Source organism: Scatophagus argus, chromosome 10 (assembly GCF_020382885.2).
Source record: "Scatophagus argus isolate fScaArg1 chromosome 10, fScaArg1.pri, whole genome shotgun sequence".
Lineage (NCBI taxonomy): Eukaryota > Metazoa > Chordata > Actinopteri > Scatophagidae > Scatophagus > Scatophagus argus.
Window position 1 is genome coordinate 3,362,561 of NC_058502.1, and position 122,619 is coordinate 3,485,179.

Sequence of the window (122,619 nt, forward strand, 5' to 3'; positions counted from 1 at the left end):
AGGCTTTCTGGTGTCATGGAGGTCTGTAACAATTAGTGACAGGATGACATGAATGGTTTGTCTGCACTAAAAGAAAAAGAAGCAACATAAAGGTCTATTCAGCTCCAATGTATCTGTCAGCTTTTATTACATGTTCTCCTTTTTCATAGGTCAACTTATCCACCTCAGCCATAAAACAAAATTCACTTTTTGCATCCAACATATATTTTTTGTCAATAAATGTTATGTTAAAGAGACGACATTGTTGTTTTAAAAGAGTACACAAGATGATTGGTATTCAGGCCGACCTCAAGCCACCGGCAAAAGTTCTCAACGACATGAGAGGCATCAGCAGGAGTTAACACTTCAGCGGGAGTTAGGAGTTTGTAACTGCAGCACAATCAATTTGGGAAAAAAATTACATCCAGTTAAGTGAAATGTTTTTGGATCCCCATTGACTTGCACAAGAAAGTGCTGGTCTCCTGCAGAAAGTCTTTAAATAGGTGAACCTTTGTTAAAGTAAGAGAACAACTGAAGAGAAACTGAGGTGTGTAAACTAAAGAGCTTGAATGTGGTTTAAAGAGTGAAACACTTTGGTTCTCCATTGACTGTGACTACCAAATGCAAATCAGCTACAGCTGCCAATTTCTCAAGCACAGCAGCATGAAAACAATCAGGGTGTGTTGGGGAAAAGTGGTGGCTTAAGTAAGGAAAAGAAAAAAAAAGTCATCATGGTTAGGGATCTTTTTGTGGGGACTTCTAAAAAAAATGCCCCCCACCCTCAGCCACTCCTCAGCTGCAGTGTGCAGCAGCAAGCCCCTGTCAATAAGTTCTAATTGGAATGAATTGAGGTAGAAAGTGGTAAAGGGCACGCTGTGTCTGTGTATGTGAGAGGCAGGATAAAAAGCCAAAGACAGTTAGACTGAGAGAAGGATGGAATAAGACAAGGAGAGCCAGAGTGAGCCAAAGGAAAAAAAAGAAAGAAAGTTGATATGCACAGAACGATACGTACACTGTGAAATCCAATCGTCAATATTTTGTCAGAAGCCTAATCTCCCATGTCTGGTGAGTGTGAGAATGGCACTTTCTATCATGTGGTCTGCTTTGTTCGCTCTGTGTGTGTGTGTGTGTCTCCTCTCTCCCTCTTACATGTTAGCTTTACATTGTAAGAAAGCCAATGTCAGTCAGGAAATCTTGACATTCCTGTGAGACATTTTATCTCAACATACACAACACAATCACGCAGGCATCCAAAGTGCTCCATGTGGTAAACGCTGAAAATGTTTCCATCGTGAAATACTTTGATCTGTGCGTGTGTGTGTGTGTGTGTGTGTGTGTGATATAGGCCTGCTTCCCGCTGTTTGAATGTCAGAATGTATTGGCCTAGTTACCATCGCTGCCTAACCAGCCATGACATGCTATCAGAGATAAGAGGAGGAGAGGAAACAGACAGAAAAAGAAATCGAAATGTAAAGGGTGGAGCAACACACAACAGCACACAGTGTGGATGCAAAGTGCTGCAGTACCTGCTTTTTAGCTGGGCTTTCGTTTACACTGATACAGGATTCTCACAACGGGTCTCACATACATGAAGTCTTATGACGCAGACCGGGACAGAAATCACTTCAAGTCATGTGTTCCATACATCCTGTGATCACCCTGATGTCCTCACGACGGGCGCACGGTCACATCACATGGACACGCAGATCCCACAGGACTGCCATGACAAAGACCATCACGTTGGCTTTACTTTTTTACATGAAAACGATTCGACCGTGCTGGAGGATTGGCGGCGGAACAAGAACACCACCTCATCCCGTGTCTGCGCCTCACATCGAGCGGCGAGGCGGACTAACATTCCTGCCTTTTGCAGGTTCTGTGAAAGGGGTTATTATTGACTGCTCTCAGACTTTAAACTTCCTTCATATCTGCAGCCTGTTCCTGTATAAGCATTTATTATTCATTTATGAGCATATTTTACAATGTACATCAGACACTGCCGGGTACACGTATTATTTCAATAAATGGTTAAACCCTTGATGATGCATCCTGACTGATAAAACAGAAAAACATGCAAGTCATGCAAGGCAAATTTCCAACAGCAACGTGGCTTCATTCATTTTGGGATGCTTGTTATTTAACACACGAGGGAAGTAAACAATGGCAGCTCTGCATTTACCAATTAATAAAATCTAACAAGAAGGCCATGTTAAACTGAATGATGGTGTGTTACTTAAATGGACATTCAGTCCACACTTGTTCTTTACGAACGTTAACTAAAAAGTTTGTTCTATCTTTTTGTGCTGCACTTTTCAACTGCTTTAACTTGCACAATAAATAAAATTTATCTGTGTTATGTCTCAACATTTCGTTTCCATTGGTGGTTGTTCTGTGACTTCCTCCTTTTTTTCATTGGTTGTTTTGTTTTATTTTGTTTTTTTTTTTTGGTTCACTTGGCCTCCTGTGCACCTGAACAGGTCACCTGTCCTTTCTCTTAACTTCTCACTCCCTCTTTTTCTGTTGGAGGACATGTTTTAATAAAAGAGGGTAAAAGTCAAAAGCCCCTTTCTCTCTCTGGTTCCGTCTCCTTTAGTTCTTTCTCAAATGCATCCAACGTAAGCTTACTTTCCACTGACCTTGCGCTGCTGCACATACTGATATATATAAAGAGGACGCTAATGCGCAGACTTGGGCCTCTGATTAAATGAGTCTGGAGTGGAGGAGGCGAGCTAATGTTTAGCATTATCTGGCTGATTAAAGCACAGCAAACAAGTGATTGCTATGCAGCTCTGCTCCTCACTGCTAACTCATACACAAGGCTGTTCTCTGTTCTCTCTCTCTCTCTTCAATTCTCTATCTTTGCTTCTTTGCAGTACTAATACTCTCACTCAATCCACTCTCACTCACTCTCTCTCTGTCACTCCTATTTGCTTTCCTTCCTCATTTCCAACTTCATTTCCATCCCTCCATCCTTGTTTGCGTTTGCTCAGGCCAGTTTTTTCAGGATTCGGGGTCCAGACTCGCCATGAACCTGAACAGGCATAAATATAGAATACGGATGGATCTCGTTTCTCATCTCGGTCTCTCTGTCACTGCTTCCTGGCTTCGTGCCTCATCTTTTCTCTTCCTGTGTCTCTCGGTCTATCACCAAATGAAACTCCATCCCTTTCTCATTCTCTGTCCCTCGAAGATGGTCCCGGCTTCCTCAATTTCGCCAGCTCAGTTACCGAGCCGACAGCCCAAATTCAATTACTGCAGACTGTGTGATAATCCCAGGCCACCGATTGGTCACTGCAGCCCTCCATTAAGTGAACTCAGCAGGGTGGGTGTGTGTGTGTGTGTTGGGGGGGGGTATGGAGGCAGAGGAACAGGGGAGAGAGGGTCAATAAATATAAATGATAAGTATAAGTATGTTTAGGAAGAAAGGAAGCAGGAATGGCTGGGGGGACGACGACAGGTTAAAGGAATAAAACAAAACATATGCCCCACTTTTTATCCCCTTAAAGCCCCTGGTGTCCTTCAGGCTCAAGCTAAAACAAACAGCCGTGCCCTTAAAAGCCCAGTCCATAATCCTTTTGTAATCTCTCAGGCTGCCTCACCACATATAACCACAACATGAGAATGAAGACAGAGATCTGTGTGTGTGTGTGTGTGTGTGTGTGTTTGAAATGAAATTAGCTAGAACATCAAAGACCAAAAACCTGAAGAGACACGTATACATTTTATACTGAAGATTAATTGAAAAATGCAATTTGAAAGTTTGTTTCTGTCTGCAGTGTAATATCAAAGGAGATCCTGATCAGATTGTTTCAACCATGAGCTCATTTTCAGTCTTTTAGAAAGAGAGGATTATCTGAGGTGAAAGTGGAACTGTGTCATGAGTGTCCTCCATGAGCTGGCCAACGTTTGCATGACAACTATGAGCAACACAACAGACACAGACAGATACAAGACTTTTGTCTGTTTCTTTGGAGAAACTGTTTATTCAACTGGTACTGGAAGGTTTAGCTTTAGTTTATCAGAAAAGATTGTTCTGTTTTCTAGTGTTTTCCAAGGGAAACCCTGCCTGTTTCTATTTTTCAGTGAATCTCAAACTGAAAAAAAAATGCAACTAAACAAACTACATTTTTTTACAAGCAAAAGCAAAAAAGAAAGGGAACAAGTTAGTGACATGTCTTTGCATTTCCACTGTGCACATGATGCTGTTCAGGACGGGCAAACAGGCTTCACAGCGAGCAAGTTAACTGACAGATAGAAATATAAATCCACAGCTTGGTGACAGTATTGACAAATCAATCAATTGAATTCCACTCAGCATCCAACAATTTTCCTGCTCGATAGGTCACAAAGACCAACGACGTTGTCCCTAAACCAAAGACCCGCCTGTTTCAGTACATTTGGACAGAATGTTTGAATCAGTCATCAGAATGTAAATAACACTCAGGTCAGTCCAGCATAATCTAGTAAGTAACGTGTGTGTGTGTCTCTCATGTCCAATCACCTGGAAGACGGTAAGACTTAAATATCCTTAGTCATGACTGAATTGGCCTCAAGCTGACTCTCCCTCTCTCACACACACACACACACAGTTTTCTAAAATAGTGCAGTATGCAGCCTTGCCTGTGTGCCTGCATTTAGAGGTGTTAATACTTTATGTGAGCAGTGACCTCATCAAGGCGAAAGGAGGTGAACGTCTCTCTCATTCTGTGGTTTCCTCTCTGTGTCTTTTATTTTGCAGGCTCTTGCAACCTTTCTTTAAGCTTAAATTGATTTTTAGCTTGTGTTCCTGTTGTTTTCAGTAAGTCCTGGTGTCTGTGTATGTACTGTGTATGGTTGTGTGTGTGCATCCTGTGGGTGGCCCAGCTCACTGTGAATATCCCCTTACTGTTTGGGGTTGTGGGTCAGCGTGTCCAGCGACAGAACCGTCTTTTGACTGCAGACCTCTCAGAACTGCTGCCTCAGCTGAATGTTTACACCAGGAGACTGCAGGCTCTCATTGTCTCCACCACACACAGCATTACTGTACTTCTCCCCAATGTGCAATGTTTCAGGTTCAAACGCTCTTCGTGACATGAATGTAAACGCCCCGTCTGCAGAGAGACAGAGATCGCTCGACGATCTGAGGAGTGAGTTTGGGTTCACAAAGCTGTGGTTTGAATCGGTGGGTGGGAAAATCATAATTTTCCCATTTAAATCATTGGATTGTTTTCTTTCTCTCTGTTAAAAATACATCGGCTCAAACCTCATCATTGATAACCACAGACACACTGAACACAGTGCTTGCAATGATCTGTGGCTTCCATAATGAAATCCTATAAAGCGAAAGGACACTGAAGAACATCAGCCCCAAAGGCATCCAAACCCTGGCTTTTAACCAGTCATGTCTTCGTTATTTCATGTTCTGTCTACCGCTTGGCCTGGCAGCCCTCACTACATATTTTGCATTAATTTACTCTGTAGTACATGTTGACAGGTAGGCAGTTAGCAAAGAATAAACAAGTAGAAGTCAAGCAACAGTGAATGCAGCATTAAAACTGCATGAGAAAGGCATGACTTTACATGTTTTACCAAACACGCGTCATGACAGGGCGATGCTTCTTAAGAAAGTGATGCTCGATTTTGATCAAAATCAATACGTTTTTCAGAGTGGGACCAGAAGATAAGATTCATAATCTAAAAGGCCAGAGGCGTGTTTTAAAGTCTTATGTGATGAATCTATGAATAGCATGATCTACCGCACCATACGCTTATTGAAAAACATATGCCAAAAAGTATGAAAAATGATCTGTAATTTCTTTCATCGAAAACAACATTAGCCCCGTGGAAATCTCAAATCACACCGGAGTGACTAATCGGCTCACTTGACTGCTCGCACTCTTGAGATCCTCGGACTGAGCCATTAAGCTTACTGCATCAAACAAACTGCCTGTTTATAACAATCAAAATGTTGCAGACAGGAGCAGGAGCTTTGGATGGCAATTACAATTACTGCTCAGTTGGTGCTGCATTTTATTGATTTAATTCACTGTCTGACGCAACATTTGGAATTTTAAATTTGATGTATTTTTGCTTAATTGAAACAAAAAAAATGTCCCCACGAACCTTAGAGAGAAAAAAAAGATTGAATTACAGAACTAATGTCTTCTGGTCGAGATGTTTTCTGGGGTGAAAATTGCTGGAACAGATTTGTCCTCACTTAAGACGGCTGAGAAAGGTGTGTGCGCATATAAGCCAAAAAACACCATGAAATTCCTCCGTCTTTGAAGAGGAGACACAAATCAATTCCTCTTTCAGTTCTTAGCACTGCCTTGATGTGCCTTGCACTTGCAGGCCTCAGCACATGATTCAGAAAACAAAAAAGATATGAGGAGAAGTTAGAGTGCATTCAGAATTTTAACTACAAGCAAAGTCATTTATTGAAACTCATTTTAATCCATCTGCATACCACACGCACTCAGAAATGAAAAGACTGGATGCAAAAAAAGGGCTGCAGTTGTTTACATGTTCACTCATTATGGCCAAAAATATCCTCTAATTACATCTGACAATGTGCCCTTTATCTTAATCTTATGTCATTTTGCATCCAAAGTAATAAAGGCCTACAGAATGTGATAATGAAAGTGTGTGTTATCATCCCCTTCTGAATGGAAGCCCCTGCTAGCCCTCTTGAACACTGTATCAAAAGCTTTTCAAACCTGTGCCATTAATGTCCAAAACACACACAGAAGGATCACATTCGAAACCTGGGGGAAGTAGCTCAGTGGTGGAGAGAACGATTCGTGGGCTCAGTCACTGGCATCTCTTCTTCTTACTTTGTACTGAAAGTGAAAACGCCAACATTTCCCTCAGGATACCTTATAAAACTGATGTGTGTGTAAGCTAACTGCTCATTAAACCACAGCGTCTCTTCTTCTAACGGTGCACATGTAAAAGACAGTCACACACTGTGTGCACGTGACTGAACTGATGGCAGAAAGTTTTTCGATCGAAGTCCGTTGAAGTAAAATTCACTCTGACTGTGGAAATAAATGATATGCTAATCATATTTTTAACTTAACCATGTATGTGTTCCATCACGGCCGTGTTTTCTGAGCTCTGCTTGTCAAAAAATCTTCAGGCAGCAGCAAACACCACAGCTTTTGGATTTCGGAGTCACTTTAATCTGATCCGCTCGTTTAGAGAAATCTGGGTGTTTTTCTCAGACCCAAAACCGGCAAACAGGCGTACTTCATCCAAATTTATTTTGTGTTCCTTCAACACAAAACATTAGCAACATGAACATGTGATCTTCTCAAAGGGACCAGTCAAAGAAATTATTTTTCCTATTACCTGTTGTGCTATTTATCAGTCTAACTCGTTTTGTGGCGAGTTACAGAGTTTGAGCTATCAGCTGTAGAGATGTCTGCCTGGAACGAGATGGCACTCACTCAGATGGCCAACAGCATCGTTTCTTTCCAGAAAACACGACCTGGTTACTTGAGATCTCCACAGAGCTGAAGGTGAGCAGTTTCATGTTGGAAGTATTTCATTTGCGTACGTGAAAGTGTGCAGTTCATCTCAGCTCCTCTGGATGATGTCTGGAAAATTTCATGTTCTGTGAGTGAAAGGGACTTTAAGGTAAGTAAGGTATTAATGAGAAATCAATACAACAATCTGCATGAAGGCTTTCTATGTCTCTAAAAAACTAAGCTTAGGTAGCAAATGAGTTGGGCTCTGATTCAAAAGAGCTGTTGGAGCCAACACGGGTCATAAATCAGCTGTTTCACCTGACCGAAATAATAATGAGATTTTATTTTTCCAAGAGTTTGTTTTGGTTTTTTCTTCCTTTTCTCTTGCTGGCCAGGAGATATTTTAAATGAGATTTTTAATCCAGCCAACCAGCTCTCAGAGAGACGAGTCTTCCTCTGCCTCCTCTCTCTCCACACACACCCCTCGTCTCCTCCCATTGGCTGCCTATGAGATTCTAAACCCGCTTCAGCAGCGGTTGGATGCTGCTTTCAGCCAATGAGGAAAGAGCAACTGTTGCATTCATTTAGCCCTCCTGCAGGGCTCCTGCTGCTGCAGCCTCTCAGTCAGAGTTTTGATCTGAGACGGTGTACAGCGTCACGGTAACGTGGACACAGTGTGACCTAAACACTACTTCATCATGTACACCACCTCTTAGGAAGCACGAGTGCTTTTTCTATTACTATTTACAAATACTATCAGAAACATCCTCATGCTTTTAAATAAATATATTTTCCACTGGAGGCTATAAAAGTCTATCAGACCCGTGGATCGGCAAACTGGGTGCTATGAGATCTTATTGCACAAGATGATTTTATTTGTCCTCTGTGGTGTCGCCACTTATTCCCACAGTCCCACAGCAGGCTATTTAAATAGTATCCTAATGACAAAAATATTCTGTTATTACTATGGCAAGCCCGAATATAAAGAGAGAGGACAAAGTGAAAGGAAAGCCAGAGTTACTCTAGTTTCCAACGCCCTCCATCGGCAGCGACATCTCTCGCTCTGTCACACACACACACACACACACACACACTCTCTCACTCACTCTCTCTCTCTCTCTCTCTCTCTCTCTCTCTCTCTCTCTCGCTGCTGCCGCGCGGCGCACGTTCAGCTTCTCTCTTCACTCCGCTTCCGAGGCTCTTGGAGGGAGGACGGATAAACGCTGCTGACGGTACCGGATTTGGTATCTAAAAGGAAGGAGGGATGCTTCGGTGATCTCCCTCTTTTCTCTCCCGACACTCACCTCCTCACCACCACCGCTCCTCATCACTTCAATTTCGGAACATTATCGAGTCGCAGAACAGCTCTCCCTGTCATTTTTTTACCATCTGTGTTTTGTTTTTATATTCATCTTTAAACACGCTTGGTTGGTTTGGTGTTTGCCTCTGCGCTCCAGCGGATAAAAAACAAAAGAGAACATTTTGGGTTTGAGGAGACTTGGCTCTGCTTTCTGTATTTTTTTACCTCCTCTTCTCCAAGCGCACAAACAGCAGAAACTGGGTGTTCATTCAGTGGATGTGTTGGACATCTGATCAAAGAAGCAATACTATTTGAGAGAAGTGAATCGCTGGCTGCTGGCTTGTATGCGCTGGGGAAATTTCCTTGGAGAGACGGGCTGCGCACGGAGTCTCTCACTTCCAAGGTAAGGACCCCTTGACTTAAAGGACTGGGATTTTGCCGTCGTTGCCTCAACACAGTCCCAGTGTTCTCTTCTCTTCTACCACAGTCTGTCTCTCTCTCTCGCTGTCTCTCTCCCTTCGCTGTCCGCGCGTCTCCCTCTGCAGAGGCTTTAATGAGCGTAAAGCAGGCGACAAGTGAAATGTTTCTGTTCCCGGGATGCTGGGTGAGACTCTGGTTGGACTGTGGATGAATCCAACACACATACATGTTAAAAGGGTCACTGTGAGAGGATGTCGGACTTCGTTATGCTTGAGCAAAAGGGGGAAAGGCTGAGAAAAGCCCAGAGAGTAATTTCGCATTAGCGTTGGTAACAGAATCTGAAGTCTTGGGTGTATTTGTTGTGCTGCTGGTCGGAACAGTGTGGACTTTCTTCGCTCCTTGGGGCCACTGGATGACGGTTGGATCTGTGCGGTTTTCACATAACACAGACTGTATTTTTTTCCACATTTCCAGCGCAGTGTGTGTCCGTGTGTGTCTGCATAATTTCGGTCGTTTGGTGTGTGCGTGCACGTCTGCGAGCGTGCATGTGTGTGTGCGCGTCCAACACAGTGTGTGTCCACGCACAGTGTAATCTCGGCGAAGGCTCTCCTTCGCTGTTTCGGTGCCTCCCGGCGCCTCCGCGTAACGGCGACGCACAACTTTTCTATGGATCGCCGTCAACACAGGCTTGGTGCGTTTGTCTTTGACGTCCAATCCCGTCATCTACCAAAGCAAAGAATTCACTCAACTCTACTTTTGGAGTGACATCTATAGCCTATTCGTTTTTATTTGGCTTATAGGCCTTTGTCTCCTTGAAAGCATCTTGTCCATAAAGTGCATTTTTACAGTTTCAGTGATGAACCGCAAACCGCCCCCCCCCCCCTTTCCTTTCTGAGTCTTACGTCGTTTTCTCATTTCCACATATGGCTGCTCTTCACAGGATTAATTATCGCTTTGTAGAATTAAGATCTTGAAATGAGAATCCCCAAAGACTCCGTGCGGTTTAGTATGCAGACCATTTTAATACTTCAACAGAGCTGCGTCCTTGCCCTTTCCGTGTGCGCCAGAGCCGGTGAAACTGCATAAAAATTGCATACGGATCACTTGCCCGTAGGCTCACTCAGACTCATTCTGCACTCAATTAGGTCCGTGCGTTTGGCTTATCGCCCCTGTAGGGCCACATTAGATCATTTTTTTAATTGTTGCACAGAATTCTGAAAACGTGTCCTTGCTGGTTGAGTCTCTGAGTGCGCCGGTCTGATATGAATAATTATGGATGAATGGAGTGCTGAGCTGCCGCTGACTCGCTTTCAACGCAGAGTAAAGTGAGTTATCGGTGTATAATTTGGGCAGCTGCAATTCCGCTGCGTTTTCGACGGGGGAGCAGAGAGGGAGAGGCGTTGACTGTGGGGCTGTACAGTCTTTGGTATTCATGGCACAGCTCAAGATTGCTGCTCTCAAGCAAGCAATAATCTCCCTCCCTCCTTCCCTCTCCCCCTCTCCCTCCTTCTGTCTCCCACACTGTTGCGCTATGAGATGTCTCCCTTCTCTCCCCCACCCCACCTCCTCTACCTCGCGTTCTTTGCGTTTCATCTTCCACCTTTTTTTTTCGCCCACTCCCTCTTCCTCTCCTCAGTCTCTCCATCCCTCCTCGCTCTCCCTGACTCGCTCTGTACTCTTCAGTCTTGTGGGAGCCATTGAGAAAATCATTTGCTGTTGTTGTGTTTTATTCGACAGGGGGTTACCAGCCAGGCTTGGCTGGTTTGCGGTGCTGTTTCTTGCAGTGCCTTGAAAAGAAGTCTGCAGTCAACAATATGGACAAATACACACTTGGAGAGATTCTTGAGAGGCACTAGTTCCAGTTTGTTAAATAGGAAAAAGTACAACATGGTCACAGGCGAAGAGCTTTGTTGTCTATGCCCTATAGTTTCCAGTATTGCAACAGTGTTGTTGTGGTTTCCTCAGCATTTCCTTATGATGTGGTTACTTTTCAGACAGGCTTCACTGTGTATTTTTGCCCCCCTGCAATTTGCTAATTAGCCTACAGGGCAGTCAGCATCACAGAGAAGAAAAGCAGAATTCCCCCTTTTTTCCTTCTTTTTTGGTTCTGTGAGTTTACATTGTGGTTCAGTGGTCACTTAAAAGACACATCACATAAAAAGAATGTCTCTCTCTGTCTTCTCACTGTGGCGCCCCAAAAAAGGTTTTTTTCCCCCCCTGTAAAAAGCGGTACAGCGTTGGTGGATTTCTGCATGTGTGTATTTCCCTAATTCTGCAAACAACAGTATTCCAGTCACATAGTGATTCGGTTTGGCTAGAGAAGAGGATCAAGACGCGAGAAAGAGGAGCCAGAAAGGAAATGAGGAGAAGAGAGACAACAGGACAGGAAAAAAAATAGCAGGACTCCTATCAGAACAGGAGGAGGAGGCGGGGGAGGAGAGGAGGCCAGTGTGACTTCTATCAGCGGTGCATTTCATCTCAGTCTTTTATGAGAACCACTGCTGTCTGAGCTGAAATGAGACCCACAGCCAGAAACCTGCTTGTCTTCACTCAGCTATCTTAAGATAACTCCCTTTTCACTTCCCAACAAAAGTGTGGTTTCATGTCTGGGAAAGTGATTGTATACCTTAAAAGCAGAACAGAAACATAGAATCCCCTTGTAGCAGTACATCTTTGTGCTATTTAGGGTGAGTGGTTTACAGAAACCTGGCTTGGATGACAGATGAAAGCAGGGTGGGTGAGGTATCAGATTTTTCACTGATGCTCGGCCAAGAAATTGCACAGAAACTGACACAGAAATGTCGTCAGATTTGTTGGATTCGTCAGCGCCGTTCCGGGACCTGGCAGTGGAAACGTTCTACTTCATGGCTGCATTCCTTCTAGTTTGCAGAGATATTAATAAACCTGTGAACATGTGCATTCTTCAAGCATTGTTTGAAAAGACAACTTGGGCCAATCAGTGCTGCTGCAATCAACTTAAATGTACACTCTAATTGAGGTTACAGAGCAGTTTCGCCTGCTTTTCCTCTTCGGACGTTTCTCTCCGTTTCATTTTTTAGAAAAGGAGATTTGATTGACTTTCCAGACAGCAAACAGCATATGCAGATGAGGGTGCAGATGACACGATTTTTACTTTCAAGTCTTGGAGAGTTGTGTTGATTTTTTCCACATTATCAAAATGCGCAGGACTGAAGTCTGAAAGAAAGAAGAAGAAAAACTCGCCTACTCAAATGAGCTTAAAGGCAACTGACTCCAAATGCCACTGACATCACTCACCAGGGAAGCAGCAAGACAGAGGGATTAATTTATAACACTGTAATCGTTATATTTATATTTAATTAGGTGCCAGCTGCTGATTCTCACAAGCCGTAGCATTGTAAACTAGCGTCTTTGAAACTGTGAAAGATGGGGGGAAAAAAAGGAGACGCCGAGAGAGAGAGAGATATGGAGAAGCTGGAGTCCAGGAGACGGATTTCAGAAGGAAGGCGGAAAGAGAAGTGCGGAGGGAGGGATGAAGGAGAGAGGCAGCAGACCTTTAGCTGGGTGACGACAGAGGGAGCTGTTGGGCTTCGCTGCAGCCAAGGCCGCTCTGCTCTCTTCTCTTTTTTTTCTTCGTTCTGCTCTTTCTTTCTAATTCTTTCCAAATCTCTATGTGTGTGCTCTTCTCTCTCTCTCTCTCTCCCTCCGTGAGCCAGCCAGTCACAGAGATGAGAGGTAGTTAGGCTCCCCAGGGATGCAGGATTCAATCTGCACACCCCAAACACACACACACACACACACACACACAAAAGTGGAGTCTGTCTGGATAAGCATGTCCATCGTGACTGGCTTCTGTTACCTTCAGATTCACATTACCTCTTGGAGAGAGAGAGAGAGAGAGAGAGCGAGAGCGAGAGCGAAGGGGGAGCGACAGTAAAGAAGGGGGAGAACTGAGTTGGTTCCTTCCTTGTGCCTCTGCACTGCTTTGTTTTGCTTTCCTCTCCAGTCTGTGGCTCCACGGTCAAACTTTCTCTTCTCCTTATTTTTTCTCTTTAAATCTGTCTCATTCCCTTGCTTTTCCGCACTCCACTGCTGTCCTTTCGCTCTTCATCTTCGTTTCCGCGTCCTCTTCTCCGCCTCGTCTATTCAAGAGAAACATAATGGGAAGCCAGGTAGATGTTACACTGATGTAAAATTTCCTGTGGAAGCGCGATGGGATTATAACTCTAATCTCTGGCCTCAACCAGATTAAATGACGGAGTCAGTAATTAGTGTTTTTGACCTCTAAGCGCTTTACTTGACCTCAAGAGAAACAAAAATAAAAAAAGACAGTGGCTGATTTGTCTGCATTTAATGAGGGCGAGGTGGGCGGCGGCGGCGGCGGCAGCGGCGGGGGGGTGATTTCCTGAGTATCGTGCTCGTGGAGAGAACTGAGACAGCGCAGGTGGTTTACTGTTGTTGACACAGTTTCCTCACAGTATAACATCTCGGTTTAGTTGCCTGGGCCTTTAAGCAATGTGTGTGTGTATGTTTCTCTTTCTCGCACTCATGTGGTTTCACTTAGTCCTCCACTGCTAGAGGTTCTACTGGCATGAAAGTGACAGCACGGGATCTGGAGAGGCTAATACCAGATCCCGTGTACCCACAGAGTACAACACAGGACAACATAGGTTTAAATATAGTCAGCCCAACATTTTTGCATGAAAATTTGACTTTGTGATGCAAATTTTGTCATTGACTGACATTTTATGTCATTCTTTCCTCCATTAACTTTGTGAAAATATCCTACGTTTGATTCTATATTCTTAAAACTTTCAAAAGCTCAACTGAACCCTTCATTTGAAGCGAGTGTTCAAGTATGTTGTCTGATGGGAGTCATCTTACACAGCTTCAAAGCGAATCAATGTCTATCTGTGGTTTTAGGTTTGTTTTTTTTTAGGACGCTTCCTTGCCTTTAACCAAATGCATGCTGGGATTTAATCCAATCCCTGTAACCCTGAGAAGGACAAAAAATGAATACATTATATATCAAATTAAAGCCAGTAAGCTAGAAAATGCTTTTCATTCTTGGGCCCCAAAAAGCTCTTGTTATTTAAGCAGCACATTAGTAAACTGATTAGTAAACTTAGTAAACTGCATGGATGCACAAGAGGGGAAAACGGTGCAACAATTAATACCAGAAAACAACAGGAACACCACTTAAAACAATTAAAAAAAAAGACCACATGGCAGCACAGAAACACTCCAGCATCAATTAAATGTCAACTTGATTTGCTTTTGATCGCCTCTCGTTCTGGGAACGTAATACCAGAAGCTGCATCCGAAATGCTTTTAATATGAAAGCTTTGTGCAGGTTCTCCAGCAGGAGAGGCTGCTCTTCAGCTCAGCGTGACCTTTTCTCCCATACGTGAGGCACAGGAGAACAGACTGTGTGGATTTACTGCCAGACGACGAGGCTCTGCTGTAATTGTGATAACGGAGGAACCGGGATCAATGTTAATTCAGGATTAATGGCCGATTTCATCGATTTCACTATTGATGATCAGAATGCAGTGTTGACAGCGATATTGATCAGACTAGAATGAGAATTGATTACCCTAGATAGAGAGCGATACTGATCAGTGCACCGTATGCTTGTGTGTGTGTGTGTATACCTGCGCCTACCCTTATGTGAATGCGAATGGCGTATGTGAAAGCAAAAGTCATGTGCATGTGTGTATGCGTGTGCGTGTGTGTGTGCGTGTGCATGCGCATTAGAGACAGAGCATATCTGTGTAATCCAGAGTAATTTGTTTTCTGTGACAATCGTTAGGTGCAGTCAGGTGGTTTGTGGTCTCATGACACCAGTCACATGTTAGAAAGAAAAGCAAGGTTGTTGTTTTTTACGGTCAATTTTAACTGTTTTTTCTTTGGTCGACGGTATTCAGCTGGGAGAAGCATACTGAAAAACAGTAAAGGAGAGAGTAAGAAAAGGGATTCGGATGAAGAGAACAAGGTTTCTTCTGTGTTCTTTGGTACGAAACTGCTCCAGATTGTGGTCAGTGATTTTTTTGGGGGGTTGCTTTAATCCCAATTAATAACTCACAGCTGAATGGCTTCTGATTTGGCAGATTTTGTGTGAGTTACACTAAGAGTCAGTGAAGAAGAAAGGAAGAAGAGAGTTTCAGCGTGCCGGTCAAGGAGAGATTTAATGAGTCGTTTGCTTCTCATTATTCAGAATAATAATTAACAGAGTGTGTGTGTGTGTGTGTGTGCCACCAGTGAAGCAGTCAGTCATAGCTGTCTCAGCTCTCCGTCTTTCTCCTCTCATCCGCTTCCCCATTTTCTGCAACAAAAGACTACTTCCACTATTGATTAATCTCTTGGATATTTTTTCAGTCCTTTCAATCATTCCGTTTATAAAATGCATGGAAAAAGCAAAAAAGAGAGAAAGAGAAACAAGGGTTCAATTTGGTCTTTGGTGTTTTCTGTTTGACTTAAATGATTGATTATCAGTTCTTTTTTCCTTATTTTTTTTTTGGTCATCTTCTCTCTCTCTCTCCGTCACTGTCATCCTTCAGTCCCTCCCTGTATCCCCTCTTGTATGTGAATCTCCCACTCACACTGAGGTTTGAGTGTGTGCTTGGAGCCCGGTGTGTTGTTTATTACCATAATTAACATGGTTATGTTAATTGTAGCCAGTTAATTTTGCTGATGGAACACATTTGTAAAGGTGAACTCGTCGCACAGACGGCTTCAGCCTCAGGGTACAGTGTGTGTAAAAGTGCGTATGTGTGTGTTCGTGTGTGTGTGTTTATGTTTGCATCGTGTCTATATGTGCATGAGTTCATACAGAGCGAGTGTGTGTGAGTTCTGTCCATGTTAGCAGCTGACCTTCTGGCTCCAAATAGGTATCACCTCGAAACAGGATTTACACACAGTGATGCTGAAACCAGAGGCTGAATGATGTGTCATAAGGTCGAAAGTGAGAGAGCCAAACATGCACGCAGGCACGCACGCACAGCCCGAGTGGTCAGCCAAAACAACAAAGACTGCATAGAGCTTATCTGATTATGAGCAGGGTTAGACAGAGGACTCTGCGTCGTGGGGGTGGATGAAGAGACAAGTAGATAAACAGACTGATAGATAGTTTAACTTAAAAACGGCACCGGTCTGAAAAAACCATGTAACTGTGGCCTCTGTATGCCCAGAAACATTTGTCACGGGTCCCTCCCTGCACATTTTCCTTTGTTTAGCCACAGTTTAGTCTAACAAGAAATTGAGAAATTAAACTGAATGACACAGAGGACAGAAATAGCTGCATGAACATCACTAACATGTAGCTTGGAGGCAGAATGCATGACAAATTGTCATGATGTGTGGTGTCCAATGTCATGGTGAGAGGAGGGGCTCTGGTGCCTATTTATAAAAACTTTCTCACTGGAAATAAATGGCCCAGTCTCCATGTTTAACGTCTCTGCCATTTCTCTCTCTCCTAACTAGATTGTTTATGACGTTATCTTTAGCATCTTTAGCCTTTGATATTTGTCATCCCTACCAAGGAGACCAAAGAGTTATGGCTCCAATGTTTCAACTGATTTAATGATTTAAAATCAATTGGTAGGTTGCATTGTTTTGAGACATGTCACAAAATAGAGTCAATGCGACCAATTTTTCCAAGACAAAGAATGGTCGTAGGTCCTTTGTTGGATGGAGCTCTCGTGTGCCTGAGAGGAGACGAAGCTCATTTATTTGCTTGTACTGCAGCATGATAAGGCGTTCGCTCAGATCCAAACCACAAGGAGTCAAAAATGTGTGCATCGTCAGAAATGTGATCTATCTTACAGTGCATATCAGCATCGCTTGGATAAATACGAGAAGAGGCTTCTCCGTCACACATATTTTAATGTTTCAAAGTGTGTGTGTGCATTTCTCACATTAACCAGTCAGCATGCTGCCAAGGCCTGCTCTTGTTGTCAAAGTAACGCTTTGATCACACTGGGACTTATCTAGTAGTTCTCATCCTCTCCTGTCTCCTCTCCTTCTTCTTCCCTCCTCTCCTCTTTCCTCCAGCCCCTGTCCTCTCTTCTTATCCCTCATCCACCATCGACTATTTTCTCCGCCTGTCCTCTCCAGGAGGCCTCACCCCTTTGTCTCCCCCCCTGTGCAGCACATGAACAGAACACACTTACTCACCAGAAAATGACTCCAAAAATAAACCTGACCACAGCCAATGTTTAGTTAAGTTTATCCATAAATAAACACCAGCTCTCTGTATAGTCGCTCACTATAAAGTCTGCTAAATTAAGCATCAGACAGGAATGTTATAAGATGTTTGTTAATGGGCCACTCTCACACAAAAACTGCTTAGGAGTCCTTGTCGATTTAGCTCTGCAGATATGAAGTTGTGCTCCAAAACATAATGGTGCCTCTGTCGTCTCTGTCGTGTACCTTCACACACTCTGCTGCAACAGAAGAGGCCTTGAGATTAAATGGCTCCCATCGAAGTCATGAACTAAACACACAAACAGAAGTGCACACATTACAGACTGCAGTGTGATGACGGCTCATGCACTGACAGCAGCACACTCTGACACACACACATAAAGCCTGTTTTCTTTTCTACAAGACAGAGCATCACTGCAAAGTTGGCCTCTTTACCATAATAACCTCATCCACTTTGCTTCCCTCTGTCTCTGTCTGGCCATGTGCGATTCTTTATCCTTTTGCTGTCCTTTTGGTCTCCCTGTCATCACTTTTGCTAACTCCCACACTCACACTTTCTGCATCTTCCTTCCTTTGGTCTGTCCCCTTCCTCCTCCCCCATGTCTCTCTCTGGCCATGCTTCATCAACCGTGACACTTACAATGGTGTAATATGATTGAATGTGACTGCTGCTTTTTCGTTGGACAGTATTAATTTCGTTTTTTTTCCATGCGAACGACTTGAATCCAGTATATTTCTTTTCTCCAATCTATGACTTAATCCCTGACAGTGACTCAGACTTACAGAGCAGCACTTAAAGCAAACTCTCTCACTATTTCTTCTTTTCTATTTTGTCATCTATCCTGCAAGTTTTGTTTGTTTTTTGCGCTGATATGTCTGTCTTTGTTCTCTCTTCTCTGTCTTTTATCTGTGTGTTCTTCATACTCTCCATTTCTCACTCCATGTCTGTCTTCATCTCAGATACAGTTGCAGCTGTGACTGCACTGACCTTTTCAATGAAAGGAGAAGCAGTGAAGGACTCATACTGTAGCCTACTCTTGAACTGCCTAATTGTTATTTTGCTACAGAAGGCCATAGTTATATAGAGAGAGAGCGAGAGAGGTGGCGGGATTGACATGACACAGATCCAATCCCTGACCTTAACACTGCCATTAATCCATGTTTGATATCTAAGAATAATAATCTGCCCATTTAACCTTTAAGAGTGTGTGAGTGAGTGTTATGTTGGTTTCTCTTAACTTTCTCTTGAAGATGTTGCTCCAGTCATTTTCTGTGTTAGCAGGTTTTCATATGAGTGAAGGTCACAGGTAGTTTTAACTGATACAAACAAAGCCAAGCCCGTTATATTCCATTAGATAGTACAGTATATGGATATGTTTTAAGCAGACTATGAAATGGCAGCGGTTGTCACTGTGATTCATTTGGAATGTGTACAGATAATCCACTTGGAGTTATTTTTAATCCGCTGAAGTTGCCCTGAGCCATTTTCATACATTGTATGTGTTTTCAATGTTTATGTGGAGTGACATCAAATTTGTCACGGCCGTGCTTATTTTTATTGTGATGTTATGAAAGCAAGTGCCATCAACACTGTTTATATTCCACTGGCAAGGTTGAACGAACGAGGTCACTGTGTTCTTGTATGAGTGTGCACTCCAATGTGCATGTGTGTGTTTTCACGTAGAAGAACTAAAGCTGACCGTGCAAAGTCAACATGTAGTCTGCATGTGCACATGCCCGTGCACCTGAGCAACAAATAAAGGTCGCATCACGCAGTCCGTCTGCACGTGTCTGTCTCATGGAAAGGTGAGACATGCGTGGTCACTGTGGGCTCTGTGTATGTGGAAGATTAAGCAAATATAATGCCTTGCTTTCCTACCTTTATGAGAACCAGGTGTGTCCACAAACAGAGAAAGGCCTGGGATTTCCTCCACAGAGCAGACAATGTTTTAGTTTTTAATTAACCTTTTCTGAAAGATGAAGTTGAGTTTAGGTTTGGTGGTAAAAGACAAAGCTTGGATTAGGAGTTTGTGGATTGTGGATTTAGCCCTTACATGCACACTGCAAAAACAGTACAAAGGTGTGTGTGTGTGTGTGTGTGTGTGTGTGTGTGTGTGTGTGTGTGTGTGTGTGTGTGTAGGGGGAGGCAAGCAGTGCTAAATACACTGCCCCTTGTCTAGACAGCTGTTTTGACCTTTATATGCGAGAAAATAGTCCTGATGTTTTATTCACAGAGCATGCTGATATTTTATTCAACAAGGCGATGGACCAATGGACAAATCTTTAAGAGTAGTTTCGAACAATAAGTGCTACATGTCACCATGTCCCACTCTCAAGGTGAGAAGGACATATCAAAGAAAATATCTTGCTGTGACATTCAGAAACAAGAAAAACTTTATATTTATCCTTCAGATAAAGTATGTCATCGTTTCCTGAAACAGCTTCCACTGCAGGTGCAAAGAGGTTTTTATAAATACGTTTCTTCATCTGATGTCTCACTGCTAACTTTTGGCAATGATGCAATTTGGTCAATCAAATCTGAAAAGAGGGGGCAAAAGCTTACACAAATGCATCCGACCTTTGTCACATGAACTACATTTGCAGCTTTGTCGAGTTGTGTGATTCAGATGGGGGTCTTTGGTTCGGGAGGAGGTTTGAGAGCCAACAGTGCAGCCTTACTGAGGTATGTGACAGCAGCTCAGGGCAACAAAGGGCTCACTGTGTCAACCTGGAGAAAGAAGGGAGGGGAAACTGGCATCAACAGCCATTTGGGGCTGGAAAAGGGGGGTTATTATCAAGTATCCAGCGCATTTGTGCATTGGTTTGGAGTAGATTGGAGGGAGGGCTGATGAGAATGGAGCAGAGAGGATCATTTTGCAGGGGAGGATGTTTTGGCACAATGACCCTTATGTCCTCCAGTCTGTCACTGAGTGGAGTGTTTGTCGGTGGTTTGCGGGTGAGGGGTGGGAGAGGGCGATTCAGAGGGGTAATTAGGGTCATTACACATGCATGGTAGGTGTAATGGTCCGCATCATTGCTGATCAATTTCTCCCTCTTACCGCCATGCCCACCCTCTGCTCCCATCAACTTGTCAAATCTCATTCACCTTGCTTAATCCAAAATCATTTATTTAGAAAAGAGTCATGGATACTTTCCTGGATTCATCTCAGTGAGCTACATTGGTTAAGTTAGTACATTTGCTTTAAATTGCTCATATTTTCAAGTCAAACCCCACAAGCACAAATGTAATGCGCAGATCAATACCATGCTGAACTGACGTCTTTCAAACATTTATTTCGTGAAGTGTTGTATTTGGTTTATTAGTGACAGGCTCAAAGGTCAAATCAATCGAGAATCTAATCACACAGTAAAAGATATTTTAGCTTCTTGCTTTAATGTACAGCCATAAAAACAAGGTCTATTTCTTTGTCATTTTTATTTCCTAATTTCATATTCAGCTCTACACTAAAATGTCTGACATTAAACAACTGACATAGGAGAAGAACTCGCTATAAAATATGAATGTTATTAGCTACCTTGAGGCCTTTGCTTTCAGTGAAATGAGGCACTTGATGATGCACTGACTGCTTTGAAATCAAACCATTATCATTACCATCGCACTTGATCATTCTGAATATAAACTGATTCAAAGCTATCAAATCACTAACGACTTCTAGGCGATCAGATCACGACCTGCCTTTGAGTCTGAACTGTCGGCCACTGGGGTCTCCATGGGCTAATGTCAATGTAAATGTTGTGAGTCAGCTTCTGGATAAATGGGATGGGGGAGAGGGTGGTCTTTAAAGGCTTAGTGGCATCCACTAAGACCCTGTGTTCTGCCCCTTGCCTCCTCAATAGAGCAAAGCTAATCTGGGTCTCGTTACGACTGCTTCTTTCGTCTCTTGGGTGACTGTCTCCCTCCCTCCTTCTCTCTTTTCCACCTCAACCACCGCGACTCACTGTCTCGCTCAAGGACACTCGGACTGGACGCCTGGTTGTTGACACGCATATATTGTGGTGAAAGAAGAGCTGACCTTTGAGCCAAAGACTCGTCTGTCAAACCACTTGATGAAAACCTGCTCCCAGTGTACAGAGGACTCCATCAAGCTCTGCCTGTCCCACTCTGACGTATGCCTGTCTCTCTGTGCACCCTTCGCCTCACCATCACCTGTGACAGGTGGCTGCCATGTCTCAATTCTGTACTGCTTACTCTATACTTGACAGGATAGATGCAAAATTATTGTTGTTTGATGCTGCAATGTCTACTCAAGTGTTAGCATGGAAGCTGATCAAAAGGTCTTCTGAAAGTGGTGGTTTTCCTTCAGCTTGACAACTTGGAATGATACTCCTGCACTTGTCCATAAGAGTATGCTATTCTAATAAAAAAAGAAGATAAAAAACAGCAGTGTCTTGTAAATGTACGCATCTGTCTTTCTCTCTTTCTCTTCTCTCTCTCTCCCCCACTGGCTCCCGAGGGTCACGGTGTCAGCTGTTGGACAATAGGACAGCTGTATCCAGATCAGCCAAAGAGTCACAAGCCCCCAGGGGTTGGATTAAGCCAATTAGTAGCTGCCAATCAACATGACATATCATGTGCCGTGTTTCCACTGCATGGTATGGCTTGGCTTGACTCTGCTTGCTTTATTGCTTTTCTATTGTCTGAAGTTGTGTATCGTACCTGGCAGTTGGCACTTTTCTTTTGAAATCATCTCTGTCAAGGTTCCAAACGAGCTGCCCAGTTTTTTAAAAGCCACACCATCTGATGAAGTGCAGTTCCTGTGTTTGGATGTTGATGAAAGTATCTCAAAAAGGAACGCATTTCATTTTGAGATCCCCATATTGTCACAGCAATTTCAACTGATTTTCCATTGAGAGTGGCTAAGAACCCACCTGCACCAAGAGAGGACCAGCTGCAGTGGAAAATGATATGAAGAAAAGTACCCCATACCAAAAGTCGATTTAAGATGAGACGTACCTTTCCCTGGAAAAAGGGCTATTGACACCTAGATCAATACTTAGATGAATGGAGGGTGTGTGTGTGAGAAGGTGGGACACAAAAATGAGGTGCAAGTGTGGCTGGATGGAGGGATAAAATGATGGATAACGGTAAGATATTAAGTTTTCAGAACGCAAAATTGACAATGGAGGCATGGTTAGATTAGAAAAGCAAGAGAAGCATGGACCAGAAGGGTTTTTGAATGGATGGAAGCATAACAGGAAATAAAACTATGCCAAACCAGTGCCTGGACTGATGTATTGCAGAAAAAGAATAAATAAATGAGGGATGCTGTGCAACAATGGTGATGATATTTCCTCTCATTAAGGCACGGTTATAAATCACTGTAAATTAATAAAATACCATGTAAAATCTACAAGATAGAGGGAAAAGATATGCAGAAGGACAAAAGGCAAAAAAAATGATAATGAGAGGGGAGCAGTAAAGGCAAAGAAGGATCCAGAGATATAAATAAAAACTCATGCCATAATAAATTGTAGCCTCAGCCCACAACCCCAAGAGATGTTAGGTGTGCAAATCAGTCTCTCCTCTCCCTTTCCTGATCATCTCTCTCTCCTTCTGTCTCTGTCCCCCATCTGTTTTGCATTTATATATTTGTGGGTGTGTGCTCTTCAGTCCAAAGAGTTTTGTGGGAGACAAAGAATTTGTTTATCATGGTTGGGGACATCAGATCTCCTTCTGACAGCTGAGAGAGGAAAAAAGGGCCCCAGTAGAGAATCGACAGACCTCAGACAGGGAGGGAGGTGAAGGATGCTGGGGATTTTGGAGGAAAGGAAAGCAAGAAATTATCCAAAAAAAAGGAGAGGAAATGAGGGTGGGGGGATAGGGATGCAGATGGTTAATAAAGAAACATGCTATCAAATTCAAATAAGAAAGAAAGGATGTAGGAGAGATGTGGAGGCTGCATCAATACAGTCTAAAGTCACTTAAATTGAGAAAGACCCAAAGAATGAGAATGAATAAGAGTATGAAGGGGGAAGACATGGAGTAGAGTGGAAAAGGAAGGATGGAGAGCTCAAAAAACGTTGGAACATCTGCTATATCTAGACTATTAGGAAATAATTGAGAATCAATATGCCTTCAGTAGCAAAAGCCACTGTTCCTACTAATGTTTTGAGCTGATTGAGCTGAAAACATCGCGTGAATGGACTGGAACTACAGAACATAAAACTGCATTTACAGTAAAGGGGTGGGGAGGAAGGAAAAAAGAAGGAGAGGAACTGAGGAGAAAGAGGAGAGGAAAGGGGAGAAAGGGAAAAGGAAGGAAAGGAAGAGAAGATTTTGTGTGAACATTCAAACAAATTCAAGAGGGGAGGTGGAGGATAGAAAAGACACAAACAGCACAATGGTACAAAGTAGAAGGGGAACACATGAGGGGATAAAAGGAGATGCCATGAAAGAAACTGAGATGATGGTTCTATAAAAATAGAAAAAAAGGAATAAAAGGCCAGATGAGAGAGAAAAGGGAAAAATGAGACAAAAAAAAGACAAAATGAAGAGGAGAGGATGTTGATGTATGAATATGAAGCTTTCGAACATCTGGCACGACTCAAAAACTTTGTTCGGCCTTTTGAGTTTGTATGTTTGAGTGAGTGTGAAAGGAGGGTACTGGATGGGGGTTTGTTAGTCTAAAGCAGTGATGCACAAAGACACACAAACCAGGCCTGCCACACTCACTTATACACGCCTGGATGGATACATAAAGAAAGATCGAAGGATTGAGGAAGAGAGGGATGAAGAGGGGTGGAAAAAAGAGAAGCTAGATAGGGATGGAAAGAGGGGATAGAAAGAGGGAGGAGAAGGACAGATGGAGGGGAGGGGTGGGGTGGGGAGAGACCGGGAGCAAGACAAGGAGGGAACGAGTCGGAGGAGAGATTTGTTTTTGATTGATTCACCTCGCTCTCCAAGGCCACTGACTCATGTAATCATCAGGAGGCTTTCTGATCTGCACTCAGGAAAGGATGTGTCGTTTCTTCAGCTCATTCATGTGTCTGCTACACACATGAAGTATGTTTTCTTTCTCCGGCATGTGAACAGTATTCACCACAGCTCTCAAGATATTCACAGAAACAGCACAAAACAATGTTGTCTGCACATTTTAACTCCCAGTGAGCTTTTAGATTATTCATTGTTTCCTGGTAATGTTTTCTTTTTTTTTTTGGTTTTTACTCTCTTGTTCATAACATCTGAGAATGAGGGCTTTTGTGTATTTTAAATCCAAAGAAAAGCATTTTGTATTTGATTATTTCAAAAACTCTTAACAAGGGTATTTTCCGCCTGTTTTGACTCGTAAGGAGGCTTTGAATAATTCATGGTGTTTCGTCAGTAACATATTGTTCCAACTTTTGGAGGAGAAAATGTTCTTTTGTTGCAATCTCTTTGAAACTTTCATTGTGTACTTTTGTATATTTTGGAATTAATAATTTCACTTTGATTGACAGAAGAAATCATTTTATATTTAATACTTCTGAACCTTCGAACAAGCGTTCTTCCCCTTTCTCCTCTTTTCTGTTGTATTTTGTCCCGTCTTTCCTACTTAAAAGTGTGTTCTGTCTGGTCTTTGAGATCTTAACAAGCATATTTTCCGCCTGTTTTAACCCTTAAGGATGCACTGAATAATTCATCAGATTGTGCTCCCACTAGTTTTGCTAATGGCTCAGTCACAAAGCCATACATTTGTAAATGAGGGTAATCCACCTTTATGGGTCCCCGTGTGTGTGCGCAGGCCAGTGTGTGTGTGTGTGTGTGTGTGTGTGTGAGTGCTTGGATGGGTCAGGCTCTCAGGTTTTAAGACAAGGAGCGTTTTGTCCGACAAGAATTTTGGGTTTTGTGTGTGTGTGTGTGTGTGTGTGTGTGTGTGTGTGTGTGTTTTAGCTGTCGGGTGCTGCCAGGATTTGTAGCTGCGCTACCACAATGACCCTTTCATCCGAAGAACCATCTGATTGTGTCTGTGTGTGTGTGTGTGTGCGTATGGTCGCTCACGCACCCATGTGTGTGTGCGTGAGTGATTTTGTAGGCCTTTTTTCTATACTATCCAATCCTTTATCTGTCCAGAACAATAAAAGATTACAGCCTGAAGGCACAGTCACAGACGGACAAACGACAGACACGGAGACAGACAGCAGAAAGATAAGCAGACAGACAGACAAACAGAGCTATATAATTCAGGTCAGTGGCATCCTTTCAACACACACTCATTCACACACACACAGCCTTTAATAACAATCTGTCAATACAGTCAAAGCCGCTATACCTGCTTCCCCATCTTGCCATTAGCACAGGTGCCTTGAACTGTGAGCACTCCAGTGAAAGGCAGATCAGCTATCACAGCTTTCCTGTCCTGCAGGTGGCCGGCGTGTCTCGCTCGATGCCCTGAAAACGAAGTGCCTGCGCTCACCTTTTATATGTGTGACCGACAAGCAATAGCATAGCAATAGCAGAATGTGGTAACAATCCTCGATTACAAACACCAGCAGCACACAAGAGAGTCAGAGCTGCCGGAGAGAAATGAGAGCAAAGCGGTGAAGCAGAAAAGCTTTTCAGCGCAAGATAAGAACATATTAGGGTGAGTACAGGTGGGAAAAGACATGGAGGAGGGGGGTGAAATACTTTATTAGTTCTTGATGAGACATGCTTTCAGGCTACAAGGACAAGAAGTAAAAATTGGGATAAATGACTGGAGTTGTGATTTGGAAAGGTTGTTTCCACCAGTGGGAAACTCAAAGACAGATTAGACTTAGATTATTTAAAATAACACAGGAGTGTGGCAGTGCTTCATCTGCAGTAGTCAGCATTTCGTAGGCCTCTTTGTTCACCTAATATAAAAGAAGTAAAAGACAGGAGGGGAAGAGGAGGAGGAGAGGAATAAAAATGAAACAGAATGAGGAAGGAAGGATGCAGAAATGGGAAGGAAAAGAATAGAAAGCAGGAACGAGGCAAAAGGAGAACAAGGAATGGAAATTCAAGTGGTGCAGACTGCGCTTGTTCATTTCAGTAGGGACATCTTTGTGTGTGTGTGTGTGTGTGTGTGTGTGTGTGTGTGAGGGATGCCAGTTCCCCAACTGTTAACAGCTCTGTTGAGACAAAACTAGTCTGACAGCAGTCACACACACACGCTAACTCTACCTGCTTTGAGGGGATGCCATTTCGAACTCTTTCGCTCTCTTTCTCTGCAGATGTATATCTTGGCCTTCTCAGACTCCTAATTTGATGGGTTTTCCATGGCTGTGGCCCCCAGTTCCTCAGCAAGCATGAGCTTGTGTGTGGCTTTGGCTGAAGGACCAAGCTATTTTAGGCTTTCTTGATTGGTTGGACAAGCTAAGCAAAGTCTGAGCTTTTTTCCCTGCCACTGTTTCTCAAATTTCACATATTCTCTTGCTTTTTTCCCCCCATCGTACTTCTTTCCTTCCCTCACTCACCCTCAGACTCCTTCACTCCTTTATCTTACCTCATTACTAAACCACTGTCTCAGTGTACTGTGCAGAGTGCAAGAAAGAAGCGAGTCTTTTATTAAATGACCGTTTTTACCAAACTGAAATACTTGTTTGAACGAGAAAGGATTTTTTGTTTCCTTTTCCAATATAATTTCTTTTAGAGTAGAAACTCAATATTTTCTGTAAGTTTGTCTGCAAAAATCAGTAAATACCTGAGTAAATACCTACAGTGAGTGAGTTTAACAAATGCTGTATCTGCATACATGCCAAAAACATCTCTCTTTTTAATTCTATCAGGGAAGAGGTGCACCGCAAGGCGAAAGCAACCATTTGAACCAATGGGCAGTTACAAGTTAAATATATGTGGCACACTTCAGACTGACCCAGAGAAAACAGTGGAAGCCTTTACCAGAGCTTTCCAAAGGCACTGATAAGCTAATGAAGAACTATTTGCAAATGGGGCCAACTCTGATTTCACCTAAAAGGTTCAAATTAGATTTATTCCCTCAGCAGAACATTTTCATGTGCATAATTGAGACGCCTCTTAAGATGTGACGAGGAGTCGGACATGAGGTTCATTTAGAACTGGTGTAAATAATATACTCTTGCTACCCACTGGGTTTATTTCATATAAGAAGTAATCCGCAGAGTTCAAAACCACACCTTCTTCTTCTTCTTCTTCTTCTTCTGTGAGTGCGTGTTAACTGAAAGTGGCAGGACTTTCTGGAAGCTGAGGGTTTAATCAGTGAGCAGTGACAGTGTAGTCTGGGTGGTCCGACAGGAGGCAGGGCTATCATTACAGAGACGGTGATCAGTAATAACTTCAAAACAAAGAGGAGGGTGGGTGTCAGAGACAATGTAGTAAAGTAGTAAAAAGTGTGTGTGTGGTGGGGGGCTGGCTGCGTCACTGATTTACATAACAGTACAGTCAAATGCAGGAAAAGGGGCATATCTTATAAAAGTGTGTGTGTCAGGCACACAGGGAGAGACAGCAGGAGGCTGGACAATACAATACAACACACACACACACACACACACATAGGAAATGGCTAACAAACGAGTCAAATGTGATGTAAATGCTTAGTCTTTTCACAGTCTCTCCTGTTTGTTCCTGTTGAACAGTGAGCAGCAGCCCAAACTGCTCCCTCTGCCATTCAACCTTTTCACCCTCGACTTTAACCTCCTGAATGTCACGCAAGCATCTTCTTGATGCATTACAACTCACGGGAATGTGTGTCTAAGTATGAATTTGAATTTTGTGTTTGTTGACCTGGAGTGAAGCGACGCATCAGGGAAGGACACTTCCTGGTGTATCGCCACACAAAGAGATGCTGATTTGAATGGAGGTGGACTGTTTGGTCCACTTAGCCTGTTTCACCAGAAAAGGTCAACCGCCGCCATCTTACAGCATACAACTAGACACTGAACTCAAGACTTTTTCCTTGTGTATATTCTCCCGGGTGTGCACTGAAAGTGCTGGAAAGCAGATGCCATATGAACCCACAGGTGTTGAGATTTGCAGAGCAGCATCTGAGGCAGACATTTCTTGTCAAACAGCGAATCGCTTCATCAAATGAGCGACTGAGGATTTCAGGACTAGATGATTCAATTACTGACATTTGGCACAAACTTTGTGCTGTTTCTATCTGGGGATGGTGTATCTATGCGTTATCTTTACTCCTCCAAAAAGAGTTTGATATTAATATATATACAGATAGATAGACAGATATAGATATATTAGCACTGCATGTAGATCAGTAGAGAGACAGACACAGATGGGATTGTGGAAGGCTCGGTATTGCATATGGATGTCATCATACCCGGTTATGCTCACAGGTAATGATGCCTCTGCCTTTATCTTTGTCTTTGTGTGTGTAGAAGTGCGTGTGTGTATGTGTGTGTGTCAGGAAAGTACGACAGAGGCAGACAAAGCCGCCTTGTTCTACACGAATAAAACATTTCAAAAAACCTCTGTACACACAGCACAAAGGGACCGGAGAAAGCAGGGAGGTGTGTGTGTGTCTCTGTGTCTGTGGGTGGCACAGATAGAGAGGGGGAGATTTGAGTCACATTGAAACACCAAAGTCTGCCATTACCGTGTCCTTGGAGAAGCCACCCCATATTGGTCTCTCACTCTTTTCTGTCCATCTTTCTGTACATGCGTCACATGTAGTTTAGTAGTTGTCAACAAAGCCGTGGTTTAACTGTGTGCTTATTTATCAAAGCAACGTGACTCAAAGAAAAGAAAGCTCACTATTACTGTGATGTGAGGATTTGTTCCCACCTTGACAGACTCTTTCCCATTCAGTCTGATGTAAACATAAACGCGGGACACGAGGACTAACATGGGTTCATGATTCATGATTCATAAAGTGGTCTGCATTTCATTTAACGTGTTTGTCTTCCTCACTCTGCTTCCCCGTCTGTCTGCCTCTCACACAGCCAGCACTAATGTCTGAACACCGAGTGTGACCTCCAGTTGTTCGCTACTGCAGAGTCTACAAGCTGTCTGCTTGCAGGACTGATTGGACTGGAAGTGAAGCGCCCTCAGCTCTGGTTTTCAGACAGCAGTATAAAAGAAAGGACAGCTTGGGGAACTTAAATTACTGCACGTTGCTGCAAACGCTGATAATGGACGGGTTTTTCCAAGGAAATTGTGTGGGAATGGGTAAAAGATTGAGGGCTCGATTTATGAAAACTTCTCAAGAAATGCTGTATGTCCCAGTGAATCAAAGTCTCCTCTTCTTGTTCTAATACACTGTGTGAGAACTGAAAAATCTCCTCTCTGACTTACATTTCTTTCATTTGATTTTCATGCTCTTTTTTTTTTTTTTTTTTTTTTTAAAAAAAAGCATTTGTCTGTCTTTCAGGGTGATCTTTTACTCCATCTGTTGTCATTTCTTGCTAGAACGTTTAAGACTTGGCTCATTAAACCAAATATTATGCTGAGTTTAAAAAAAAAAACTGAGTTTTTCCTTCAGGAACCATAATGTAGCTTCACTATTACAGTTGGAGATTTAATGAGCTTTATAAACCCGTGTCAGTTTTTTATTACTGCTGGACAAATCTACAGATCAGATCATCAGATAAAAGTAGAAAAACAGCATAAACACTTAAGCATTAGATTCTTGGTTGTAAAGCATCTCAAAATCCTAACTGATCTAAATTAGCAAGCTGGACACCTCAAAAATGCCCAAACTACTAGTGTGAACGTGCTTTGAACCTCAGTTAGATTGGTTTGACCTCTGGTCGTGTCTCTAATCAACCTCCAACACTTTACCGCAATCGATAGCTGGAAGGGCTTCATTCCAAAAGGCCGTATTTCCACACAAGCCATCGGGGATCTTAGAAGCCAGCGCTAAGTGGCTAATAGCACCGCCAGTGTCTCTTAAAGGCCGCTGGCTTTAAAAATCATTCAGGCCGCATCCAGCTAATGTCACAACTGGCCAACAAAAGCACAAGAAAAGAACCTTTGAGATTTGGTTTAATGCCACACTAAAAATAGTCGGTATGTATGAAAATCTGCAAGTGAGGGAGAACAGGTGTTTACCCTCCTAGTGCGTTTTGTCCTGCTTTCCGTTTCTGTAGCGCAGCCTGCTTATCTTCAGCCCAGGACACACCCAGCATCTCTGCTCGCTCTCTCTCTCTCTCTTTCCTCTCTCCTCTCTTTATCTTTCCGTGGTTCCCCTGAGGCTGTTTAGAGGCGATCTGTGACAGATTCTGTTGTGTGTGCGTGTAGCTCTGGTAGCTCGAGTAGTAATGACAGGCAGATGGGGTTATTCATCACCAGCCAAGTCTCTTCAAGCAAAGCAACCACACACACACACACACACACGCTCTCTCTCTCTTTCTTTTTCTCTCTACATTTATTCATCTTTCGATCTAAAAGATGCATCTGTGTAATGATAGATAAAAGGAAATCCTCTTTAAGTCACTCCTAAGCTCTTTATATTGTGTCTTTCTTCCGTTTTCGACTTGCATGACCTTCTGCGGTCACAAGCATACTGTCACTGCACTACACCTCTGACCTACATTGCACTGTTTGTTGCTTAGTATGACAGGAATTGATGAATTAAAGACTTTTCTCCTTTTTGTAAGTAATTTTGGATGAGACTTTCACGCGGACTGAAAACTGAATTAATTAGTCCATATGTGAAGTCCATATGGGAGGACATTAAAACCAATTACTGAATCATTTGGGGGTTCACATTTTGTATATGCACACAAACACACACACGTACGTACGTACGCGTGCGCGCGCACACACACACACACACACACACACACACACACACACACGTGTACATTCATAAAAGCAGCCATCGTTGAAAATAGGTCAAATACCCTGACCGCAACAAGAGATCCATTTATGCACCCGGCCCTGAAGACTACAGCAATACACACTTTCTATCTCTAGCTCTTACACACACACACACACACACACACACACACACACACACACACACACCTCGTATAAAACACCCACACGATGAAACACTCACATACATGCTGCAGGATGCCACAGCTCCATTATTTTTTTGAAGTGGCTTTTCAATTCCATGGCTGATGCTTGAGGGAGTGAGTGTTTGTGTTTGTTTGTTTGTGTGTGCGTGTGTCTGTGTGTGTGTGAGGGGACTTCACAGAGACTGTGACACAAACCTTTTACAGTGCTGCCCCAGTGTTTGAGTGCAGGAGTGTGTGTGTGTGTGTGTGTGATTGCTGTACATTAATTACTCCGTGATCAAAAAAATGTAAAAAAAACAGGAGAGGAGATTTAAGAGGAGAAGCAGCTGAGCCTTTAAGGGCACCACCTAATCCAACTGTATGTAAAACAAATGTGCAGAGCAACAGAACTGACAACCTGACTTTTTAAAACAGTTTTATCATAAAGCTTTTACGTGCAATTTTATCTGTTCGACTTTTTCTCCAACTTAGTTTTTTAATGACAGTTTGCATGCATTAAAGTTCAAACAAAAGTGACCTAACACCTACTGGAGATGGCTAACAGGTGGCGACTGCGTGCAGAGACCGTCTAACCGACAGCCATTGACAGGGAGTCTGGACCTGGTTCATAGTGTTGTCATGTCTAATCAGTGAAGGCATGAAGGCAGGGCAGAGTAAAAGTTTTGTGCTACTTATGGCAGTAAGTAGCACTGCTGCTTCAACATGTCAGCTGGTTAACTGGGAGGAATTAAAGCCCACAATGAAATTAGCAAGTTAAGGCATTACAGAAGTGGGGATTAAGCAAAAGGAAAGAAAGCAGCCAGTGGTCAGAGAAGGTGTGAAAGAAGAACAAGAGAAAGAAAACAGTTTGAAAAGTGCGCTCAGAGAAAGGCAGCTGCAGCTTCTGAGATTCTCCGCTGGTTGTTGTTTTGCCATTCTAGCAGCAGTTAAGGGTCTAATTGATTACGCCGACCCTATTTTCTAACTGCAGTCTCTTCATTGATCCGGTTACTGCTGCCACTGCTCAGCCCTCTCCAGGTGGCTCTCCTCGTCATTAATGCCAAGATGAGGAGCACTTCTCTCTATGGCCTCAAAAACAACTTTAAGGCAAACCTCAGTCAAATCTGAGCAGATTGTCAGAGCGAGAAAAACAGCTTTATTAAAAGCGTAAGAGTTTAGGTTTAAAGCCAAGTGGCAATTTCACCAAAGCTAACTTTGGAATGGACATTGAACTTTTTATTTAATTTCCAATGTGATGAAATTCATAGAAAAAAATAGAAAAGTAGCCCTATTAATTCATTGAGACTTTGACATCAAGTCATCTTTTGGTTGCCTTTTTACTCTTCCTTTCTTACAGTAAACAATACAGCAGGCACACACTCCACCAGCAGCAGCCACATGTGCTCTGCGACTTAACCTTGAAATCAATTTCATGTTCAGTTACAGTGTGTGACTGTTTGTGTCCTCTAGCAGAGGTCATAACCTCTACCTGCTGACTGTGTCTCCTTGCCTAAATTAAAAGATGGCATCACATTACACACAACCCACACACACACAAGCTACAAACACTATAAGCACAGATACACACACTCACACACAGCACATCGTATTACCAATATAAGACAAAGCTATTGCAGCTCGCGCAAAGAAACTCAATAGGCTTTTAGCATTCATTTAGCCTGGACAGCAGGGCTGACTTAAGCTCTACCAACTAGATCTGATAGCACACAGAGAGAGAAAGAGAGAGGCAACAGAGATGGATCGAGGCTGACTTTACTTTACAACCTTCTGATGGTGTGCTGCTGAGAGGGGATGAGAGAGATGTAGAGGTGGGCAGAGAGACAAAGGGAGAGTGCAGAATGGCTGAGGACGGAGAAATGGTTAAATATATAACAAGTAGGCTCAAAGAGAAGCGACCTGACGAGGGTAGCTGTGTCGGGGGTGTGGATCAATTCAACAGACAATCACAAAGCCAATAAAGTAACAGTAAATGGTCCAACGAGATAGATCTGTCTCCAGCTTTATTGTGAACTCACTGTTTTTTAAAGGCTTTGATGGCTGCAGTGTGGGCATGTTGGCCAGCTGAATTTTTCTCACAGTCTCTCTCAGTGCGTCCTCGCATACAAAAGCTCAACGAGACATAAACTGTAATTGGTTGGGTTTACGTTTTTGTTTTGTTTTGTTTTGTTTTGCTTCCAGCCTTGTGTTTTTGGCCTCATTCAATTACACTGACTCTAATATGCTCACAGTATCTGTCCATGAGGAAACGGAGAGTCACGTTCGCTCCCAAAGCACCTTCTGAGCTGCTTTATGGAGTAGCGCTACATTCTCATTATATGAGAAGATTGCAACGAAGCTGCCAGAAAAAATACCTGCTATATTCGACGGCAGTTTGAGAACCCGCCAAATTCAATTTGGTTCGGCGTTTACCGTCTGCCTCGGGTAAGGGGGGTTGGGGGTGACAGGGAAGTGATGATGGCGATGGAGAGAGGGAGACAGGTAAAGGTAGAGAGGCGATTGAGGGTAATCAAGAGAGATGAATGAACATCAGTGAGGTCCAACTCAGCCGTGCTGCAGGGAGGGGCTGACTGATAAAACAAACATCCTCATATTTAATGGACTTCTCTCAGTTCTGCTCCGGAAGGAAACTGAACGTCACTGTTAAACAGCAGCATGTGGGTGTCTGCGTGTATGTACTTGCATCTATTTGTGTGTAGCGTTAAATATCTTATTATATCTGGTTGAGGAATGTTTGATAATGTAAACACTTTAAGGCCACAAACATTTAGGGGTGACATCATCTGTTCGACAGCAACACTTCACATTTCTCACAACCTCATGATCACTGTAAGTAAGTGAGAACTGAGACTGAAACTGGCATGTCCCACACACACCTCTATAACCTCCAAGTCTCCTCTCTCATTACATGTTTTCACTAGTCGCCCATTTCAGACATCAGGGTTGATGGTCAGCTGAAAGCCGTGTGCTCTAACCTTTCAAAAATGTCATGAAAATGTGCTTTGAAATTGAAATTTGATATCTTAACACCCTTAAAATGTTGCTCTTTTATCCCATCATAAAGACGAAATCGCCCAACCAAAACAACACTGCTAGCATGTTGAGGATGAGGACGGACTATTTTTGCAGCATCAAAACGACAAAGGGTACAAATTCCGTCTTGCATTGATAAGCGTTAATGCCGCTCTCTGTTGCTCAGCTTAGCTTCCCATTAACTCAGGCATATGCTGGATATTTTTATTTATTTATTTATTTTTTGCTGATTTATCATTGCCACAGGCTTTCAGCGGATCTTAAAATAAACGAGTAAGACGCTGCAAGCCTAGAAAATCGCCAGATGTACAGTAAGTTTCACATCAAGCTACTTATTAAGTCTGCGTGTTTTTCATGGTCCCGGTTTAGAGCAGGAATCCACAGTGTTTTGCAGCGGCTCTGCTTCCCTCCCCTCCCCTCCTCTCCCCTCCTCTCCCCAGATGCCTTTTAGAGTTGTCATTGGAGAGTGACCTGTATTATCTATCTCTGACTCTCTCTCCTCAGCTCTGTCTCTTTCTCCGTCTGAATGGAGATTTAGATAAGAGAGTCTGAGCTGCAAGGGAGCAGCCGCTGAATACCAAGAGACAGACCAAAAGGAAGAGATGGGAGGCCAGAGAGGAGCAGAGAGTCGGGGCCAGATTTACTGAGCCGTTTGCACCTTGTTTCAGACTGCTCCTGTGGCTACAGAGGTTCCTGTTATTTATCAAACCCGGCTCAAAGTGCAGTTTGACTGTCACCCGCAGTCATCTTGCTTCACCTTTCACCTTTACACATTTGAATGCAAGGCAGGATGTGTGATTGTGCTTTGCGGCTGGATTCGCTCAGATTAACGCCGTTTGCGGTGCTCGGTTCATTGTGTAGTCTTTTCTGCATCCTCAGAGATGCTGTTCAAATGGAAGACGTGGTGGGGAAAGTGTATTTCATAAATGTTTATCTTATAAACCTCAATGACAACTGATCAGCGGTGAGCGCACCACAACAAAACGTGCGCTGTGAATTTAAAAAGAAAACAGAGAAGAAATATTACCCAAACACAATATATGAGGATGTCATTATAGCAGAAGGGATGGGGGAGTTAAAAATAAAAAGTCAACTTTATAGCTTACCCTGTTTGTGTGTGTGTGTGTCCCAAGTGCCCCTGTCTCTTTCTCTTTTGTGTTCCTGTGTGTTTGCATGTGCATTGGGGAGCCGTTTTCATCTGCCTGATTCTGCATATGACACACACACACACACACACACACACACATACACACACACACACACCGTCCACCGTTTAAAATGTCCCCAAGGTGATCGATGAGGTGGTGATGGAAATGTCATCTGGTGCTAATACATTTATCATCGCTCATCCAGCCTCATGAATTTCTCCCTTTGGTTTTCAATCATTTTTGCTCTTTTACCACGAGACCGTTTGAATGCAGTGATTCATAGGACTGCCAGCAGTTTTCTCTGAGGAGGCAGGCCGAGCGTGCAGGCATCCAGCGCGCTGACTGGACTCGTTAATTAGTGGGTAGGACAATGATAGCCTGTGTTTACATGAATGCATGTGATGGGAGAGACCTTCAATCAGGGATCGTTATGAGGAAAACACAGACATAACCAGTACATTTATTTTACATTCTGACACTGCACGACTTCCCTGGGAAAGTTTTAAGGCAATGCTGAACGAAATTCAAATCGAGTCACTCTTTAATTTGGCTTGAGCTGTAGAATATTTGTCGCTTGCTTGTCTAAAAACTGGGTGACATACGATAAAAACAGGTTAGAACAGTGGTGTAATACGTTACTGATCCCCTGGAAAAAGTTAATAGTTAATAAGAGTATTGACTCATCAAGAACAGCGTCTGGTAGGGGATGGTTTCTCGACATCCCGACACTACAGAGGGTCACCTGATATGCCAATCAGGACACAGGTGATTATTTGACTGCTGTGGATGATAATAATTATGCGCTGCAACAGGCTGACTGAGGACGCCTCCTGCTTTCTTTGTATGTCGTGTCTGGGACTCTCGAGCTGCCTAACCAAGTGGGAGCAGATGAAAATGGCAGATTTCTGGGTTAATATTCCAGAGGTCATGATGACATGTTCTCCTAAATATGTAATTGAGGTTTGGGAAATTATCTCTTGATCAGTGTGGTGTATAGCAGCATAACATACATTCTTGTCTGACTGGGGGATTTTTGTGTTCAGTTCAGACGCGAGGTTGGTGGTTTCAGGTCAACGCTCTAAACCGACTTAGTAAGAAGTAAAAGCACACTGCCAAGTGTCAAGATACAGTTGTGAGAGATCCATGGGTGTGTATATGTGTGAACCCGCAGGCTGAACTGCTGTACGATTAAGAGAGTGTGTCACACCATAACAAACTATCTAAACGAAAATCATGGACAAGTGAGGCGAGTCATCACTGAGGCTGTGCGTACATACATAAGCGAGCCAGCCATGCAGAGCAGAATATGTAAAAAGCGTATTTATTTTCTCTGCTGCGTTCTCCCCTTCTCTCTATCCATCATCCATCTCTTTCTACGTACTTTATCCCTCCTCCCCACCCCGTCAGTTAAATGACTGCGGCTCGTTCCTCTCTTGTCTCTCTGAGTCAACATGTCAACTGGAATATATCTCTTCCCTCAGTCACATCGTCGGTAACACACACCGTCAGTCTGCGCGAGTGTGTGTGTTGCTGCATGGTAGAGTCAGTGTGCTGCTTGTGCGTTTTCAGTATGCATGTTTGAGAATGCAGAGAAAAGCGAGTGTGGTGTGTTTTGTACAGTCCATCACGAGAAGACAGATGCTAGTTTTGCTGCATTTGTATCGAGAAGGCCGCAGTGAAGCGGCTGCATCCCAGCTTCAGATGTTGCGGGTTTATTTGTTTTTGTTGCACTACTCCACCCTTCATGTCTCTCCATCAGCTTTCATCGATGCTATTGAAAATCTCGACCATGTGTTTCTTCTCTGTCCCCTTGTTGTTGTTTTAGATTACAGCCTTTTTTGTTCCCACACCAAAGGTAGTACATATACATGTTTTATTTTTGTAGATGTTGGTAAGCTTGGTTCCCATAGCTGATAGACAAGTTAGCCTGTCTTGTTTTTCTGTCGTCACATTCAGCTTCAGCAGTGCACCAGAAAGCAACAGAAAGCAGTATAGAGGCCAGTGACAATGTTAGGGTGGTTAATACAGGCTGGTTGTGGTAATAGTAGGAAGAAAATAGCCTGAGATCCATCAGAAACAATTTGGCAAATGAAACCTGCTATTCTACCAGTTTGGTGTACCGCCCCCTCCACGTCTATTGTATTTCCCCCCACCCCAAATTAGGTTACCACATGTGCCTTCTGCCAGGCTTTCCACTGCATGTTCAAAATTAATCATCTCTGAATCCTAAAATGAGGAAGTTGAGTTTCCTTATTTTATCTACACAGTGCTAAACAGCGAGAGGAGAAATTACTGATATGATCGAGTGTGAAGAAACAATGAATATACAAGATGCAAATGACTAGTTTCTGCAGATAAGAACCTCAAGGGGCCGATAAAAGCTTCTCATCTTAAAGCAATAAAGAAGTCTGTGGCCGTGGGAACGCTGAGGGTGAAATCTTCAGACTCTTAAATTACCTTACTGATTTTAAAACATGGGAAGCGTTTTGTAAATGAGCAACACTCTCCAGGGACGGAGCAGAATTAGGAAGATATCAATGTGGGAAATATAACCACCTGCAATTTACCATAATAACATCTCCAAAAGACAATATTGATGGCTCACAGACTTTAACCAAATTGCTCATTTGCATTAGGTTGCTTTTCCTGTGTCTCACAAAGTAAAATCAGATAACACTGGCATCATGCTTGCCTTGTAGCCTGACCATGACACATGATCAACCCAGTGTTACGAGCAATACAATACAAAAAATGAGAATAGCAATAGCTGAGCTGAATGATTTCTTTAAACAAATCTTGCATTAAGGACAGTTTGGTCAGAGACTTTACAGAACAAATTAATTAACGGGAGGTGATCAAACTCTTCCATATACTGAGAAGTTCTCCAACTTCTTTGGGCTGCTCAACTTAAACTTTAAAAGGCATAAAGCATTAACATGTCCGCTGGTGACCCAAACACCCACGCCTGCTGTTCACACATCCTGCATATTTTGTAGTAATGGGCTGTGCGTTCAAGTGACCGCAGAGCACTTCAGAAGTGCATTTAAATGTAGTGTTTGCAGTCCACAACAATATAATTTAAGGTGCAGTTTGTATATTAGCAGACAAGCTCATTTTGTTTAAAAAGCAAACATGTCAATATCTCTGTGTTAAACGTTGCTATAATCTTTTGGTTGGTCAAAACAAACGGAAGTGGAGTCATCAGCACCTGTACAAGACCAAAGACCAGTCACAAGTTAAAGGTCGCGCTTGAAGTCTTTCCATGCTTTTAAGTCTATTTAATTATAAAATAAACTCCTTTTCAAGAGTAGACAGAAGGTTATTATAAGTTATTGCAAACCACTGGAGATTTAGAAAGAAAAAAGTGGAAAAAATCATACTGACATTCAGCCTTATCTAACCACATGGAGCTATTTCAGAGCATCTGACAGAGACGCAGGCTTATATTTTGAGATGAGGAAGTGGAAAAATACATGAGCTGTCTAGAGCAAGTGTTGTAGGAGTAGCACTATTGTGGGAGCAGGACGTCTGAGCTCAAAGATAAAAAAAAAAAAAAAAAAGGCCTATAGCTACCAGCCAATCCAGTGTAAAATAAACTGCCCGCCACTTACACCTGCATCTCCTGTGCAGCATTTTATTTTAGACTCAGCAGTGAGTCAGAAAGGAAGTGAGAGGAAGTGGAGGAGGAGGAGGAGGAGGAGGAGGACGATAGTTAGAGGTGGATGCATGCCTGAAGATAAAATATGTGAAAGCAATTGTGCACCAAAAATAAGTTTAAAGAGTTTTGATAAAGCAGGGTCGCATAAAGGTAAATACTGTAGTTGATTACGGAACGGACTGGTGCCAAATTTAGCCGAACCTCCTGACCCACTGCTTGGCCTGTGCTGAAGCTGCCACCTTTTTTTTATTTTTTCCACGACGCTTGCCAGAGTGACTGCGACAGTGGATGAAGAAATAATGCAGAGAAATTTTAGCAACTGAACAGCATGTGTGTCTGCACACATGGACCAGTACATGGTATCACTTCACCAGCTTGTATACACTCATACAATGAAATGCACTTGTGCGTGTTTGACTATGTGACCACGCACCTGTGAATGCATACTGGTGCATGAATAATACTGACACAGCTGGGATCCACCAGGTCCTGCCAGCCAGTGTGTGTGTATGTGTGTGTGTTTGTGTGCGTGGCTACCAGCTGCGCCCACTCTGCTGATCCTCAAAGCCGCTATCACATTCTGCTTGCATCATTTCACCTCAGTCGTACTGAGAGCAGCAAACACATGCTCAGTTACAATCCCATATTCACTCTCACATTCATGCATATAATCACTTTCCCACATAAACACCCATTCAGTGATATTAGGCATTATCATTACATGTCACGAGTGTTTTAAGCTGCTTGCTACAGGGTTTCCCAGAGGATGTTGTGATCACCAAAACAATATTTTGGACATTTTTTAGCTAAATGCACAAATTTGACGCATGCTGGAAACAAAGTTCAAACACCAAAAGCAAGGGGACCTTTGTGCTCTTGTAATCAATTTAATCACAAACACACTGGTTGGTTGAAAAAATTATTTGCTGTTGGTGCTTGTTTATACAGTGCAGCCTTGCAAAGCTGCATTTTGTCTTGCCCAGGTTGTAACTGGACTGAACAGTAACTGGATTAAGTATGTGGGGTGTCGACTGCAGCTACTTGGTGATTGTTGTAGTTTTGACAGCAAAATTTTCATATTACAATGTGGCAATACGTCTTTAACTTTATCAAACAGTGATTGATGGATGATAGAGGAAACAACAGAAAGAAAGGAAAGATCAAGTCAAGTAATCTGCGAGGACAGGGAAGACGAGCGCACTGTAACCTCCACTGTACATTTACTGCCAGACTGACAAATTACTGCTCACTTTTTTTCCTCTGCGCCGCTCGCATTCGCTGTCACTTTCCTGCAGCTCTCTGTCACTCACTCTCTCAGTCTGAACTGTCCCATTATAACAAACATTAACTGAGACTAACACACTGATACTCCATTTTTGGTGTTCACCTTTCCCTCACTTGTCACAGCAAACTGTGATCTGCACACTGCACCCCGTGGAATGTGGGACTTGTAGTTTTATGGAGGATTAGCAGTATGAAAGCAAAAAAAAATACAACAGCAGGATGTGCACTTCACTCGCACACTGCGATCATGAATCAGTTTTCTGATTTGCACACGCACAAGTGAAGTACTCGCACTGTGGAGCCCTGGAGAGCAGATATTTCTTTATTTCATTTGAAGAAATGAAACAAAGGTGGCTAATAATCATCCAGTCGACATAAATAACGGACGGTGTGTGAGTGAGGGATGTTTGGCTGAAGCAACAACAAGAAACTCGACTTTGGAGGGTTTTTTTTTATTTTTTAAGTTTCTCATCTTGTTCATCATGTTCAGTTGCTACATTGGATTGAATGGTGTCTACTCAACTGCCGTGTATATTTAATGCCGGAGAGGACAATCCAGCATCTGCCTCCCATTAACCATCTACAATTGTCAAAGAGGTCTGCAGAGGCCAAAATGCTCCTAAAACTGAAGGTCAGAAATGACCCTCAGATGTATCGTAGTTACCATAAAGGCCATCTTTAAAGCCGAGGAGCAGCAGCCGTGTGAGGAGTTAAAAATGCTCCAAACTCCAATCCAGACAAACTAATATCACTTTGCAGGGCTGCATAAAAACTTGGCTTTTCTCCAGGGTTAAGGGCAATGCTGAGATTCCAATTGGCTGCTATCATGTGATAAATCCTTGCAACTTGATTTAGAAACTCCATGAAACACCAGATTTTAATCCAAGAGAGTGTAATGTGCTTGGATGGAGCTCAGCGAGAGGACTATAATCAGAATAATTATTCTGGTCTCACTCCAGCTCCGGGCCTTTTAGCTAATGACGGACAGAACGCTAATGGCTGGATTTCAATCTGTCTATTTGCATGTGTGCTTGAGATGTGTGTGCAAATATTGTGTGTATGCGCAGGTCTGTTTGCCTACCACATTCACACACTGGCCCAAAAATCTCAAAAAGACAAAAAAGAAAAAAGTCTGATTATTTTCTGCAGTGATGGGTAGCTAAGCTGAGAGATGATGACTGTTTTTATCCTTAAATGACCTTGTTCCCAGCAGCTGCAGCCAACATCTGATCAGACCTGCTTTTGTTCTTTTGTTGAAAGGAAGAGAACAGAACTCATACAACAACGTATCATGATATAACAGAAATATTAAATTTCTTACATTATGAAATGAAAGCTGAGCACTAAGTGCTGCGTGTTTGCCTCTGGGTGCTCGTTGCACAGTGTAACAGAGTCGAGCAGAGGAGGGATGTGCGGTGCTTCCAATGCACGGCTCCAACGCGACACCAGAGTCCGACACACTGGACAGTCCTGCTCGGGAAGCGCACTGCAGCAGAGCAGTTAGAGATCCCAGCATCTTTTAAATGTTTCGTCTTGATCATCAATTATTGCTGAGATTTGATACACGGGTTGTCACCATGTTCACCATGAGGAAAATTACGCTCTAGACGTGAACACAATTCGTCAAAACAAATCAATACAACATATTATCACTCTTCAGAAGCCTGCATGCAGGCAGTCACACGTGTGAGCAAGAGCGTTGTTGGCATTCGACTGTCATTCAATAGGTCTTTATTCATGCATTGCACATTTCAGACAAGAAGCAATTCAGACAGCACTTTATATTATTGACAGTATTGTCTCATGGTCCCTTGCAATACCACAACATGGTGAAATCCATTTTCCCTCACATAACGAGCTGTCATTTTCTGGTTGGAATGAGCTCAATCGTCTCCGCATACAAAGCAGGCAGATTTAGCTGCAGGATGGTAATAACGATAGCACAATAGCGATTGGTATAATTCCACAGCGACACTGCTCACATCACACAATAACGATTAGCGCAGGGCTTCATTTGTGAAACATCTGCAGTGTAGTTAGGGGCAGCTCAGTGGTTTGTTGCTGTTAACGACATGTGCTGCGTCAGCACATGTTGCTACAGATACTCCGATTAAAATCCATTTTTTTTTCTTCAACAAGGTGAGAGGAGCCCGACTTCTGTGCATACAAAGCAGGCCGATCTGTTACATAACAATAATGATAGAATGATGATTGGTGTTACGCTTGAGGGACATTATCAACACTGAATAATAATGATTTGTTATCATGCACTCCTGATGAAGGTGATTGTGAGTTAATCTGTGAATCTGATCTCGCTGCTGATGTAAATTTCATGTAATGCACATAAATTAATCTATTTTTTTTTATTAATTCGGTATTTTAAGGGGGGAAAAAATGAGGAAAACATGATACTGCATTCCCCAAAACCTTTGTGATTTTACATGAGCAATGCTTATTGCATTATGATTTTATTTAAGTTCACGTTGACAACTTGTTTTGCACAGGACAAAATGCGTCTTAATTACCAAGTACAAAATGACAAAACTAATTAAACCGATTAAATATCATTGAGTGTGTTCAAAGCGAAAGTAAAATTGTTGTAAGTTTTAACTTGCAAAAATGTTGAAATCGTAATTCCAGGAGGTTAATTATTGCAGAGTCTCTGTCCTCTGAGTTGTGTGATCTCTCGCTGCACGTTTAGAAAGATGTGGATAAAAGAAGTGTGCCACAGAAGATGAAGGCAGTTTTTGGCCTTTTGATATTTAGCCGCTCTAAAATATATCTCCCTCATCTCTTCACTCATGTACCATCACACCCACATAATTACTAGACAGAAGGGAACGCTTTCTTTAAAAAAAAAAGTCTACTAGGCTGCTTTCTTTTTCCCCTTAGTCACTCGAAGAAGGCTTATCACAGATTTTCATTTTTAGAGAAGCCATGCTTCACACTCGCACAGCTGCTCTGTACAGCCATTCAGCGCCACCACAGACCCTGAACCGCTCCACCGGGACGGGCCAGGGTTAAGTAGCTTGCTCAAGGGCTTCTCACTGGTAGTTACTAATGGAGCCGAGAGCATTTCCCTGTTCATTCCCCCGCCTGGATAACACCTCAGGTGATCTGGGAATGAAATGGAGACATAAAGGCAGTGGCTTACAAATTTCCTCCAAGCCATTTGTGACCAATTCTAATCTTCACTGCTCCTATCTTTGAGCCATGAGCCAAAAGAAGGAAAAATTTCAGCTATCTCAGTTGCTTTCAGTCAGTGCTGCATGCATATTGTTCCAGTGACACACTGCCTACATTCACTGTTCTTTTTAAACCATCATAGCAGCGATGTGACCATCATGTAATAGTAACTGGTCACATTAACATGAGATTTATCTGGTCTCAGCTGGCTGCAGCAACCTGCCGTCCTTGAGCACACTTTACTGTACCTCTGCTTACATCTGAGGTCCTTCTGTGTGCCATGTAAACAGTAACACATTTAATGTCCTTACACTTGAAAATAACCGACAAATGGAAAGTCACACCAGCCCAAAGTCTGGTTGTTCTGGTTGGCTCTTCTGACTATTCATTCAATAGTTTCTGGGCTGCAGAGTCCCCAGTTAAATATGTGCTGTCAATTTTCAGCTAATCAAAGAGGTTCTGTAAGGAAAATTTAAAGGTTGAAATTAGACGAGTTTGTTTTTCTGTGCGTGTGCATGTTTAGGCTGAAGGGCTTGCGCTCGTCAGGCTGTATGGCGGAAGTCTTAACAAGCAAAAACTCGCCACAGGCTGGTGAACTGTGCACCCTTGAAGTGGCTTGCTGAATTTAATTTGAATTTATTTAGATTTTGCTCACTCCAGTCATGCATTACTCCAGTGCAGTTGTTTTGATTTTCACTGAAATGTAATACGTTTTGGGGAGACAGTGATGGCAACATGATCACAGTTGGAAAATCCCACAGGACGCTGTCATCCTGCTGCTTTCAGTGGCTGAAACTTATAATTCATTATCAGAGGTTAAGAAAGGAGGATTAGAAAGAGTTTCTGACAGCTTCACACGTATTTAAAGGTTAAAAAAAAGGAAGTTAATAATATTTAAATTTGCATATGAGTCTATTTTAAGCATTTTGCATTTTGCTCTTTATCAAAAAGCTTATTTAATATCGGTTTGCATCCTGTGTTGCTTTTACTTTCTTTTTTCCCCAACCTTCCTGACATAAACAAGCCACACATCTTTCCTCTTACTCTATCCCCTGTATAATTACATGCATAACATAATGAGACATACAGAAATTTTAATTAGCACATATCTAATTACATCATAATCGCACAATAATGTACAACGTCTTTGAACCCTTTCTTCTTCAATAAACGGTGCAAGTGATTAATTTAAATTCCCTCTCCTCTTTCTTGCAGGCAGATCTGTGTTACCGTGCAGAGGAGAAAACCTTCAACGTATCCGACACCAGTAATGAGCTAAAGGTGCGTTCTGGCATTTTTCTTCCCGATGTGTGTGTGTAATCAAAAGGCCTGTGAATTGACACTGACACATCAGACCCCACCAGCCTGCTTAGCATTCTGTTAAACTCACTCCGTCTCTTTCAGAGAGGCAGAGAGCAACTGGGAGTGTAAGTGCGCTGTTTTCTGAGAGCTTTACCTCCAGTTCTTTCATTCTCTCCTGCTTTTATCATACTATTACATTTGCTTGTTTATACTGTTATTTGAAAGACATTTTTTATTCTGTCTTTGCCTCCATCTGTCTCAGTAATGATCTCTGACCTTCATGGTTAACAGAAAATTATTCTGAATTGTTTAGCTTGTATTTGCCTTCAGCAGGTTGTTAAAGAGGGATGGTAAAACTGCATATTTAATACGATCTCATGCCAGAAAATGTGGCTTACAATGCATTTGCCCTCTGGGCACGTGTAGCCAAAGTCACCGTATCACACACCTCACATCTCCCATACTAAGCATTTTTTCATTCGCCTGGAAAAAAGTTGAATAGATTAAAGGCAGATCTAATCGATCCTGAGTGTGCTTATCAGTGGCTGGCAGGCTGACGAGCTGATTTCAGAACCGCACATTCTAATCCTTCAACTGCAGGCTAGAAACTGGAAAAAGACAAATAGGTAGACTCACAGAGAGCAGGACAGTTAGGGAAAAAAATAAAACATCATCGGCTGAAAAAACTGTCGGGGGTGACAACATCGAAGACAACAAATGCATTATTACACAGCTACGTTCAAACACCACAAAAATGAACATCAAGAAGAGGGATAAAAATATTAACAATCAGTCCACTCAACAGGTCCAAACTAATCAATGCACTGGTTTTCCTGTTAGACCACAATCAATCTCATATTTGCTAGACATCAGCCAATGAGGGCCATCATCATCTGATTCAAACTGTGATGAACATAAATTAATTTCATGATCGGGCCGTAAACTGTTGGGATTAACATGTCACAAAAATAACATGTTAAAACAATGTATTGCTTTCAGCAGTAATGAAGTAATGCAACATGTTACTAACAGCATTCGTCCACTGGCAATCCCATGAGGCCCATTAGAGGCTGTGTTCCTGATTCGTCAACCAATCAGAGGCTGTGTTCCCGATTTGTCGACCAATCAGAGGCTGTGTTCCTGTTTTAAAGGGATTTAAAGTATCACCCAGCACCTGAGTTTTGACATTATTCTCCTCATTTTTTAGAATTTCATACTTGTTCCCTTTTTTGTTTATTTTAAATAACGCAAATATTGTAAGTAATCGGTAATACATTACCCGGAACAGACTAATACAGTAGAGAAAATGATTACTTTCAAATGAAAATACTTGCCTATACTGAAGACTGTTGGAAGAAAACTCATAATCTGGTGAGCTGACTGTTCAACTGGATCTTTATTCCCGTCGATGTGTTTTATTATTCCTGGGTGTCCGTTTTTAAGGTGTAAATAAAGTTCTCTTCTACCATCGAAATCAGTGTTGTGGAAGTACCCTGTTTGCATTAAGAATGACCAGACACTGAATACTGGCAAGTATTAGTCATTGGAGGTTTCGGTGTTGTTCTTTAAAAACTCATCTCAGTTGGACATAAACGAAGACTTAAACTCTTCCTCCATCAGTTTTTCTTTTCTGGATTAAACTTTGTAGCTGCCTATGAAATGTGTCCCCATTGACATCTATTGATTCTGCTGGTGACTTATTATGATTCTTGGTTTCAAAGGGTTTAGCTACGCTGTGTGCTGATTGGATGTTTAACCTTTTGGCCTCCAAACTGAGATCTGAGCACATATCCCATAATAGGACGCATTCATCCAGATGACCTCTCCTGTCACGGCGACAGCTCAGCAGCAGGCAAGCCGACAAAGAGACCCTGTGTGTGTGTGTGTGTGTGTGTGTGTGTGTGTCTTAGAAAAAGAGATAGAAAAGGAACAAAAGTGCTTATCTGAACCAGTGTCAGGTCACATCACCCCTCTCCTGGTCTCTTACTTCTCCCCTCTCTCTCCGATTCATGCCTTCTCCTTTTTGCTACCAAAAGAGAGAGACATTTATTGTCCTGTGTGTGTTTATGGGATGTGGGTGCATCCGTGGGGCAGTCATGGGACATGTTTCTCACGTATTTCAGCCTATACCAGTCTCACACACAGTCAGCAGGAGAGCATTAGGGCGAGCATCCTTTCTCTTTATCCGTTTGTTTTGTTTTCATGATATGGGGAGATAGTTTCTAAATTACACTCTATCTGAGCATTCAGGCAGTTCAACCACAGAGCTTCGCCTCAGCCAAAGGCTTCAGGCGTGGCAGAATTAATGTTGTCTGGCGACAGGGCTGCAAACTTTAGCCTCACAATCTTCAGCTCACCAACTCCAGGTTCACTAAGACACACTCTACTCACACTCTTCCTGCAGGGCAGAGAGTGAAGAAATGGAGTACAACTCTGTTTCTTGGCTTTTCTAGAAGCAACTCTGATGTTACATTGCTGCCTTAGACTTGTTTGCATGCAGATCATGCATATGTGTCCTGATTTTCCAAGCATTAACTACAGCAAATGCACAGCTTACAGCAGTATCACTGCAGTTTAAGTGTAGCTGCAGCATAAAGATTCCAAAGAGTGATACTGAAGTGAGAGTTCCCCTGAAATGACAGTGTGCTTCTGCCAAAAGTTTATACCAAACCACAACAACTCAAAACAGCAGTTGTTTGATCTGCTAATGATCTGATCTACTGTGTAGAAGACATTTGTGTCCCAAAAAGTGAGTGAATCAGGTCACGATTGCTTCTCGCTCTTGTTGCTTGTGCATTTCTTCACACATGTACTAAGTCTGGAACACCATGGACCCTGGCAGCAGACGTGATTTATAATCATGTGTTAATAGTGTGGCCACTGAATAACCAAAAATATGATTTCAACATGCACAGAGACCTAGATGCACTGAGGAATTAATACAAAAAAAAGAGCTTTTTCATAGTGTCTTGAAAGAAAACCACTTAGAGTTCAAGCTTTGCTTAATGTCACACTGGCAGTTGGAAATTATTTTCTTAACCCACAGAAAAATGTCTGGCATTTGCAGAACTTGGGTGCAACAGTAAATGTTAACAGAACAAGCAGAAAATGCAAAGTGCAGCAGTTTCCTGTATAGTATTAACACATAAAGTCATTGGAGGGTGCAACACAGTCCTGATAAGCCTTCCCTGAGAGTGTCGAGTAAGAAATGTTGTTAAAACTTGTTAACTATCAGACTCATACATCTTTAAAAATGTGACACTGATGGGTGTCTGGAGCGACAGATAAGGAGCAGGAATTAGAGAGGAAGATTCCTTTTCCAGGGATTTACACAAACACACAGAGAGTGAGTTTTAATGCCCTCTACCAGTATTGATTAGCCAGCAGTCTGACTGATTGAGAGAGAGATATAGAAAAGCACACATCAATAAAATACTCAGGAAAACCTGGGGAGGGGGAATTTGAAGACGCTGCCCTTTCCCACCCTGTCACCCACACAAACACAAACAGCTGCCATTTGATTAAACTATTCCAGGAGTCCACTGAGTGACAGTTTGGGCTGCCAGAGAGACGTCCGGCAGTAAAACCCAAAAAACCTTTCTGAGTATTTTGATTTGAGGTGATTTTCACTTTAAAGCTGGCAGTAACTTCCTCGGTCAGTTCGTAAGTCAGTTACAGATTTTGCTTGTTTTCCATATGCTAGCTGCTCCCATCCCCATCCTTCACCTGACACTCACTCACACTGTTTATGGGACGTTGGAGTTATTGCTTGTGTGTTGCAAGGCTGGAGTAGCAATAAAAACTGACAGAGTGTGTGCGTGATTAATCAGCTCTGGAGGCTCATTATTACCTGCTGATTGTGTGGCCACTTAAAAATGACAAAACGCCTGTTTTTAAACTGCAGACAGGAGGGGTGGATGAATCATCGGAAAATGGCTCCATATCAGGCATCTTGGAAACACGAGTCCTTAAATGGAACCTTCAAAGATAAAAACAGCTGCCCTCTCTTGCTCTCTCATGCTGCCATCTCTTCTCTGGAATCATTCGAGGGTAACAAACTACAAATGTTGTCTGGACTGCGGCTTTGATGCTTTTACCCCTTTCTTCGGACATCTTCTGTAATATGTGCACTGCAGTGGTTTAAGCTTATGCACTCAGCCTTTCACCATTTTGAATAAGAGCATAAGTACTCAGTAATCTGAAGTTTTGCAAACAGACCCTTTCAAGTTAAGATCATTTTTGACTGCACACAAAATCCAAAAAGAGAGTTTTTATTGCTTGTTTTTCTTTTTTTCCCAGATGGCACAGTAATCTCTAAGTGAGCAATGATGAACCTGTTGGGTGGATAGGCATAATGAAATGGCATGATTGCACTCTCATTTCATGAAACAGCCATTTAAAATCCTCTTTCTGGCATTAAATTAAAACTTACAGCTTAATGCCACTGACATCTTTATGCCCCGGGCATCTTCAAAAACTGCCAAATTCAGATGGCAGCTGAAACATCTGAACCCAGCAATCTTGAAATAGCATGCGAGAAAATACTTTACACATGAACCAAAAAGAGGAAGAACAGAAAGGCAAAACATCTGATGTGGTTATTTCGCTTTGTCGGGAAGGAGGAAACCTACTGTTTCGGACTGCTGTTTTGAAGCCTTAAGTCTGGCATTATGGCAGTTGCCATCTTGTTTTTGGAACAAGAACTGACCATGTATGGAGCAGATGGAGGGCCCTGGCATGTTTCATATTGCTACACCTCTGTCCTGATTGGATCTGACTGAGAACCTGAGGACATGCCGTGGTAGCGAGTTGTCAGTCACAAGCTAGCCATCCCATGGGACCATAATTTATAATGTGAACATCATGCTGTATTGAAGAAGACTGTAACCTGAATCAAGTGAGAAGTTGGGTCATTTTCTCATAAGCTGACATACAATCTTACTTCTTTTTGAAACCAGTGAAGCTGCCCCCTGCAGGCCATTAAAAAGAATGCAAGTAACTCATTTCTGTTTTGGCTCACCTTTGGAGAGCATGAAGCTACATCCAAATTTATACAATCAATGGTGGTAGTCATTAGCTACTAGTTAGGATCAACTCTGCTTCTATCTCTTAAACTCCATCACTTCCTGTGGGCAGAGAGGTGAACATACCTGACATCAGACTGAGTTTCATTTGGCCAGTAGGGGTCATATTTTGGTACATTGGGAATCTCTGTTTCAGTAACTTTGTGCAAAAATATGTCCTAGATGTTTGCTTATAAAACAGCTACACAGGTGATAATGTCAAAATCAGATCTTTGGGAAGACTGAGTGGTGAAATCAGGTGACAATGTTTAATTTGAAAGCTTAAGGATCTGCTGTCAGGAGAAAATGGCATTTCTGAATGTAGGGAAATTGCTTTGTGTGTGGGGGTGGGGGCTCAAAGGATGAAAGATATGGAGTTATCCTTCAGTGAGAGATTACAGGCTTGATCAATCAAGCCTCCTGCCACGACACCACCTGTGCTGGATTTCCACAAGAACTAGAAAAACAATACTTTGTGACCCAAATTTTTGTACACACAGATAAAGCATCATATACGGATCAAAGACAGACAGATTGATAGAAGTTCTTTGTCTCGCAGATTTTTAAAGATCAGATGAGAGTTTTTTTTTCTCCTTCTTTCCCTTGTCCTTTTTACATGGATTTCATTTTCATTCTGCTCTGGTCTACACTGGCCTTTATCTGTGGTGTTGTGCTCTGAATTTGTATTCACAGCTCTGTTTCGTCTCTTTGCTCTTCTCCATTCTGCATTTCATTGCTCCATTTTATTGTGTTCTGTCCTCTTCTGTTCTTCTGTCTACGTTTCACTCTGCTCAGTATGCAAAAAATCAAATGTAAATATCCTGTAAGCATCATCAGACAGCTCAGAGCCCTGCTGAGCAACAAGGGGGGAAAAAAGGAGAGGAAAAGCAAGATAAAGAATGAGCAGATAAATGTGTTCGCCGTGAGATTACCATGCATCATAAACCCATAAACCCTACAAGAAGCGGAGAAACGAGAAGGGAGAGAGGAAAAGATGGAGAATCGGGGACAGAGGGAATTCAACAAGAGAAGGCCAGGGAGGAGGGAAAGAAGACATGCGAATGTGGTTGATGGTTAACAGTAGAATGAGAGCATATAAACACAAAAAGAGCATGAGAGGGAGAAAACGTGAAGATCAGGAGGGAGCAGAGAGGATGTCAGAAGGCAGAGATACTGAAATACAGAGAGCTAGAGAGAGAAAAAACAAATGTAAGTCCCTGGGGATTAACTCTCTCATTTCTCTATGGGGAAGAATGGAAGAAGAAAAAAAAGAGGATTTCCATCTCCTATCCTCTCAGCCTCCCTTTGATATCTCTCTCTCTCTCTCTCTCTCCCCCCTTCTGTCTCATATTCTAATATCTTTAGTCTCTATTCATCGTGTTGGAACACAGTCGCTGAGCTTGCTAAAGCACGAGCACACATGGCCAACCTCGCTGGACACAAATCCCTCCCTGCTGCTCTCTTTCTTCCCCTCCTAATGCTTCAGCTGAACAGCTTCAGTTGCTCATCCATTGTTTGTTGCCTCATAATTTCACTTATTTGCCGTGAACTTGAGGGCAACATAAATTCTTTTTACCTGCCTCTACAGCCTCCATCTGTGGCGGTTTGGCAGCTGTGTTTAACTGTTGCATGGGGCCAATAACACACAACAGCGCTCGTCATTGTTGTGGTCGGTTTAACGAGCTTTGCTAATAAGATGAACGAGCTTCCTGCTGATCAGTTAATGGCACATTCACTGGCCCGCCGCTCCGCAGTAATTCACAGTTTTCACATAAAAAACGCTGAAGTGAAGGTTGAATTAATTACCGATGTAAGGTCATTTTAAATGTTTGGATGGAGGTCGTCAGGCACAGCAACAGATTGTGAAGTTTTTTCCATTAGGGACCTGTGATGTACACATTGCTGGTTGATTGATGTGCAAAGTTTGAATTGTTTTTTGTTTTGTTTTGTTTTTTACACAATACCGAATAATGAAATTTGTAGTTTTCATCAATCCTCTGACACTTCAGCTTCTAAACGAGGCCATGCATTGATAAGAATTTGGTCACATAATGTCACATATCACAACAAAGGGTTTACGAGTCAGTATACTGCGATACTATAAGCAAGACTGTATATTGTTTCATAGGCGTGTGTTCTCTGTGTTTGTGCTTGCTGCTTCGGATGCGGTTACACTGGGAGTGGAAAAGTCAAAAGACTGAAGACAGACTTCATTACTGCCTTTAACTATTAGTTAAAAACCCGAAAGGCGCGCTTTCAGTGTATTTCATGGTTTACGTCAATCATTTTGTGATGCTCGTGGTTCAGCTAAGTTTCTTGTCAAGAAACATTAGCTACATGTGTGGGGGATCACAGATGCTTTCACACTGCTGTTGAAATGGGACAGAAAATAAACAGTTTCACAGCTGTAGTGTGAAACAGGTTTTAAAGTGAATCTCAAGTTACTCCCCGTCCTTCTATGCTCCCCTTTCCCCCCCCCCCATCCTCCCTTCACTCCAGCTCTCCACAGGAGTTGCTCCTGCATGCGTTCCAGTTAATCTTCTTCTTCACATTCATTTCATTCATTTCAGTCCCCTCTTTGATTTCCGTGACGATCCTTGTTTTTATCCTTACACTAAAACTAATTTACACTTCTGCAGTTGATGTTGCTGCTGCTGATCCTCAGCCAGTAACTAAAGTAACTAATTTATAATCCTGCATGACTAACACAATTGGTGACAAAGATGATACTTTGGACAATCTCGCAGCTTCAATTTAAAGTCATTTGGCTGTCCTTATTCGCTCTTCAAATGCTGTTTTCTCTGTCAACAATCTGTACCGGCACTGGACACGAAGACATACAAATTGGCTCAAGCAGAAGAATCACAATGTCATGTATTTTTCAAGAGGCACACATAAGACTCAACCACAGTGTACATTCTAATGGCAACCTCACCAACTTTAGTGCAGAAGTATAAATCCTTCTTTATGTTTGCTTTATACCCCCACCCCCCACTTTTTTCTTGTGGTTATGTGTCCTCTCTCTCCCTCTACCTTTCTTCATTTCTTTGTGGTTGTCTGTCCCTGCTCCCTGAGCCTTTAAGAATCTGAAGTATTTTATTTTTCCTTTAGCCTCAAATCAATTCCAGACGCCACCATTTCCTGCCCCCCCACCTCTCTCCTTCCCTCCCTCCCTCAGGGGCTATAGACCAAAACCACACACACACACACACACATATACACGCAGAGAGAGCGAGAAATGGAGTGAGAAAGACAGAGTGAGCAAGAGGCATCAGGTTTTGCTTGCTTTTCCATAGAATAAATTCCCCAAACTTTCCACCTTCCCCCATTTCTGTTCCAGGAATGCATGTATGTGTGTGTGTGTGTGTGTGTGTGTGCATGTGTCTATTCTTATGATGAAGCATCTTTTCCAAGTGACTATTCCCCTCTGCTCCCTGTGTTAGTCTTGGCACGTCGCCTGTCACACTCATCTGTCTTCTTATCTCTCTGTCTCAGATTAAAAGGTGCAGTGACAGTGTCATGAATCTCTCGCAACGGAGCGTGTGTGTGTGTGTGTGTGTGTGTGTGAGACTCTGAACTCTGAACCTCTGCAGATGGTTTTTGAAGCACTTCATTACGGTGTCATTATAACGCTGTAATGCAAAGCTATAATTGCAAGAATGGATCCTGCTGGACTGTGACAGAAAGAGGAGGAAAAAGACAAGAGTTAAAGAGGCTGAAAACAGACAATAAAAACAACAGAGAGGAAGAAAGAGAAGGACAGAGGGGGGAAATTAAAGTGCTGGTTAATTAAAGACCCCCTCCAACACCACATGCATAATCTCTCCATTTAGGGCAATAACAAGTCAGTTCTAACATAGTTAGTCCAAGGTCTTTACACAACACTGCCTCTTTTTCATGTTTTTAATTTTCACACTTTTAATTCCAGTGTTGGGCATTTTGGAGATTACTCTTCATAATTAACTGCCAGCAACGCCTAATGGGGAGTTTGTCTTTCCAATTGTCAGGAGTGAAAGGCCTAATAGGCACAAAGTTAAAGCCAATGAAGACAACATTTCCCATGCAAGCCAATAGCCAATAAACAGTGGTCAGCAGGCTAATTGGAGCTACATTGTTTTGCCTCAAGCTTCACTGTATCTTATCAGCTCGCCTGTTGTTTTATTGTCTATTTCGGACGCTCATTTGGGAGAACACGGAGAGCTGATTGGTTCGGTCATCAGCTTGTTTTCAGCCCAGAGGATTTTGAACTGAAAGGTCAAATCGCGAACAGCAGGGTGACACACCCCGCTGAAACCCTCGCCACATTACGGGCATTAATTATGTGTTTGTTATGTTTCACTGCATTGAAAACATATTTTCCTTTCCCCCAAATTCATCTGAGGTTTTAATACGAGGAAGATGTTCGCAGCAGTTGGCATTTTTGTGAAGGCTACAACACAGCATATCTTCATTTTCTATAACAAGTTGCGAAGGATATTCATTTTTGTAAAAAGTTGTTGAATGAGTGGTACTTTAGTGTGAAATAGTTTACATTTAAATTTATGCAAAGGCAAAACCACTTTGTCCATGTGGGGGATGCTTGTTTTGTGTTGCCAACAATCCGCCCTTATGAAATTATGAGACAGCTGTCTTTAAAGATAGCTGTCAACGCAATATTTAAAATAAATAATAATAATAATAATAATACTGGTCATCTAATCTCTTAAAAAGGCACAGAACATGTTTGTCAAATGATTTTAAAATACCATCTCCGTCTCCCCAGTAAAAAAAAATTGGAATGATTGCACATAATTTAGGACAAACTGCATATTATTTCCATACAAATGAGTGTAATTGAGGATGCTCTAATCAGAATGAGCCAAACAAAAATACAAATTTAAATCAAGTTTTTTTTTCTATGAAAAAGTACTTTAAACAGAATAATTCAGCTCCAAGTGTGAATTGGACTTCACAAACACAACAACAGAGGAGTTAATTAGGTGCAAGTTAGCTGAATGCAACAAAATGGAAGTCAGCACATTGTTTGTCTTCTTCAGTAACAGCTTTGTTAATTAAGCTTTTTTTCAATTTACATGTCAAATTTTTTTTTCTCTGGGTGGCACTGTGGTGCAGTGGTTAGCGCTGAGGGTTCCAGGTTCGTATCCCAGTCTGGGCCCTTCTGTGTGCCGTTTGCATGTTCTCCCTGTGCCTGCGTGGGTTTTTCCTTCCACAATCCCAAAGACAAGCACATCAGGTTAACTGGCTACTCTATATTGTCCTGAGGTGTGTGTGTGTGTGTGGCTGTCTGTCTTTGTGTGGCAGCCCTGTGATTGACTGGCGACCAGTCCAGGGTGAACCCCGCCTCTCGTCCGTAGTCAGCTAGGAGATAGGCTCCAGTCCCCCCTCACAAACTTGACAAATAAGCGGTATAGAAGATGGCTGGATGGATTGAACTTTTTCTCTCTCACTCCTTGATAATTTTAGTTACTTATAAAGAAGACAACCCGTCACAAGTTTATATATTACAGTCTCCCACCAGCCTGCTGCCACCATAACACCGTGCTAAAGCTATTTCCCACAAAAAATGACTCAGATATCAGTCCATTGTACTTTCATACACATGTGGCTGTGATGTGTCTGACATCCAGGGCAGAATTGTTACTGAGAGCCATAAAGCAAGCAGTGAACACTTTCAGAGCCACAGACGACAAAGACTTGCTGCAGGATTATTTCTTCCCCCAGCTGAAAAGTTCCTGTGGACAGCTCGCATTCAGCTCTTTTTCTCAAATCACTGACCTGTTCAATAACTGTTCTCCGAGGCCCACGATGTTACTTACCAAGAGCATTTACTGCTTCCAAGCTAAGCGAGTCCATATTCATACACAGTGCACTTTATCTATTTGCCTTGTGTTTTATATCTTTATATTTTTCTTAAGTGTTCACTTAAAGTATTTTGTGCTATTTATACGTGTGCCTTTAAGCCGAGAATCTTTACAAAATTCCATTATGCTCGCACAGTGACAGTAAAGACTCTTGAATCTTGAATGCACACTCACGGTGTTTAATGGGTTAATGCTTTTGTGTCCCCCAAGATGAAAGAGATCCACATCCCTGTGGAAACTGATCCACCTCAGACTGATCTCTCCATCAAAAATCTATCAAAGCTCCATGACACAAAGTACATTACCTTGGTTGCGCACGCCATGTTTTTTCATTGTGCCACCTCTGACTCTGGTCTAATCAAAGTAAGTGATCAGAATGAGCCTTTGCCTGGGCTTTGTACCGTGGGCCAACGATGAAGGAAATAAAAGTACACAAATTTAAGACCCTTGATCCACATCCTTTCTGTCGAAGTCAACTAACCGACGAGGTAGAAGAAGCATATTAAGTGTCATAGGAATAAACTGCACGTTGATTAGATTAGATACTGATTAAATTTATACGTATTATTTAGATATACACGTTGTGGACTTTAACTGGCACTGGAACGTTCAGTAATTCCTTCCCTTTATGGAAAAAAGATACTAATGATGTTAAAGTGAGGTTGATTAGAGTAATAATAAAAAAGAAACTTTTGTGAGAGTGTGTGTGCGAATGTGTGTGTGAGTGAGTGAGAGAGAGAGAGAGAGAGAGAGAGAGAGAGAGAGAGAGAGAGAGAGAGAGAGAGAGAGAGAGAGAGAGAGAGAGAGAGAGAGAGAGAGAGAGAAAGAAAATAGCAGACATGGGGTCTTGTGGGCGATAATTAGCACTTGAATTTCACTAATGGCTTAACAGGAATCAGCAACCTCGACACACATGCACACACACACAAGATGCTTGCAAGTACACACATACACATGCACAAAAACACACACACACACACTGCAAAGACCAGCTTTGCAGTAACTGTGGGTCTGGAGTTGCTAGCCTCTCATTAATACCTATTTTCACGAATGCTGAGAAAGCTTTGCAGGCCGTTCTTTGTAATCGCTTCTCCACACACACACACACACACACACACACACACACACACACACACACACACACACACACACACACGCACACACAGGCCTGTTAGTTCTCCTAATTGAAAGGCAATTAAGCCTCACGTTTCGTGGTGTGAGCTAAACGCTGGGTGTCTGTTTTCAGCATCACTCTGTTTTTAAGCTTTTAACAGACCACAAAGAGCCGGCCACTGAAACCAGACACCCAAAGTGAACTTTAATACACCTACTTTCTGTCTGTTAGTTCTCTTCTCTGTCCTTTGAGTCCCTCATGTTGTAGCTCTTGGTTTTTCACATAATCCCTTTTCTCTAAATAACAGAACAACTTATCAAGTCTATGTTCTTCGGTGGATGTTTTGTTCCCGTTATCTTGTTTTTGTTCCTTAATTTTCAAGAATCTAATTTACTTGCTTCAGCCCAGCAGATTGAAACAATGATTTCCTGTCCAACTCAAAAGTTTGTATAACAGTCACTTGACAGTTGTTGGCAACACGACTGCTCTTTGTGTTTCCATCTGTTGGTTGCCTTCCTCTTGCTCTCTGGTTGGCTCATGTCATCCATCCTTCATCTTGTTAAATCTCTCCTCACAGAACAAGTCACCTAACAGAACCAGATATTTAAAGAAGAAAAAGACAAACGGCTTTGCATCTACAGCAGAGTAGCTTTGGGATTTGTTTTGGAGAGTAGGAGTGGATTTATACAGTAAGAAAATCTCATTTTAAACCTCATTTGACCCTCTTTCTCATCCCAGCATAAGCATGGAAAAAATATCACATCTGGTTCAAATATTATTTAGGGTTGCAGAGAGGTCCAGTGGCTGGAGGGGTTTTCATGTGAGTGAGTGAAGGATAAGAGGTTTTTTACTCTTGGCAACAGCCAGTAGTTGTGTGTTTGTGGTGTCCTTGAGTGCCTCCCATCAGACACGACCTTAAACCGATCACTTGACTGGAAATACGCTCGTATCCTTTTAGATCAGAGCAGAAATCGTGATGGGGTGATGACAAATTAGGGCGATGTAAAAGTATCCGTCATACCTTATAAACTTAAGTTAAAGATTCAATGTTTTCTTTGCCTCATCTGTAAATCCTAAACCCCAAGCATTTAGGATTTGTCTGCTGTACCTCCATCTTGGATCATGTCATAACAGACTCGCCACCATGGCAAATGACACCAGTGTGGCAGGAACAAGCGATGATGCAGTGGGCTGTGAGAACACAGAAGGGACAAATGTCGCCTCCAGGCCAAGCTACGGGAACAAACAACACATTTTACATCCATTTCCTGTTTGTGTCGGCCGCTTAGCTAATTCCCGACATAATCCTTTAGTTTCATGTCTCGGGGACAGTTCATGTTCACTGTGGTCAATTCAGAACGCAAACAGCAACTTGTCAAATGTGTGCCAGTAAGAGAGTTGTGTAAAGTCATGGCAGTCATGATGTGTTCAAACATAAATTATCATTATCAAAAAGCCACTTAATCAGCCTTTATAATAGTCAGCATCCATTATTTTAACACAGATGTCAAAGTCTGCCTTTCAGCTATACAAGTTTTATGGATAAAAACCTATCCAAACAGCACGTGACCAAGCCAAATGATTAAAAATAGATTTGCTTTGTAGATGAATGCCAGGCATGATCTATGGCACCATCTCTAATTTTCAAGATCAGACCAGGTCCATGTTTGAAGGCCTTTTCGAACGTGGAAAAGGACAAGGCTTCACAAGGAAAATCATGAGAAATAAACCCGAAGCTTTGCACCTGGACGCAGTGCGCAGACGAGGTGCGGTCAGACCATTGTTCGACCACACAACCCTGACAGAGGCAATATGTGGAGGCACATTCACACATGAATGAATCACCTTTATTACTACTGACCCCAGACAGAAAAGGAGAGCGAGAAAGTTGGAGAGGAGGGAGGAAAAAAGTAGGCTGGAGTATGAGTAGTTTCCAGGCATTTTTCACTGCTGCTGCTGGATGCTCAGCCAGGAGAGAGAAAAATGAAGGTGATGTCCAGACAGAGACACTGACAGAGAGCTAAGAGACAGGAGGATGGAGGGATAGAAAGAGAGAGGAAAACAGGCCTCATTGTTGTTGAAGGTGGAGACTTACACACAGGTTTCCCACGTCTAAGACAGAGACAGAGAATGAGTCACAGGTGGCTGAAACAATAACCCGTTCACTGATTAATTAATAGGTTTTGGCCATCATTTTGACCTTTATCTTTGCCCAAAAGAAGTGTGCAAGAAAAACTGTAGTAAATACAGCAATAACACAACATCCATACACTTTCTGTTCCTGAGGACAATGCGTGGGAAGCTTAAGGTTTCAACTGCAAAACAACAAAATTTTACCATGCACATCTGATTACACAACCCAAAGTCAAACAGACTGAAGAAGCAGACTGGTGTAGGCTGAAAAGCCACAGAGGAGCTTGAGAAATTGTCTCCATTCAGTCACAGGAGGTGGAATGCTCATATGTGCTTTGTCTCAGTTCTGGAGGTAATCAGTGTGATTGCAGACGAGCAGCTATTACAACCACTCTGACAGAAGAGGCACAGCATGAGACACAAGCTGAGAGGGAGGAATAAGGAGAGCACGACAAGCATTTACCTTCTCAAACAACCTGTCACCACAGACCCACATTCTCTGAGAAACACGGTTAAAATGACTTGCTAATCACCGTGTTCCATATTCAGATGGGTTTTGGAGTAAATGAAGATTACTGGACTGATCTAATCCAATCCTGAACTATCAGTCACCTCACTTACACACCACATGTTTACGGCAGCACACGACAGCAGAGGCTCACAAACCAACTTTTACACACACACACTTCACACCAGCACATATATACACACACATCCAAAGACACACTCAGACATGGTCATTCACTGACAAACACATGCATGTGGTGTGATTGGTCGGTTTGCGACAGCTTGCTTATTTTTTTAACTCTACTTCTCTCTCACTCACACACACACACACACACACACACACACACACACGTTGCCCTCTAATGTTAGCCAGTGAATCACAGTTGTCAAGTCCAACACTTGAGTCATAGATTCACAGCATTGCTACGAGCCCAAGGGAATGATGGGAGCGCACAAACACACGCACACACACACTTGCTGCTCACTATTCTAATGTGACTCTTGAGTCACGTATTCAGACAAAGGAAGTGGTCTGGCCAGAAGGCATGCTGACCCTGGGGAGTCATTATCACTGTCTGTTTCTGTGTTGCGTTCACTGTCTCTCTCTTTGACTTTTTTCCTGTATTATGGATGTCCGTAAGGAAAGAAACCAACTCCATAAATGGCAACAGTGCTTTCAGCTCACATCAAAACTCACCAAAATGATCTCCTTTGAGTGTACAAAAAGAAAACCAAATTTAAGTTGTGTTGTTAAGTGAGGGGGACCAATTTTCTAGCAATTGTTTTATTTAAATTTGACAGCAAGCCATCATATTCACAGCCACGCTGAGTATTTCTACAGCGTCGCTCTGTACACTGCCAGCGATCTGGGGTTTTGTTTGGAAGTGTTTTTGATGTGTTTGACTTGACAGTTTTGGAGACACAAACCCATGACAGGTAGCAGGTTATCAGGATGTTGGCAAAAGCAATTTATTTTGGATTTGCTTTATTTTTTCCTTGTTAAATGAAGCAGACACTTAAATGACAGTTTGAGAGCCTGTTAATAGATTCAGCATAGCAGGTGTCAGCAGCCCCTCATACACACCAGGGTCTGGAACTGTTTTAGTATCAGTGTTTTTTAAGACTACAAGTTTAAGCTTACTCTCTGTTCAGATTTACACATGATTTCACCTTCAAGTGATGACCCCCAGGAATAAGTTCTTGTTCTTGTTTTCTTGTTTCTTCTTGTCAGCCAATTCTAAGTTTCTCATATTTGACACAGCAAAGGGATAAAGTTAGCTCTTCATTCATTATATATAAGCTTACAGTTTTTAGTAAAATGGAGAAATCATTCAAGATTATCCTTACATAGTTAGATCAGTTTTGCTTTGCACTATCCAAATTTCTCATCAGTCTTTAAGTAATTGTTTTTTAACTTTAAGTTATGTCCCTGATATGTCGAGTCAAGCAGCCATCTTACCAAGATGAAAAGATGAAACAGCTTTGAGGCTCATACAGACAGATGATAGACTGGAACAAACATGCACGCACGCACGCACACACACACACACACACACACACACACACACACACACACACACAAACAGACATGCATATCAATCAAACCATTCAGGGATAATTAACCAGATGATGAGCCAGTATGGGATTAACTGTCAACACTTCCTGGTTGGCTGGTCATGTGGTCAACAGGAGTCAGTGAGCCCTGAGGGAATTTTCACATCTGTTGAATATTAACCAACACACACACACGCACACATCAGCACAACCTTTATCAATATGGTCAAATCCCACCATAAGAGATTTCTTCACAGCTATGTGTCACACAAAGTGTTTGTTTCTTGCATATGTTGAATGATCTTGGAACCAACATCTCCAGTGCAGTTATTTAAAAGTCTAACCCGGCATTTCTCAGACGCCTGGCAGTCTAATGAGAGACACTCCAGGTCTGTGTGAAACAGAACACAGAGGATCTGCAGTCGTGTCCCAAATCTCCTGTCAGCCATGTCAGGGGCGATAATGGAGGTTTATTGGAGATGGAGCCGCGTCGAAAATAGTATAACCACAGGGACTTTGCAGGGAGTTATCTGACGGATTGGTGTGGGTTAATTAAAAGACATCACAGAAGTGCAATCAGGCACCTAAAGCGACCGAGACCACACACTTTCACTCACCTCAACCAGGTCGTGTTAGTCAGTGAAATATCTTAGCCATGCTGTTACCATGAGGGGAGCAGAGCAATTCAAGAATCCAGTATCACCTTCAGCCCTCTCTGGTGGCTCTTGGCAACAGCCGATCCTTTCCTTCATTGCTCTCATCAATTAATTTTACAACATGCTCATGCACCAGGACTTTTTATTAAAATTGCACTCAATGCATTTAATCGACATTCAGCAACAGCTTCATCAACAGAGAAAGCAGTTTTACTCTGCTTCTTTGCTGTTGAGGGACATGTTGTGCAGATCAGATTTAGTCTTGGTCCTGTTGATCTAATCACTGCAGAGGCAAAGGATCCTGAACCACCACAGTGCTGTTTAACATGTTAAACTGAAACCCACCTGAAATCGTGTGAGGGAGAGTCGTGACACGTGAATGTCATGAATGTCTGCCTTTAATGAATTTCATAAATCATCATTTTGCTTTAAATTACTCTAACTGTATTTGAAAGGACTGTAAATAGAGTAATACAGCGACCTGGTGGTGTGCATGAGCTGTGCCTCCCCCACTGAATCTCTCTGTGCATAACTGAATTAAAGCTAATGAGTTCACAGACAGCATTGTGTGGCCAATTAGTACAATGTCCTAATCAACATACCAAGTATCTAAGAAGTCATATCTCCAACTGCAGTCAATTAACATTAACCTCTACCACAGACAGGAATGAGTGATTACCGAACTGTTTGTTATGTTGCTGTCAGTTTTAAATTCATCACATTTATAAAGACTAATCTGTTTGCAAGGCAACAGCTTCATTGAGCTGAATGTAAAGTTGCACGACCGCGTTGTTTTCAAGCTGAATTTCCATTTCTATGATCGTCATGTACCAAACAGTTGTCCCCTCTGCTCTCTTTCAGGCTTCGCGATTAAGGGAGACAAAGAAAAAGAAGAAGAAGAAAAACGAGGTGAAGAAAGGCAGTGACGTGAAAGCCGGTGATGAATATCTGCACCAAAAGGCCCCATCTCAGCTAACAAACTAGGAAGTTCATCAACAACATTTTGTTAGCATAAACGGGATATCACCTCAGTGGGAGCGGCGCTCCACTGAGAGGAACCTGAAAGTATTGCACAGAGTGAAGTGCACGGTTGCTCGGCTTGGGCAAGATGGCGATGCTGAAGCGGCACGGGCTCGGGCTGATGATGAGGGCCTTCCTCGTGTTGGTTGGAGTTTCTGCACTCTGTGGTGTTGCATTAGCAATCAGAAAAGGAAATGCTTCTTTGGATCAAAGGGGCCACAGACACAGGCATCCAGGTATGAGAAAAGCTGCAAGGTTTCCTCATCATTTGGTTTGAATATGTCTCACACTGAAGGGACTTTCTCTTTCTGGTTGGGTCATATTCACAGCTTTAAAGTATGACTGCGATGCATCCTGAAATACAACTTTGCCTTCATCTGTCCAAATACAAATGGTCACAATTGTCACTTCCTGCTGTTGATATCTGCACATTTTCAAACAGACAATGATGGCTTCTCTCAGTTTTCTTAGGAAATTCAAAGTCATGACTGTCCATTTTTGACAATTAACTTCAATAAACTTCTGGCCTTTTCCTTTACATTTACTACTTGCTAAAGCACAACGGGGTCTTGTACTCTAAAAGATGGCTTGGGTTATTTGTATTTCAAATCATAATTTTAATCTTTTTTTTGGTTTGTTTTAGCTTTACCCATATAGCAAAATTTAAATTCACAGTTCATTTTGTCCATGAAGGCAGCCCTCATTTACTGACACGTCCAGTGCTACCACAGGCTCCTCCTGTTAGCCACTGAGCAGCTGTGCTGCAACAAACAGGGGTTAAGGGCCTCTCTGAGAGCCCCTGCAAACATTGCTTCTTGAAGCGTGTCATTCACACCACCCACCCAAGTTGTCTCAGCTGGGATTTCAACTGGCGACCCATAATTCAAAAGTGGGCCTCTCCGTTCATTAGGTTACTGCTTCCCACTTACTTTTGAATCCAGACTAATGAAAATTTTCTCAGAAAACAAAGTGCAAGTTGTGCTGATATTTCATTCCTTCAGCACAGAATGACCAAAAGAAATTATGTTTCTAACAGTTTGAGTGAAAGCCCACAACAAATGAACTGTAGGCATTAATGCCATAAGGATGTAAAGAAATCTATTGGTGTTTATTTTTGTGCTTGTAGGTCACTTGTCACTGCATAAACACAGACAGAGGGGAGGGAAGGAAGGGCAGGTACTACACAGGTCCAAACGAGGATGGGTCTGGAATCAGTTCTTCGTGATTGAGGAGTACACTGGACCTGATCCGGTGCTCGTGGGCAGGGTGAGTATAATAAAGCATAAAGCATTCTGCCATCACCGTCTCTTGAGTCAGACATAATTAAACCTAAATAACAATCCGAAACTTGACTTGCTGCTTAACTAATAGCCAAACTGGCCTCCAGTGACAGTCACGGTGGGGACACGCAGGATGACAGTAAACTCCAATACGATTTAAAAGAGGTTTTCCCATCCATCAAAGAGAGAGAATGCAAAAGAGAGAAAAGGTCATGTTCACATTCAGAAGGGTGAAGATGATTGGTGGTACTTCTCTACAACAACAACATCACTCAAACTGAGATGCAGCTTTCATAACAAACAACAAATGATGTTTACACTGCCTCATATTTCATAGTCAAGGGGTTGTAAAGGAAGAACAAGAGTTTAATTGAATGTTGAACATTCCTCAATTCCTTCGGATGAAGGATGTTTTAAATCTCTTACTTATTAGTGTTTGCCTGTCTCACACGGCACATCTACTAGCTTGTGTATCTCAGCCTTTCAGCACCTTTAATTTGTAGACTTGATGAAAGGAACCCTCATGTCACATCTGCCAGGCATCCAAGCTACAGTGCATCGACTACCTGTCTCACTTTGTAATCACTGGTCTGTCTCGCTTTCTCTCCTACACCATCTGAAATCCAGATGTTGTTAGCACCAATCATATCGCGGCTTTGCATGTGTATCTGTCTGTCTTTGATTTCCTTCTGGGATGTCTCACTCTCCTCTCGTCTCTCATCCTCCTTCAGCTCCACTCAGACGTAGACTCAGGCGATGGCAACATCAAGTACATCCTGTCCGGGGAAGGTGCTGGGACGATCTTCGTTATTGATGACAAGACGGGCAACATCCACGCCACAAAGACCCTGGACCGCGAGGAGCAGGCCCAGTACACTTTGACAGCCCAGGCCGTGGACAGAGACACTAATAAGCCGTTGGAGCCTCCATCGGAGTTCATCGTGAAAGTGCAGGACATCAACGATAATCCTCCTGAGTTTCTCCATGGACCGTACTATGCCAGGGTGCCTGAGATGTCCAATGTTGGTAAGTAGTAAAAGAAAGTGGAAGGAAAGGGGGCTGACTTTGGAGCTGGGGGAAAGAGATGAAAACTGATGAAACCCTCGCCTCAGTCCATAGTGAGTGACATTTGTTAATGAAGTCACCGATTGTCTTCGCTGTCAGTGTTGTTTGTCTGCTAAACAGCCTTTTTCATACATTATTAATTATCACTGAAATCTGACCAGAGGAAGTGTGACAGAGAAGTGGAGAGGAGACAGTACCATGAACCGCCATGTTCAACTCCTAAAAAAAACCCCTTCATGTTTTTTTTTTTTTTATTACCTAAGAGGAGAAAAAAGGGCTCAAACTGAAGCAAACGCTGGGAAATATTTAGCACCAGGTTGGCATGGGCAAGAGCTCGCACCATCTCCTGAGACTCCCCTGACTTAAAGCCTCTGATCTTGATAGATTTTCCTTCCAAATATTATGTGGTCTTCCACCCTTCGAGGCTGACCTGAAATGAACCACACTGGCAGTGGTGCTGCCTGACACTGTGAAAGCAAGAGAAATCCCTCCTCTGAATGGCCTGGACTACTAAAGAAAGAACTTCTGAAAGGACTTCTGAATGAGCTCTGTTCAGGCCTTTTCTTTGTCCACACATCCACTTTTTAAGCTGAACCCTGAATACAGAAGTCCGGCAGGGAGGAGCCGCCAGTTGTCACCATCTTCAATTGTAGAAGTGGAACAGAAAAAAAAGCTGAAATTTGACTAACTAGGTCCATGTTCCCTCATGGATGTCAGAATTAGAGCAGACATTGGAGTCGGTCTCATTCAAATTAGCATTCTTGGTAATTGATCCATGTATGCTTAAGGTAGCAGCTGCACGGAGGCCAGGATTAAACAAAATTTGATTACAGTTATAAACTTGATACACTTCCTGTGGAGTAGGTTGCTCATGTAGCAGCAGCTGAAAACTGAAACATCCAAACAGCATATGAAGCGAAGAACGGGAAGCATTTGAACCAACAAAAAAAACACAGTTTTATTGATGTGAAGCCAACATCGCCCTGTTGCCACGACCAACTTGTGCCACCTAAAGGCAAGGAAGGAAGCTGAAACATCTTCATCTCACTGGGGGTCCTCCATCCTCAGAAACTGTACTCCTGGTTACTTGATACAAAAAAAGCAGTTCTAACCAGATTTTTTTTATGATGTGTCCAAAAAAAAAAAAAAACCCACAATAAAAGTAACATTCAAAGGCCAAAACACAACAGAAAAAGGTATAATGATCTGTTAGTATTTCTTATTTGATGGTATAGAATCATAAAAAGTTGGGTAGTGTCAGCTGTTACTTTTGTTACCTATAGGAAGCGACAACATGTGTCCCACACTGCTGCTAATGTCACTTTTCTTTCAAATTGGCCATGCGGTTTGGCAGTTGTAAGACCGGACTAAGAAGAACCACATGGCAGAGAAGTAATTTTCTGAATATTTGAACAACTTAGTTTTGTGAGTTGTGTTACATCTGAAAAAGGACATCTCAGCGATTATGCAAAGTTAACAGTATGTATTTCACACTTCTGCAAAAAGTAATTTATTTGGTCTGTTTGCTCAGCCCAACCACGTCAAGTTCAGTTAACAGAGATTAAGGGAAAGTAAGCTGCTCTTCGGGTGGGGTGGGAACACTTCATTTTCACTCTGTCCTGTTTTGTGAGCTTGACAATCATCAATTTTTGAGATTATCTGACGGATTTTGAAAGTCTTTCATCAATCCAGAGGAGGTAGAAGTCTGTCTGTGGAGGAAAGATCATGTTTTATTTAAAACATGAAAAAGTGGATGGTCTCACTCACCACTGATGAAATGTGGAGAAATTAGAGAGGAGACAAGCCTCTTGGTGCAGTTTGCCTGCAGTGTCTGAGAGGAGGGAGGGTTTTTTCATTCTCATCCCCACCCGGCTGGTGCAGGCAGGTGAATCGGCGGATACTCTGTGACAAGCCTGTTTGTCAAACCTTTCTTGAACCGAATCACCGAGCTACCGAGCATCTCCTGACTTGCCTGTCATGTGCTTGTGTCTCTCCTGTAGGTACGTCAGTGATGCAGGTGACAGCAACAGATGCTGATGACCCCACCTATGGAAACAGTGCCAGACTGGTATACAGCATCCTGCAAGGGCAGCCATATTTTTCTGTGGAGCCTCAGACAGGTGAGGCTGACAGCAGAACTTTGCGCTGGGTCTACAGACAGTTTCACCTCAACCTTGCACAACGCTGATGTAGTGTCACGCAAAGACAAAGTAATATTATCATTTCTTACAGCAGATACAGATACTCTATCATCTCATGAAGGCAACCTGCTTTTTTCCAAGATATGGAAGACATAATTCCAGTCATCAAACCTTCTAGTCTTACAGTAAATATTGTTAAATATATTAAGTATTAAATATATAAATATATAGTGTGAGTATATACATAATAAAAAAAAACAATCAGTAATAGGATTTAGACATCCTAACATTCCAGACAACAAGACTTAACTGCTGCACAGACTGCTTGTCAGGAAGACCAAATTGAAAAACTGTGTCTTTTTGCAATATTTTCACTGTCTACTGCTCTTAATGTTAAAAAAAAAAAAAACAACAAAAAAACAAGCTAAGAACTCAGTGCTGCAGGGATCATGCAGTAGCACGTCCTCTCCACTGAAACTGGTGAGGAAAAAAAAAAAAAAGAGGTCCCCAGAGGACATTCAGTCTGGTCTCTGCAGAGCCAAGGCCTAATATTTGGGTTTGCATTAAAAGAAGAAACTGGATGTTAGGAGAGAGGTTAGGGCAGATATGTGCTGGGTCACAGAGGGTGAAGAAGAACAGAAAAAGAGAGGTTAGGAAAGAGAAGGAGAGAGAAACTGGTTTAGACAGAGTGAGTCCTTGGAAAGAGAGGAGTTCGGGCATAGAGAGGGAGAGAGATTTGGGAAGAGTAAATCTGGCTAATCAAACCAGTGTTGGGTATTTGACTGGCTCAAATCCATAGCTCACATTTCTAATTGGTTTGGAGATTATCAGCTTTCATGCTGTCACACACACACACACACACACACACACACACACACACACACACACACACTTGGCATAATATGACAGTGGAAAGCCTCAACTCCCAGACACTGCAGCTAGACATGTGGGGAAAGAAAGAGACGGAAAGAGAGCAGCCGGCGATGAATTAAACAGATAGAAAAGATTACTAGGGCTTGAAATGGAGAAAAATAAGACTTCACACATGTTTAACTAGACTCCTTATTAATGTGAACGATGAGTGATGATGTGTTTTCTTGCAAAAAAAGAAAAATCTCAAAATAAATTACACCCGCTCTGAGGGAAGAAAAATCACACTGTAAATTCGGTTTACCAAATGCTTCTATTTTTCAAGCCAGGCAAATATTAACTCAATATCATATCATCAAATCATGCACTTATCAAAGAACATTTTGGAATCGAATTACTTAGATGTAAGTGTATGGTGCATATATTTTCATACACCACCTGCACACAAATACGTGTAAACACGTACGCATGTTTGACACAGTTATACAAATACACGTACATATAAATTTGGATGTATTTAAGGTAATATTTCATGATCCATAAAATTACATCCATAAGCTTCCAGTGACACAGTTTGGAGTTTCAGATATCAAAATCTTATCTGAGAATTTCTGTCCATTCAGGTATAATTCGCACCGCATTGCCAAACATGGACCGAGAGGCTCGCCAGGAGTATGATGTGGTCATCCAGGCCAAAGACATGGGTGGTCACATGGGTGGGCTGTCGGGGACCACTGAGGTCAAAATCACCCTCACAGATGTCAACGACAACCCCCCAAAGTTCCCACAGAGTGAGTACAGACACTTTCTGCATCTCTGTATATCCATCTGCAACATCTACTGCATGTACTGTCATTTTCCTCTGGTGTGACATGTCCTCTATACAGACTGAAGTGCCACATGTGACACACATGTGACACACATGTGACACACATGGCACATCAGCCACATTACAGTCTTGGGAACCTCTATCCTGCAGCTTCCAATCACTTTCTGCACCTCACATCTGTCCATGTGGATTATCCCAATACACTCACACAAGCGTGTGTGTGTGTGTGTGTGTGTGTGTGTGTGTGTAACCGCGAAAACATGTTGCTCGCTAGAAACTAGGGAAGTCAGTGTAGAAAGCAAAAAAAATATCTTCAGAAATCAATTATTGAAGGTTCTTTACTGGCCTTCTGCAATGTCCTCGGGCGCGTGTGTGTGTGTGTGTGTGTGTGTGTGTGTGTGTGTGTGTGTGTGTGTGTGTGTGCTTAAACCTCTCCTTGGGAAATTTGTTGAATTACTGATTTACTGAGCCAAAAAAACTGGTGAATTATGTAGCCTGGGTTTGTCGAGAGCTATACATTAGAATTTGTGTAAGACACCCATACCTTTTCAGGTATGGGTGTTTTTTTATGCAGACGTTACTCCAAAGTATTCTTAAATGCATTACCATAAACAAGTGGTAGTTTTTTTTTTAACTGGAAAGACTTAAACCGCCACCAGGATAAGAAGACGTGCCATTTTCGTCACTATTCACTGAAAATATGATTATTAAGTCTGAAGTGCAGCAAGGAAGCACTGGTGTTGTTTGCTGACACCATATAATGCTAATGTCACAACATGCAGTAAACGACTTGAAAATCCTTGTTGATGGTAAATATGCCTGGAGAGCTGACAAAAAAAAAAATCAATCTTTCTTTCCGTGTTACTGTCTCTCTCTTTTCTCTTTCGCCCTGTGCCTTTCTACTCTTCTGGTCTCTGTTTTTTTCCCCTCTTTTTCTTCTTCTTCCACACTCTCCACTCCCTCCCGTCCTGTGGCTCTGAGCAGAGCGTCTCCTGGCAGAGACTCAGCAGAGTCTGCAGGACTGGATGGACAGAAGAAGAGACGAGGGCTCACGAATTGGCCCGTGGAGAGGCTGAATAGGCAAGAAAAGAGAGAGAGAGAGAGACGCGAGCTGAAGCAGTGAGGGAAGGAATGTAAAAGATAGACAGAGATGTAGAGAGAGAGCGAGACAGGGACTGTCAAATCCATCACTCCAGTTCCTGTTTATTCCAACAAGCTGAGTGTGTGCTTCAGTGACTCACACTGCAAAGCTAAAATCCGTCCAAAAGACGTTTTGAGGGAATTTCTACTTTTCTCTACCTTTATGAAGGTCATTTTCAAGTTTGTTCCTGAGGTCTGTGTTAGTGTGTTGCACCGGACTGCACCATGTATCGCTTGGCCCGCCTCTCAATATAATGACTTTGCCAACCAATATTGGAGTTTAAAAGTTTATGTCGGGAGCTGATGTTTTGAGCTGCATTGGATCAGAGAGGTATACCGATCAAAGTGAGTGTGTATGTTAAAGGCAAGTTAAGGTAATTAACATCAATTTACACTTTTGGCAACACTCTACTCATTAAACTGATAAATCCACCAACGATGATACGTTTAGCTGACTGCAGTTGTTCAGCACCACTTCACAACTTCTCCCCTTTTAAACCAATGACCCGCCAGCAGCAAAGTGGATTCTTGACCATCAAACTTGTTGCTTATCAGGACGAACATCTGCACCAGGTGGGAATGATCAGGACAAGAGAAGAAGACCGATCACACCACAGACATATTCACATTGAACAAGTGTTCAAACAAGTGTCGTTTGCTTGGGTTAATGGAATTATAATGGAAAGCTTATGTTGTGAGGAGTCATTAATGGATTCTCTAACCACTCTTCTGATCCCATATCCAAAATGAATGCAAAACATATTGAAAATACGATAAAACACACACATACAGGTTTTAAACATCAGCAGTCATAAGTGCTTACAAAGTACCTCCTTGCATTTCTACTAAATATCAGCTGCGCATCACTGGCAGTTTACATCTGTGATACAAGAAAACACATCAAATAGCAATATGTTTAAAAAAAAAACAAGGGGAAGAAGTACAAACACCTGCAACAGAAGTCTCCCAGATGGTGTGAATGAGGACAGTGATTACTTATTCAGGAGCTGGGCAGAGAGAGAGCAGAGAGAGAAAAAAAATGGGAAATGAGATAAGCGAGTCAGGAAAAGAAAACTGAATCAAAACAAGACGTAGGGAAAAAAGACCAAAATAAAACAGATGCAAAGAAAGAAAACACAACGAAAGAGATAAATCCAGACAGAACAAGATACATGACACAGCGTGAGTCCCTCTCATGTGTTCAGCAGCTTTTCAGTTTCTATTCAAGCTGTCACACTTTCATTCTTTCACTCTGTAGCTTGACCTCTCCATCTCTCACACACTTTGTGGTTCTCTCCTTTGCCCCTCATTATCAAGCATCTTTCATTTGCCACCACAAAAATCCGTCAGAGCGCAAACAGGAGCAGAAGCAAAACAAAGGCAAATAACAAGTGACTGTCGTTTAACTTTGCCCGACCCCCGCCTTTATTAGGCCGACATGACGGAGAAGGTTATGTTAAACGCAGCTCATATGTGTCAGCCGCAGTCTCTCACAGCTCGCTCCCTTCCATTCCTCTTTAAACATGAAAAATGCCAAACAAAGCGGGTAATAAAAGACACTTAAAGCTGTGAAAGATGTTTTTCGATGGTGTCTGCACATATCATTTACCTCCCCGTTGTATGTAAAATGAGTTAAAACTGAGACAAGATGGACCAAAAATTTTTAAAAATCCCTCAAATCTTCATCTTTTTTTTCCCTTTACGGCAGGTGGAGATGATTTGTTAATAAGCATTTTAAACATGCTCTTTATAGCTTAAAAACAGACGTTAAATCATGACATAATGTGGTATAAACCAGCTACTCTCAACCAATGGGCCGTGGGCCAATGGTGGGCCTCAGGGCCCAATCCAATGGGCCCTGGAGGCAGTGCTAAGAATTCACTTAATTAATAATTAAAATTTCACTGACCACTTTTGAATCTCTTCACGCCAATAACGACACATCATCAGGTAGAGGCAAACGTGTTGGTTCCCTCTGACGTAGTGGCACCTGGATTTCAAAACAGTGATGTAGGAGACAACCCTGCAGTAAAAGCTCCAGACTGTGTGGTGCAGAAATGTGACCCTGAACACAACAGATCTGGATTCATAATGGCTAGCAGTGATGCTGAGCCGAGAGCGCAGTGTGCTGAATATGATGAAATTCTGTCACAGCACACTTTCTTTTTCTCTGTTTTTTTAATAGAGTTTTTTTTTTTTGCTTGCTTATTTTGTAGGGGAAGGTGGTCCTTGGAAATGTTTTAACAATCAGAAGTGGGCCTTGTCTAACAAACGCTTGAGATCGTCGGTACAAACAAAACTGTCTGTGACTAAATCTGGTCCTTTTAACAAACCGCTGAGTGCAGTAATAAATGGCTACCCATCCTCTCACAAGAAGAGAAAATTAAAGCATGCAAACAAACTGTCCCAAAACTGAATCACACTTAATCACCATCATGCTCTCTGAGAATATTTTGTGCCAGAGAATCAGTTTAGTGTTGTTAACCACAAAACAAGACTCTGAGCTGAAGTCCACACCCACCACAGTAAATTACCACACACCACAGAGAAATACACATGAGTAAACAACTCTCCAGTCAAAACTTGTTCGCTCCTTAGAGACTGAGGCTGGATGTGCCGAAATAACGTCTGCCAAGTTTTAATTACAAATATATTCACCACATTGAAGAGGAAACGCGTAGACAAAATCGTCCACAAGCGCCCACTGCAAGTCGTAATAAATCACAAAACAATATAAGGCATTAATGTTTTAATTTCAGCAATCACATTGAAATTACTGATCTTAGAGATTGTGGTCGTCACTTGAGTTTTGTTTATGAGGCTCTTTATTGGTATTCATATCTAAACTCTGACTTTGGGAGCTTTTCTTCCCAAGATTGGAAATCTGTATGAATACAAACTGCACAATCACTAAGGTGGGAAAAATGAAAGCAATTACACAGCTTTCTCTTAATCTCACACACACTTTCTCATAGACTGACTGGTAAGATGCTGAAAAAAAAAAGAAAAGCAAATGGTTTTTACGTGTGCATGACTTTAATTTGTTAAAGACCCCTCACTTGCTGCCACTGTGGTTTGAATGTGAATGTACATTTGCTGCATGTGTTGTGCTTCATTTTAGCCTGCAGCCAGGTACACCAGACTGCCCGTGTGTTCTGTCATACAATGTTTAACTCAGCTGCCAGAAGCCATTGAAGTTAAGCTACTTAGAAAAAGCAAGAATAGAACGACAGGAGAAGAGAGGGAGGAAAAGGGCAAATGGAGGGCAGGAATGAAATGAGCTCTGAGCCAGGAAAGGCAGACAGAAGACGGGGAAGAAGAGGAGGAGGAGGAGGTGGAGGAGGGATAGACATGAGAGAAATAGGGCGGAGAGAAGGAGGAGAGGTGAGGATGAATGGAGAGATTTAGAAGGATGGAGCGGAGAGGGAAGAGGCCAATGAGTAAGAGAGAGAGAGAGAGAGAGACAGAGAGAGGTGTTACCAAATGAGAGTCAAACAGTGTGAAGACAGGTTTAAAAAGCAAGGCCAGAGATGAAGAAGAAAGATGGAGAGGAGGGATTTGTTCAAAGGAGATGTGAGAAAAGGTAGAGGGCTGGAAGGTGGCAGGAGGGATTTGGGCTGGATGGAGCGAGTCCTGTGAATCACACCCCTCTTTCACTCTCATGGCCAAATGAATTTCATGATTCACGGGGTTGCTACACCTGGACGAGCACGATAAACATGCTAATAATGTCCAACCCATAAAATGATGAGTCCACCCTGTGCTCAACCATTAAGAAGTAGGAGGGATTGGGGATGGAGCAAATGAGAATGGGAAGATGGAAGAGGAGGAAGGAAGTGACAGATTGGGGAAAAGAGCAGAAACAGGATGATGGACAGAGGTGAGAGCGGAGAGGATGGATTTATGATGAAATGAGCAGAGACAGAAGACAGATGAGATGAAGTCGGAAGAAAATGTTAGTTGAGGAGTGAGGTGGAGGGACAGAGAGAGAGAGACAGAACCTGAGAGGGAAAAGAATAAAAGAGGAGGGAGTAGACATATGGTCCTACTGCTCTTATTCTGCAAGCCAGGTGTCGACTCCGTCAGACACACACACACACACACACACACACCTGACTCTATAGGGGATATTAATATGCTTTGGGCCATACGTAACAGATGGCATAGTTCATGTTAATCCCTCTCTGCCCTCCAAAATGCTGACCCCGACTCTGATAGTAAACATGGTGGCATCTTGCCCTGAATTCTCTGAATTAAAGACTCTAAAGAGTGTTGAATAGCAAGGAGTGACCAAGGGGCCTGTTTCAGACAGCAGGTTTAACAAATTCTGATTATAATCCTGAACTCTGGCTTGACTAACCTTGAGACAGAAAAGTTTTCAGGTCCAGAACAGCTGATGAGAATCATTTACAGCAAGTTATGCGTCTGTGTGGGCAATAAAATGAAGAAAAAAAGAAACAGCCCTTCAACACGATGGTTCACCATGACAATGGGAATTTAAATGGCAGAGCCTCCATTTTAATCCAGTAGGGCTCGAAATGTGAATTCATGAAAATGCAGATCCTGACATTTATCTTAGAAAACAGGAGTGGGGATCGGAATCAATAAGTTATCTCTGGTACATTTTATTCAGCGCTGTGTTCTCATTCATCATTTACCCACTTGAATTTCCTTAATGGATGACAAAGTGCTGAAATCCCACATTTATTCAGTTGTAACCTGAGAGGGACAAAATGCATGTGGCAGCAACGCATGAACCTGAAAATACACATCAAACAGATAAGATTCAGGTTCAAAATGACTGTAAATGTTTAAATGTATATTTCAAATTGGAAAACCTTGTTGTTACTGTTTATATTTCAATTTGAAACAGTGATTGAACAGCAAAAACAGCATTCACAACATCACTGATGACTGCTCATTGATTGCTGCCTTTTGTGTCTCAAGCTTCATACAGATTTGTGTTTTTTAAGCAGTGATTATCACAGTAATGTGACGGAAATGTTTCAGTGTTGGAAATGGCAGGCAACCCGACAACTTTTCCTCATCTCAGAGTTTTCCCAACCGAAGTCAAGTCTTTTTTTTCTTTTCTGTATGTTTCTCTCAGGTGTATACCCAATGTCTGTATCAGAGGACAAAGTGCCAGGAGAGGAGGTGGGCCGTCTGAAAGCCAAAGACCCTGACCTCGGAGACAATGGACTGGTGAACTACCGCCTAATAGACGGCGATGGAATGGCCATGTTTGAACTGAGCACCGACTCTGAGACCAGAGAGGCTGTTATCAAACTGAGGAAGGTAAGGAACGAAAGAAAAGGACTCATGAACACGAAGCAACAGAGGGGCGCTCGGCGGCTGTGGAAACAAGCAGTCAACAAAATAGTTTATGTCACAAATTTGTTAGCAAACAGTTGCTCATTTACACAGCACAGCAACATATTAATTCTTTTAGAATCGTGTACTTTTTTGGACACCATGTGAAAGTAAAAACCATTGCTAACTCTTTTTAGCTCTGATTTAGGCCAAATGCTCCATCTTGCTCATAAACTAGTCACTCACTTTGGGTGTCCGCAGTTTGGTGCTGAGCAGGAAGTGTACAGTAGGTTTTCAGAGCTGCTTGCTGAAAACAGCGGCCTGCTGTGGCAAATGTAGACATGACAGCAGAGAGAAAGAACCACATGGCAAAGTTACAGCCAGACAGCTAAATAATGAGCAGAAACTCGCTATTAAGCTGAAGAGAGCTGCAGATTCAGGTGATAACCCTCTGTAGGTTCATAACTACCAACCACCTCTATTACACACACAAACACACACAAACTGACTATGCACTTTCAAGGAAAGGCGTGCAATAGAAAGACTGAGAATTGAATGAGTTTTGGAAAGACAGGACATAGCCAAAGCAAGTAAAAGTTGGTCAGTTGTATTAGTCCTGTAGATGGGGATAAGTTTTCTGAGGTAAAAATGCAGCAGAGCCAATAGGAAAGGAAATGGAAAAGGGAGAAAGTAACAGAACAGGCGTCCGTTGTTGCTGTTCTGGTCATAAAGGTCCAGTATACAGAACATTAGATTAGTTCAGACTTTATTGATTGCAGAGGGGTTGTTGTAAGGAACGCTGGTAGTAGCTGCTTCAACAGCACTTATGGAAACCGAGTGTGTCTCCAACCTTTTTTTTTTCTTCAATTTACCATCACAGGAATGTAGTTGAGGCTGCACTTTTCCATGAGACGAAGCAGTTTAGTGTGAGCCTCAGCCAGGCCACGTATCAGTCCATGTACGTATGTGTGTGCTAATGCAGAGTATAATAAAAGAAAGAACAAAGGACATGACGCAGTGAGGAATGTGAGCTGAAGCAAAGAGGAGCCTCCGCTGTGTTTCCTTCCCTGACGACCCTCACAGTCTCTTATTACATTTGATACCAACAATGACCTCCATGGCTGTGTGTGAGTGCTTTAACTTTCATGCCTCCTGAGGCCAAAGAGCTCATCTTCTGCACTATGACTGTAACCTCCATGTGCCCAAAGACATGCGCACGCACACTCATACATACACACACACAGACACAATAACTGCAGCTTTTAGTGATCCAGCTCAGCACACACAATTACTTTTTCGCACTCTCTCGCTCTCTCTGACACTCCCTCAAATATACACATTCAGTCCCTCCATCTCAAGCACACACAGAGCTCTGACAAATACACAGAAACTCACTCGCTTCTTTATTCTCTCTCTCTCACACACACTCACACACACATTATTGTACTGTATGTGTAGCTGCAGGTCAGGATTATGAGCTGAATCTTCCAGTGAGCTGTGGCAGCCTGCGTTTCCCTGCCGGGCCATCCAACCTCTGGGTATCTCAGTTATTCAAAGTGGAGCTATCAGTGTGTGGGCATAAAATGAGGATGAAATGTACACCAAAATCAGCATTCTCTTTTGGACAGCTGTCTTAGCAATCAGAAGACATTTTGTAAAGCATTTTAGGTTTGTCAGACATTTGACACCCAGAATCACACGCTGCCTTTTTGTTTTTGTTCTTCAAAGTTCAAAACCATATCTTTATTTGGTGAAAGGCATGGCCTTGACGTAATGTAATTACAGTATGGGCGTTAAAAGTATGGTGGCATTCGTGGCGAGCTGCGATTCCTGTCCAGACAGGGATGACGTCGCTCAGAGGAGCAGCCAGCCTTAACCCACAGCTCGTTTTCACTGATGCTGTGGGAAAATCTCTGTCTGAATCAATCGATACAAGTCTGTTTCATGCCTTTTCTCACAACCGGCTGCATGACTGATTCCTTGGGAGCTCAGGGCGAGAGCATGGCATTAAGACTGCCAGGGTTAAGGCTTCTCTTCCCACTGGTGTCACCAGGACTGAGCAGGGTAATGAGTGAATCATAATAATGAATAATGTTCCCTCTCATCTCTCAACAATTTGTGTGCCCTGGAGCAAGGCAGTTAACCCAGAGATCAAAACTGTGTGATTGCTCAGGTGTGAATGTGACCGGATTTGAGGAAGAGCTGAAATATAGAGCGCACCTACTTGATAACAGTATGCAGGAACAGTTAAAATGTGAAGTATTCAAAAGAAGGATCCCTCAAAGAAGTTGTCAGAAACAACGAGCAAACACACTGATGAGCCAAACAGAGTACTGTAATGAGAAGTGTGTGTGTGTGTGTGTGTGTGTGTGTGTGTGTGTGTGTGTGTGTGTGTGAGAGAGAGAGAGAGAGAGAGCAAGGGTGTGTGTGTGTGTTTGGTGGTAACCCAGCCCAAAGGCATAAAACTTTGCTTGAGAAGGATTAAATGAATGTGTGAACATTTTACACTCAACTAAATAAAACTAAAACTAGACAGAACAATTGACTTCATTGTAAAAACAGTGTGGCACAGTTCAACACACACACACACACACACACACACACTACAGCTGAATGAAGCCACAGTGAAACAGTGACTTTAGGTGCTATATAATTTCCATCCACGCGGACCTGAAACTTGGAGCTATAACAACGATTTCAAAACACGCAATCGTCATCAGTCATCAAGTCTTGTGATTTGCCAATATGCCAGTGCCACAATCAGACCGGATTAAATTGGATTGTCTTTATTGTCCCTGCAGGGTAATTTGGTGTGCTAAAAGTAGCCAACACATTCAATACATTGTATAAGAATGAAAATAAATAAATATTTAGTACAATTAGTTAGATAGTAGATGACATCCTAATAAAGTTGATAAGCTCTAACCACAGTAAGAGTCCATCGGTCCTTTGTTAAAGTGTGTGAGCGTTTGAACCTGACCTCCAGCTTGTTGCAGAACCCAACAGCAGAGGAAACAAATGAGTTCTGTTTGAATTGGTTCTCCCAGGAAAAGTGTCCCTCATGAGGAGCCCTCCGAGTGGCTCCAAACTGATAAACATGGACCCCAAGATCAACCACTCGGTACAAGTCATGCCAATGTGAAACTTAAAGGTTGAAAGTGACACACAGCCTGGTCACTTAAGCATTTCACTTGGCACAAGCTGATGTTATTTATTTATTTACATCATGAGGGTTGACCTCAGGATTAAATCATAAGCCGGTGCAGATCTGAAGAAAAAGAAAGCATCCAAAGGCCACTGACTGACCGTGGAGCTACCACACAACACACCTCTTCATGGAGCCTTGTGTCTCTTGGAATAATAGCTTAACAGCCTAATGCTGATTTGAAGTGTGTGTGTGTGTGTGTGTGTGTGTTGATGCCTCCCTAGGGAAATCAACACCTTTTGCCCCCTGAAGGCGCACACACAAACACACAGTCTCGCACCTGAACACACTTTCGAAGCAGCATCGGGAGTAGCCTCCACTAATCTCTATTCTCTCACTCTCCTTCTCACAAACGCACACACACACACACACACACGGGGATGAGCTTTAATCAGCTATTCTCTTTCAACTGTGTCCTGACGAAAGCAGTCCACAGCATATTAAGGAGCTGTCTGTGTGTGTGTGTGTGTGTGTTGGAGGGGGATGGCACTATTGTGAATATTATTATCTCACACTGATTACACAAAGAGGGAGAGACTGATGAGAGAGTGGGTCTGTAGACTGTGAGATGGAGGGACAGAAAGAGAGAGTGAGGGCAAAGAAGACAGAGGAAGCATGACAAAAAAAAGAAAGAAAGAAGTGGGTCACATCCATCCTGTTAGCATTGAGCCTGACATCAACACGTTAAACACCTACAGTGTCAGAGGCTGCTGTAGCTGAATGAGAGCAGAGCAACCCACTGAGGGGAGCCGTCGCTCCAAGTCTGATTAAAAGCTACTGCGAGATGTTTTCAGCTGTCGTGGTGGCTGCAGCTTATGATTACTTTCATTATCCACCAATCTGCTGATTATTTTCATGATTAATCGATCAATCATTTAGGAATTGCTTATTAACTGTTTCCCAGAGTCTTTAAATTGCTTCTTTGTCCAGCTAACAGTGGCAGACTTTTTATTTCCCACCATAAATGACAAAGAAGAAAGCAAGTGTTTGACATTTCTGTTTGAAAAATGACTAAAATGGTCAAATCGATTATCAGTATTAGCAATTAAGTTTCTGTCTACAGATTAAGCGATTAATCATCACTAATCTGCAGATGATGGGGACTCGCCACCATGTGTGATCACACACAATATCAAAAATCAATAATTTAATATCTTCGCCCCCTCTTGATTTCTCTGCTATAAGTTTGATTGAGGTTCAGAACCTTTTTACCAATTAAAGGCAGGCTTGCTTTGATACACAGTAAAGGATAAGACAGTCCCAAAATCTTATCAATCAGTGTTGGTAAACATCCTAATCAGTGGCAACCCCAGGTAAACCCTGTGTGTCAAACTCATAAATCTATAGCAGCTTCAATCTGATTTAACAACACTTCACACTGGGCTCATAAGCTCCCCCTCCTCCCACTGGGATTTCATTAAGCGATGGTAGTATATGGAGATGAAAAGATCAAGCTTGCACTTGGGAGTCTGCCAGTTCAACATCCTCCGACTGGCTGGAGAAACAGTGGTGGTGGAGAGGCATTATTATCTGGGTTTATAATACAGCACTGATACCCAAAAGAATGAGAGAACTGCGGATGAGTGCAAGTCACAGCCAAGTGCTGTTGGCAATACACAAGTCCTCCTAATCACAGCAGAGAGCATCTCTTGGGTGTTAAGGCTTTTATACAATGACTGCCAACACATTTGTTGACTTAAGAGTTCTCCCTGCAGTGGTGAACACTCGATGCATAAGAAAAGAAGTCAGGATGATGAGGAAGATTCGTCAGACGACCCTCAACTAAACAGTATGCACATCGCTTTGCAAGTGCTGGAAGAAAATATCACGTGATGTTTTCGGATTCAAGGCTTCAATATCAAGGACAATAAGAGTCAATGGTTTCTCCCAGTGCAGTGTATGTGTTCAATATGAGGGGAATGGATCTCAGGCCAATCAATGCTCAGGGTTTTCAACCTATTCTTAATTTATCTATCTCAATGTGAAAGGTGTGACTAATAAAAACAAGTACAGAGGAAAAAAAAAAAAAAGAGTCCGTCAGTTCTTGTGGCCTGGGATTTGAGTTTCTTCTCCCACCTTGTCACCCAATACACTTTCTACTTCCTCTTATCTTGCAATGTCCCAAACTCCCAAACCTAATCCTGGCTCATTAAAAACAGACTGGCATTGTTTTCATCTGATGATGAAAACGGCCCAACAGAAATAACCAAAATGATTCATTCATGATTCATCGTGGTCCCAAAATACTCATATCATATCGTGTAATATCATGCAATCCAAATTATCTTTAGCTCAAAGTCGGCTTTTGGGTTACTCCTGGTTTTGTTGCTCTGTAACAGTATTGGACTCCCAACTTTTGATACAAATGATAACAGGCCCGTTTTCATTCATGTAGCAACAGCTCCCCCTACCAGAAGGCAAGGATACAGCACCAGCCCTCACTGCACTCCTCTCCTTCAGCAACCACGTCTCATTACACGGCAAAAAGATACTATATGGTTTCAATTTGCAGTTAATATTTGATTAAAAAAAACGATTTGGGATGAACTGATGACATCTTTCTCTTTCTCTCTCTCAGCCAGTGGACTTCGAGACTAAACGGTCGTACACTTTGAAGGTGGAGGGATCCAACCCTCATATTGACCCTCAGTTCCTCGCTTGGGGGCCTTACAAGGACGAGGCCACAATAAAGGTAAGATAATATCTATTTGGGTTAGTGTGAGGATAAGAGCGTGAGTGTTCGTGTTCGATTGTGTGTTTGTGACAGAAATGGAGCACGTATGTGTTTATGAATATCACAGGAGCCATTTAACAATTCAGTGTGTTCCTGTGTCTGTAGGTATCAGTGGAGGATGCAGACGAGCCCCCTGTGTTTATAGCTCCCAGTTACACTTTTGAGGTAGAGGAGAATGCGCCCGAAGGCACCCTGGTGGGACGAGTCCATGCCAAGGACACTGATGCTGCCAATAATCCTGTTAGGTAACACTAACGCAGGAGACACACAAAGTCATTCACCAAGAAGCAGTGGAGGAAATTTGAATTTTCACACTCGTGTAAATTCTCATGGAATATCGCCAAAAAAAACACCTAAAAAAAAAGAAGAAAAAACTTTTCAATAGTTTTCTTTCAGCTACACTAAACAAACAAACTGACTCAAAGAAGCTTTGATTTACTTTCATATTTTCATGGAGAAAACACAGACTGAACACAGAACAGGAAAGCAAAATAGTATTACAAAAGCATAACCAGACATGTTTTATAAAAATCAAGTGAAAACGTTGGGTGTTTCAGCATAGTTTAACTTTCTTATTTTCCATATTAAAGTGATTACACATTAGATTAGAATGTATGTATAGGGAAACTACCGCCAAGATGTAACGTACATTGTATATTCTGTGGAAATTAAATTTTCTATAATTTGCATGTGATCCTTATGTGTAATAGCACTAATGCACATGTGTGTTAATTCTCCTTATTATTAGGTACTTGATCCATCAGTACACAAATTTAGAGAATTTCTTTAGCATCAACTCAGAAGACGGCATGATCACCACGACGAGACCACTGGACCGAGAGGCGCAGGCCTGGCATAATGTGTCGGTGTCTGCCATAGAGATAGGTAAGTATGCAACTCATGCACACAGACATACACCAAAGGTAGAGACGTCTGAAGAGAACTGTGGCAGAATGTTAATCTGTGTGGGCCCTCGTGCTATGAGCTAAGAAAGTGTTCAACTGTGACTCATTTCGGTGTTGCCTTGACGCTCCCACCCATAACGATTGAAAGTGACACACATGGCTATGAGACTGTCAACGCTTATTTACTTATTACTTTATTTTGAACCACTTCAGGAGAACAGTGAAAGATCTACAGCCTGTCTGTATTTGATCTCGACTCTTGCGCAATTTGTGAGATTCAAATGGTGACGAACAGTGGGATGGAGAACGAACTCAAAGATGAACAAACAGATGGAAAAATCCCAGACAGCCACCAGGCTGTACATTTGCTGGCAACCAGAGCAAAAATCTGTCATTCGACAGTGCTGGACACACTCCATGACATCTCATGTAAAAAATTTAAGTGGATTCAAGCTGCTGCCTTTAATTTTTCCCCCCTCTGGGTGGGGCTAAAGTCAGCAGCAGTTAGAACTTGGTAAATATATCATATATCAGTCAGGAGGAATTGTTTGCATGAAGGTCCTTGTCATATTATTTTTGCTGAGTGTATCCAGCTGTTATGTTGTTGTGTTTGGTGTTCACGTGCAGCTTGTCTGCATGACATCTTAAAAACACAAATGTGCTGTGTTTAGTTGGCACTGAAGTAAAATCTGCCCCATCTAAACTCTTTCATTTTGTTCAGTAGATACACAAAAGACGGGTAGGTAGACACAAAAATGTTTCTCTGTTGCAGTGAGAGATGAGTGAACAACTAAAGTTGGGGCCCCACAAAAACTTTTAACTGTCCATCCCTGCCACAAACACTTTGCTAACTACACAGAGAGAGTTTGGGGAGAAAAGAGGGGAATGTCAGTCGACCCACAGGCCCTTAGGAGCTTTCTTTCCCTGGCTTCACCCCCTCGAACCCTGTAGCCAGCGAGCCACAGTGGCCCCACCCTGGTATTCTGTGGTTGAGGCTTGAAGGAGCAGAGCTCCGCGTGGTTTCCCTGTGGCATGCTAGACGCCAGACGGCCAGATGGAAACAGGCTCGCCGCCCACAAAGCGAGGACCACTGCAGGCTACACTAACCGCTTACAGGCCCTGGGAAGCTAAATAAATGCCTCGTAATGACAGGGTAGTGAAACAATCATACTGACTAGAATTGCAAATATGCAGGCCAGTGCAGCATAGAAATAGATTTTTCTTTTTTTCTTTTTTTTACAGAGATGAATGGCTATATAGAAAAATACACTGTTCTCTCCGAGTCTTTCTGAGTTAAAATTCTGGATGAATCAGGAGTTAAGTCTTGCTGCATGTGTCTGTTGTTCAGTTCTGTTCAGACACAGTATTGTCTGCATCACATCATTATTTTTTTTCTTCAATTTAATTTCCAGCAGGCATAACTTGACATTTGTCACTTCTGCATATCAAAACGGTTTTCACAAAACAGTGTGGGAGCGGGCTAACTGAGTGGCACACCGTCTGACTGGATATTTTGATGCCTCACAAAGTCACGCCTGTAATTTTTGCAAATCAAAATAACAAATAGCTGGCTGAGTGGCTGACTGACTGACAGACAGGCAATCTTGCTGAAAAATTATTCACAGTTAGCTTTGTGTTCAGCCAAAGCTAAATATTAAAAGATTAGAATGCAGACAGACAAGCAATCGTACACACTCAAGTACAAATGACATTCTCTATTTAATGACTTTGACACTGCTTTGAAATATTTGTTCTGCTGAATTTGATTGTTTTTTTATATTCTGTGTTTGTGTGTGTCTGTGTGTGTTAATGTGTGTGTGTGGAGGTGGCTACCACCAAGAAGCCAAAGTGCGTGTCAACATCAAAGTGAAAGATGTGAATGACAACCCCCCAGAGTTTGCGACCAACAATGAAGTCCTCATGTGTGAAACTGTGGCACCAGGGAAGGTAACGTCCGCCTGCGTCAGAGTGCCAAACAAACTTAAAACCTGACCCACAAGCAGCTTCCTGATGCATGTTTCTCTGTGTGTGTGTGTGTGTGTGTGTGTGTGTGTGTGCGTGGTTCAGGTCATCGAAACAGTCAGCGCCGTGGACAAAGATGAGATGGCTCACAGACAACACTTCACATTCAGCCTCGCTCCAGAAGTCGCCCACAACAACAACTTCTCCCTCAAAGACAACAGAGGTAGACGACCTTCAAAATATTATTTTCCTTACTTCCATTGGTTTCTTTTCCCCTTTTCATTTCACTCCCTTTCTTTCTGTTTCTAACCTCTTCTCATAGCCGATTTCAGTGTTTCTTCATCTGTGGTCTCCCTCTCTCTCCCCTTCTCGCTGAGATTAGATCAAAGCATAACCAGATGGAGGCTCACACTACCTTGTAGAAAGCAGCAGGTGCTCTGAATCTCTCTCACACACAAATGCACACGTACGTGTCCTGCGGGCTGTATTAATTGCAGTGGGGTCTCTGTCCGTCTGTACATCTATCTTTGGGGGCCAACTGATTGAATTAAGTTTCGTGGGAACTGGGAGAGAGACGAAAGGCGAAAAAATGAGAGGTAGACAAAGAGAGAAAGAGCGGCAATGAGGAGAAAAATGGAGATAGACAGAGCAATGGCAGTGGGAGACTGGGATGGGAATTGTGTTGAAATGCGTTTCGTACAATCAATAGGGAGGGAAATGGGGGATTTGAGGGCCTTGTTGCGCAGTATACTACCCCACCCCCCCACATGCACACACACACACACACACACACAGCTGTCAGGGAGTACCGGTGTTGGCAGGAGGCTGATGGCAACAGATGACAGTGACATCAGCGGCAGAGGGCTGGGGTTTACCTTCACTCTCTTTTCGGGGAAAGAGTTTTAGAAGAGCCTTTTTGGGTTTTTCTTGTCTTTCTTCATCTCATTTTGTTGCTCATGCTCATTTTCTTTCTCTTTTCTTTTGGACTTGAAAGTGAATGTACTGCGTCGTTCTTTGCAGTTACCGATGTTGTATCTTACTCAGACGTGGATGCTTTATGCTTCTTTACAGTGTTCAAGCAATTTATACTGTCATATTAAATTGTGCTCTAAAAAAAAGGGAGCAGGAAGCAGGAGGAGGAGAGAGAAGATGCTGTTGCTGCTAAATGTGCAAAAACATTACAGCTTTTAGGTTATTATTTAGTTATTTTTGTTTTAACACAAGAAACTTTGCCCAAGAATAAATCTCTGTATATTAAATGTAATTCTCTGTTCAGTCAACAATTCTGAACACCAAAAACCATTTTCAGTGCAGTACATGTTTCACTCATGCAGCTCTTTTTAACACAAATGTTAAAGACCCTAACCCTAAAGCAAACTCATCCACATCGTAACGGCAGATTTCCTCCTCAGCTGACGAATGGACCCTCAATTTAAGAGGAATTTACCATCACCAAAGTCACACCTCATTGGCTCTTGTGTGTGTGTGTGTGTGTGTGTGTGTGGACAGTGACAAAGAAAGGAAATATGTATATGAGTTGCTTGGAAAGAAAAAAAAAAGTTAATTGTGTGTGGTTTTGAACATGTATGCTATGATGAAGATTAAATCTTTGTGCGATGTCACCCAATCATCTTCCTGTCTTTCATTCTTTCTGCCTCCCACCACAGACAGCACAGCCAGTATTTATGTGCTCCGAAAAGGATTCAGCCGTCTGACACAGGATGTTTACTACCTTCCCATCGAGATAAACGACAACGGTTTGCCGGCTTTGAGCAGCACCAACACCCTGACCATCAGAGTCTGTTCCTGTGACAGTAAAAACACCATCCTCTCCTGTAATGTCGAGCCCTACGTCCTGCCGGCTGGCCTCAGCACCGGGGCGCTGATAGCTATACTGGCCTGTATTGTCATTCTGCTGGGTGAGAAGCTAACATTTTGCTTTTTGTGATTCGTCAGGATTACTGATTTACAGAAGATTTCCTCATGGGGACATGAAATTCCAATTGTTTGCTCGATGAAAATTGTCTAGCTGTGTGTTTACAGTCCAGCTGTTCACTTCTGCTGATGTTCTGATCAGAAATATCTGAGCTGCTGTTCATCATTTAATTTCATCAGCAGCTTAATTACATTATATGGACAAAGGTATTGGGACAGACCTCTTTATTAATGAATTCAGATAGTATGGTATGGGGCTGTTCTCAGGGGTTGGGTTCAGCCCCTGACTTCCTGTGAAGGGAAATCTTAATGCTTCAGCATTTGGACAATTTGGACAATGCTATGCTTCCAACTTTGTGGCAACAGTTTCTCTTCCAGCATGACTGTTCCCCAGTGCACAAAGCAAAGCTCCATAAAGACATGGTTGGATGAGTTTGGTGTGGAAGAACTTGACTGGCCCACACAGAGCCCTGACCTCAACCCCATCCAACACCTTTGGGATGCACTGGAACGGAGATTGTGAGCCAGGCCTTTTGGTCCAACATCAGTGTGTGACCTCACAAATGCTCCGCTGCATGAATGGGCACAAATTCCCACACTCCAACATGTTGTGGAAAGCCTTCACAGAAGAGTGGAAGCTGTTAGAGCTGCAAAGCTGTCTGTGTGTTTAGAATGTAATGTCATTAAAGTCCCTGTTGGTCATAGTATTGTCCCAATAGTTTTGGCCATATAGTGTATCTTGTATAATAACAGAAACACAGTTTATATTTATTATTGTCAAAAATGTATATTAGCCTCACAGTCGGGGTTTACTCTGAATGACACTTACAGTACAACAAAACTCAGAACCTTTTAGAAGCCTGACATGTTGATCAGTACCTGCAGTTAAAATGGTGTGTGTATATGTGTGTAGCACAATACAATGATGATATTAATTAAACTGTCCAAGGTCTAATTGCACTATCTCCCACAGTGTGTAGTAATTATCTCATGCTCACTTTCCTCCTTTTTCACAGAGATTAAGGCGAGGATCCTTACGTAATCACTACATGCGGAACAGTTTTTGAACTGAGTGTTTGTGTGTTTCTCTTTGGCAGCAATAGTGGTGTTGTTTGTTGCACTGAGGCGTCAGAAGAAGGAGCCTTTGATAGTCTTCGAGGAGGAGGACATCAGGGAGAATATCATCACGTATGACGACGAGGGAGGTGGCGAGGAGGACACGGAGGCTTTCGACATCGCTACGCTGCAGGTATGCAGGGGCAACAAACATCCTTCAGGTTTTGTTGAAGGAAGTAAAAGAAAATAGACAGTAAATTACGGTAAAAAGAAGGGACTGGGTGGACACAGAGTCTTGACTCATCTTCACACAATCTGTATTTGTCAGTTCCTGCTTACTAAATAATTAAAACATAATCTAAATGTATTTAGATTTTATTGCTTTTTATCTCAATATTTCAACATGATTGTACAGAAGCCCCAAGAGATAAGAATGTGTGTGTTTCTCTCTTTACACCCTTATGTCTGTTGAATTTAAAGAATTTGAAATGTGGTCCTCTCTTTCCAACTGTTCAGAACCCAGACGGTGCCAACGGTTTCCTGCCAAGAAAGGACATCAAACCAGAGCTTCAGTATCCCATCAGGCCCGGCACTGGCCGTCCGGCAGCCAACAGCGTTGATGTTGATGACTTCATTAAGACTCGCATTGCAGAGGCCGACAGCGACCCGACTGCACCCCCTTACGACTCCATTCAGATCTACGGATATGAAGGCAGGGGATCTTTGGCTGGGTCGTTGAGTTCCCTCGAGTCTGTCACAACAGAGTCTGATTTGGATTATGACTATCTGCAGAGTTGGGGGCCGAGGTTTAAGAAGCTGGCAGATTTGTACGGGACCAAAGACTGCTCCATTCATGATGGGGAAGATGGTGAAGACTCTTAACAGTGGTCTCACTGAGTGGATTTCTGTTTTACTGATTCCGTGAGGTTTTGTTACCTGAGGGTTAACACTCCTCGATGCCCAATTGTTACCAACCACGACCTGATCAGTTCATGCCAATTTGTCAATGGACGTTAACAGCTCTCCCTCCTGTGGCGCCTCCTTGGTCCTCCAAGATGATTTGTTAATGAACACATAATGAACGCTTGGACTCGAACCGCTCCCAGCTTTTCCCAAGTCTCTCCTTTCCCTCCTATGTCTCTTTCCAGCTCTCTTTCTACAGACTGAGCATCGCAGGGCTGGGAGGTTTGTTATGTCACCAGTTTGTTGGTTTGAAAGAAAATTGTTGGGGGGAAAAAAATGTCGCTGTATGATCAAAATGACTTGTTTATAGCTAACTGTTTAGTTTATTAGAAGTTCTATATACTTTTGTGGACTGGATTCACATACTTCCTTAATGGTTCCTGAGTGGGGTATACTTCCCTTGGTTACTCTCTTCATGGTGTATGTAAAGAACACGTAGAAAGAGAGAAGGATAAAAGGAAATTTAAAGTGAAGGTTAGTATGGGATTCAGCAACTGCCTGATGTTATGAAAGAGAAATAAAAGGTAATGAAAGTGTCTCAGTAGGATCAAACAGTTGAAACAAAACTCTTTTTCAAATTTCTTGTTGTGTGTGCCGAATTCAGCAGGTGCTGTGGTTTAGATAGCGTGAAAGACTCTGGGTTGTTGATACTGCGAAGACGCTTGCAGCATCTTCACAGTATGGTGGCCTTATAATAAATAAACAACAACTCCAGGGGTAAACACAACAAGTGTAACGACAGAGACCGCTAGCTTCAGTAGCCACACACAGACCAGGACTGAGAACCTGTGAAAATGCTACACAAAAACCTTCTTTTTTCCCCTCACACTCCCAAAAAGAGACAGACCCCACATGGATTCAATTTAAAAACTGTGGATGATTCTTTGTTGTCATTCTTCACTGCAGAGAAGACATGAAAAGAGAAGCTGCCCTTCTCCACTCACCCCCCCGTGTCCCCATTCCTCTGATTAGCAATCACCTCCCATACCGAGTCCACCAATGAATGATCACTTCCTCATTCTGAGTCCATCGACGATGATCAATCACAACGAGTAAAAACCTGTGAGCTCTAAAAATCGCCTTAAACTTAATGGACACTCTTGCAACGCAGTGCATTCTCTTTTTTTCTCCTTTTGTTTCTTTTTGTAACTTGAAAAGTATATTCAGAAAGCAGACTATTCTCCATGTTAGGTATGTACAGAGCAGACATGTGCAGACGTGTGATATACCACTTTGAGGATCCATCTTGCACCTCGTGCGCTCACTGAACAGGATGTGCCGTTTCTGCCAGCGTGATAAATGCAGATTGGGAAAGCGTGCATTGTGTTCTTTTCCCCAACACCAGCTATGTTGGCAGCAACATCTGTTGTATCAACACGTGTTGCTTTTTAAACATAAAATGTGCACAATGGAAAAGAACGCGAGGCGTCTCTTCTAAAGCTGCACATACGGAGAGGCTGAAACCAGCACATCCTGTCTGAGTGTGTAGATTCTTGTTCAATCTCTTTTTTAATGTTATTATATTATTATGATTATTATGGTTGGGTTTTTTATGATTATTATTATCATTATTATGACAAGAATTGTTCTTTCTTTGGCTGCAGCTACACAGGAACAAATTCATGTTTAACTCTTTGCAGTTAGGATTCGATGTTCTTATGGGTGTCTGAACACGGAGAGACGACTTACTGACTGCCAAAAGTTAAATATCAGCTTTGGTTTATGCCTGTGTGAACACAACCTCTCACATTTCTTTTCTATTCATTTCTTTTTTTTTCCATTATTTGGCGTTTCTTCGTTCTTTCTCCCTGTTCAAGAGGAAAACTAGCAATCTGTGTTTGTTGCAGTGAGAGAACGCCTCGTTTTTATTCTCTGTCAAGTTTTATGGTACCGATTTGTACAATTTTAAAAGTTCTTATTTTAGTATACATGCAGAATATTCCAGTATTACAACAAAAACATGTTAAGAAGATAAGATTAAAAAAAAAATGTTACAGCATCACACTTATATTTTCTGAACATTGTACTGTTGCTTTACTATGTGCTTCAATCTCCGAAGCGAAAAAAAAACAACTTTGAAATAAATGCTCTTTTTATAAAATGACACTGCGCTGTTTGTGGGAGAAAACTTTGTGTTAGCTTTAGGTGCTTCACATGAGTACAAGTGAATGTGTGAATGCTCACCAAATAAAATATAACTGAGCAAAATGCAGACTGTCACCTACTGACCCAATCAAACACATGAGTTTTACACCACAAGAGGAGCAGAACTGTGGTAGCTAATTAAAATTCTGAGGTCCTTCCTCCTGCTCCACCTCAATTCAAAGGCAAATATTTCTTTTTACTCCACTATTTGATAACTTTAGTTACTTTGCAGATTTAGGTCAATAACACAAAATATAATCAACTAATAAATTCCAATGTAAAAGTATAGAGCTACCCAGCAGATAAACTAGGCTTTATGAAGTCGTTAAACCACCTTTACCAACTTAAACAAGGGACAAACACATCATGCATCCTGACTTGTATTTTACATCTCAATAGTACGTGGAAAAACAACACCTATGTGGCCTTTTGATTCTCTATCAGGCTGTCAGCAGATGAACTTAGTGCTAATAAGCTCAATGATGAAAGGAACATGCTGATGTTCAGTAGATATAATACAGCATACACAAGGGCAACACATGCCGTCTTTCTAGTTTTTGCACTGTATGAGAACCTGAGATACCAGGACAAATTTCTTCAAGAACTGTATTTTATTGTAATTACATTATTATGACTAATTAAGCATCTACAAACACACCTTCGGAGAGACATTTCAGCCTTCAGTCACATCCATCATGAAGAAATGTCACATGGAAACACATGCACACCAAATACACAAACAGACACATACACACACACACACACACACACACACACACACACACACACACACACAGATTTCATTTTCTCGCTCCTTGGGGAGCAACGCTGAGAAAGGTCAGGCTGCACTTTGGATGAACAACAAAAGAGGTGATATAGTGAAAGAGACAGTGAGAAGACACAAAGGAAAGGCGGGAAACCGATGAGCTAGGAGTGAGCGAGGGACACAGAAAAAGAGGAATGGTGCAGCCAAATCATGAAGCCACATACTGAGATTTTAATATTCTTATGTATTCGGACACAAGAATGTGACTAACATTTTTACTGAGCTCACTTTGCACACATCTTTCTCATCAGGGCCCCAGAATATTTCCATTAATGTAAACCTAAAATCAAAATGTTTTTCTTTACTTTGTTATCATCTATAGTTGGAGTTACATGTGAGCATTCTGAGTACTTTTACCTCCAAACTGAACTGAACTGAAGTACAGTACTTCTGTGCATTTCTTTACCAGTCTATTAGCTCCAAAAACCTCCATTAGCCAAACACACTGCAGGACTCTGCTAACAGCTAACTAGCTCCTCTCCTGCTTATTTCAACACGGATTTGTCCACAGGATGACAGGATGCTGTGAGTTTTGCATCTTGCCTGGCCTCAAATCAAAAAACCAGCAGAGTTAAACCAGATCCTCGGCAACCACAGCGTCGAATTAGGGCTATAACTTTCACTCTCACAACAGTGAAAATGTTCAACACAATTTCCCAAAACCCAAGTCTGAGCTGATTGTTTTGTCCAACAGGCAAAAACCCACAGATATTCAGGATACAACACAGAACAATTGAACAACAAATATTTCACTTTTAGCCCTTAAAAATAAATAATACTTAATCATAATAATACTATTTTTAGTGACTAATTAGTCAGATGACTGGAGGTACGGTTTAAAACAGGAAATTGATGTCAAGGGGAGGACAACGGTTGGATGTTTAAAATGTCTGAGTCCAAGTTTGTGACTGATCGTATGACGGGTGCATTTCTACAAAAATAAGGATATAAGGAGCTGAACTTTCCCTCGGCAAACCACACATTCCAACATGGAACAGAGGAGTGAAAGGACGAAAAAGAAGCGAACATTTGTGCCACCTGCTAACTGTGATCCCACTGGGGAAGGAGGAGGGAGGGAGGAGGAGGGAGGAAAGGTGAACTCCTGCACCTGACTGAAGGTTTTGTTTTTTTTATTTGCGTCCCACTGGGAGAGAGACACAACAGACAGAGGGAAATCAAAATCAGAAAAAGAAGGACAAGCAAGCTATCGTGCATGGCAGCTAGAGGTGAGAGAGGGGAAGGAAGGGCTGAGGAGACAGACAGCAGACATGTAAAGGTATGAGTCTGAGATGAGGATTAAAAAGCAGGGAAAGGGATGCAGAGGAAGAAGAGGAGGAGGAGGAGAGGTGAACTTTTGCACCTGTTTATGCAAACAGGTCTTTCCACTTGGGAGGGAGACAGATGCAAAGACAAGGACAACTGAGTTTGGCTGGTTCAACAAGGGAAAAAAAAAAGTTTAATGGCTAATGGGCCAAATGTGATCTTATTAGGGTGTGTAATCAGATATTTTTATAGTTTCAACACACAGTGCGTCATCTTCTTCTCTTCAGTTATGACCACACCGGCTGTACCGTACATACGTGTCTGGTGCAGCCACCAGCACATTTAGAAAAAGCAAAACGCCAAGTAGAACTGGCAGAATAAGTTGATGAAAGAAAAACCTTAGTTGCTATTTATTTATTATAATAGAGTATCATCTAATTATAAATGTAACTTCTTATATGTAATGATTTGCTGCTTTTATAGTCATTTCACACATTTCACAGTCACACACATTTCTTTTACTGAAACGATTAATCATTAATCAATACGTAGCTTAATTAATAATGAAAATAACTGTTAGTGTTAACCCTTCCCGAAGTAGTTACGCTTCGACTCCATGAGTCCCTTGGGAGCCAGTTTCAACTCTGCTGGACAAAACCTCATCAAAGGACACCGAGCGAGTGCGTCCGTGTGGGCATGATGGGTGAGGATGACTGTGTGGGGGTGCGTTGTGAAATCCTCCTGCACTCAGGTTTGTCCTCCTGTGTTTGAGTGCTGATCTGGCAGCAAAGTGGCATCATTAGTATTCATGGTGAACATGTACTGTGTGTTGTTTGGAGTAATCTGCAGCTTACACTCAGGTTTTGGTGCGTCCTGGTGAGAACAAGCTGCAGCTTTGTCTTTATATGGTAATTCCAGTGTGGGTGTTGGTTTGAGTTTGTTTTGTTGTGTAGTTTTTGTCCTCGTTTGCTGAAAACGTGAGATCTTTTCTGGTGCATGGTGTGCGTGAGTGTTAAGACTTGGTGAAGGTGTAGGCAGCAGCCTCATAAGATCCACTCCTTTACTTTGTTATTTAGACTTTGTTTTGATTTTTTTTTTTCCTCTGTCTCTCTCTTACCTCATTTTATTAATCAAGCACAACCGTAACTTCCTGGCTTCTGCCAGGCTGGCCTTTATTCTGGTAACAATGGATTCGTATTAAGTCTCTCACAGCCAGCTTTGTAGCAATACTGACACAGACAATTTTGACACGACACTGTGAGAACTTTGACGTCAGCAGCTTTGGTTCTTCTCACCTTTCACATAAACTGTACAGAAATAAAAATGATCCTGATGAATACAGCTAAAGCCTGACTGTCAATTTCACACGTGTGATGAAAAAGTAACACAGTGACTACATGATAAATCACATCCCCTGGGGAGGAATTATCGCCATTTTGAGTCGAAGCCAAATGCTGTCTGTGTTGTTCAGTCTTTTCCACACAGCAGACCTTATGCAGTTGAGCGCAGTGGGAAGAAATAGCATGACTCAGCAACTTGGGAGAGGGCAGACCGGAAAAAAATACAAGTCATTTGAAGAGGTACTTTTTAGTCTCCCAAATCAGTTTTTGTTTCCCTTGCAATTTCTACATTTAAACTTTCTAGCACAACTTCAGGTCCACATGTGTAGTTTAGGACCTTTAAATCTGGAATGAAACACATTTGATTCATCCTGAGTCACACTTTCTAGTTTAAAACAGAAAGCTGCCATCTCATCCATGTTCATGTTATTTTGTTGTAAAATCACCTGGGTTGTTGTCAGAAGGTTGGTTTTGCTGAGGAAGGATCCTGACTGAGTGAAATAATCCAGAAGCATGTAAGTGGTCGAATCCTCTGAGTGAGAAAGAAAAGGTGCCTCAGAATTCCTGTATTTATCAGAATTCCTTTCAGAATCAGAATAAAGAATCAGAATAATCAGAATATGCTTCCTTTCTTTTCTCCTCTAGCATAGGATACACTGGACCATCGTTGACAACGGAAAAGGAGATGACGGCATCCCACAATCCTTTGTGACTTCTGGTCAACTGTAGTCAGAAGTGTTTAGAAAAAGACAGGACTTTTATGACGACTGGACCCCACAGCTCAAACTGCTGCGAGGAGAGAGGATGAGTTATTTGAATTACCAACTTTAACAGTAGCAGCTGAATGACGTTTTCACTCTTGGTTTGCCTCTCCTTATCTCACTTCTATGGGCTTTATCTTTGTTTCTTTTCACATCAAACCCTTCGCACTTGGCTTTTCACTTCCATCCTTCGTCTCTCTCTATCCATGTCTTGCTGCCTCTTGCTCTTCACTCCTCTATTAAGATAATTACAGTTCATTCTGTGTCAGTGTGTAGGGGGATCCCAGGCTGGCTGAAGCCTGATTAGTTTTTAATCATGAAGTGGCACTTGAGTAAACAGGGAAATATTCTCCCCGTCACTCCAGAGAGGAGAGATGTGTATGTGCTAAATATTTTGTGTACAAACTGGATGCTGGATGGATGTCCTTGGGTGCACTACAAACAGGCAGAAAGACAGTAAGTTAATTAACCAGTCAGGCAGCCAGTCAGTAATGTAGTTATTCATGCAGTTTGCCAGTGAGCTTGTAAGTCGGTTAGATGCATGGGGAATGTGGGGGTTTTTTGGTAGCAGCTGGATGTCCTTGAGCAAACTGCAAACAGAAACACAGCAAGCACTAGCACACGCTGTAAATGTTCTTTTGTGGCATGGAAAGTTGGTGAGTTCGTTAAGAAGTCAGTTACTCCAAAATGAAGCAGGTTAGTGTCTTTGCATGCCAATCAGATTTTTCAGCATGAATCTTAATCCAACAGGCATTTGACAAACAGTAGAATGAGGTGGTCAAGTGTGACACAATCCAAAAACCACAAGATCTCACAATATTATATTTAATATAGCAAAAAATGTCTTTTAAGGTTTGTTATGATCCTGAGCTAAAATGAACACCAGCTTCCTGATTAGACTTTGAACAAACATTCTCTCACATCAACAATAACAAGTTCAAATGTGCACAAGTCAACCGAGCTGTTGTGTGTTGTGCTGTTTGTGTGTTGGTGGGGAGAAGCTGAGGTCCAGTTCAGTTCCACTCCACAAATACTTTGTTTTTAATAATTTTGTTTTTTTTGAAAAATATCACAAAGTTCATTACTAAAGCCGGTTCTGTTTGCTGCATAAATTTGTTGAAGTTGAAAGACAAAACATTGTTGATAATGATGTTGACTGCTGACAGTGTCAGGCATGCCCTCAGGTGGCAATTATTATTATTATTATTATTCACAAGGATCAACACAGCAGCCAGCACTGGTTCAACTACTACAGAAGCTAAACCTCAGCGGTGTGGCACACCTGCTGCATGTCCTGGGGAAACAGGAGGGGGAAAAAAGGGGGTTTTAATGCAATTTCAGAGAAATTGAAGGTTGTGTTGGCAATTAGTTGAGATAAAAGCTTAGCACTGTTTGAAGCCACCAGCTGGACCATTATGTGTCAAAATCCAGCTTGGTATTCAAAGCTGTGTCACGGGAAGATTAAAAGGGTCCCCAAACGATTGAGGACAAACTGCTATTCAAGTCTTTTGGCACAATTATTTTGAAAACGCTTCTCCAAATGGTGCAGGAAAATCTCAGTTTATAGAGAAAAAAAAGAAAAAAAGTCCATTTTCAATAAAGTTCAATAAAATGTGTGCCTGTGAATGGACTAAAATGCCAAGAAACCACTGTTGCGATGAGTGATGAGTTGAGCCTCCAAGACATTCGATTCCATATCTGTATCCATAGCCATGTCTGGAGGTCAAGTTTTGTCTCAAAGACAAAGACACGAGCACAGGGTATCATTTAAAACATGATGATACCAGTACCAATACTAGTAACCTTAAACAGTGATACCTGATATCCATCATGTGAATAGAAGCATTCAGCTGCCACCACTGAACTGCTAACCCCATCAAATCTGACTGTCTGGGTCGTAGCCCATACAGTGAGCCAATCACACGTTACAATAAATCAAAGCTCTGGGTACAAAAAGGGTCAAATGCAAGAGAATTTTCAGTACTATATGGTGCTGGGCTGTTTCAATCAATAACTTCCTAAAACCAAGCCCGAGAGGATACACAAATCGTGGGTAACCTCTTGAGTGGCGATGCAAAATACCCAGTTTTCCAGGGGAATCAATAAGGTATTCCGATACTGAAAATCACGCATGTACAAAGAGAAGCAAAATTAGGCTCTCTGATAGAGTTACTGACCTCTGAGATCTGATGAACCAAACTGCAGTTTGTGTGTGTGTGTGTGTGTGTGTGTGTTTGCATGTTTGTGTTTTGGTGTGTCTGAAGATGAACATAACAAATGACTGAGGTTAGAAAGAGGGCACAGGAGGGCACTTTTACACAGGAGAGACAACAGAGAAAGCAACGAGACCAGAGAAAGTGTGTGTGTGTGTGTGTGTGTGTGTGTTTCTGAAAGGGAGCGAGACTGGGACAGAGCAAGCCTGTGTGTCAGAGAGTGAAGGTTATGTAAAAGCAATCAGTGGCCTGTTTAATCTTTCAGAAAGAGAGCTTGCTCATTTCCATAATCATCATCTCTCTCGCCCTGATCTCCCACACTGCTTTGCAGCGGGTGTCACCCGTCCAAGACAGTGAAACAAGTCTGTGTGGGATCCGGCGAGACCACCTCCTCCACTTGTCATCATCTGTCCACATAATCCTCCTCTGGTCTCATCGCCCGGCCGCACTCAAAGGTGGGGTGAAAAGCCTGTCGTCATAGAGAAGGTAAAACACGATAATCTTGGACAGGCTCTCCTGCGGGGCATTCGTGGTGTTGCACTCGGCTGTACACAAAACTTGTTGTGCAAAGAAAAACAAAAAAAGGGAGCTTGAGAGTGCAAACCCTGCTTCCTCCCTCTTTCTCTCCTCTGCACACTCGGCCAACGGTTTTGTGAAGTGGATGTGATTGTCATTTTGAGAAGGTTAGGATAGGATATGCTGACACGTTTATCCAGGATGCAGTTGAGCTTTAAGTGATTCAAACTGTAAGCCTTATTCAGTCTGCTAAATGTTTATATGCAGTGTCCCAGTCTCTGCTGCCTTCGTGCCAGTTTACGTTAAAATCAGCTCTTCTAAAGCGTTACTAAGCCAGAGACTGGACCGGCGTATTTACACTCATGATGTTGCTAGTCTCACCGTTGGAGCAATCACAACCGCATGGCAGTGATGAAATCCTTAAATCTTAATGTACATTCTGTCCAGATTAATTTCCTCCCTCAGATTAGGGGATCGTGCAAAATAAAAAATGATATTAGTAGTGAGTTTTCTAAATGTTTTTTAAGTTCCAAAATATATTTTGGATTTGGAAACAGTGGGACCAGTTTCTTGTGCCTGTGTGACATATTCATGAAGTGAAAAGTTTCCCCTACAGTTTAATAGCTCAGAATGCAGGACTTTGCTTGAAACTGTGTGACTATGACCTCTTTGTCTCCTGCATGAAGACAACAACAGGTGTGGAATGGACTTGACTCAAATTGTACTCTTCTTTCCCACATGATCCAGCACACAAATTGCCTTCCTGTCTCCTCGGTTCTCCTGCCAGCAGTTACTCCTCTCTTTTCACTGCGACTTCTATCATCCCATCATACCAGCATGCATAGATGACAGGTTTATAACCAGAAAAAATGTTGGGGTTTTTTTGTTCATACTGTTATTGGATTTTTATTGTGATAAGAATGTGTTGGTCTGGAAGCAAGCCTGCCATAATGGAGGGAAGGCCGAGACCGAGCACATTCAGCCAAAACAGTTTTGGCCAAGTGAAGGCACACAGCAATGATCTCTGCAATTTAGAACAATAAAGTGGTGAGTATGTCCGAAGCCACTGTCACCTGGCAAATCAGCATGTTCAAATGAAAATGTGCAATTCATGGCGCTATGGCCAGATGGTCTGTATGTCTCAGAAATAACCAACTGGACAAAGAAACCACATCTGACTAAAACAGCTGGATTTCTGATGAATGATTTGTCAAATTCAATTCTCTTTGACTGATTGATCGGCCATCAGCATGAACCCACCTGATCAACAACCAGACCCAGTAAGTGTCTGAATGTACACCTCCGCAGCATCTTGATTACACTGTAATAAGACATTACAGTCGTTTCGATGCGACGCCGCGGTGCCTAAAACCAGAGACAAACACGAGGAAAAAATAGGGAACAGAATATAAAAGGAGAGGGGTACAGTGATCAGCGAAAGTCAACCCCCCCTTCCTCCCCCACCTCCATTTAGCATCAACTGAACCCGTTCATATTTAATGCATTTTTAATGAACTGATCTTTCATTGCAAATCTAAAGCTAATTTGGTGTGTTATGAATCCTCTTTGCTGGTTAGCCAAAGTGCTAAAGCTGACAGTTGCAGAGAGTGTGTGTGTGTGTGTGTGTGTGTAGAGGACGACTGCAGTGATATGCATCCATGTGCGGGGTCTCTATGTTTCTGTGCAGATGTCTGTGGGATATGACAGTTGTTTTTGCAGTGTGTACTGGTATTAGGCTCTGTCGTGGTTGTGTGTGGCTCACAGATGGGATGGATATGCAGAGTGGGCACACAGGGGCTGGCTGAGCCACAAGCCATATCAGCCAATAGCATCATTACTCACAATTAGACCCTAAACAGATTAAAGAATAGGGTGACAACCAGCCAGACAGGCAGCCATGAAAAAGAAAGAAAGAAATGGTATCATTATCGGCCCTTTTTAACCTTTCCAGTGCATTTCTCCTGCACTGGTCTTTCATTCTGAATCCTGCAGCATTAAGCATCTGTACTTTTTTCCATTATGATGCTTTAAAGTCTCTGGATCTGACTTCATACCTTTGACTTCACCTCTGGACTGCGGAGTCACTGTACGTCTAATGGTTACACAGACATGCAGGCCGAAGCCCTATCTGGTTATCAGTTATTACCACGGGAGACTGGTAATTTGGTTTTGCCAGTGCACACCAGTAATTCCAATCAGTCATCCAGATGGTAACATAATTTAGTGAAGCTTTATGGCAAACGAGGGACCCAGCACATCACAACACCAACAGTGCAGGAAATAAAAGCAGGCAAAACTCTGATGACTGTATACTTGGGCTCCAGTATATTAAAACCAACTACTGGTATAAAGGCCAGATTCAACCCAACTCCTATCAAAATCATTGCTTTTGATACACAACAGAAAAAAATTAAATGGCGATTATTAGACTGACTTGTGTGATAATTAGGTTCAATTTGCATTCTTAATTTAAGTTTTAATTTTAAATTAACATTGGTCTGGGTTAATACTGCATTCTGCCTGGCTGCAGGGTGCTAATTAGTTCCAGGAAATGGCCACCTCTTCGGGCATCATGACTTCAGGAAACCTCAAGCAGAGATGATGCTGATTCAAGACATACGGATCAAATATTATTTACAGCCTGTTTGGATATAATTGAGAGGGATTGTTCTATTATAAATAAATCCAGTTTCCACCAGTGTGGGACTTATGTGACAGGCTTCCATCCAAAGAGTTTCATGTCGTACAAACTATTGCTACTGGAAATTTATTAGCCAAACGGAAAAGAATTATTTTGTGGTCTTTTATTATTTAAGCTACTGTGAGGGTCACAGCTCATCGAGTCTGTTTTAATAAGGGTGACGATTTTGTGGGAGCTAGAAAATGTTTAATACAAGTCGAGCCTCATGACACTGTGCTCCTTTTGAAGAAGTCGTATTTTGGTTTGGCTCTCAGAATAAAACTTTCTTCCTCTTTTAATACCGTCTTGTTCTGGCTGAAATTCCACTCGGTGGTACCTCATGGCAACATCTAAGACATCTAATGTTCCTCCTTCATTGTACACTTTATGATTGAGCAGTAAAAAGGAAAGGAAAATGTTCTTTCAGCTGGAGAGATTAATTGAGCACGTGGTGATGTCTCTAGAGGGTTTGATGTGACAAGTTATACTGAGGTGCACAATTGAAGCTTCAGGCACACAGTAACTGCAGGGAAGACATCGCTAATTGATTTGTCAGGGAAAACTTCACAATGAATAAAAACTAGGTCCTAGAGTGAGGTAACAATACATGTGAAAGCCCTATGCATGACACTGCACTAACACGCCGTTCGGTTATGATTCCGTTTCAGTCTAGCTCACTTTTGATCCAAAGAGTTTAGGATCGGGCATCACAAATATTTTAGGTCACCGATGTTTTCTCCATATATGTCTCAGATTTAACTTTTTCCCTCGTGTACTTTCAGATGAGGAACACGTAGAGGAGTTAGACAGGCAAAAGATATTAAGCCCATTTTAATATAATAAAATTTATGGAACTAAAGGTATCACAATAGAAATTACGAGGGGAACACAAGTTTTACAGCATTCATGCCGTGCACGTGCAATTCAACTTTTGGAGTGACAATGCAGAAAAGTGTGAGGTTAATAACTTTTGCTGCATTTCTGTGTCTGGTAACTGAACATTACAAGTCTGAGAAAATGGACGACATCCACTACCTCAGTCTCAAACACTCATCGCTCAGGGAGATCCACAAAGACATGGTGGCAACATTAGGGGCGTGTGGCACCCTCAGACTACTGCCACTAAACATTTGTTATCATTTCAGTCATGGAGTTTAAGACACAGACAAACAGTAAAGTCAGTGTGATCCAGGTTAGATGCTGTTAGCTTACACTGTTTGATAGCAGATTTTCCCTAACACCTCGAGAGCCCTCTGATTCATTCATCATCATAACAGTGTCTGGCACAAATCTGTTGAAAGAGGAAACCAAAGCAGAGTCAGTTCAGAAAGACTCTCTGGGTCTCATCACTACAGTGAGTTGGCTGAGATTCCCTAACTGTTAAACTTGCAGTGTAAGGATTACTCAGCTTCGCCCCACCCACCAGCTTCTCTGGGTCATCTTCTGTATTGGGAGGTAAACAGATAAAAGTGCGTTGCAAGCAGTTCACCAAATGAAGGCAGCCATGTTAAGACTCAGAGTGAAGTGTAAAGTGGATGTAATGTGTGGGCAGGTTATGGATCAACCAGTATGTTCCATTGCAATATCGATTATCAGTAACAAAGGAGACTGATAAGTGATATTTAGAAGCGATTATACATTTGCAGTAATGATGAAAGTCTCAGGAATTGTACCTCAGTGATTCGCTGTTACTCCTGACGAGTAACCAATCGGATAACATTGTGGGTGGGACACTGAGCGACCGGTTGAGAGAGAGACGACAGATAATCGGTGTGCCTCCAGTTAAACGCATCTGTTTCACTTTTACAGTACATTACAAGTATACATGATTGAGTCAGGTTTATTTCCACACAAAGTTTAGGTTTCATAATACCCAGAATTACATGCTTAGTGAATATTCAAGCAGTGAATATATTTTTTTTATTTATATTAACAGTTTCTGTAAGACTAAGTAACCAATACAAGCTAACTGTGCTAATGGTCTGCTTGTGAGTGTGCACGTCTTGTGGCTTAGAAGGTAATACCTACAAAATATGAGGAAAAAGTGCATCTCCTTTCTTGTCTTTATCCTTTTTTGTAGGTACTTTTTCATGTTTTCTCCACCCTCTCCTTTGATTCCTCACCACCTGAGACCGTCCATTTTCATTTCTTCACTTCTCATTTTCTCCTCTCTTTCATCACTTCTGTCCGCCCATCTGCCCTCCTTTTCTCTCCTCTTTCCCATCGCCTTCCCTCTGCTGTCCTCGACATTCTCCCCTCTCATTCTCTCTTCTCCCTCTCCTCCTCCACCCTCCTCCTCCTCCTCCTCCTCTCCTGACAGAGCTATGAATAACAATTAGAGGATATACAAGTCACAGAGAAACCGTTTAAAAGTTTGAAATCACTTCTCTGTAAAGTATCTGCCTGTTTCAGCCTGTGGGAGGGAGGAGGGGGGTTATGGCTAAAACCAAGTCCGTTGCTGGGTATACTGCGAGAAAAAAGGGGGGAAATTATTATTTCTCCTCTACCCTGCAGTCTGCCAGTCCTCAGTAAAGAGGAGATTATTTATCAGCCGTTCCTGTCTGGTGCCCAGAGAGTTCTAGTTATCATGTGAGAGGCGCTTGAACAGCAGCACAAAGAAACTCCTCTGATTGTTGTCGTCATGCCGCGGCAGCTTTAATAACAAGCCGGTAACAAAGAAACATCTTTGGCTTGCTGCTTATTAAACAAGCTGCTTTGACAACACGAGTGAAGTCGACGGGAAGACAATCTTATTTTATTTTATTTTGGGATAGGATCTGGGGTTTGGTGAGACACCTTTCGGTGTGTGAGAAGAAGTGAATCAGTTTTCACCTGACATAAACAAAGTTATGAAGATTTATTAATAGTATGATTTTGAAGTCTTTACCTCCAGAGTTAAGTGACATATACAGTTTTGCTATCATTGTTTCCAACCAGGTTATCTCATGTGCAAATCAGGACGCAATGAAAATAAATTGTTCAATTGTTCAATATTAAAAAAAAAAACAAAAAAAAAAACAGCAATCTGTGATGCATCTCCTCCATGTGCAAGCCGTGAATCTGTTTAGCATTAGGATTTTGATTTTAAAATTATTAGGGACTATTAGGCCATGTGAAACTTGAGCTCCACATGTCAGCTTCACCACAGTGGTGTTTTCCGCTTTCTGAGAATAATTCACAAACATTCACAGATGTGGAACGGCTGCTTACAGTTGGTTTGGCATCCTGCAGCGAGGCTCGACATGTTCAATTAAGCACAGGAACCTTGTGGAAATGGGGTGGTCACCCGCCACAATGAATTTTCAAAATGATTTCCCTCATCAGCTTTGCTTTGTCGCCGTCTGGGGTTTCTCACGCTTCCTCTCCAACAAGCTGCTGCCTTCACACTTTGTTCTGGATTGTTTCTCGTAGCTGCTCATCACATTCCTTTGACTGATCCTCCTGCAAGTTTGTGGTGTTGAAGAATCAGTACAGCATGTACAGCTGCTGTCACTCGCATGCTGCACTGAAATGGATGCAAAACAGAGCGCTGGGGTTGCTTTTCTGTGGCGAGACACTGTTGGCCATACAAGAATTCAAAGTGACACTCAAACTCTGGCTCATCACACATTTTTGGAGCAACAGCAGCTTCATCACACTTTTCAGGAGGGGAAAGCTGCGTTAATCCCGGAACAGCCTGAATAATGGACAGCTCTCTCAGAGCAGTTCTGCCTCCCAAACACTCCCCCCTCCTACCACCACCACCCCCTATTTTTGAATCCCCCTCCACTAACCAATTTCCACCACAGTCACCTCTGTCCCCTGCACTGCCTCACGCGGGCTAATTGAAATTGGCACATTTAATTTAGCCCCGCAGCCAGCTTCATTCCAGTGATGGATGGCAGTGGATGAGTGTAATTGAACTTTGGAGAAAAGAGGAAGGAAGCAAAGCAGGAGACATCAATTAGCATAACCTGACTGGCCACTTCATTTATCACCAGGGACTGAGGTCTTGGAATAGAATAGAATACAATAGAATAGAATAGAATAGAATAGAAGTCAGTGAGCAAAATGCAACTGTCCTATTCATTTAGCAGGCTTTTTTGTGTTTTGGCAGGAAACACATAAATGCAGCAGAAGAAGACAATTCAAAAAGGGGAGCACTGGTGCTGACTGCAGTGGGACTGACAATTAAGATCTCTAGATCCAATTTCATCTCTCAGTAATGCAGGGGAGGGCTCCTCAGTGCCTGTCTTTTTCACTCTTTTAGTTTGTTTTATATAAAGTTTTATTTTTTGAAATCTAAATTCCTGGCAAGGCCCTTCTTGCCCGTTACCTTGTGTGTGCTTTTTAATAATGTCCTGTTTTCCTTTTGTCATCCCTTTTCATATTTTACAAGCAGTCACTGCCTGTTATCAGCCCACACTGACACCACCGTACAGTATATATTTATCTGCATTCATAACAGCTCATTTTCCCTTATTTTGCAGATTATGCCATATACCAACACTTGATTGAAGCTTTTGTCTCCAATGGTGTTGGAGTCAGGCTGTATACTACCTGTCAGCTCTGCTTGAGACGCAGTACATTCCTTCCATGTCTACATATCAGCTCTGTAATCCCTCCAGCTAAGACAAAATAATGTGAACTCAATCCGTGTCTGTGCTCAGGTTTTGGCTTAATAAGGTCCAATGTACTTTACCCGGATTTCATAATCCATATCATTATTAGTATTTTTATGAAATAATGCAAATATCACTGCACTGTAAAAATCTTTCTCGCTGTGACAACATAAAGCTGTTTCTTTCCTTTCTGTAATTTTTTTTTTTTTTTTTAAACAGATCCTGGTTTATTCTTCACTTGAGCCATTCTGCTTCATTGACTTTGAAGTGTGAATACACGATCAAGTTAACAAGTTAACAAGCTGTTAAATGTCATAAAAAGAGCTGTAAAGGTCAAGCCAAGTGGAGGCACTGAACACAACGCACTGTTTGCCTGATTTCAGGCTTAGGGGCTCTCGGGAATGAAGACACAGTTTCAGAAGAAAAAGCTGACTGAAAAATTATTTGACTTGTTTTCCTGCTCTTGTTGGTGTGGTATTAAGGTGCTGTTTTTAATCTCTGGATTGACTGCTTGAGTTCTTGACACAGAAACCGACAGGCCAAGGCAGGAAAAAGAAAACACCTGATTTTAACATGATGATGAAGTTATTCTACAATTCACCAGAGACATAGCCTATATATGAATATTTCACAGGCAAATGTAGGCACAACACACACACAATCCACATATAAAATGGATGTCATGCAGAGAGAGTTTCCGTAGACTCAGGAAGTAGTCTACTACAAACACTGTTTGAAGAGTGTTTACAAAGCTTCCAGGCAAAACATGACTTCCACACTTCTCTTCCTTCACTTTTGATTTCTTTCTTCTTTTCATCGCTCCATCTGTCGCTCTCTCTCTCTCTCTCTCTCTCTCTCTCTCTGCTGCTGTTTTCCTTTCTCTACCTTTCCGCTCCTGCTCACTTCCTCCCACTCCATCTCTCCTCCAGCTAATTAGATCAAGACATATAGTGGCTGTGTGACAGTATTCTCAATAGAGCGTAGGGGCAATATGAATAATTGAGAAGCTATTATCCCCTGCTATTGCACTCTGAACAGAGAAACAGGGTTGGCTGACACGGATAATACCACAATCACTATCATTTGTCATCGTTTGTTTCCGCTGCTAATGAACAAAAGGACATCTGTTTACTTTTTTTATCCAAATTATTACTATTAGCGGCACTAGTATTCTTATCACTGTTAGTACTGTTTTACAATGCCGTCAACTGTGACACAAAAGCGTCCAGGGCATCCAGACATAACGCTGTGTTTGTGTTTCTGTTAAGTAACCACAAAAAGAAGCTTCCCATCTGTTAGTATAACATAACATATATTTTAGTTGCTCTTTCCGGTTTTGATTCTTAATTCTAGCTCACAAACGAGCAAAATTGCCTGGTAGAAAATTAATCGAGCGTGTCACTATAAATCATCCGGCACAACCTTCTCCATCAGCATAAATACTCCAAAGACGTGGACATGCAGTTATTATCTGGCTGGTGGTATAGCTAGCTGGAAATTCTTCAGGGAACGCTGATGTTAATTAACTCTGTCCACATGAACATGTGTTAGGGCCTCCTTTAGGGCTGTCAATAGGCTGTAATAATTTGGTAATATTTCAAACTAACAGGAATTAAAGAGAAAGACTGAGCCGGTAAGCTCTATAAACTGGCTGTATGTATCACGTACTGACAGCACATTAGGCTGGTCTCATTAACCTTTACGAAAAGAGCACATTGTTAACACAAGCAACAATCTTCATGCAGGCATATGAGGAACGTAACTGACAGAAAGTAGAAACATGCAACAACAGGTTCAAGCTCACAGAGTTTCACACACATACTTGTGATGGTCGTCAAAGTCTATTTAGTGACCTTGCATTTTTTTTCTTTGTTTTTTTTTCTTTTTTTAATCTGACTGAATGACGACACAATTCATGATTATGATATACTTATTATTGACTTATTATGATCATTGACTTATGGACTTATGGACTCCCATCGTTCTGTAAAAGTTTGCAAGTGTATCTGCTTAGTGCAGGAGTCACCGACACTCGCTCAGGCTTTACTTCTAGTTTCTAAAATTACCAGTGAAATACATCAGTTATCTAATGTGAAATACATCAGTTATCTGATGCATTTCAGAGGAAAATTTAACATGTGAATGTACACAGATATATTAGACTAAATGCTCACTTGTGTGTTGTGATGTCTGATGGTAAAAATACATTAAACATACAGCAGGGTAAACTGACTTGGCTAAGAGATTAGTAAAGAATTTTGAAAGATAAAATGCAAATGGGACTGAACAAATGACAGGAACGTATTGTGCTTCACTGATGCACGGCTTTCCGAACAGCACAGCCTCCAAATTCTGCTCAGGTTTTTTAATTTGGGGTGAGTTTCAGCATTTTATCTAATCTGAATCCAGAATCACACACATTTTTTAACCTGAATGCTTTCCAAACTGAAGTTTACTGATCCAACTTTTGAATGTTGCTAAAATTACAAACAACTAAAACTTCAAAGATCCCGCTGAAATCTGTAGGTTTCGAAGAGTTTTGAGATGCAGCCTAATTAATGTTCACAACCTGTAGCTTCAACCTGAAGGCAACATGAAACGTAATTTACCCTGAAAGAAATGTTGGTGCCAAATATGCTCAATATGCTCAGCTCTTAAAAATGAATATATGTAACAATGGAAGGTAAAAGATGCTGATGAAATATTTGGCACGTCATAAATAAACTTCACTCTCTAATTTGTTGATGAGTTATGAATAAGATTTTAAGAGGAACTGAGTTTTATTTTGGCCCATCTTTAACTTAGTTATGGAATTCAGAGCTGATCTGATCTGCTTTATTGGGAGAAAGCAACAGTGAAACTGCTGGCACTGTGAAGTGTCCTGTATAAAGTGCTTTTTTCAGTTCAAGGAGATGAAACAAATCCACTTGGTGTGTGACAGATGACAGGCTGCAACAACATGAAGCCCAGATTAAATCACCCAGTTATTAATTCAACAGAACTCATCACATAAGACTTTAAGAAGAAACTCTCTAAAAATAACTTGTTCAAAACTTCCATGTGACAGCGACGGGTCATGACTACTTTTTGGGAATGATCACTTTTCAGATTCTTCCTAAAAAGACACACACACACACACACACACACACCAGTGGTGCTGAAAGAAATCCAATCAGAAAAGGTATTTGCTTTTTGTAATGGGGGCAGAGCAGAATCTGACTCCATTCTTTATCTTCTTTCTCTCTTCTATTTTCCTTAAATCAGTTTTTTTCTTCCAGTCGTTGTTACTCTCTCTCTCTCCCACACTGCTTCTCTTTATGTCCTTATCTTTTCACCGCCTTTCTCTTCTGTCTGCACCTGCTCTTCAGCTCCAACGCTGTTCCTTTTCCATTTGCTCTCTCACAGCCACAACACAGCGTTCAACATGCCATATGGCCGAGTCCAGGTGAGATCAATTTAACTGGCTGGACAGGAGACAAAGTGTGTGTGTGTGTGTGTGTGTGTGTGTGTGTGTGTGTGTGTGTGTGTGTGTGTGTGAGTGAGAGAGAGAAAAGAATTGTTTGGTCATACATGGCTGCTCTTTAACAGGGAGTGTTGTGGGGTTGATGGGTTCCACAGACCTGCTCCGCCTCATTCACACACACACACACACACACACACACACACACACACACACACACAGCTATGTGATCTAATAAAACACAAAGACAGACAGAGAGTTGACGAGGCACATGTCGACTGATAAGGTGTGTTCTTGTTTATGTGTGTGCCTGCTTTGTTGCAGTCATCACATGAAGACTGTGGAATATTCACTGTGTACAACATGTCCGCTGGGGCACAAAATGGAAATAGGCAATCCACTTTGATTTGGCTTCATGTCTTTCATACCCTAATTGGGGTTTTTGGACCAAACGTGTTTGCATGCGTGTTGTAGCCAATTTACCATAAGTCACAAACATCACTGCTTACAATTTTCCATACCACAATGTTAATTGTTTTTTTGTTTTTTTTAAATGTGCTACTTTCTACCTGACCGTCAGCCAGTGGCTTTAACTTGTTTCCACTAGCTACATTATAAAAATTAACTTCTAGAGAGGTACCTAAAATATCCACCAATCAAGCACAACAAAGTGTGAGTCCTTTTGTTTTTAGTCAAGATTTAAGAGAAGTCTGAGCTGCTGCTGTCACATTAATGTGCAAAAATAACACAATATCACCACTAACAACATCAGCAGCCTGTTGCACCAATTATCTATCTTAAGTGTGAGTGTAGAGTGCACACACCAGAATATTAAGGGTGTAATGATCAACAATCCAGTATTGTTGATGCTGAGCCCTGTCTATGTGTTTACTGCACACCAGCCAGATACTGGCAAACAGACAAGAAAAAGTCTCCGTGATAAATCAGCAGAGTGTGAATATTTTGGATTTCAGAAAGAAAAACGCCCCAATCAGACAAGGAACATATGCAAATAATAAGAGATAAAATACTCAAGAAAGATGACCGGCCTGGCCAGGTACTCCGCAGTCCGCTACGTAAGCAACGCTGCTCTGGAACGTCCTCACAGCCTACATACTACGATCCCACAGTACGCTTTCGAATGAAAACTCATAGGACAGCATGCAATCATACCAAGACTTGCCAGAAAATTTTTCACTCAAGTTATTTAACGTGCATGCAAAATATTGTTTTCCCATATCATAAACGGCAAACTTTCAGTTAACTGTGGACAGGATGACAGCACTGAAGTTTATTCAGCGAGAGGTTTGTGTCTTTCGTCTCTTTTTGTTAGCAACTCAGCTGAAGTCTAAATAATTAAATTTATTCAGTGATAAAAGAGTATTTGATTGTGTTGAGAGTCACAGGAACCAACCTGATATTTTGGGAAACTGTCAGAACTCTGTCCCCCAAAGTTCTAAGTGCAGATGTTTCTGTTCCTGCTAAAATAAAAACAGGATGCAACAGTTTTACAGTTCGACAGGATGGAGCTGCATGTATACCTGCTGGAGCACAGGTCACTGGGGAGCACATGAAAGTAGGCCAGCCGGCACTAGTTGTACCTAACTCTGACTACTGAGGCTTTAAAAAAGAAAAAGATGCGTGATGTGAAAGGATTATTTCTGTCATGCCACAGGAGAGCTGGTGTATGAAAACAATTAGTCTCATTTCTGCAGGTTTGATTAACACTCCACCTCATGCTTAAGCCCCGAGGCCTTAAGGCCACAGGAGACGGTGCTAATTAAAACATATATCCTCAGCCTTCCATTGCTGGCTAATTAAAACATATACCACCTTCAATTGTCAGAAATAGCCAATCTAATCATATAATACTTTCTGTGTTGATTGCTGCCTAATTAGAACATATTACCCTCAGTCGTCATTGCTAGCTAATTAAAACATATACCTCTGTTCTTCATATTTGGGTGTTCTTAAGGAATATTGATGCTTTTCTTGCCTCTTATAACCCAGTGGCTATGAGCCTTTTTTCTTTCATTGCAAGCAAAACCTTTGTATAAAGGTAAAGGCCGCGCTGAGATGAGAAGCAAGAGGAGGCTTCAGTCATCCCCAATTTGCAAGAGATCCGAATGGCATTTGAAGCGCACGAGAGAAGCTTCGGTGCAGCGAGGCTGCTGTCAATGAAGTGTTTATTTGAATGTTTCAAGAAATGAATGGAGCTCTGCAAGAGATATCTTACATTTAAAACCTGACCTGAAAGCTAGTCGCCTTGAACTGAAAATCTCCACATACACCCAAGGAAGGATTTTGTGTTAAAAAGCACACACACAAGGTGTGGGTAGGCTAATATTAAAATGACTTTAAAACAAACTCTGTTTCAAGTCTGAATGTGACTCCCAGCTTCATACCTTTAATAAAAACATTTGTTTATTTTTACGACAAACTAAATCAAATATAGATGCAAAGATTCATTTCATATCCCTTCTAAAAATTGGTAGTTTGATCACTTATTAGGTCGGGGATTAGTGTGCAATAGGGCTTCACATCTTTCCTGTCCTTATGCACATTTATTTGAAATTAATCAACTCCAACATCAGTAACATTTTTTTTTTTTTTTTTTTTTTTACAAGAGATGTACTGCTATGCATACTTTAAAAGTAAGTAAGACTTAAAGTCAGAATCTGTAAGCACTGACATAATTCAGTTCCGCCCCATCAGATAAATCCTGTTTGTGTTTCTCCGATCACCTCTGATTCGGCATCAACAGTCCTGATTCTTGTTTTCTAACCTACATGTGTGATAGGAATTAACAGCATTATGTGCAGCTTTCTTTATGAATGTCCTCAAAAACACCAAATTCCTACCTGCTTACTGTATTTGAGTAGAGACATTTTACAGAAATGTTTACATTTAATGCACAAATGTGAATCCTCCATGAAAATGAATGAGAGAACACGACTGACTTTTTGGTTTGTTTTTTTTTTTGGTTGAGAATCCCTTAAAAAGATCATCACAATCGACAGGTCATGTAAACCTCTACAGTGAGACATTAGTAAGTGACGTGAAAGCTCCTTCCACAAATGTTCCAGTGCAATCTGTGCGTACACAATAACATCTAGGAAATGTGTCTAATATTGTATGATCACAGAGACACCGTGGCTTCTTCCAAGAACAAACACCTTGAATTATTCAGTGAATTCATACATTTAGTGCCTTAAATAATAATTCTGTCCTTGATTCATCATTTCTGTTTGTTTTTCCGGATGAGGAAATTCATATCCACTGTATTGATATTAAATGGCTAAGCGTATGTGATTATCTCGACTCTTCCAGTTGGCTGGAGGGCTTTTAGTTCTGCGACTCTGCTCCCCATTCATCAGCTAATCACAGGCTGTAAATCTCAGCCGTTCAATCTAATATCAACACTACCCTCATGCAAAATGGAGAAGCAATGTTTATGCAGCAGCCTCTAAAGCCACTGGCAATCACACGTCTCTGATTGAAGATTCATTAATTCATCCCAGGGTTTACACAGGAACAAAATGTCAGATTTATTAAAACATGAGAAGTATTTTAATCTTATTTTAACATCAAACACTGACGCATTTTTTCTTTTTTTGCCTTATTGTCATGCATTACGCTGTCTCACATTTGTATACAACAGTTTCCAACCAAGGACCCCAGAAAACCACTGCTTATGCACAGGAATATGAGGGAAACTGACAGAAAAAACCTGAAGGTTTTGGCCGCAAACTGACCCCGTAAGCCCATGCTAGCATTACAAACATGCAGTAGCAGAGCAGGCACAGTTTCCTCGTTTTCCCTTTTTTTTATATGTTTCTGTATATTTTTATCTGCTTCCATGTAAATTATTTGAACTCTTTGGAACAAACTGGATGTGACTTCACATTTCGATACCAAAACCTCATTAGTTGCATGTAGCTGCTCAGTGACAGTGGTTGTCCTTTGAATATGACAGGCCTATATTTAGAAAGCCCCTGCGTGGAATATCTCTATAAACCCTGCGTAATCCAGTTATGCCTTTTTAAAAAGGTATGTAAAGGCATTTGATTTGGACAAGGCTGGGTTAAAATCAGCTGTTATATTTTCCTGTAGGGAATCCAGCTACCATTCTCTAAGAATAGTGTTCATTAACCTTCTCTCCTTTCCGTTTCTTCTATCCTCCATTTTTCTTCTTTCCCCAGCTCTGCTACTCCTTAACCACCACTTCTGTCTTGTTCTTCTCTTCATCTCTGAGGAGGCTGCTTTGAAAAAAATCTTTATTTGGAAATCATAGTGACTCAGTTGTACTTATACAATATTTTATTCATACTAGTCGACAGTGGGGTTTTTTTTTTTGGTTTGTTTTTTGTAAAATACAGCTTGACTGATGAGAGCTTTTCTAATCCTTGTGAATTTGATAAATTTCCATAGAAAACAAATGAAGGTTCTGTCTATTAATGCGAGATGCACTGACTGCTGTAATGTTTTCAATTTTATGCTTATTCCTAATCAGTAGATGATTTATTAACAGGGGGAATACTCAACAATATTACAGACCAAAGACATGGCATTCAACCTACAACTGAGAACTGAATTCAAGGCAGTCCAGTTAGAGAAAGTTATCTCAAACACAAGTATTTCATTACTTTGCTTCCCAGAGGTGGCGAGGGTAAGAAGTGGTTCAGCAACAATTCGGCCATAATTTATGCTTCAGAACAGACATTCGATGGCTGCAATGAACACACTGCACATGCTGAAGAATATCAAGCCGCTGACAGTGAGCACGAGGTCTCATGTATGATCGAAATCAAGTACTCATTTTGCATTCCAGACACACCTCAAAATCTTTCCACAGACACCTGAGAAGTCCAGGTTAACTGCTGTGCAGACAGAACAAGGTCTGTGCCCACGTGTCTTAGGAGTCCAAAGCTCTTCGAAGTCAGTGACTCTCTCTGCAGCTGAGGATGGAAGACTGCACTCCTAATAGCAGCATAAGCTTCTTTTTAATGCAGCATTGTCTCTTGAAAGCACAGACTTCTCTTTAATTGGGTTTAATTAAACAGACCAGTGTCCTGCTGTGAACAGAGGAAAGTATGACTTGATAAAATAGCCTCGCATAAATATTACTGCTGCACGCAAAAGGAAACAATGTTGGCATTTAACAATAAACAAGGGGCTTCATTTTCATATTGATGACCTGACCATGATTTTTAGATTTTAATGGCTTTTATGGGCCCTCAGTCATGAAACTGACTCAGCACATCACTTGTCAGGTAAACTTCGTTTCAATTAAGGTAATTAAGAACAAAAAAAAGGCAGTAATGTGGTTTTTATTCAAGGCAACAATATACTTCTTTTTTTTTGTAAAGGTCAGCCTTGCTAGATGAGCATTATTAGCATAAGCTGCTGTCTTTTCAAATGCATATCTTATGTCCCCTCTAATAGCCACCACTGGTAACAGGGTTAATTAAAAGCCAGAGCCTTGTTATTATAGACAGCAGCAGGTCAAGGACAAGTGAGATTATGAGGGTAGCTTTGTAATTCTCATTTCAGGATCATAACTTTGTGTTCCAGTCAGTCAGACGGTACATGTTAATGGTTAGTCCTGTACTATACACATACAAGTGAATACAAGTACACACGGGCCAAGAGTTGAAAACACAGCAAGACTGGAGTCACAAGTGTTGACAAGATCATAATATAAAGTACAGCTTACAGCTCTGCTTTCATCAAGCCTGCAGCAGGATCTAACTGGAAGAACATACGCTGACAGGCAGACAAGTGGGTGGAGAATCTTCAGTAAACCCCACACTCATGTGCTTTCCAACCCCAGCAACACAGACACAAGCTCGTCCACCACAGGGACCGTGCACCCAAACATAGCATCTAAAGTGCAGTCCGTCCACGAGAGCGCAGATGTGTGAGAAACCTGTGTTGAACAAAGTCTGTTAAAAAGTTAAATATGATGTGATGTTATGATACAAAACCAGAGTCGTCTCTACCCCGACAGACTTTCCTGTATTTTTCTCAACCAGGAAATAAAAAAAAGCTATAAATTCTGAAAAAAAAATCCAGGGTATCATCACAGCACTCACCTTTGTTTATTCTGCTCTCTCTCTCACACACACACACACACACGTCTTTTTCTTTTAACTTCACACACAGAAGTTATCACATGTCAAACAAATTGATGCCTATTATGCAGCTTTTTATTTTCTCCCTCCGCTCACTTTATCTCCCATTCACAACAACAAACAAACACTGTTTTTTTTCCTCTGCTCATATTTTCCCCTCATCTCTCATCTTGTCTCATCTCTTGATCATTTCCAGCACTGTCCCATCTGGACAAACCATGAAATATCAAACAGACACATACATCTGGCCCTGACATCTGTAGCGTGTATGCGTCTGTGCGTGTGTTTTGTCAGTAGTGATGCAGTCATGATTTATTGCCGCATGTATTAAATCTATCATATTGTCAAAGCACACATTAGGCACAGACGCACACACCAAACACATGAACTGATTTTTTTTTTTTTTTTTGTTTTACACTGAACTGGAGTTGAACAACAAAACAACAAATCCAGAATCCCAACTTTCCAAAACAGACGACCTGACTCTTTTTTTCAGCTATTTTGTTTCTTGTTAGCTACGATTTCATGACCGGGACACACAACTGTTACAGCTGACATTTTCAGGTAAACAAGACTTTTCTCGTGGACCGCGTGATGTGTATTTCACGTATGCTAATACCACACAGCTTTGTGTTGGGCTCGTTGGTTCTGCTCTTACTACAAAAAGATGGAGCCAAGTGGCTTAGCAGAAGATGTAGAAGCATTTAATTCCGCTTAATTTCCATGTGCACAAACACAGGACAGTGAATGCCACATCAACTGTGGTTATCTTTGCTCAAAGCAGCTAAGTGCCATTTGAAGGCTTGTATCTGTATGAAACGGCAGTAACCATAAACTACGCATGTGTTCACGTTGTGTGTACGTGTTTCACGTCAGAGAAGTTGAAACAGATGGTTTGATCTTCATGGGTGTGAGTAAGACACCCCACTGCAGCTGTGGCCTATGAAATCAAGAGGTTGAGTTTCTGTATCCTTTTCTGCTTGAGTTCGGAAAAAAATACAATCCAGCAAATTGTTTGGACTGCTTCACAATCATTCGTACTGATGACTTTGGCTACACATAAGGCTAATTTCTTTAGCTAAATCAGTCTACGTTGACTGAATAACCAAAACTGGACACTAAGCCAGCTAAACCTGCAGACAACAACAACAAAATAAAGACATTTATAAGACAAACAATGATGAGACTGCAACCCAAACTGGCTTGTTTACGATGACAAGCAGAAGTGCCTCAGTAAATGAAAACCTTGTATGTTGTTACCTTCATTTCTCTTCACTCTCACCCCTGACTGCCTGCTGCTTCCATTCCAGTAGATTTGGTTTGTAACTGCAGCATCTATGGCTTCAATTAGAAGCAAACCAATTTCACCCTTTCCTCAAGAGCACATTTTGTTCTCGTTCCTCCTCCTCCTCAGCCTTTCTTCTTCTCCCCATGTGCCCCCTCACCTTTCTTTTCTTAGCTTATACACAAATACATGCAAATTGAATATTCCTGTCACTGGTGCCAGTGAGTTGAAGCTCTCTCCCACATCCAGCGTGTCAGGCTCTCTGTTGTGGCTTTCAAAGTTATTGCCAGCAGTAAAAGCCAAACAGCCCTGTTATTGCTGCATTTCTCAGAAGAAACAACATTTATGAAGGTGGATTCATGAAATGGCTGAGCCAAGATGACTCAGTTATTGTGCTCTCTTTGTCTTGTTTTGATGCTTTCTGTTGGCATTCTGTTGTTATTTGGTAGGATATCATATATTGCAGGAGGTAAGACGGACACAAAAGCAAACATGTTTAATTTCTGTTTGTTGCCTCAAGTTTGAAAACAAATGTATGATTTAAGAGCCAAAAGTAAAGCTGAAACAAAGCCAGATGTCCTCCATTGCTACTCGAAACTGAAACTAAGGACTCATGCATTTAAAAGAGTGAAGGAAAAAAACCTGAAGGAGAGACAACTTTGAAACTGTGTTCTGAATGGTCACACTGAGTATCAAACAGGATGGCCTTCTTTTGTGCTTACAACCATGTGTGTCCAGACTCATCTACGTAGTGACTGAGGGCTTCATCAAATGGAGCAACCGATTCAAACAGAATTCTCTTTGATATTTATGTTCACAGGAATGGGATGGATGTACAGACAAACGCAGAAAACAAAAATATAAAGCTTTTGGCCAAGACATAGAAAAATGTTCAGGTTACCCTGAAATACTTCACACTTGTGAACTGGAAGACAGTATGTCTGCAGGTACACTTGGTGCTACTTCCTCCAACTGGAAAAACATCTTTTGCTTGCTCTCATTATTCCTGCTATTTATATCCACCAATTCACAGCTTAATGAAACAAGCAGTTCAAAATCACTCAGAAGTGCAGGATGTCACAAACTGAAATCGACAATGGAGGATTGGTAAAATGAACACACAAAAGAGTAATACACATGACTCCATCACAAAATTTTGAACGCCTTGAACATCAGATTGGTGATGTATAAAAGTGAGACAGGGTGAATTTTTCATTTCACATATATATTTTTTTTTTTACACCATTTTTTTTTGTCATAATATCAGCATGAAAATCCCTTGCTGGGCTGCTTTTGAACTTTGCCACCTCCTGTTAGCTGCCGTCTGTCGGACGCTTGCTGGGAGAGAATGAGTGCGTGTCAAGCGCTGAACATGTTGAGGGAAATCCATACCCACGTTGTTCAGAGCGTAGGATGAACTCTGTGCTGGCTCTCAGCTGGAGTTTCCTCATCACTGTCAACAAAAATCTGTGCTTCCATGTTTCAGCAATCCTTCACGCTGAAGTTCGTCATTCCTACTGGTTTTGATAAAAAAAAAATATATTAACTGCAAATTGAGACATTTGAAGAAAAATCTGTTATTTTTAGATTGACATGTGATGTACTTCATCTTTATTCCCCTGCTGTATGTACACCACCATGTTTGAGAAAAACATGATGTACACCCACGTCCGTGTCTCCAAACGCTTCAGTTCTGTCAAATCAAAAGGCTTTGAGGTTAGTCAAACTGAGTCATTTGAGAAGCTCCAGTTTGGCTGTGGAGCTTCTTCATCGCAGTGGGGCGGCTCTTCTTCAAGCGATGAATCAGCCTTCTGTTTTAGGTATGGATCATAATGCAGCTGTTGACTGCGTTAATCACTCCCTCCATGCTTGTCTCAGAAAGCATCACACGTCTCCATCATTTTTCCACCTGAGCTGATGAAATAACATCCACAAGCTTCACCTTTTGAAGGTGCAGCGTGTCAGAGAGTCGATTGTCATTCAAAAGTCGTCAAATTCCAACAATCAAATTATCTGATACACGGCACCTTTAAAGCATATAAAGCTTGTAAAGTTATTCTGATGAGTAAGTTAAAAGTAAACAAAATCATTTCTACTCCTGCTCTGACTTTGTGTATTCAATTAATTCCCATTTACCGTGAGACAAAAATTAAACGAAGCATAAGGGGCAATTAAAACAAAGTCTTAATAATTCTGATATCAAAGAACAGGAAGTGTATTCCATGGAAATGTTTGGCTGTGCTGAATACTAATTCTGTTTTTATTTACCAGGTCAAATATTTTTTAATTAACCGATTTGATTAACATTCTTAATGTTCCTCTAGTTGTGCAAATCCTTCCTGCTGCTTTTTTTTCCCTGGCAGCTCAACAGCCTCTGGTCTGTCTCGGGCCTAAGAAATATCTTCATAATAAACAATGATCCTGTCTGGTGTAACACAGCAACAATTCCAACCAAGTTGATTTAACACATAGCGTCCCAGTATGCTGCACGTATTGGCTGAATAAAACAATCACTGTTTCTTTTACATAAGGTCTTAATCTGAGAAAATGAATCTGCTTTATGGCCTACTGTAAAGTGTACATGCAGCAGCCCAGCAGTGACTGATGGCGTACAGCTTCTCCAGTTGTTTAGCACGCTGGATGCATTTTTTATTTTTAAAGATATACAGTTAATTTCATGGTGTGTGAGAATATTTCATTCAGATGAGTAACAGCCACGCTTTTCAAGGTCATGTCTTTTTTCGACGTGATCACGGCTCTTTCAAGTCAGATGGGTTGATACAACGATCGGCTACCAAGTAGTAACCAAGTAGATGCCAAGGGATGTAATGGTCAGGTGTAATGGTCGAGGTTCCGAGTCCGATCTGACCTCAGAGTCCAGTTCGAGCTCATTGTCCTACTGTGCAACCTTCAGTTTGTTTGTTTGCTGTTTATGATTTCAGGAAATGTAATTAACTGTACTAAATAGCATCCTGGGAACTCGACTCCATGTTCGAGGAATTCTAAGCATGATGAATGTTTAATGCTTGATAAAAAACATGATCAATGCCGTTGGCACCGGATTCAATCTCTCCCATCAGTGACATATTAGAACTCCTTTCTCACACATTATATAACACACACATACCATTCGCATCACGGTCTGCGCAAAATGACTTCCACAAGCATCCGTTTACATGCGCACTGTATGTAATCAATCTTTCTCCAAGACTTTTCACATGTGATTGCGGGTGAAGCTGCACTGACGCTACGGTAAGCTCACGTCACACCGAGTTGTGTAACTGGCAGCTGACTTCACGCTGTGTTCACAAAATGGAAGCTGACTCCACGACCAACTCCTGCCGTTTATGAGGTGCAGTAAAACGTGAGAGATGTTAAGAGGCTGAGCTTAAGAGAACTGACAAATTTCTTTTGTTTTCAATTTTTCGCCTCTGCACCTCATATTGCTTTTCATGTCATGCGCGTGACTGAAAGCAATTGAAAAACTGGACTGCTTGTCCTTAAACCTTCAAATGGAATTATCAAGGGTTTAATTAACTTTTCTTATTTTTCCTTCACCCCTCCTTCTTTTTTTGGACCATCTCCTCTACCTCTCATTTTATTTTTTAGTGGGAGGACTGCTGTCTGGACGGCTTTGAAGAGCAGCTGCCCAGAACTGACGTCAGTTCATGTTCAGTTTTATTAGCAGACTGACAAACAATAATTATCCCTTAAAATGTTCCTCCTCTTCTAGCACAATCACTTCTTATCCACAGTCTCTCATCTACCCGTTAATATGACCAATTTAACAATTTTATTACGGATATTGTTCTGGTCAGTTCCCACAGTCGCAGGGTACCGAACTGCCGTGGACGCAGAGGTTCTCTAGACAAAATGCATTTCTAACTATGAAGCTGGAATGATATCCTGGCATTTTCTGTGTACTTTTAGAGGTGACATATTCGCTTTCTGAACCATAAGTCGTATGATGTGACCTTTTCTTTTTGGCACAGAGCTGAGTTTGTTGTTCCATCAGTAACAAGAGCTGTCAGAGCTGTGCGCTTGTATGCCTGTGAGGTACAGTAATACTCTTCTGATAATGCCTGTCTCTGTCCCGTGGCCTGTCTGTCTTCTTATTTGTTTGCGTCTGCTTTGTTTCCCTCCCTCTTTATCTCTCCCTCTCTGCTCCGTTATAATTCAAGCCTCATCTTAGCCTCAGAAATTAATCTGAACTTTCCACAATGAGCTTAGATGGCATTACATATGCAAACAAAAGTCAGATATTAAAAATCCAGCTTTGCTGCAGAAGGGATGGGAGAAGAAAACATTGTATTTATTTTCAGCAATGCCCTGCTGATTCACATTTGAAAAAAATGGATTTATATTCGGGGAAAATCTAATACTTATGTCTTGTGGCTTACAATCTGTGAACAGATGCCCTGGTGTACTCATTTCTTCACTCTTCTCCACTCTCCATGTATGTTAAACAATGTGAAATACAGCAGTCCTGGTGGCAGAGATTAATATCATATTGTGTTTGCTGCAGGAAAAACTGACCAAGAGAGCCACAGGGAAATACCATTTTACTTACCACTGGCTGAGTACACTGAACATAATTGCTTGAAAAAACTGGTAAGAGATTGGTGTAAGATTTTTGTGTTTATGATAATTTGATATTCTATGAACACAGTTTAGATAAACACAGATAAAGTGTAGGTTACATTCAGGACTAGGTCAGCCATCGTTCTGGTCCAGAGAGCATAACGAAGCCTTGGCACCATTACCATCATCGTCACTTTCCTGGCGAGAGAAAGCCCTTTCAAGGCCTGCACAACACTTAAGACAGAAACCAACTGTGTCTCTTACAGAAAGCAAGCGCTAACGTGTCATACATGTAGCCGTCTGTCACAGCTTTCCTCATATCAGACCCAAAAGTCAACCATGGAGAACTGAGAGGGAAAACATCAAACCATGTGTTGCTCATAAATCAATTTAAGGACAAGGTTGGCAGTGGGAACACTTCCTTCTCTACACACCATTAGCTGCTGCAAGGGACCTTGTAAACTCCAGAGCAGGCTGAGGAAACATGGCTGTAGATGAATTTTACATTTTAGTGTATTCGCTGTTTTTAGTCTGGATTTCCAATTTGTGTTGATGAATTAGAATTTAACCCAAATTTTTCCCCCCAAAAAGTACAAAATCTGTTGTTCTTCATAACAAATTATTCCACTTTTATTTTAAACTTGAGGGAATGCTGGCACGTGGGTCTGTAAACATGGCGGCTCATGACTTAGTAATGTAATGAAACTCAGCAGGAAATTGAATCGGAAGAGCGACACCCTCACCTCACTCTGAACTAGATTACAGTTAGAGGGGAAGAGAGAGAGAGAGAGTGGGAAGAGTGTGTGTGTGTGTGTGTGTGTGTGTGTGTGTGTGTGTGTGTGTGTGTGTGTGTGTGTTTGTGTGCGTGCGTGTAAATGTGCTTGTGTGCATGTGTCTGGCTGATTAGGTCTTGGTGCTAATGCATTTATAACCATTAGCCCGAACATTCATCGATCACAGCCAACATATGCAAAATTAACATCAGAAATCTGTGTGTGTGTGCGTGTGTGTGTGTGCGTGTTAAATGAATGTGCTCAGGATTGTGCTTAGGAAAGTGAAAGTAAGGGAGACCATTTATCCATTAACAGCATCTCATTCGCATCACGTTTCCTAATCAATCAGTTTGTTTGCCAATTAGTTGTTGTGCTGCTGGTTGCGTTCTGTGTAAAGTTTTGGTCAGAATGATGTTTTTCTGCCCGTTTTTCTGAGAGCTGAAATTAGGAATGCACAATATGGATTTTTTTTCAGCCAGTACCAACAATCACCTGTATGACTGGCGTGATAAGGTAACCGATAATTTTACGTTTTTATATTTTAAGGGGCTCACATCTGTAGCTTATGCATGCCTTAGATTAGGAAAGGCTAAGATGGATGACTTTTACATTACAGGAATTTATCGGCACATAATATATATCATGCACCGTGAAATGGTTGGCTTGTGAAGTGGTGAGGCTGAACAGGTGTTCACTTTGGACAGATTTCACTCCAAGTAGGCTGTGCAACAGGCTGACAGATCTATCCATCATCATCACAAACCCTACCCATACCTGACTGTATGAAAACACTTTGGTCTTTGCTGGGCCGATGTTTAATTTCCCATCAGCTATCCACCCGAGTGAGTTTCTGAATAAATCTGAGGTGAGAGATTGGCCATGCAGTTGAACAACCTTCAGTCTGCCTCTGTTAAAATGCTGGTCCCTTCATTTCCCTGCATAAAACACTTTAAACAACTGAATGGATTTCAACAACAGCAGACTTATTGAGCGTTGAAAGCCTGGAGGGAGAAAGACCTGCAGTATGACTCTGCTTCGGCTAGTGGGTGTATATGGACAAACATCCGATCTACACTGCAATGCTGCACAGGCTGGATGCAAGCGCAAGCCAAAATCCCTCTTCAGTCACAATTGTTGAGTTGCAGAGAAATGCTTCTCATGGTTATGATACTCCCCATCAAGTTATTGAGACCTTTACTGCCTGTCATGTTAATCTGTATTGTCTGTTTAGTTAACTATATCTTGAGTCGAGAGGGGGAGTACTTTTTAATAAATTAGCCGCTAATTTTGAGCACTGACCTTGATTTTTTTTTTTTTTTCCTAAAGGGACAACCAGTTGGATTGGACTGAGTGTACTGAGAGTATACTGACACAGCTTGGCATTAAAAAAAAAAAAAAAAAAAAAAAAAAAAAATTAACAACATTTCTTGTTTTATTCTCTTGCATCCTCCTTGCTTCTGCAGCGTGTGATTTTCCCCCTCGGTAAGCCTTCTGTCCACTCATTTTAGCCGCAGACAAACTCTCCACATCACAGCATAGATTACCTCACCAAGAGTAAACACAAAGCTCTGTGTCTTCTGTATTAGCCCAACAATCCCACCTATGGGGCTGACGGATTATTCACCGAAGGACAGACAGCAGGGCGGACAGACGGATGGAGAAAGAAAATGAGATGTCGGCAGAAGGAGGGAGAGTACAAGCAGTGGAGAGAGAGGTAAAAAGAAAAACAGCTATGGAGAGTAAAGGAGGCATGAAGGGAGGAAAATAGAGTAAGGGAGGGGAGAGTAAATCTGTGGAGGTAATCCCTAAGATTCAAGGCTTTGTACACTCCATGATGGATCCATGGATGGGAGTATGGACAGAGGTCAAAGGACGGATGAATGTA

The 122,619-nt window shown here is 41.9% G+C and overlaps 1 protein-coding gene across 1 annotated transcript; it reads left to right on the plus strand.

Moving 5' to 3' along the window:
* Nucleotides 1-8,586: 8,586 nt before the first annotated feature.
* On the plus strand, nucleotides 8,587-90,262 carry cdh11 (cadherin 11, type 2, OB-cadherin (osteoblast)). The gene is made up of 16 exons (XM_046401307.1): nucleotides 8,587-9,130; nucleotides 44,767-44,832; nucleotides 62,603-62,997; nucleotides 63,888-64,027; nucleotides 64,773-65,067; nucleotides 67,107-67,226; nucleotides 68,741-68,908; nucleotides 75,194-75,381; nucleotides 81,180-81,293; nucleotides 81,441-81,580; nucleotides 82,084-82,220; nucleotides 84,066-84,187; nucleotides 84,308-84,425; nucleotides 85,870-86,121; nucleotides 87,235-87,386; nucleotides 87,710-90,262. Exons 3-16 carry the CDS (start codon nucleotides 62,850-62,852, stop codon nucleotides 88,073-88,075), a joined length of 2,460 nt encoding a protein of 819 aa, XP_046257263.1. The 5' UTR covers nucleotides 8,587-9,130; nucleotides 44,767-44,832; nucleotides 62,603-62,849; the 3' UTR covers nucleotides 88,076-90,262.
* Nucleotides 90,263-122,619: the final 32,357 nt, after the last annotated feature.

Coding starts and splice junctions, on each gene's coding strand:
- cdh11 (XM_046401307.1), top strand. CDS start 62,850: ATGGCGATGCTGAAGCGGCACGGGCTCGGGCTGATGATGAGGGCCTTC. Junction 62,998..63,887: donor CCACAGACACAGGCATCCAG/GTATGAGAAAAG, acceptor TTGTGCTTGTAG/GTCACTTGTCACTGCATAAA. Junction 65,068..67,106: donor GCCTGAGATGTCCAATGTTG/GTAAGTAGTAAA, acceptor TCTCTCCTGTAG/GTACGTCAGTGATGCAGGTG.